Genomic DNA, 140535 nt, shown 5'->3' with positions numbered 1-140535 from the left:
CACACTTTGCCAAGCATGCCCATTAGGGAAATTGATTTTCTATATCATTCCTCGCAAAGATACGACACGACTCTCTTTTCACAGTGGATTCAAGGGAATATATGTGGACTAATCCAACCAACATGCGAACCATATAAATACTTATGGTTTTGGTTGATGAATCGACAAACTGGTCATATGTTTATCCACACACATTGCTGCTAAACCTTATGGCCGATTAAAGGCTCACCACCTTACTTATCCCTTAAGGTCCGGGAGACTGGATAATGCCAAAGAGTTTATATCGACGGTTTTTGATAAAGTATTGCATGTGTTTTAGGTTTAAAATTTGAACATCAAATTCCCATGTTCACCCCAAATAGCCTCGCCTAGCGATCATAAAGCGCAATTTAAATGATCGCCCGAATTTTGGTAAACGTATCAAGTTTTCAATTTTTGCCTAAGGCTATGCATTCTTGTACGCAGCTATGTTGGTCCGCCTTAAGGCCCATTGTTACCGAACCTATATGATGCTATAGTTGGTTACTGGGTATGACCCTGACGATTTTTGTATTTACACATTTGAGTGTGCATTCTATGTGCCAAGTTGCTCCGCCGCAACGTACCACCATGGATCTTCAAAGAAGGATGTGTATCTTTTGTCGATCATGATTCTCCTTCACACTAACTCTCTTAGAGCCCTTGCACGCAATCTCTTTACTGCTCATTTGCGGGTTGTCACTTTAATGAGACAGTCTTCTCGCCGTTAGGAGGAGATAAAAACGTCAACGTTCCTAGAGAACAACGCGAATTTGCGTGGACATTGCCCACTATGTCTCATCTCGATCCCCGTACCGGACAAGTATAATAAGCAAGTCTAGCTTTCAGAATGTTGCCCCAAATGCATTCCTCTGATCTAGCTAAAGTGACGAGATCATATACCAGCTGCAAACATGCCTGCAAGGATAGACGTACTTAACAGACATCGAGTTAACATCCCTAGAGGATGTGCCACCCCTGTTGGACGATTTGGACACCCCTGTTGGATGGTCTGGTACACCGGTGGATAGCGAATCAATATGTCTTAGCCTGGACCATGACAGATCATTTGGTTCGTAGGATTCACTTCCCTGGAAGAGGGAGACATGGCACAACAATGAATCTAAATTAGATCGCTGTCTTAAATCATTTCCATCTCATAAGATTAATCTGGATTTCTCCCGATACTTAAAGTTCTTAGTCCAGTATACTAGTTTGGATAAGCAAAATGGAATTGAAATGAGATTATCATCGATGATGTTTTCACTTATATGGTAGCTACCGACATAAATGAAAAGCGACTATATTGAATAGTGTTATGTTGATTAAGTGACAACGTAAAACTAATTGGACAACTAAAGTTACAATCCAGGTCAAATTCCTTACCAAAGTGTGTATTAGACCTGCTGTTCCTACACTGCCCAAGGTAAACCTGTTGTGTTACAAGTAGGAAAGGAAGCGTTACGAGATGAATGAAATGGTGTGATATGATGCACGCCTTATGGTGCAAGATTTATCTCAAAACGTCCTGTGATTGATAGCAGCATGATGAAATGTGGTTAGTGTTTTCTCCATAGGGATATAGATACGGAGATTTACATGTAAGTTCCCAAAGAATTACATGGACTGGTTCAAATAGTTCCAAAACCACGAAACACCCTCGTAACTCGTTTTGAGGTGTTCACTTATGGATTGAAAAATCCGATAGATGTGGTATACCCGTCCACGTGATTATTTGATCAGTCAGGGATGAATTATGCCCTTGCTGTTAAACTATGAAGTCTTATTCCAAATTGCTAGAGTTACAGTTTATGTTGTTGACACAAATCTCACTAAGACTCCGGAATAGCTTGAGAAAACTGCCTCGCACCTGAAGATGGAATTTGAGATGAAGGATCTTGGGAAAACTCGTCTATGCTTTGACTTGAAGTTCAAGCATTGTTCTGATGGTATATTGGTCTATAGTCAAACTACACCCCAAATGTGTTACTTTTGAGTATACCTTTGATTGTCCATACGTTATATACACATGAGACCTTGAAGAGGTTATGGAATCCGAAATTCCATATCTAAAGTTCAACTTTGCGCTTCTTTGTACTTAGCTCATTGTATTTAGACAAGACATCTTATTCGCTGTTGATCCATTAGTAAAGATGCAGCAACGCACCTACACGCATCCACTGAATTGGTATTAAAGACATACCCTAAAGGTACTACATGGGCAAATCCTAACGCATCTCAGCGGATCCAACCCCCCTGATCCTCGGAATGATGCTTGCCTTGTTTGTTATCCTGACGCTGGTTACTTATCAAACCCGCACAAGGCAAAATCCCCAAATGGTTATGCCTTTACCGTTAGGGATATCGTAATATCTTGGAGGTCCTCGATATGAACTTAGTTGCGAAATCTTTGAATCGTTCCAAGACTCACCTCACTTCACTACGCCACAAGTGAGACATGGTTAGGAGTTCTTGTTGAGAATTTCGAAGTACTTGTTGTGTTTTCATCCATCGTTGAGTCCCAACGACAATCCATAAAGATTATGCCGCATGTATCAACCTGACCAAGCCATGATACATCAACGAAGTCAACGCCAAGACATATTGCACCTACATCTACTTCAGCAAAGCATCAGGAGATTGAAGTCATGCAATATGTTCCCAAGTCATTGCCCAAGTCTACATTTCAGAAGCTCGTCCAAAGAAATTATTTGAGTTGAATCGCTTGTAGTTCTCTTATTTAAAAGTTATGTCTAACTTAGGGGGAGTATCTTGAAGCATACTCACATGATCTTAATGTAGTTTTTTTCCCTGCGATTAGGAGCATTTTTCCCACTAGGTTTTTGCTACCTAACTAGGTTTTAATGAGGCACCTATCCTGGGATGATCATACTCTGTTGAGTTCACTACCTTCGTCCAGTTTGACAAGCGTTTTAGACATTATGCATATTTTTCTTACTTTTCTCCTTAATCTGTGGGTTTTCCCCATTCCTTGGGTTTTACCATAGCAAGGTTTTTGTGGGTTTTTACAAATGCATACTTCAAAGAAAATTTGAGACTCGTGATCACCTGTTGTGCCGATGACTTTATCAACTATTCTACCTTATCTGTTGAAGAATCTGATGCGATGGTTTGTTAAGTATTTACACACTCAAAGGGGAGTGTTGCAGTCATATTTAGAATAGGAATGTGATTGTGTAAATCCTAGTAGATATGGGAGTGTATCTTACATTCCTATTAGGAGTAGATTACCTATTAGGAGTTGTAATCCTAAAGGGAAAGGTTTTTACCTATCCTACTACTATAAATAAAGGCACAATGGGTGGAATAGAAGACACCCTCAATTACACATCTCTTTCTTTCTCTCTATCTATGCCGCACCCCTCTCTCTCTGGCCTCCATAATTGTTCAGTAAATTATGCCTACAACAATTCAATATTTTTCGACAAAAAATAATGAATTTTTTTTCTTTTTATAAAAAAACGTTTGGATTGGTTTCGTGAGCTAAGATGGCTTTGCCCCCAAAAAATAAATAAATAAATAAATAAAACTCCTTCAGCCCAATTCAGTCCCATCCAGTTGGTCACCCAAACAGAAACCGATAAGCCTAATCACTATTAAAAAATTCATAAAAAATTAATAACACAAATAATAATTAAAATACTAAAAATATAAAAAATATTAAGTTTTTTTAATTTTTTATTTTTAATAAATACCTAACCATGAACTTTCACCAATATTTTCAAATATTTTCAATCAATCTTTTATTATTACCAGAAATTAAAGGTAAAATTATATTTTATTATTTTATAAAATAAAAAATATTAAGTTTTAATGAAAAGGGATTGGACTAAGTTTATTTTAACAAAAAATTATTTTATAACTTTATTTAATAAAAAAACATAAATTTTAACGAAAATGACAAAAGTTTAATATGGTAAAAAATAAAACATAAAAAGTAATAAAAACTGACACGAACGCGCATATCCATTACACACACTATTTCTAAAACTAAACGGCACTACACTATTTTTGAAATTGAATAGTACTACACTATTTCTAAAACTGAATTGTATTACACTATTTCTGAAACTGAACACTATTTTTGAAAAATAAACACTAATTATTCTTGAAACTAAACACGAGTACTACACTATTTTTACAACTGAACACGGATACTACACTATTTCTAAATCTGAACACGGACACTATTTCTAAAACTGACTACATACACTATTTTTTTAAACTGAATACAAGTTGGTGTGCACTAACTATTTCTTAAACTGAATATGTTATCTTTCTAGGAAGTTTAACGATCATTCTTCTCCCTCTATTCTTGCAATTTCTCGGTATTTTCTCACATTCCAAACACCTTTTATTCTTTTAATTATCTTCGATTCTCATTAAATTTTCTCTGGATCTCTTCAATTTCTTAGCCTTCTACACCAATTACTTAATTCTCTTCCATTATCCGCACATCGGTGGCTTCCTCTTCTCCTCTACCCACAATCTCACTTTCTTCCTCTGCAAAATTGAAAAATAACTCAAATCAAATCAATAAAATCGAATACAAAAATATTCATCAAACTACAAATTTGTTGAACGTTAAAGCCAAGAAAAGTAAAGATACTGGTGCTTAATTTGGGAAAAGGATTCTCTTCGAATCCACTTTGTAGGATCCCCATATTCTAGTTATTCATAGTACATCGTGCAGCTAGTTTTCATCAGATACTATTTGTGTTTAATTTTAAATGAAAAAAATTAAATGATTTCTGACCACACGATATACGATGAATGATTAAGATGTGAGATCCTAAGATTCCCACAAAAAGATCCGGATGGGATCCAATTTCCTTAATTTCAAGCTGCTTCTTTGCCTGCAGATCTCACGCCAGACATAGGCATAATCTCACGCCGACCAACAGACCTACACTTCAGCTACCAACACCTAGGTTTGTGGAAACCTAGAGATTTTGTTGGCTTGATGAATTAATTTCTAGTTTCTACCCAATATATCATCAACCAGTGCTGGGTCCTTATTAATAATAATAATAATAATAATAATAATAATAAAGCATTGCACGTGCTTTTTATAGATTTATTTTTTATTTTTTATTATTTTATTCTTATCATTAAATAAAGTTATAAGATGATTTTTGATTACAATTTAAAGTTTTGAAGTCATTTTTATTAATTTTTTTTATTTTAATACGAATTGCCTTAATTATTCAATTTAGGGATAATGATGCACTTGGACAATTATTATTCGTTAAAGCTGTTGAGTTGCTTATAGGCTGGGGGAGGCTGTCAATGATGAACTGCTCAAATTTTCATAGGAAAAACCAGAATTAAAGTCCCAAACATTAATACATGGGCTCTTGGAAAGAGAAAAAAACAAAATACAAATACGTCTATTTATTTTTTGTGTATTTATACAGTACAAAATACAAACACGTGTTTATTTATAAAGTAACTATTAGAAGGGCGTAACTCGTAAGTAGATTATTTTAGACTGGATTTGGATCTTGATGAAGCGACCATGATATTTGCCTTAGATCCACCATATTATATGTTTTAATACCGTTTGTTGAACTTGCCCTCAAATGGTTTGCCAAACTTCCATGCCGAAATTTGCCATGATCATAGCCGGCGGCACCCCCATAGCCATGGGAACCACCATAGCCATGGTAAGCGCCACAGCCATACGCAGGAACACCTGTGACAGCACCTCCAGCTAACATCCCTCCCATTTCAATGCCAGCAGCTCCATACCCTGTAAGTAATAATCTTTCGTCAGTCACTAAGAAGATAAAAATAATATTCTACTTTGATGTATCATTCTAATTGGTTCTTCATATATGGTGATCAGTAGTTGAAAGAAAATTAAGAACATCACTTGATAAATGTCAATGTGAATGAGAAAATATGTTTTCAAAAGGGAACTGTTATAGGCCGACACTCTAAAATTCTTATTATGCATTCCAAACTTAATGATATTTAGAAAGAAAAACATACATTTGAGAAGTGTAAAATGTGATTGGAGTACCAATAACAATTATATAGTTTCTTCTATTTCATCATTTCGTGTCTAATTGATTGTCATGCTAACTTACAAAAATATGGTCTTCTTAGCATTTTCCTTTATATAGTTCTCTTCTCTATCTCTTCCATTGAAAAGAAGGGTAAAAAAAAATCAGATTGTCATCGTTCAATAAAATTTTGAATTTAGTCTTGATTAATATATCCATGAATATTATTGCCCTATAATTTTGTAGAACCCAAGTATATAAATCAGAATAATTATAAACCAGAAAACTGGTAAAGTTATAAAATAGATTAGGGACGATCGGGTTGTGATTCGATCGCACGCAGAATGATAAGATGCTGCTGTACCTGGTCCTGGATAACCAGTTGGTGGATATCCCCAATAAGAAGGATAGGCAGCAGGAGGATACCCGCCAGAAGAAGGGTATGCATGATGTGCTTGCGGGGGATATCCATATCCTTGTGGAGGGTATGATCCATATACTTGTGGAGGGTATGATCCGTACCCTTGTGGAGGGTATGATCCATACCCACTTGCAGGGTATGAAAATAGTGCTTTCTCAGTTGTCTCATGTTTCTCGTGCTTTCCACCTCCCATCTTATCAAGTAGGTAAGATTGATCCAAATGGAAGGCACCACTTAGTTCATGGTTGAAAGAACATAACATGTTAGAGAGTTTTGTCGTAACGTATCATACATAATTACAAACAATTGTTATGCTGATCAGATTTAAATAATAAAAGATATATATTACCCAGCTGGGATCAATCTTCAGAACCCTAGACAAAGATAATTCTTTCCAATTAAGCAGGACGTAAATCTCAAAACAGTTTATACATGTCACGAGCTTATTAGGCCACAAATAATAAGAAATCCATGTTCCTACATAAAGCATGCATACATATTGTTGGACCAAAAAAATTAAACTAAAGCATATCTATTAATGCAGAAACAGAAGACAAGAACTAGAGATTAGAGAGATAGAGATGGCTCACAAACAGCTGTGTGGGGACTCTTAAGTTTGCCCTCAACACTGGTCAAACAAACGTGTGTGTGAAACTTAAAGAAATGAAGTACGTAAATATAGGGATCATAAAGTAAACAAGTATATATTCTTGTCAATATGATACCAATCCAATGAATATGATATAATGATAGCACTGCGTTACTTCAACGTGTGTTTTTTTTATTTATTCCATTCAGTAAAGGACCACTAATATTTGATGACATGTGATTTCTCCAGTATAAGTAGGGGCGATACAGTTCGGTTTGATTCGTTCTAACACTCAAAATATAGTTAAACTAATTTTTGTGTAACATATTGGATTGATTTTAATTAAAATTACAGGTGAAGCCCACCCAAACAAACCATTGTTATGCTGTTTTGTTAAACCAGTTTAGGCTTTGGAGCCTAAGCAAAGCATTTTATTTTAGGAAAATTTAGTATTTGGTCTCTTGCTACTAATATTTTTTGGCTAAGACATTATTGGTTTTCAGATTTTGCAAGTCCCTAATATTAATGTGTTAATGATTTAGTATATCTCAGTTCGTAATTTTTTAAAAGGGTGATTTCTTTAAAAACAAGAAAAAGTTATAATGTTGAGCATATGTCAATAATATTTATCTCTACTAATTAATAAAACACTCATTTTTAACCAAAATTCTATGAAAATATCATTTTAAAACAGAACATAAATAAGAAATATGTCACACAACCAAATTTTGCTTTTTTTTTTTTTTAAACCTCACCTACATGTAATCTTAACATATCTCTAATCATAAAATAAAAAAATAAATAAATAAATAAATAAAAAACACACACTCTATATATCACTCTCTTCCTCTCTCTCTCCTTCTATTTCAAAAACAAAAATTTTAAATTTTCTCACACACTCTGTGTCTGCCCATATGCTAGTGTTGATTATAAGCATGTCAATAAGACTTTAATGTATATTGTTGCACTTAAATCAAACAAAATTACCAATTATACCATTACATCACAGCGGGCATTACAGTTCGCAGCCCTCTTCTTATATTTTTTATATTTAGGAGTAGGTCAACCTGACATTAAACACTTCATTGCAGTTCTTGTTTTACAATTTTGTGAATTCAGACTCTGCGATACAATTTCTATTTTATTGAAGTCCAATTAGTCATATCGAGTATTGGGGCTTTAGTATGAGTGAGTTTGACTGCTTTATATAAGATTTAATTAAATCTAATATTAAATGTGAATAATTTGACTATAAAAAAACAGAAACTACAATGCAGAGTCTGAATTTACAACACTACAGCAGAAACTGCAATGTAGTGTCTGATCTGGGGTATAGTTGCAGCATACTCTGATGCCGAGCTTCGCTCAAATCCAAACAAGTGTGACTGCTTCATGAAGAAATCTTCGTTTTCTGATCCCATAATCCTCCAGTAGTTGCAGCTCCTCATCCGCGGACCGCTCGAATCGGGGATGATGGTATGATGAAGAAACATTGTTTTCTTCAATTTTCCCATTTTGATTTTTGGCATTTTCTTTTCCCTAATTCTAAAATTAGCAAACATCATCGTCAGCATTGGAGAACCATGTATCCAAATAGAGCGGAAGCCGAGAAGCGTCTACGCAATGTGACTTCGCAATTCTTGCTCGTGAGATCCGACAATCTCGATCTCATCAAGAATCTTGTTGATGGCTGGTGTTGCTCCTACTTAAAAGAATGGGTAGATCATTGCATAACTTCAGAATTAAACCAAGGTGGAGAAATCCAAGATAGATTCCATGTCTTTGAAATAAAGCTTTAATTTTCAAGTGAAATAAAGCATCTATTTAAAGAATGGATGGATAATTGCCATCATGGAAGACGAGGGATGACATATGATGGAGAAGGAAGAAGATGGTGGGGAGTACTCGGACGGGTTTACTTTTTGTAATTACCCCAACCAATGAACAACGTTATTCCAAAATCCAGATAATTGCTCAATACTTTTTATTTTACTTTAAGTTTGGGGAAGGAAATAATTTGTAGAAAAACATGGAGATGCTTGACTCTTAAGGGTTGAGGAGTAAATTGGTGAACTAATTATAAGGGCCTAACTACCATGTGCCTACCTCATTGACCGATACCTAATGAATTAAGTTTGGGGAGGCATATTTTCGTTATGCCTCCAAAGACAGTCTAATTAAATTGACTGCAAGGGTTAAAATAATTGATTCACTATTTCAAGGGAAGAGCGACACACAAAGAGGGCGTGTGGGATCAAATCAACATAGTTAATATGTGAAGCAAGTCTAGCTCGAAATTTTAACTTGTGGGGAGAGGTTAAAGTTAGTTAGCTATGTCACCGTTGATTTTCAAATATCCTTGTCTAAGTTAAATTCATTCAATATTTTTCGCCACAACATAAAGATTTTATTTTATTTTTTTTTTTGGCAAAAGAATGCACTAGTTCGAACTGACCAGACCGGTTAATTTGGTTTCATTAGCTAAAATGGCTAGCCCTAATCATAGGAAAACGAGATTTAAAGTCGCAAATATTAAGATAGGGGCTCTTGGAAGAGAGAAAAATACAATATACAAATACGTCTTCATTTATTTTTATGTATAGAAATACAATATAAAATACAAATGAGTCTGTATTTACTTTTAGAGTAATTATTAGAAAGGGCGTAAGTAGATTATCTTACACTAGTTTTGGATCTTGATGCAGGGACCATATATTTTCCTTAGATTGGCAGATCCACCATATCATATGTTTTACTTCCATTTGTTGAACTAGCTCCCAAAGGGCTTGCCAATATAGCCGGGGGCACCCCCATAGCCACGGCAACCACCATTTCCATGGTAAGCGCCATAGTCATGGTTGCCCCCACCTTCATACACAAGATGGTCGGCCCCATACGCAGGAACAGCTGCGACAGCACCCCCAGCTAACATCCCTCCCATTCCCATGCCAGCACTCCATGCACTGTACGTAATAATCATTCATCAGTCATCAAGAAAACAAAAATAATAATCTACTTTAATGTCATTTTAATTGGTTCTTCATATGTGATGATCAGTAGCTGGAATAAAATTAAGAACATCACTTGATAATGTCAATGCGAAATGAGAAAATATATTTTCAAAAGGAAATTGTTATTGGCTTACACTCCAAAATTTTTATTGTGCACTCCAGGTTTAATGATATTTCGAGAAAAAAAATATTTTTGTGAAGTATACAATGAGATTTTTGAAATGCCAGTAACAGTTTCATTTTTAAAATTTTATATATATCTATGTATTTTCTTCTGTTTCATCATTTGGTGACTAATTATTATCATGCTAACTTATAAATTTATTCTCCTTAACATTTCCGTTATTGCTCTTCTTTGTCTCTTCCATTGAAAAGAAGGGAAAAAGAATGGGATTGCCATCCTTCAATAAAATTATAATTTAGTCTTTCGATTAATTACCCATGAATATTATTGGCCTATAATTTTGTAGTACCTAAGCATACAATTCAGAATAATTATAAACCAGAAACTGGTAAAGTTACAAAATAGATTAGGGACGATTGTGATGTGATTCGATTGCAAGCAGAATGATAAGAGGCTGATTTACCTGGATAACCAGTTGGTGGATAGGAGGTTGGTGGATGTCCCACGTAAGAAGGATAGGCAGGTGGAGGATACCCGCCAGAAGAAGGGTATGCATGATGTGCTTGCGGGGGATATCCATATCCATACACACCACCATATGAAAATAGTGCTTTCTCAGTTGTCTCATGCTTCTCGTCCTTTCCACCTCCCATCTTATCAAGTACGTAAGATTGATACCTAGCTGCATATCATTATTCAAAATGACCATCTACTTAAGTCATGATTTTACTTAATTCATCATACATGATTGCAATATATATGCTCAGCTGTAAATAATAAAAGATATTACCTAGCTGGGGGACCAATCTTCAAAACCCTAGACAAAGAAAATTCTTTCCAATTAAGCAGGACGTAAATCTCTAAACATTTGCGTGCATTTATTACAAGCTTATATATCTCACGAGCTTATGTAACTAAACAGCTATTAAGCTACAAAAAAATATGAAATCCATGTTCATATATAAAGCATATATATTGTTGGACCAAAAAATAAAATAAAAATAAAGCATATGTGTTAATGCAGAAACAGAAGACAATAACTAGAGATTACAGAGATAGAGATGGCTCACAAACAGTTGCGTTGGGACACTTAAGTTTGCCCTCAACAGTACTCAAGCTAACGCCTTTGTGAAACTTGAAGAAACGAAGTACGTATATTATGGATGATAAAGTAAACAAGCATATATTCTTTTGAATTGATCCCAGTGAATATAATACAATGATAGATTCCTTAAAGTTGATGCACCGCATTACTTCAAGCTTTATTTTATGCCCTATACAGTAAAAATACCACTAATAATGACATGTGATTTCTCTAGTATAAGTAGGGGGACTGAATGTGATTTCTCTTAGTATAAGTAGGGGCGATACAGTCCGGTTGAATCGTTTTGATTTAACTAGAATACAGGTGAAGACAACCCAAACAAACCATTGTTATGCGGTTTGGTTAAAACCAGTTTAGGCTTTCGAGCCCAAGCTTAATGCTTTGTATTTTATTCTAGGAAAAATTATTATTCGGTCTCTAACTACTAATGTTCATTTTTTTTCAAGACCTTATTGGTTTTCAGGTTTTGCAAGTTCCTAATATTGAGGTGTTAATGAATTTAGTTCATCTCAATTACATAACTTTAAAAAAAATTAAAAATAAAAATTAGTACTTGATTTAGAATTTTAATCCTCACACCTTCATCAATCTCCTAATTAATTTTCAACTTAAAACATTTCTAAAATACAAAAAAAATAAATAAATAAGTTTGTGTTGCAATCATATTTAGAATAGGAATGTGATTGTGCAAATCCTAGTAGATATAGGAATGTGTCTTATATTCCTATTAGGAGTTGATTACCTATTAAGAGTTGTAATCCTAAAAGGGTAAGGTATTTGCCTATCCTACTCCTATAAATAAAGGTACAATGGAGTGATACACACACACTTCACAATTAAATCACTATCTCTTCTCTCTCAATATTGTCGGCCCCCTCTCTCTAATCCCTTAGATTAGTTCAATTAAATAGGCCTACAATACGCTATCAGCACGCTCTTGCCAGAAGCTGAGGAATTGACGGATCGTAGTAGGAGGCTATCTTCCACAAAATTCAAAGGTTCTTCTTTGTTTTCTGCCAATCAGGTATGCTTGAAATAAAGGAAGATATTTGAAACGTCGAAGCATGAAAACATTCCCCATGATGCATGAACCCCTATATGTTTAAATTTTCCTTACGATATATAAATTGTATATGTTTCATATATTTGTCAATATATATATATATGTTTGTTTCATGCATTACGCAATTAAATTGCTAAGTGAAATTTGTGAGTCAAAGCATATAAATAAATTAGAAGCAATTTAGAGTTTTTCAAACCCTAGGGATTTCAAATAAAAAAAAAAACAAAGGGAAAGAAAATTTGGCATGGTGCGACACCACCACCGTCGGCAAGATCATGCACCATCGCTAGCCTGAAGCCCAGCTACATGGACCACCACAGCAACACTTTGGTCTTCTTGCTCTTGCACGTGACAACCATGCTTCGGCCTAGGATCAGTTTCGACGGGCCTGAAGCCCCGAGCCCACCAGCAGCTTGGCCCGACTTGCTAGCTAGCCTTTGTGTTTGCTGGGCTTTAATCTTGCCTCGACCCGCAACCAAACAACCAGCCCAGTAGACTGGGTTTTCTTCCCCTCGGCCCAATGACCAGGCTCCAACTTCAGCTGGGCCTTATGTGTGATAACCCACAAGCCAGCTTCGGCTGGGCTTGTCCCTGTGCGCCCCTTTGGCCCAATACCAGCAGCGTTGGCTGCTAAGCTTACCTAATTCCCTTGGCTCGTGGCCTGCAGCCACCTGTGGGCTACTTTTTTGCAGCCAACCCGAGCCCAAACCTTTTTTGGGCTATATATTTTTTCAACCCAATGCTATTATTTAGCATTTTAAATAATTTTAACCCGAATGTTATTATTATTTTTGCTTCCACAATCGACCTTGTTTAGTCTCGATGAAGCGCAGTCCATTAATCTGATAATGAATCCAAAATTGTTGACTTAAAGATCACTTTTGGACATTAATGATTCAATAATTTATTTTTATACTTTAACCGTTGACATACTTTCGTAGTAACGAAGCTCTCACACTTGAGTTCTCGAAGAAACTCAAATCCACGACACTTAATCAGCATATTGCATTATGTGTTTCTTGCAGGAACCTCTCCTTTATGAACTAATCGTTCATAAAACTAAATTGAACTTGTAGTTTCATATTTAGTGCCCTTGAAACCTGAAGCTTTCATTCAAAACATACCACATGAAACTTGTTGTTTTCATGCATAAATTAAACCAATGCATGTCTATAGAACCCCAAATGTTCTACGATATATGTCTATGGATTACCATATGACTAATTATGTTTTTTTTGTACCCTCTACTTTAGGGACATGTCGAACTTGAACAAGGTCAATTTCACCGTTTTGGAAGTATTTGGAAGAAACTGCCTGAAGTGGGTTCAAGACGTGAAACTCCATCTTACTACAAAGGGTATTAGAGCCACCATCAATTCATCTACCTACGACAAACCTGTCGACGAAGCTCAAAAAGCTAATGCAATGATCTTCATTCGAAGACACATCCATGATGCACTGTAGACCGAGTACTTTGTTGAGGAGGACCCACGCACCCTCTGGCTTGCTCTGGTTGATTGTTTTGATCACCAAAAAGACATCTACTTGCCTGAAGCAAGACACGACTGGCAGCATCTTCGCTTCCAAGACTTTAAATCCGTGAATGAATACAACTCTAAAGTTTGTTGAATCTGATTGCTGTTGAAATTCTGTAAAGTCAAACTAACCGAATCAGATCTCATGGAGAATACCTATTCCACCTTCCATGCCACCAATATTGTCCTTCTAGCAGCCACAAACGATGAAAGAATCGTCGTGGCCATGTAAATGGGCGGCAAGCCCAACCACGGACCCAAGGTCAACAAAGTGCCAGCCCTAAGGGAGGAAATATGACCTAGCAGCGTCCTCCCCTTACCTCTAAGGCCCCAAGCTTCAAGAACAAAGGAAAAGCTCCCGTTCAATCAACTTCCACTAAAATGGACATGTGATATCGCTGTGGATCAAAGGATCATTGGTCACACGTATGCCAAGCTACCCTTGAGGCTATTGCCAACTATCATTCTCATCGTGAGTCTAAGTTTGCACATGTGGAACATCCAGAAGATGCTACCACATCAATGGAGATATCGGATTTTCAAGAGGCATCATCTCCTATGGATGAATAAATTTTAGGGTGTTTACCCCTAGTGGCCGAACCCACTAGGAGTGGTCGGCCCCTCTCCCCTACTTTTTTAGGTTTATGGTTTAATTTTGAACATTTTTCCTAAGTCTTTGGAATAATTTGTTTGGTTTTGTTTTGTTTTGAATTATGGATTGTTATTTGATGCATATTATTTCTCGAATTGCTTAATTGAATGAATGGAATTATATTTATGCATGTGACCAATTCAATCAATTTATTTATAGGTAAGTCTAGTAGGGAAGTTAATGTATGGCTGATAGTGCTACCACACACACCATCTTGCGTGACCGACACTATTTTACTAACTTAATACCCAAGAAAGCTCCTCTGACAACTCTCTCAAGCCCATCCAACTTGATTGAAGGATACGGAAAAGCCCTATCATGTTGTCCAATGGTACAATCTTAACTAATAAGGAAGCACTCTGTTCTCCACGTTCTGGAAGAACGTTGCTGAGTTTTAGAGATATTCGAGATAATCAATATCATATTGAAACCATTGAAGATAATGGTTCTAAGTTTCTTTGTATTACTTCGTACGAATATGGCCAGAAACGTATTCACGAGAAGTTGGAACGTCTCCCAAGTGGGTTGTACGTCACAACCATTCGAGGCATAGAAGCCCATCATGTGGCTGACCCTATGCCTGAGTTCTAGAACACTTTGTTGATTTGGCATGATCGTTTAGGACATTCTTAATGTGACATGATATGCCGTATCCTCAAATCATCACATGGGCATCAGTTACCTTCTTATGTTGGATTCCCGCCATGCAAAGCATGTTTTTTAGGGAAGTTCAATACTCAACCGTCAATTACAAAGATCATTCACAGCCCCTCCTAAGTTTCTTTAGAGGATTCAAGGGGACATTTGTGAACCTAGCCAACCAACATGCGGACCATTTAGATACTATATGGTGTTGGTTGATGCATCGACATGATGGTCACATGTTTTCCTGTTATCCACAAGCAACACTGCATTTGCTAAACTCCTAGCACAAATTATTAAGCTAAGGGTTCACCACCCTAGTTATCTGATCAAGTTAATTCAATTGGATAACATTGAAGAGTTTACGTCATATACTTTTGACAATTATTGCATGTCAGTAGGGATTGATGTGGAACATCTTGTACCCTATATTCACACCCAAAACGGCATACCAGAAGCTTTGATAAAGAGCCTTCAATTGATATCTTGAACTTTGGTTATGAGAACCAAACTGTCAGTATCTGCCTAGGGCTACGTAATATTGCACGCAGCTATGTTGGTCCACCTGAGGCCCATCAGCTACCCAACCACATTCACCAGTTACAGTTGGTTACTGGATACGAGCCTGACATCTCGTATTTACAGGTGTTTAGGTGCGCCACTTATGTGCCATGAGCACCACCACTACGTACCAAAATGGGTCCTCAGAGAAAAATGGGAATCTATGTTGGTTATGATTCGCCATCAATTGTTCGATATTTAGAACCCTTGACAGGATATCTCTTTACCGCACGTTTTGCGGACTGTCACTTTGATGAGACAGTCTTCCCGTCGTTAGGAGGAGATGAGCATGCTAACGTTCCTGGAGAATGCTGTGAATTGCCTTGGCATGCTTGCACTATGTCTCATTTAGATCCCCGCACTGCTCAGCCTGAAACTGAGGTGCGACGAATTATAGATCTTCAAAGCATGCCATATGCTTTTAATAATTTAGCTAAGGTGACAAGATCACATATACCTGCTATAAGCACACCTGTAAGGATAGATGTACCTTGCTTACGTCAACAACCCGCTTGGGAAGGTTGGATCGTCCCCAAAGGTAGGGAGGCTGCACCTTCCACGTGGCCCGATACATTGGCGGCTAGCCAATCATCATGGCTAACTTATCCGTTCCAACGCATGAGGTTATTCTAGATTACAACAATGTCTTAGATGAGACAACCTGGTTTCCCGAGAACCGTGAGATTTTGATCCACTACGCAGTATTGGATGAGGTTTGGAATCGGAATGAGATAATCATCAATGATGCATTTACGTACACATTAGCTACTGACATAATCTTAGCAATGACATTGAACCACATTCTGTTGATGAATGCCAACATAGAACACATTGGTCAAACTGGAAACAAGCAATCCAGGTCAAACTTAATTCGCTCGTGAAATGTAAAGTGTTTAGACCTATTGTTCTTACGCCACCACCACGCATGAAGCCTGTTGGCTACAAGTAGGTTTTCGTGAGGAAGCATAATAAGAAGAATGAACTAGTACGGTACAAAGCACGTCTTGTAGCTGCAAGGCTTCTCTCAGTGCTCTGGAATTGATTACGAGGAAACGTATTCCCCTATAATAGATGTTATAATGTTCCGCTACCTTATCAGTTTGGTAGTTTCCGAAAAACATAATATGTAGCTTATGGACGTGGTAACTACGTATCTCTATAAGGATCTAGATACGAAAATATACATGAAAGTTCCAGAAGGACTTCCATTGACTGGTTCAAATAGTTATAGACCACGGAACACTCTCTCAATTAGGTTAAGGAGGTTACTCTATGGATTGAAACAATCCGGACGATGTGGTATAACCATCTGAGTGAATATTTGATGAGTCAGGATTATGTGAATAATGAATTATGCCCATGTGTGTTCATAAAGTAGTCATATTTTGTATTTGCAATCATTGCAGTTTTTATCGATGACATGAAACTCAACGAACTCCCGCAGAGCTTGAGGAAATTGCTACGCACTTGAAATCAAAATTTAAGATAAAGGATTTTAGGAAAACTCGATATTGTCTCGGCCTGGAGATTGAGCATTGTTTGGATGGAATCTTAGTACATCAATCGAACTACACCCAAAAGGTGTTGCGTCATTTTAATGAAGATAAAGCGAAACCTTTAGGTACTCCTATGGTCGTTCAAACTCTAGATGTTAAACGAGATCCCTTTCTTCCAAACGAGGATGAGGAAGAGATTCTAGAACCCGAAGTTCCTTACCTAAGTGCAATTAGGGCTTTATTGTACTTGGCTTAATGCACTAAACCCGACAACTCCTTCGTTGTTAATCTTTTGCAATGCGCCCACACGCAGGCACTGGAATGGTGTTAAAGGCATTTTTTGCTACCTCAAGGGTACGACGGATTTGACCTTGTCCTATACCCACGAATCTTCGAGTGTTGCCGCCCCCTATAGTTCTCGAATTGATTCTCGCCTTGTTGGTTACGCATATGTTAGATATCTGTCTAATCCACATAAGGCATATTCTCAAACGGGCTATGTTTTTACCATTGGAGACACCGCTATATCTTGAAGGTCTACCAAGCAAACGCTAGTTGTAGCTTCTTCAAACCATGCTGAGATTTTCACCCTGAGTGAAGCGTTGCGTGAGTGCTTTTGGCTAAAAGTAGTTATGGAACATATTCAAAGCACTAGTGGTCTTACTTCCATCGTTGACCTTCCTACAACAATCTTTGAAGACAATGCAGCATGTATCGAGCAGTTAAAGAAGGGATATATCAAGGGAGACAATACCAAAAACATAGCATCGAAGTTCTTTTACTCACACCTGCAGCAGTAACATTAAAACATTGAAGTTAAACAAATCCATTCCCAAGACAACCTGGCCAATCTCTTCACCAAGTCATTGCCTAAGTCTACTTTTCAGAAGCTCGTCTAAGGAATCAGTATGCATAAATTATCTTAGTTGAATTGCTTGTAGTTCTCTTATTTCAAAGTTAGGTCTAACTCAGGAGAGTATCCTAAAGCATACTCACTTGATCTTAATGTACTCTTTTTCCTATAATTAGGAGCATTTTTCCCACTGGGATTTTGCTACCTAACGAGGTTTTGACGAGGCTCACATCCTAGGATGATCATACTCTATTGAGTTCACTACTTTCGTCCTGTTTGATGTTTGTTTTAGACATTATGCATACTTCTCACTTTTCTCCTTAGTTTATGGGCTTTCCCCATACCTTGGGTTTTACCATAGCAAGGTTTTGTAAGTTTTACTACCAATGCATACTTTCTTTAAATTTGAGACTCGCGTTCACTCGTTGTGCCGATGACTTCTTCAACTATTCTACCTTATATGCTGAAGATCTAATGCGATGGTTTGTTGAGTATTTACACACTCAAAGGGGAGTGTTGCAGTCATACTTAGAATAAGAATATGATTGTGTAAATTCTAGTAGATATAGGAATGTATCTTATATTCCTATTATGAGTTGATTACCTATTAAGAGTTGTAATCCTAAAAGGGTAAGGCTTTTGCCTAGCCTACTACTATAAATAAAGGCACAATGAGGGTGATACACACACACCTCACAATTAAATCACTCTCTCTTCTCTCTCAATACCGCTGGCCCCCCTCTCTCTCTCTAATCCCTTAGATTAGTTCAATCAAATAAGCCTACAACAGTTTGTACTTATTAATTTAATATAAAATATTTTTGAGTTTTTAATCATAAATGTAACCAAACATATAATTTTTTTAATTTCTTAAATGCAACCATTCTTAAATATACCAATTTTATATAGGTAAAATCTACCAAGTTTTTCAAAATATAAAACATACCTTTTTTTTTAATGTAAAATCCTTTCATTTTTGGAAATTATTATTAGCACTTCAATATTCCATTTTTACTCTCCAAACTTTTTATATTTAGAAAGAAAAATAAACTTGTGAAGAGCACAAAATGAGATACAAATCTATCACCATATATATATATATATATGTGTATGTGTGTGTGTGTGTGCACGCACGTGTGTGTGTTATAGAATTAGTGGGTGAATGCCCACTCAAAAGAACGCCAAAGAAAAGCCAATATCTCAGAAGATTTTGCAGATCCATGTAAGTTCTGCAACAGTGTGGGCTAAAGAATGGTATTCAGCTTCAGTGGATGATCGGGCAACAGTGGATTGTTTCTTGGCACTCCAACTTATGAGATTGGAACCCAGAAAGACACAATAACCACTGGTCGAACGTATATCAAATGTACATCCTGCCAAGTCAGCATCTGAGAAGGCAGTGAGGTTGATAGGACCCTTTTTGAACCAAATTCCTTCAGTGACAGTGCCTTTGAGATATCGAGGAACTCGTTTTGCAGCCTACAGGTGTTATTCTCAAGAAGCATGCATGAACTGGCAAATTTGATTGACTGCAAATAAGAGATTAGAACGTGTCCTTGTTAAATACTGCAAGCCACCAACAATTGACCTATACTCGGTTGGATTGGAGAGAAGATGACCTATGTGATCAAGTTTCGTAGAACCAAGAGGAGTACAGCAAGGCTTAGCACCATTTATATTGGGTTTCCTAAGAAGATTCATGAGGTATTTAGTTTGGTGAAGAAATATACCTTCAGAGGACCGGTGAACTTCCAGTCCCAAAAAGTAGTGCAATGGTCCTAGATCTTTGACTGAAAAAAAGTCCTCAACCTTTGAATGAACTGATTGCATAAAGAGGGACTTGGGCCAGTTACCAAGATATCATTGTGAACACGAAAGATTCCTGAAAACAAGAAACAAGAATACGTGTACAAAATAATATTTTTTGTGTTTAATGATTTGGGGTTACAATCTCTCAAATTTGGTCCTCTGATTCGATCTCCGTAAGATGTAGATTTGTTGATCCAAGGGTCGTCGAGGCTTGATCTTGGATGAACAGTTGTAAGTTTCTTCAAGGGCCTTCGTGGCTTTGATCTTGAAGGTTGATGGAAGTTTCTTCAAGGGCTTTCAGGGCTTGATCTTGAATGTTGATGGATGAGCGGATCTTCAAGGGCTTTTGGGCTTGATCTTGAAGAACGGTTGGTGTTTCTTCAAGGGCCGTCGAGGCTTGATCTTGAATGAACAGTTGGTTTTCTTCAAGGGCTTTTGGGCTTGATCTTGAAGAATAGATGTGTGGATTTGTTTGTTGATCCAAGGGGTTGTTGGGGCTTGATCTTAGGATGAACGGATGATGAATGATGAACACTTTCTTCAAGGGTCGTCGAGGCTTGATCTTGAGTTGTTGGAAGTTCTTCAAGGGAGCTTTTGGGCTTGATCTTGAATAATGGTTGTGTGGACTTCTTCAAGGGCTTTTGGGCTTAATCTTGAAGGTTGATGGATGAGCGGATCTTCAAGGGCTTTTGGGCTTAATCTTGAAGAACAATTGGATGTGTGGATTTGTTGAGGTTGTTGATCCAAAGGGCCGTTGGGGCTTGATCTTAGGATGAACGGATGATAAATGATGAACACTTTCTTCAAGGGCCGTCGAGGCTTGATCTTGAGTTGGTTGTGTGGATTTCTTCAAGGGCTTTTGGGCTTGATCTTGAAGGTTGATGGATGAGCAGATCTTCAAGGGCTTTTGGCCTTAATCTTGAAGAACAATTGGATGTGTGGATTTGTTTGTGCTGTTGATCCAAAGGGCCGTTGGGGCTTGATCTTAGGATGAACGATGAACACTTTCTTCAAGGGCCGTCGGGGCTTGATCTTGAGTTGGTGGAAGTTCTTCAAGGGCCGTCGGGGTTTGATCTTGAATGAGGATTTAACGAAGAATGAAGAGTGTTTTCTCCATTCTTCGGGATTCTTGGGAATTTGGGGGTTGGATGCTTGAGAGCTTTAGAGTTTCAAAGCTTCAAGGATTTTGGATGTGTGGGGAGTATTCTCTTCCATTTTGGGAGTAGAGAAATGTATTTGTGAATTGGTTTGCTATTCCTCTTGATGGAGAAGCCTATTTATAGGCTTTGAGAGTGAATCACCACCATTCATTTTTTTGGTGAAGTGAGTGGATGATGTAGGTGAAGTGAATGGAGGTAGGAGTGAGTGGAGGTTGTAGGAGTAGTGATGTAGTGAATGATGGAGGTTGTGGTAGGTAATGGCTGATGTTGGATGAGGTGTTGGTGTGAGGGAATGATATAGGTAAATAAGTGTTGTATCGTTACATTATTTCATGAATTCGATGTCTACAATCATCAACATAGACAAGAACAATGACTGGAGAATGACCTTTGAGAACAAATAATGAGGCATCTGAAGAGGATTGCACAAAACCAAATTGAAGAAGAGCTTGAAAAGTTTTATCATACCAAGCTTGGGGTGCCTGTTTAAGGCCATATAGGGATTTCCTCAATTTACATACATGATGTGGCTTGTTGGGATCTATGAAGCCATGGAGTTGTTGCATATACACATTTTCCTTTAAATCGCCATGAAGAAATGCATTACTTATGTCTAATTGATTTAAAAATCAATTAAACTGCACTGGAAGTGATAGAAGGACTCGAATGGTGACTGGTTTAGCCACGGAACTAAAAGTCTCTTGGAAATCAATGTCTTCCTGTTAATGATATCCCTTTGCAACCAGACGAGCTTTAAATCTTTCAACAGTACCATTATGCTTTTTTCTTGACTCTAAAGACCCACTTGCAACCAACAACATTTTGAGAGGATGATGGAGGTACTAAGGTCCGAGTACCCGTGGATTCCAAGGCATTAAATTCACCTTGCATAGCAGACCTCCAATGACCATGTTTAGATGCTTGCAAATATGTACTTGGTACATCATCAATATCTAAAGGAAGGGGGTGTTTAGTAGCTGCATAGACTTTAGGCTTATAGATTCCACCTTTGGAACGAGTGACCATTAGATGAATATCACTCGTAGGCACTGAAGGAGATAGATCACTTGAAGAGAGAGGTTCTATGAGGGAAATAGGATTAGAATTGTGGACAAAACTTGAAGATTCATGATTTTGTGATTCTCTAACATCTGATCCTGAAGAATGAGACCCTGAAAAAGGCCTTGAAAGTGGAATAGATAACTGGAGATCCACTAAAAGGTGAAATAGATTCTTGAACTGCAGCCACTGCCTTAGGAAGAGATTGAAAGGGATTTGCAGTTCATCAAACTGCATATGTCTTGAAATATAAATTCTGCCAATCTGTGGGTGAAGACACCTATAACCTTTGTGTTGTAAACTATAACCCCAAAAGAACATAACTTTTTCTTTTGGCATTCAACTTTGAATGAACATAAGGCTTGAGCCATCGGAAACAACTGCAGCCAAATACTTTCAATCTGAAGTAATCTGAGGGTTTGTGAAAAAGCAATTCCCAAAGAGACTGAGATATCCCAGATATTGGCAATCGGTTAATGAGATACACAGCCGTGGAGAATGCCTCCACCCAATAGAGATGAGGAACATTGGAAGCAACAAGTAAAGTTCTAGCAGTCTCCACAAGGTGTCTATACTTTTTTTCTGCACAACCATTCTGTTCAGGGGTATGTAGGCAGCTTAATTGATGTAAAATGCCATGAGAACGAAGAAATGACTGAAACATAGTACTAATGAATTCACCCCCTAAATTTGAGCGCACAATTTTGATTTTATTGCCAACTAAGTTCTCTACATAATGTTTGAATACAACAAAAGTAGAATAGGCATCAGACTTTTCCTTTAATGGAAACAACCAACTATATCTACTGTAGTCATCAACTCACAACATATAGTATTTAAAACCACTAGGTGAAGTAACAAATGCAGGGCCCCAAAGATCACACTGAAGCAATTGAAGGTTGTGAGTAATAGTGGTGCTCGCAGATCCAAATGGAAGCTTATGATTTTTAGCAAAAGCACAATATGAACAAAAGAAATCAATAGTGGTCTTGCCTTGTATAGCAAGGTTATTGATGGAGAGAACCTTTCGAAAAAGTGAGGAAGATGGATGACCCAATCTTCGATGCCAAATCTTCATAGGAGCTTTGACACTTATTAAAGTTGATGGTGATGAAAGGATGGTGTGACTAGAACCTTGCAGTGGATAAAACCCATCTCTAAATGGGCCCCCGCAAAAGCATCTTCCCTGAAGCATGATCCTTTACAGTGGATCTATCAAGGTCAAGAGTCAAAAAGCAATTATTGTCTTTGAGAAATTGATAAGTATACAGTAAATTGTGCATCATATGTGGAATATGCAGTACATTACTCAACTTAAAAGAAGTATAAGGAGTACGTAAAGAAGAGGAACCAATATTTTGGATAGACAGACCTTTACCATCTCCTATGTAGACTTTGTCTTCACCTGTGTAGGGAAAGGAGACAGAGAAATTGGCAATGCCATTCATAATACAAAACTTCCAAAGGAATTAGGGTTCAGAGATGATGATTCAGAGGGGGGATGCCATGATTGATAGAGGCAAGATTCGAGAGAAGAGAGGAAGAATTACGAATCGAAAACAGAAATTGATCAAGAAAGTGTTCAAAAATTCAAGGCGGTGAGCGGAAGAGGATCGAGTCGATTAGTCGATGAGTGCCGTGAGGCAGTTGGACGAGATACCATAAAGAAACAGAAACTCTCTCTCTCTCTCTCTGTAACAAACAGATTTTCATTCCTTGAATAATTACAACAGTACAAGAGGATATATACAATTACCACAACTAATTGTTTACAGTTATAACTAACTAGTGACTTGTTTGGTTAGCTTAGCATCTGCCTTAATATATTAGTCTATGAAAGGCTAAGAAATCATTTATTATTTGTGGACATTTACAATAACTTTACTTTAGATGGAAAAACCAAGAGCATATTAATATTTTTTATGCAAAGATATTATAGGAACTAATATATTAATTTATATTGAATACTGAACTAGGAAGAAAAACAGAAAAAAAAAAAAAAAAAAAAGAGGATCTGCCACTTAGTCCTATGGTCTACTAGTGAAAAAGACTAGTATTCTTTTTCACTTGTAAGTAAGAGATTTTAGGTTCTATTCTCATCAAAGGTGAATTTGAACCACGTTATTACTAGTCCAGTGTAAGGCTTAACTCACTCTCTCACCCTCTTAATGTAGTAATATCGTTTGTCAAAAAACAAAACACATTTAAATCTTTATAAATAAATAAAAAAGCACAGTGATATTTCAAAGTGAATTTTTCAACAGTTTAACACCATGAACCAAGTTCAACCTGTCGTATACCCTCCTAAAAAAAAACATTACGTAGTTTACATCAGTATCACAAAATTTAAAAGCTGCATACAACTTGTGAAATGTGCTCTATTATAAATTAGTATAGTTTATATATTTTCTTCTTCATTATGTAGTTAATCCCCTTTCAATTCCTTTTACTTACAAGAAACGGTAACTAGCTTTACTAACAAATAAGCATAATTAATCTATTTTAATCAGTCTTGTCATTAACCTTTTGCTTTTTTTTGTTTATTCAATTACATAAAAAAATTACAAAATTTATCGTTTGAAGAAAAAAAAAATTATACAAAAAGATTTAATTGAAAGATGTTCAATAGACACAGATTATGAATTGATAGCATAAAATTTCAAAACAAAACCCACTTGCAATATTATAATGAGGTGGTGTGTGATGATGAGTACATAGAAAAGTGAGTCCTTCTCTTACAAGTAAAGGTGCATAGTTGCATGCAAAAATCTTCACTTATCCTCACATGCATGATCTCTAACCCAGAAAAAGAAGAGAAATAAAAGAGCGAATGGAAGAGAACTCTTCCTAGAAGAGAAGAGCACTTATCCTTAGAGTTAAAAGAGTGAGATTCTAGTTTTCAAAAGCAAGGTTCTAAAAAACGCTAGGCGCTAGTTGGGTGGTGGGCTGGAGTTTAGCGTCTAGTTTGGTTAGGCAGGTGCCTAGGTGAACTAGACAGATTTAAGTAAATATATTATATTTCGTATAAATAAGTGTCTGCTTATACTTGAATATATATAACTTCATCATAAACTATAAAATAGAATGACAAATATATTATGAAGTATTGAAACACAATGAAAACATGGGGAACAAGAATATATAATATGTGTTCATTTAAGTATTCAACAAGTCTCTTACAATTTATTGAAAAAAAATAAAATGCAAAATTAAAGTTATCTATTTTCTATCAAAGTGAGTCGCAACTTAGGCCGGTGCCTAGGCGAGTCTAGCAGGCTCTGGTGCCTAGGCGGTTTAGGCGAGCGCCAGCAGATCTTGGCGCCCTTTCTTAATTTTCAAATGCCTAGGCACTAACCAGGCAATAGCCAACCACCTATTGCCTAGGTGGAGCCTAGGCGTAGGCGGAGCCTAGGCGGTAGGACATTGACTTCAATAAAAAATCTAAAATGTATAAGGTTTGAGTCTATAACAGCTAGGGATCAGGGACTGCAACTAATCTATTCATTTGACCAATAATTAGATTGTAGTAAGTATATATAATTCAAAATAATTAATGATAAACCAATATTTTTATAAGTTACAAAACGAATACATTCGTGACAAATGTGATTCGATTACCTTCAGAGTGATATGAAGCTGTTGAACCTGATGAATAACCACCTGCGGGCTGATATCCACCAGCATAGGAGACCTGTTGATATCCTCCGGAGGAAGAATATCCAGGTGGAGAATGGCAGCCAGAAGAAGAGTATGAATATGATGAATAATTTGTTTGTGGTTGTGGGCGGTATCCATATCCATAACCATACCCAGAACCTGAATGATGAAAATAGTTCTTTCTCACTAGTCTCATGTTTGTCCTCATTTCCAGCTGCCATCTTGTATGTAACTGAAAATATTAATGTTTTTAAGGACTGTAAGGAAGAATAATAATTTTATAAAAAATTAATGTTATAAACCTTATACATGTAGTAATACATGCGTAATTAATGTCACGAAAATTATGTTAATGTAGGTAAATATTTTACACAATAATAAAAAAATAAAAATAAATAAAAAGTTCTTAATATATGTAAAATTGATGCAAAATAATTTACCTACAAAATAAAAAAAATGTTATTAGATTTAAAATTAATTTACCTATATTTTCCATAAAAATATAGATCAATTATTTGCATATAAAATAATATACATGCAAAATATCATTTACAAAAATAAATAACGTGCTAATAATAAATTAATTTATATATAGGTAAATTAATTAGCACAAAATTTGAGACCTGTTATTTGATTCAAAATAATTTATCTATATTTTATATATCTAAACTACATATTAATATAACCCTCTTTATCAACCAAAAGAGGGTGAAAATACTATTTGATCTTCTAAAAAGAAGTTAAGGGCAGTAAAGTAATTTTACAAAACAAAATTTTGATGTTTTTGTTTAAGCCTCACCTACATATAATTTTGACATCTTTAATTTAAAAATAAAAATTAAATATAAACCTCTCTCCCTCATTCCTCACTCCCACGTTCTTCTCTCTTGCTCTCTCATCTCTCCTTGAATTTTAAAAACAAAAATAAAAAATTTCACACACACTTTGTGTGTGGGCATATACTAGTAAAGTATGAGTAAATTATTTGCATATCATAAATAGTTCACCTATTGAATTAAAAAAATGTTAGATTGCTTCAAAGGAAAATAAAAAGCTTACGGGGAGAAAACGAAAAGTAAAATTTTTGAAATGTCATATGAACTTATACACTATTTTCAATTTGTCATATGAACTAAAAGTTTTATCGATTTGTCATCAAGTTTTCGGAATCACTAGTTTTTCACTCCCACAAATAGTGCACCTATTGAATTAAAAAATGTTAGATTGCTTCAAAGGAAAATAAAAAGCTCACGGGGAGAAAAATAAAAAAGTAAAATTTTTGAAATGTCATATGAACTTATACACTATTTTTAATTTGTCATATGAATTAAAAAATTTATCAATTTGTCATCAAATTTTCGGAATCATTAGTTTGTCATCTCACCCTAACTTTGTTAAGTTTTCTATCCAAAATAAGTCATGTGACTTGCACATGACTTGTTTTCAAGGTTATTTTAGACAGTTCAACTCTCTATTCTTTATCAAAATGATTGACCATGTTCAAGTCTCAAAGATTGCAGTTAGCTAAACTTCATATTAGTGAGCCTAATGTATGTTTTCAGTAGTCCACCATAAGCTTTTGAAATAAACACACGTTTTTTTAACTATTCTTACCAAAGAGAACTTATGAAATAGAGTCAAAAGTCTAAAACCAATTTATTCTCTCACACCCAATGTTACCATATCTTTGTATAAAAATAAAAAATAAAAAAAATGAACTTGTGAAAAGGAGGTCAAAATTCCAAAATAACCTTGAACACAACTTATTTGGATGGAAAACTTAAAGGAGTTAGGGTGATATGACAAATTAAATGATTTTGAAATTTTGATAAGACAATCGCTTAACATTTTAGTTTATATGACAAACTAAAAATGGTGTATAAATTCATATAACATTTCAAAAAAAATCTCAAAAAGATAATAAAATTCGTTAACATAATTAGGGTATTGTGGCATAAGTTCTAAATAATTTGTAATAAAGTTACTTATTTTCCCACATAAGTTTGAATTTGAGTTTTATTTGAATGTTTAAGCTAGACGGTTTTAAGTTTAAGAAACAAGAGTTACCAGAGTCTATCTCTAAAGAATTTTATATATAATTACATGAAATTGATCCCTAGCTACATAATTATATCATTCAAAAATTACTGAGGAAAATAAAAACAAAGTTCTCATGAATATTACTGTTCATTTACTAGATAGTATGTTTATGAATACAATACGCTTCTTCTTAATTAACGGTCTAAACAACATACAATGATAGAGAGTTTCGTTGTAACATATCTTAGTAATTTTATTTTTAAATGTACTATTATTATTAAGGGGAGGGGGGAGAGTTCGAGGGAGTTTCAAACTCAGAACGTATGGGTAAAAATTCAACATCTCATCCATTAAAATATTAGACCACATGCAATGTAACATAGTAACTGAAACAAATTCTTTTATGTTAAACTTGAAATAAAAAGAGATCATCTATGGAACCAATCTTCCAAACATTTGTGTGCATTTATAATTTTTTGTCTCACATCTCGCATAATTAACCGGCCCTAAAGAAAGACATGTTCAAATAAGAAACCCATGTTCATAAAAGACATAGTTTTAGAGTTAAAAAAGAAGAAAAAGCATAGAAGTCAGTTGATAACTAATTCGTTTTCAGTTATTAAAATTAGAAAATTCGTTTAGTAACTACTTTTACCTTTTAGCTAAAAATCAAAAATCAAAAATCAAAACCAAAATTTGAAAACTCAATAAAGTAGCTTTCATTGTTTGGTACGAAAATTGAAAAGTAGTAACCAAACGAGTCTTTTGTTTTCCTTTTCAAAAAAGCAAAACCAAGAACTGAAAATTGAAAATAAAATAGTTAACAAAGAACCTTTTAGTTTTGGCAAAAATGAAAAGAAGTGCGGTTGAGAAGAGCTTTCATCCACTTTGTTCAAGAAGGAAGAAAGCAAAAAAGAAGAACAAATAGGCGATTTCAGAGCACGAGATTATTGACTAGGCGTACCAAAATAATTTGACACTTTGCCTTAAACACTCAAACAAAAGCTTGTGTGAGATTTGAAAGAAATGAAGGGTATATGTACGATCATAAAGCAAACAAGTATGATGTTAGAATCTCATCAATTTGTAGTTTAATCCAAATGATAAACAGAATCCATAAAGCTAATGGCGGCTCGCGTTAATTCTACGCTTGTGCTTTATTTTATGCTCTCTCGTAAAGGACCACCAAGTTTTGAGGACGTCTTGTCAAAATTTTGAACGTTATATGTAGGGGTGGAGGAAAATACCGAAAAACCCGAACCGAATTAAAAATTTCGAAACTGAACCGAAAACGTCTTGAACCGAAAATCTCAAACCGTTAGGTACCCGAAACCGAATCGATCCCAAAAAGTTCGGTATGATATTTGAGTGTAACATCCCATCTGCTCGATGTGTGAAAGTCCAATCCCTAAAACTAAAATGGTAAAATTTAGTGGAACCCCATATGATTCTTTCATTTGTACGTCCATCTTCGGAATGTAAAGAATTTGAAAGTAACATCCCTGCATGTCTGTTGAAAACGAAAATTGCAGATTCAACGAAGAATAAAGAGCAGCGGACATCATAAAATGCTCATATCCAAAAGGTAAAAATTGTCACTCTAATATTCTAAACATTGCACTTTGTATGAATGGATGGGTGGTTATGTGAAATCTGAACGTGTCTGGTAATTGGGTTTTTTATATGCATGGATTTGGATTTTGCAAGAAGGCAAATGCGAATCAAATTGAAATCCCGAACTATATTGAAATCCCAAAAAAATGTCAAGAATACCAAAATTTCAATTCGGTTTGGTTTTTCGAAATCCTGTCCGAAAAGGGATCGGTTTGGAATTTGAGTAGTAAGTTTTAGTACGGGATCCTGACCCAAACCGCCCCTGACAAAGATACAAGTTTTAAGAGGATCTCCAATGTAACGAAGGGTATTCGGCCAATATTCGCCAGAAATGAATAAAACAGTCTACAATCAAGAGCATTTTGCAAATGGGCGAAATATTGGTGCTCAAATCAGGCTCTAGAAGAGCTAAATAGTGTAAGCCCCCAGGCTTTTGGACATTTCTTTTTCTTGGAGCCCACTACTTAATGGCATGATGTAGAAATACTTGGGGTATATACTAAAAACTAATAAAAATATAATTTTATATTTTTGAGGGCTAAACATATGAGATGTAGAACTCACACTTCCATCCTTGAAAAGAAAATGAGATGTAAATAGGATGTCAATGTGATTTTTATACACCTCTATACTAAAAATTCTAAGTGCATCTCCAATAATGCAATGAAACGCACGATGGTGGTCAGAAGAAAGCTGAAATGCTTCGGTGAGTCTTCTTAAGCATCGAAATAGTGGAGTGTCGTGGCGAAGCAACCAACTGATCCTTTTTTTTTTTTTTTAGGGTAAAAAAATAAAAAATAATGCAATGAAACGTAAAATAGTAATAAAAATGGGGCTCTATTTTCTTTTCTTTTTTTTTTAGTTAGTAACTCTGTATTTTATCAATAAAAAAGAAAAGAAAAAATACTATCAATTTTTGGAGTTATTTCTAATTTTCCCTAAAATAAAATAAGGAATTGTTATTAGCACTCCAAAAATCACATTTTACAATCCTTACAAGTGTATTTTTCCTTCTAATTATAGAAAGTTTAGAGTGTCAAATGAGATTTTTGAAATGCTAATAACAATTCCCATAAAATATAAGAAAAAGTGTCTTATTTTCTTTCTTTTGTTAACCCAACTCTTTGTGTTTGGGCTTTTATTTCTGGGCTTGAACGCGAACCCCATCCATAAAGCTTTCATCTTTTGATGCTCCAATCCTATATACTCAACAGGAGGATTCAACTTCCCCCAAGCAATGAAATGCTTTCGGGCGCACGAGATTATGGTTTGTGCATCCGAGTTCAATTGTTACAATGCTTGCGCTCCCCCTCCTCCAATGAGAGTATGTTGAACATTCTTCAGTAGTATCTTGTCCAGAAGACTTTCCCCAGTATCCAGATCACCAACAAACCTAGTAACGAAAAGACCCCAGGAAGCAATGTTTGTGTCTCCACTTGACATTGCCATCGAAACAACTTTCGCGACTTCAGCTTCTGCTCCTGAGTCACAGAGCCCCACAATCAACATATCATAAGTAGACTTGTTAGGCAAAGTGGCAAATAGCCTTTTTCTATCATCTCCTCTAAAACCTTAATCTCCTCCTCTGCTTTTCCAATCTTACAAAATCCTTTGATCAACATACTATACGTAAAAGCAATCGGAGCACACCCTTTCTCCACCATGTCATCCCACAACCTCCCTGCCTCACACAACTCCCCCACTTCACACATTTCCGCAATAAGCATGTTGTAAGTCATGACACTTGGAATCGAATCTGTGCCAAGCTGATCAAACAGTTTCTTAGCTTCCCATACGTTTCCCTTCTCACAAAACCAGTGCATGAGAGTGCTTGACATTGCATTATCGGGGCTGCAATTCTTCTTTAAAAGCTTTTTACACAATTCAGAACCATCCTCCACCTTCCCTTCGCGACACAAACCATCAATCACCTTACAGCAAAGCGCCGAGCTTGGTATATACCCTTTCTCATATCATTAAGCAAATTAACCGCTTCGCCCGACTTTTGCCCTTACAATAAGCTTCAACCATAACCCCATAAGTGACCTCATTTGCTCCAACCTTATTTTCCTCCATATCATCCATGACCTTAACGGCATCAACCAACTTCCCTTGCTTAACAAACCCATCCATCAAAACTGTATAAGTAGTCGCATCCGGATACCATCCTCCATCCAAAATCTGCCCAAAAACCCTCTTGGCGCCAACCATATCACCCCGCAAAACATACCCGCCGATAATCGTGGTATAAGTCACCACATTCCGGACAAACCCCATTGCAGGCATTTCGTTGAGCACCTTGAGTGCAGTCTCCACATCATTCTTTTTACGGAGCGCTTTGATCAGTTTATTACAAGTGGACAAGTTTGAGAAGACCCAAGACGCCGAAATTGCGAATGAGGGTGATGAAAATGTCTTCGGAGCATTGGATTTGGGAGTTTTTGAGGTCGGAGAGGAGGAGGTCGATCATGGGGTGGAAAGCGCGGGAACGGGAGAGGCGGTTGAGGATGGCGTGGTAAGTGTGGTAGTTGTGTGAGAATCCGGGGTGGAATTTGGAGGCGTGGTGGAAGATTTGGAGGGCGAGGTCGAGGTTGGGTTGGTGGGCGATAAGGGAGATGAGGCGCTTTGGGTAGAGGCGTCGGGGCCAGGGTTGGATTGGAGGGATCACGGTGTAGGAGTGGAGGAAATCGACGGTGGGGGTTGGGGTGGAGATGGAGGCGGAGGAGGAGTAGGAGACGGTGGTAATAGAGTGCAGGAGGGGCGAGGGTTTGGCTGAGATCTTCAGACGCAGCATGCTGAAGAGGTGAAGGCAGTGGCATCGGCAAACGGCCTCCACATTTGAACATTATATGACCGTTGCGTCAAATTTTAGAAATGAGGATTCACGTTCATTGATTGTACATCATGCAGTTAATTTTCGTTAAGTATTGTTTATATTTGATTTTGAATAAAAAAATTATAATATTTCTGACTGTACAATGTACGATGAATGGACGTAATTGGAGAATCTCATTCAAATTTTGCTACCCAAGGTTTGGGTCATGACCAAGAGAGATGTTTACAAGCCGGTACTTCAAGTAATCAGTGAACGTTCACAGAAATTTTTTTTAAACTGGGGCATATCCATGTCCTCCACTTAAAGCAAGTCTAGTTGAAAGGGCAAGGCCAGGATAAAAGCTTTATTCCTCTCAAAATGTCATTATTTATGAAATATAGGCCTCTTAAAATTTTGTTTCTTGAGACGTTTGAAATTAAAAAGTGTTTAATGACTAGTTTTCATCGGTTATCAGTTTCTTTCTAAGTTGACATTTTACGACTCAGGGCTAAAATAGTCCCTTGAAGAAGCAAGGCTAAACTAGCCCCTTTAAAAGCCATGGCTATTTTAGCCTGGGCTAGATATATTTCGTTAGAAATTAAATTTTGTCATCTCAAGCGAAAAAATAATTTTCCCTAAACTAATTTGCGTGCATTGGATGTACTCTTATTGTAACTCACGGCTCGGCTACTACAAAAACACGGATTAAAAAAGACACGCCACCCTTTTCTTTTGGAACCCTTGAAAGATAAGTTACGAATCCTAGTTGCTGAAATAGAAAAAACAAAGTGACCACGCAGAACGTAATATGTGAAATGTCTTAAATGTATTTGTATATATCACGTAAAATAACATATCGCATAAAACAATAGGATTGATAATAAGAATTTTTCATCTTAAAAATAAACTTGAAAGGAAAGTTGTTGATCATGTACTTTTGTTACTACCTACGACCGCCTCCCACCACCATCAACCCCGCCACCATGACCACCACCTATTGCAACCATCATCATTATAACTATTACTGTTGTCATCTTAAAATTTATATTACAAAAACACTATTACCAAACCCGAATGTTTTATTCAATTATAGATATTGATAACATGCACGTTTTCAATGTTCTCTCTTAAAAATCATTCTCGAATTAGATTACTAGACTCATTCTCTGAAATAATATTTATCGTCTCGCTTTGCAAAATAATTCTTCAAAAGTCGGATTGTAAAATGTTACCGTAAGAGCACTAAATTCCTACAAAGTCTTTAAGAGGAGAAATGGTTTCTCCTTGGGTACACCTCTTTATTATTGTTGAGATTACAATATGAGATATTTAATATTCGACTTTCATAAATGACAAGTTTAAAAATAAATTATAATTGATGTCCAACCAGATATCATACTAGCAAAAGAGTAAAAGAAGCCTATTGGAGCTAGAGGATTGCAGTAGGCCACGTGTCCTTGAACCTAACCTCAACCGTCGAACTTGCAAAGAATGCCAGTGGCGTGTGTCTTTGCTACAAACTACAAAATGCCTACCCCAACATCACCTTTCCCTTTGTTCTGGTCTGGGTATGGGAATGGCTATGCTTTTATCCCCTTTAAAGCCACTGGCCTTCTCCACCTCTGCATTCTCTCAGGACACATCATCGTCTTCGTCTTCATCTTCATCTTCGTCTTCATCTTCGTCTTCGTCATACCGACCCGCTGTTCTTCTTCCAGTTAAGTTCATAATTTCTCTCTTTTACTCATCTGGAGTTCTCACTTACTATAAAAATATGCAATAACATTTCCTTTTTGACAAGGCAGCGATATTTTAAACTATTTTAATTTACGGGAGCGATATTTTATACTATAAAAATCCGAATTCCATGGCTGTCGCACTGCCATAACTAACTGATCTAACCAATATCTCCAAATTTGCACCAACATTTTATGCACACACTTTGGATGATGGCATTTTGTACAAAGCTTAATTCATGTTGTGTGGTTGTCTGGTTTCAGGGTTTGGGGAACAATTCAGCTGACTACCAGAAGTTGGAGCTGACTCTGAGAGGGTATGGAGTGAGCACAGTGGTTGCTAAGGTGTCAAGAATTGATTGGCTGAGGAATGCCGCCGGCTTGGTTGACCCCAATTACTGGCGAGGAACTCTCAGTCCCCGGCCTGTACTCGACTGGTATGTCGACTCACTCTCCAGTAATTGTTAACGTCTGTTTCCTTATGTGTAAACCTTTGGAATTTAATTGACTCTCATTATAAATATATAATAGGTTAGATTACTGGATTGAATTCGAGCTAACAACGAATGAGGTTGCGTTGTCAGGTATTTAAAGAGGGTGGACGAGGCGGTACAAGAGGCCAAGGAGCTGTCACAAGGTCTTGCTCAACTCTGTCTTACTGCTATGCATTACATGTTATTATGTACGTCTTCCTGTTTACTTCTTCTGAATCCAGAATACTTATATTCACCGTTAATCTCGATAAAGCTAAAACTAACGCTTCCTTGAGGGTTGTTGAAATGAATTTGAGATAAAGGTCTGTATCGAATCATTTGTTACGTGCTGCCTTGTCCTATCTTAGATGATACTAAAAGATAAATTGATTTCATCTCTGTCAACCTCTTAGCGTGCTGCTAGATCTTAAATCGCGTTGCTTGATTTTAGAATTCTCATGCTTTAGGAGCTTTTGAAATGCAGCTTAGCTTATGCTTTAAATGGAAATTTATATCAAGCTTTTCTACGCCAGAAGGCATCCAGTACCGCCCCCATGAAGCAACCATTAAGCTATGCCAAAAGACCTTTACTTAATTTGACTGGATACTCGAGTTCTCCAGCAAGTACACTAGTATAACTGTTTGTTTCATTTGTTGTAGCTCTAAAACTGTTGGACATACTTCGTTGTAGGTGGGACTTTATCCCTCGTTGGACACTCAGCAGGAGGATGGCTTGCGCGTCTTTACATGGAAGAATTCGGATTTTCAGATATTTCGTTATTATTGACCCTTGGAACCCCCCACCAGTATGTTATCAAACTCTTATCTTAATAATTTCTTGCTGATGACTGCATATGTAAAGTTAAGGTTTATTTGGCGATGACATCCTTAGGCGCTTCTGTTATTCCATCTGTATAATCTTACTTCAAATTTCATCATAACCACGACCTATCTGTTGTTTCAGGCCACCACCAAAAGGCGTGTCAGGGGTCATTGATCAAACGAGGGGTCTCCTGGATTATGTTAATAAGCATTGCTCGAAAGCTGTTTACACTCCCGAACTGAAATATGTATGTATCGCAGGGAGGTAAAATCATAATTTGATTCTGATTTTTGTTCCAGTTCAGATTGCTTCTGTTATTATCTGAATGAATTTACTTTACGTAACCTTTTTTTTTTTTGGGGACAAATTAAAGGGTGTGAAATGACACGCACCTATTTGTGTCACTGTTATCGATTTTGACCTTCTATGCAATGGTAGTTGCTTGAATGAAAAATCCTCAAAATATATATGAGACATGTATATGTAAAACTGCAGGTATATTCAAGGTGTTCGTTTATTTGGCAACTCAAACGAAACCATTGATTCTGCCCTCCCGATAGAGGGTGTGGAACCCTCATCAGATGTTGCTCTCATAAATGATGCGAATTTGAGCACTCCAACATCAACCACAACCACCACCACCTTGCGAGCGCGCTTTGTCGGGCAAGGGTACAAGCAGGTAAAACTCCCCATTGTCTCAGCAGTTTAAACGGTCACTTCCAATCAAATTAAAATTATGAATATCAACTGAAATACAGAATACAGTTTGCATTGATATCTTATGATAGTTATGTTTCTTGGTGTTATGTCCTCTGACATTTCTTGTAAGCCGATCGAGCATCAAAGTTGCAGGCTGAATGCCAATAATGAGACTACCGTTTGGTTTCAGGTATGTGGGCAGGCAGATGTTTGGGGAGACGGGGTTGTACCAGAAGCATCAGCCCATCTGGAGGGTGCCCTCAACATTAGCTTCGACGGTGTTTACCACTCACCAGTTGGTTCAGATGATATGTTGAGACCATGGTACGGGTCTCCTGCCATCGTAGAGCAATGGATAACTCATCTCCTTAACTAACGATTTCTGAGGTACATTCATGAAAAAAAAAATTTATAACTGGAAACTTTTTAAGAATATATTGAGCAGTCTCCTTGCTATCTGTTTACTGTAATTCCTGTTTACTTGCCACTCCTTGGCGTTGCTCTGGTAATGATTCATGTAAAGACGGAGAGAGAGTAGAGGGAGGTTGAGAGAGCGGCGTCGACGGTGGCAAACATCCTTCTTCCTTGTTGTTGGCTTCCTCATCAGTCATCACTCTCCATTCATTTTAGAGAAGGAAACAACACCAACAAGGGAATGAGATATCAGAATTTTCGCTTTAGTAATTTAGTAAATTTGATGGTATGAAATGAAGTGATTACAAGTATGTAGTATTTTACGAAATATTTTAAAGGTTGTATGAATTATAATGGATTTTAAAAGAAATAACAATGCCAAACATGGGTAATAAAAGTATTAGTTGGGTAATACATCATTGTTTATTAATTAAAATATTAAGTGGCACAACCTAATTGGACAACATAAAAAGGGGGTTGGTCATATGGGAAATGGAGAAAGAATATCATTTTCTCTTTTTTCTTTGTTGGAACAAGGTCCAAAAAACAGCATAGCTTTGCTCCTATTAGCTAAAATTAGACCTTTCTTCTTTGTTCAAAACTTCTCTTGAAGAATATACTCACAGTCATTGTAGTCTTCTGTCCTCCACCACCGCCCGACAATTGGGAGTCGGTCACATGAAAAATGGAGAAAGAAAATCATTTTCTCTTTCTTCTTTGTTGGAACAACCAAACAAGGTTCAAAAAACAGCAGAGCTTTGCTCCTATCAGCTAAAATGAGACATTTCTTCTTTGTTCAAAACTTCTCTTGAAGAATATATGCACAGCCATTGTGGTCTTCTCTCCTCCACCATCACTCCACCGTTGGGTGGTCCTCGAAGGTCCATGAATAGATCTACTCCTGCCTCCGCCTCTAATTCTCTCTCTCTCCCCATTATTTTTTTTTTTAATATTTAGTTTGGATCGTCAATCACTTAGTATTACAGTCTAGTGATATCCTCTTTACCTATAAGTGAAAGATCTTAAATTTGATTATTGTTAAAAACGAATTTGAATCACATCATTCCTAACTCATTGTGAAATTAAACTCATCCCCTTCCCCTATAAATAATATCATATGTTAAAAAAAAATTTAAAAATTCGGGCCATCACCAACCGACGAAATCGACGAAGGGTCTTTGCTGGTGAAGTTCGCAAGGCAGTAGGCCAAGGGCGGAGAAACGGATCTGGGGGGGGGGGGGAGCACTGAAGGTGGAAGGGATTAACGTAAACAAATTTAGCTTTATTTTGGAAAGAAATATTTGATTCCAAACAGAGCCGTCTTCTCGGAGTCCAAATACCACCTTTATCTAGGCAATTCAATTCCGAATAGTTTAGGAATTCGATTACTAATATTAGGGAGACCCACCCTTTTTCAAAGGTTTTTTATGTTAGTATCCCACAAAATGTTGAATGCACTTATATTAAAATTTAATATTAAATGACTTATTTACTTCATTATGCAATGATAATTTTGACCTTGTTAGGTTTTAAAAAAACAAAAAATTTATAAATACACCCCAAATCACTTTTAGCGTATTATTTCTCTTCTTCAACTATCAAAACCTCTCTCATCCTCCATTGTTGAACGAAACCCTAACCAATGAAACTACAGACATGTTGATTTAGAAAAATTATTTTTGACGAATGAAACACGAAATCGATGTTTCGGAAACTTCATATGAGGTAAGACTCCATATTTTTCATTGTTTTAGTGATTTCGATGACATCAATAACTATTTAATCTTGCTTTTGCTGCATTATTTAAACTTCTATATTCATATTCATCTTTTAGGGATCACAAGGATTACGTGAAAAATTAAACACCTAAATTACCACCAAATATTAAAAACATACGACATGGGTTTTAATGATGGAATTGAAAACAAACTCATATATGATTTAAATCTTAGGCGGCATTTTTTTCAAATTCTAGTCTGCATTTTTGGAAAAGTTCAAATGAATATGAACATTTTTGAAATCATTCATTTTGAAATCATTCGGCAAACGTATGATTTGAAATCATTCAGCAAAACTAAACGTTCAAATGTTTAAATTCAATCCCTGAAAATTAAAAATGAGTGTTATAAGATTTGAGAAATGTGGGATGTATAGAAAATATGGAATGTATGTAGAAAATATAAGTTGTATATTGAGAATGTGGGATGTAAGGTGTATTATGGGAAAACATGTGAAGTGTATTAAGATAATTTTTAAGTGAAAAAGCAAATGTAAGATGTATGAAGTATGTAAGGTTTATTCAATAATTTGTGAGGTATTAATAAGCCTTTTCTAATTCCCCAAATGTCAGCAAGCGCTGGAATGCTTTGAGAGGCGTGCAATTCCGTTTCTTTCCTCTTATCCCGTTTGGAAAACACGCCATTAAATTTAAAACGGATCATGTTCTCCTACGTGCCTTCTATACATCCAAAAGGCAGACCAACTAATTTCAATTACGAAAGCCCTTCCCTTCCTCAAAATAAGGTCACAAACGAAAGTTGGTGAACATAAAACTACATCAAATCAAAGCAACACGAATGGACATTCATTCAGCCTTCACAAAGTGGCGCGAAAGCAGCTTCCCAATTTCCAGAAAGCCCACTTTTTCCCTCCCTTCAAAAATCCCCTTTAGCTTGTCATCACAGTAAATCTCCCTCTTGTTGGCAGGATTCTGCAGGCACAAAGCACAAAGCAGAAGTATTTGAGTACTATTACTCAACTCAACTTCACATTTCAATTGTACAAAATTCATATGAAAACAAGCATTCCATAAACACGTTAGGATCCACACCCCCGCTGCACTTTCCTAAACTACCGTAGAATTAAGTAGCAGTCACAAATTTAGTGTATACAAAGCATACGGTTTCAATATGTGACAATTTCCCAGACCATCTAGTTTGATACACAAACCCAACCCACAGACATGTAAGGGCACAACTCATTTGAATTTCATGGACAGAAATTCCAAGTACTAAGGCCACAAGGCCACACAGTCTCGTGCCATCAGCATCTAGGTGCTCACGTCAAAAGAAACAAGCAACAATGTAAGTCGAAAACATAACACTTAAAAAGTCTTCCAACCCCTTGGGTAATTGCCAAGGCTTACATTGTTGCATGTTTCTTCGTATTGGCTATACTAATTGACATGTAGCATTGCCTCAATACACAGACTAGAGATTGGGTCTTCAATCATCAAGTTTTACTTATATAAAAATATTTCAAGATCAATGGAAGCAAGTATGGCATTACTTATGACTGCAAACACTTGTTTAGACAAGACACAGAAGATCTTGAGGGTCAGAAGTTTATATAGCATAACTTTATTCAGCTGCCCAAAGAAATACTTATGTCGATAAAAGAAGACCTTGCATAACATCTCTTAGCTGTAATAGCTACTCACTAGCCATCCTAGTTAGAAACTATAAATCATGATCCATAATTACATTACAAAGCTATATTATAGCATCCCTGCAACTTTTTGGGAAACTACGGAATTACAATCAGCAGAGACATCTCAAAGTATTAAAGTAAGCATGAATCTACATCTCAACACTGAAGCCAAATGCATTCTGAATAAGATTGTGATGCCAGGCTGATGAAAAATGCTAAACACGAAATCGAATCCAAGCAACAAATGAGAACCAAGAATTATCCAAATTGCACATCAAAATTAAGGATCATGAACCAATATTATGTCAACATATGCTTAAAATCGTGTAAATTTGACACCTGAACATGATGCCCATACACATAAGATGCATGCATCAGATGCCAAGGAAGGTGAGACAAGACAAGTAGGACAGTTAATACAAAAATCACAAACTGGGGATATTTAGTACTTAATCTGACTCTTGGAACATTGGATACCCAATTCACACCAGCCAAATCCAAATGCAACCACTAGATACTACCACATGGCCATCAAATAGAAGTAAAAACAGAAATGCAGAGCAGCATCTCTTGGGGTTTAATTGACTTCGGGGAAAAAAAAAAAAGCTCATATTCGAATCTTCAAAACCTGACTAACGACGCGTTGTTTAAACTCCACATTCGGCCAAGTAAAATCTTAGGATACAACAAATATATTTCGTTCTTAGAAAAAAACAACAGACCTAGAGAATGATCATCCAAAAGTGCCTAGATATCTCATTTTCTGCACCCCACTACAGCTAGTTCCTATTTTACTATTCTTTTTTTAATTTTTTTGGGGGATTTACGGCTTAGGGTTCAGGGTTTTAGAGCTTTGAGACTTTTTTTCCCAGCTAAAATCTTCTACTTTACAAAGTAAATTTAAGCAAAACCCACATAAATAAAACAAAAAACAAAGCATCTTATTAGAACCCATCAAAGAAAAACCCCAAAACAAAGAAAGATCAAACAGTTAGAAGATATTTATAAATATATAGACAAAATACAGTGTGGAGCCGAGAGAGACGAGGACCTGCAGATTGTGGAGCTTGATGTGGGCCCAGATCTGCTTGACAGCTTCGGCCCGGGAGGACTCCTTGACGCCGAGGAAGCTACCCAGAGCTGGAGAGATCGGAGTCGGCTTCATAATCCCGAGGGTGGCTTTGGGCTTGGTCGAATCACCTGCTTCCTTGGGCTTAGCCTTCGCCTTTGGCTTCGGAACAGCACTGGTGGCGGCCTTCGAGGATAAGAGAGCAGCTCCGCCGGTGGAACTGGAGGATCTGGTCGCCGCCATGATAGCCCTGGAAACCCTAATCAAACTCGAAGACGCCATTGCTCTCTCTCTCTCTCACACAAGTGACAGCGACACCCTTTGATCTCTGTGCCCTAATTACTCAGAAGACCCACCTTTTGCCTATTTTCAAACGCTTCTTCTCTCCCTCTCTTCCTCCATACTATAAAAGCCCTCTGTTTTATTTTATCAGAGTTTAAGGGGAGGGATCCTATTTTTTAACAAGTACGGGGATTATTTTTTTAACAAATAATATTATTTACGTTAAGAGAAAATATAGGTTTAACGTTACAATGAATTAGTAATAATATGGTTTAAATTTGTTTTTGATGAAAATTGAACCTAAGATCTTTTATTTACAAATGAAGATGAATATCGATAATACTAAGTGGCAACAAATATGGGGATAGGTTGTGGGCTCTACACACATTAAACTTCTTTATTTCATAAATTATTTTTGCAAAATATTAGTCAAATTAAAAATATTTGAGGCATCTGATTGAGTTTAAAGAAATCGACAAGTACCATCTTCTAAGAAACATTGAAAACGATTTGGATCATTAAAGTTTGATATAGAATGAGTCGCAACCAATTTCTATTTTTTTGAAAAAAAACGAATGTCATGCTAGTTGGTATCTATGTTTAAAATTTATTCGATAAGGTCGATATTTTTATAAAAATATCCAAAAAAATCAAAGAAAAATATGAAAATGGGGAGTGAAGTCTGAACTTCACCTTATATCAGAGAAACTAGGTTTGGTCTAAAATTGATAGATATCGTTGATATTTCTAGCATATATGTTAAATATTAGATAAATTATTATATTTCATTCAAATCAACATTTGACAATTCCTAAACTTTTATTTTAAATTTCCATCATTTTTATAGAAAGCAACTGATATCGATATCGATATTTGATATATTTATTAATATTTTCACAAATTTGCATGTCGATATTTAAATTCGTACCGATATTTTAAACATTGATTGGAATCTGGCTTAGGCTCAGACACATGGGCTTTCATATAAAGTCTTTTTGGTGACACATTTTTTGTCACTCTGCTTCGACTTAAAAACACATTTGGTTGCCGTGGTTTAGTTTTCCGACTTTGGTCTTTATGGACCTGACTGGTTGCTTCTTTTAAGCTTAAAATGTTTACGTGAGGGATTGAGTCCAAATTAATAAGAACTAGACGAAAAAATAGTTGGAAGAGATTAGCGATGCTTTTCATAAACATTAAACGACGTGTGAGAACATTATAACTCTGTGGATGTGGCCATCGTATGTTGAGAACCGTAAGCATCCAGGCGAGGCGTAAATTTTCTTAACAATAAAAAAAAATGTCTAACGTTTGCCTCGATCAGTTTTAGGTTTTTTCTTTCTTTTATCATGGTATATTATAATCAATTTTATACCTATTGAGTTTGGAGCATTAGAGGGAGTTAAGTAGCATAACTGTCGTTTAATACTACGGTTTAGTGATATTTTTCCTCATTTGTAAGTGAAAGGTCTTAGGTTTGATTCTCATCAAAGACGAATTTGAATCACATTATTAATAGCTTATTGTGAAGCTTAGCTCACTTTCTCACCTTTTATTGTAAATAATATTGTCTGTTAAAAAAAAAAAAAACATGGCTAACTGTCTGCTAGTTTGGAGCATTAGAGGGAGTTAGGTAACATTCTGCACATCTTTAGTATGTCATATAGCATTATCAATATGGTCTTTATTTTCAATAAATTAGTAATAAAGAAATCTGAAAGTGACAGAACCTTAAATCATTGGTCTCTGTCGGATAATGGCAAAGGCAACCTTCAATATTTTGAAGATTATCCAACTGATCCAAACACGCTAAACTAATATCATCTGAATTAACAAACGTTTTATAAACAATATATGAGAATTAAAAAAAATAAAGTAAGTGTCTTTTCAGGTATAAAGATCGGAAAATGGTTTGATCGGGATCAACATGGAGCCCATGTTAAGCAAAACATAGGCCTACTTATTTATAAAAATAGTTGTTTTGTTTTTCTCAGGAGAAATGATAAGAGAACTATTTCAAAGTGAAACTTTTCATAGAGTTTTTGTTATTTTACAATTTAACGTTAATTTTCGTATTAATATTTTAAAATATTATACCAAAAACATGAGATGGTAGAGAGTTCACAAAGAGTCTCCTTAACGTTTCTCTTTTCTCAATATTTAAGACATATTGTCCCAAAAATTCCATTATAAATTCTAGGTGTGGTAGTTTGTGACTTTGTGGAGTCGACTTCTTCTCTCACATTTGGGGAGATGAAATCAAACACAAGCCTTTTTTGGTTGTGGCCGGCTTCAAGCCTTTCTCTTTTCATCTATTTGAAGTTGGAAAAAAAAAAAATTAAGAGGTTACTATAAATTCGAACAGATAAATAATGACAAAAAATCCAATCCTTAAGAATCCTTGTTTTTTTCCTTTGATCAAAATAAGCATAAATGAAAGCTTGAACAAATAAAATTATTTCTATTGGGATTTCTTGGGGATTATGATTGCTGCTAAGCTAACTATAATGCAAAGTCGTACCTCTTTTATTCATAAGATCCAAAAAGTTGGGGATGGACTGTAAATTCATTGGCAGTATGTCTACGCTAGTTCAAAATCAACTCGGACCAATAATTTGCCTGTCCACCATGAAATGATATAATATAACCCATTTGTTTATAGTGAAACTTTCATCAACCAACCGGTCTTCGTGAGCAATTTATTTTCTCAAAGCTAGTCCGACCCAATTTTCTCAAAAACTTTAATACAATTCAAACTCAGCTCTTGGAAGTTGTACTAATCAGGCCATAGTCAAACCTTGGATTTATGGGTAACGGTATAATTGACAACTACTAGAATTATACACGCCACCACTAAACCGATACTCTAAAATACTGAATGAGAAACACTTAATATTATAATTTTTTTCGCAACTCTTATGGCACATGATGTGCATGCATCAGAATACCAACTATAGTACGAAATCCAATGTGACAATGTAATTTATTCTAGAAAAGAAACTGAAAAGCTAAAATTATCTCTTTTGAGTTAAGCGACAACAAAATTTAAACAAGTTAAAAAATAATATTAAGCCACCAAATTTATTCGAGATATTTTTATCGAATCACATGTCACCCAATAATTCCCATATTGATTACTAATTAAATTGAAAAACAATTCAAATTTGAATATAAAACATTGACACGTTATAGAATTAAATGGTAGAAGTTGAAATTGATAAGAAAATTAAAGGCGGGATAGAGGGGGGAAAATGAAAGAAAAGGAAAACGAAGGGGAGAGAGAGAAACAGAGAAAGACGAGAGGAGAGAGAGAGAGAGAGAGAAATAAGGGTAGGAAAAACGCTTGAAAAGGAAGTGGCAGTCAGGTTTACATGTTTGGGGGGAATTGGGGCTCAACACTCTAGAGAGAGAAACAAGAGAGAGAGAGAGAGAGAGAGAGAGAGAGAGAATCCTTCGAAATTCCATCACTGTATAGTAGCTAGCACAAATGAGAACCAAGGTAGGGAGAAGGGAGATTTGGGACAACAATTGGAAGGAGGCAATGCCTGCTGCCGGTGCGCTTCTTGTGCGAGACGCCGGCAACAACAACCCCGACGGCCCTTTTGCTCTTCTTCACCAACAGCAAGCTTCTGCCGCCGCTCATGAGCAAGAGCATCTGGAGGAACCTCAGGCTACCGAAGAAGCTGACGATGGCGAGGGAGACGGCGAAGCTGAAGAGGACGGTGATGATGAGGGTGGTGGCGACGGTGACGGTGCGGCTGGTGGTGATGACGAAAATAGAGAGCGTAACAAGCTTGATGACGGCTTCTACGAAATCGAAGCGATTCGCCGGAAAAGGGTTCGGAAGGTACTCCTCTCTGCTCCCAATTTTTTTGTTTTTACAATTTTTTATACTAATTTGTTACCAATTGAACTTTTCCAGTGAGAAATGATTTGGGTAATTTTCATTCGGTTGTTTAATTTGAGTTGTGGTAAGAAATGATGGGTGTTTATGTTTGCTTACTTATTTAATCTGATTACTGAGTGCTTTGTGTTTTCATTTGTGTATGTTGCAAAACCATGATATAGGGTCAGCTCCAGTACCTCATCAAATGGTGCGTAAACCTCCTTCGTATCCTCTTTTTTGTTGTTGTTTAACTTAATTTACGCGCACACTGCTCCGTTTGGGTGAATCAAATCAAAGTTATGTTCATGTCGAAGATGGAAAATAGTTTGGGCAAGAGGAGGAGGGGAGAAGATTAAGGCCTATCTGTGTCTAGTAGACATTCTTATCCCAATAAACAACCCTATATAGTAATACGTAATAAACCGCGAAGCACTTGTGTATCTAAAATCTCAAACTTGGAAACTTAATAAAAGCGTAATCTGCTTTGCCTGTTAATTGATTTGGGGTATTTATTGCTATTGACTTATACAGGCGCGGTTGGCCAGAGACGGCCAATACATGGGAACCGTTGGATAATCTCCAGTCAATTGCTGATGTTGTTGAAGCCTTTGAAGAAAGGTATTATTTTGTTTGGTCTTCTATTTTCCCCGAGCTATTCATGTGGTTTCAGAAAACTTCAGCAAAAGGACCATAACTTTTGACAGTGTTCAAGTTTACAAAGATTGTAGAAACTAAATCATTTAACATTTTGGTTGAGTTGATTGGGGTCTTTTTCTGCGAATAGTTTATTCGCAAAAATACAAAACTTCATACTTTTATGTAGTTATTCTTATTTCTGCTACAAAAGTTTACATTTTCGCTGAAACTAATCATTTAATATAAGTTTTTCTTATGTCGTTCATAAGCTTGCGTACTGGAAAGCATCGGAAGCGCAAGCGTAAGCAAGGGACTCCACTTTCTCAACCCAAGAAGAGGCAGCAGCGTTCTACTGATCCTATTTACAATATGACAGATGTGGATATCGGCATCGTCGATAAAGCTCTATCCTCCACTGCACTCAACTGCTCGAAACTTGTTGATCTTCTTCCCCCTCAACAGCCTGTGGGTTTAGCTTGTGTCGGAGAGAATGGTGGGAATGTCAACAATATTGAAACAACCACAAAAGTTAATGCTGAGAATGGGTGTTTAAATATTTCCCAACAAAATGGTGAAAGGAGAGAGGAAAATGAGTATGATCCAAAGCTTAGTGAGCTCAAAGCAACAACATTTACAAATGTTGTCAATTTGGATAAACTTTCTGTACCTTTCCAAGAAGCAAGGGCTCCAGAAGTTAATGGCCCTACAGATGGTCTTTCCAAGGTTGATTGTACAGAAACAGTACAGAGCAATCGCGGAGCTAAGAGAAGGAAGTCTGGTTCTGTGAAGAGGTTTAAGCAGGAGACACAAGTTTCTGAACTGGGTGCTACAACAAATGCAACAACCAGAGTCAGTGTTAGATATGGCGGTAGAGTTAATCAATCAGGGGCAGAAAATCTTGATTATGCTGGGGGAAATTCAAGTCGTAGGAATAAGATTGATGAATCTAGAAATGCAGTACGTATCACCAAGATAATAAAGCCTATAGGGTACTCAACTTCTGTATCAAATGACGTCCAGGATGTTTTAGTCACCTTTAAGGCAATGAGGTTTGTCTTGAAATTCAATTTACATTTCTATTCCATTGCTGAAAATAAATTTAAAATTATATCCTGACCAGATTTATGAATATTATTTTTTTGAATTGGTTAAATAAAATTATATAATAACCATTCGACTGGGTTATTCCTAACAAAGCTACGTTTTAGTTAGTTAGTTAGTTAGTTACTATTGGAATTTCAGTAAACTATTTTTTTTCCCTTCAGATATGATTCATCTAAAGATGCCATGCATTCGGCTAAAAGAATGATTCTTGTGTGGTCATACAATTTTGTGGCTATCATCTATAAATAGTTTTTTCTTCTCATATGTTTATATGACTTGTAACTGCATGCCCCTTGAATATAGTCTTCTCAAATATTTTTATAGAGGAATGCTGTGCGTAAAATATTATTAAAACTACGAATTTGAAAAGATTTGATTTCTTTCGAAGTGCTTTTATCATTAATACCATCTTTTTCTAGCAAGAGTTGTAAATTTAAAATTGGTATGTTATGCACCTTGATGCTTTTAGATATTTGATAAGAATTGTAGCATGAGAAAATGCCCTTGTGAACATCCATTTCCTGTCCTAATAGGAACTGAAAAGGTACTTTATGCCTCCTATGCAAACTACAGGGGTCTTTCCAACTCATATGTGGGGATTAGACATGATTTCAGTCATTTACCAGAATAATCACAATTATAGTCCTAAATAGAACATGTACGGACTTGGAAATTACTATTGAATTAGGTAAGGCTGTAGACTCATAGCTAGTTGTGAGGGTCTAAACTTAGGGCACTAAATTTATGTAAATGCCTAAAGTATGCGTGTAGCATGCTAGAAAATGCTAGCTGTGAGGGTTTAAACTTAGGTCGCGAAATTTATGTTGAAGCATAAAGCATGCGTATGGCATGCCAATTCAGGCTTATCACGAAATTGAAAGCGCCTTGGTCCATAGAATATTTTGATTGTTTTTTGGAAACTTCTTATTTCTTTTACACTATGTTTGGATGAGGGAAATAAATTTGGAATTTGGATAAAAATCAGAATTTGTAAATTAACATGTACCAATTCCCTTGTTTGGACTCATAAACAGAATTTAGAATTTCCGTGTGGAAAAAAACTTGGAATTTGGGAAATCGAATTCCCAAGTTTAAATTTCATGTAAATAGGTGTTATTTCTCAATTTCTATGATTGAGAGCTTAAAAATAGCAAATTCCGTATTCAATTTTATTGTTCTTTTAGGTTAACCAAACAAGAAAATTCACAAATTCTAGAAAATAAAATCCCGTCAATTCAATTTTTGTCATTTTAAAAGTTCTTAGTAATTTTAAATTTATTCATCCAAACATAGTGTTAGGGATTTGTCTTGTACATTTGCCCTTTTCCTGGCTATGTTTGGGTGAGGGATTGAGGTCAAGCTAGTAAGGAATAGGTCACACAATGTTGATAGGAAGGATTAGAAAATCCCCATATGAAACATATGTGAGGGTTTGCAAGTCCCTAGTTCGAATGTGTCATTTGCAAATCCCTCTTACATACCTTTGAAACAATCATTGGAGTATCTAATTCCCCCTTCAGACTTTGAATCCCTCGCCCAAACATTTAGGCTATGTTTGGGTAAGGAAGTTTCAAGGGATTGAAGCCAAACTAATGAATGTACCATAAAAGGTTGAATAGAGGGGATTAGGAAATGCTCTTTATGAGAATTAAAAAGGCACGTGAGAGGGATTTGTAAATAACTCCTTTCAAGTAGGGATTTGCAAATCCCTCTCAGGTTGTCACATGCCTTTGTAATGTTGATGAAGGGCATTTTTGATCCCCTCTATCTAACAATTTGTAGTCCATTTCATACTTACTTGGCCTTAATCCCTTGGGACTTGGAAATCCCTCACCCAAACCTAGCCTCAAGGATTTTCATAGTTGTAAGCTTGGTCTCAAAAAATTTTCTCATGCTTCAACATCATTCGTTCTGGAATCCGGATCACCTGGGAAGCACAAAGTTTTTTAAGCGAATTAAGATTCTTCATTGGATATTAGACAAAGCTACACTGTGCTTGCAAGTATTACTCAATCTTCTTTTCTCTTTCCCGACCCTTCTGTGTGTAACATGTGTGCCCAGCATGATTCATTTGTTTTAGTTGGAATGTCACTGTGCCTAGACCTAGATTGGAACATTCCCGATGGTTGTTCATCAGTTCACTTCTGATTTTGTCAATAAGAGTTCTTTGACTGGTATCACGCTCTTTGTAGTTGAATTTAGAATATTTTTCTAGTTTGCTTGATAAAATTTCTTGAGTAATATATTTGCTTAGGAGCAGTATTACATGGCATCAGTGTAGCTCCATCTCTGATGGCTTCTGAGTCTGAGCAGCTCTATAGTCATTGCATAAGTTCGACCCAAGACCTGATAACGTTTAATTGTTAATTTTATACAAACGGAATGTGAAAAGTCTAGATTCTTCACGATGAATATAGGAATTTGTAACCAGTTCTGCTCTTCAGTTGCTACAAAACCAACCTAAGTCCGGATCACATGGTTCTCTTCACATGCTTTCTAACATTTTTGTACGTGGTTGCCTTGTTATAGGTCTGACGGATCCGAAGTGATAGTGGACAACAAGTCTCTCAAGGTTAATCATCCACTTCTGGTAAGTGATTATTGCTCAAAACGATAAACATTCTGTCTTGACAACATTTCAGTCGCTTTAGTAGCTAATGATTACTGACTCGTCTTTGCTATGGTCATCTGTACTACCGCTAATCTATTATCTCCTTTTCCAGTTGATCGATTTTTACGAGCAACATCTCCGATACAACCCTTCATTTTAGTTCGAGGCGTAAATGGAGGATGCAACATTGATAGGTAGATCTAAGTCATCTTTGTTGTCAGATGTACACAGTGTCGGAAATTCGGAATTGTCGTAGTTTGCATGAGAGTGCAGGTTAACAAACGTAGTTCAAAAGTTTGGTGAACTCGGCCAATATACCAGTAGCTGATGGGCTTGTTTCTCTCTCGTCTATCCTTCATTGACCACAGTGTTTACTGTATTAGGAAATATTATGAGATTTGTTGCATCTGGATCTTTTTATTTTAGTGGTCAATAGTATATGGATCTTCGTATACTCAGGAATTTTTAACCATTAAATTTTGAACGTTGTATTTTTGACTAAGATTTAACGGTTAAAATCTGTACTTCAGGGAGTATATTAAAAATCTGAGAAATATTTACGTATTTCTGCAACAAATTATCTATCCGTTTTCAGATTTCATCATTGTATGAATCATGAACGTCTGGTTGGGGTTGTCATCGTCTATATCACGAAAGCACCCTCTCTTGACGGCATCGGAAAACATGTCCTTTTTGTCACCATTATTTTACTCAATTAAAAATTGGACTAATCAGGAAAAACATATGCATATTAACAAGCTGTTCCTGATACTATATTCTTCACAGAAGATCAATAGTTTATGTTCGTGCAGAAAGAGGCTGTGGCTTGGCTGCCTAGAGACCTTGCTATATCCCTTTACACTACATTATAAAACGTTTTTGGGCTTCCCAGTCGCATCGTTGCAATGTGGTATTATAATTTGGTTGATGAATTGGTTGATACTTTATAAAAGTAGGGCAGGATATCATCATTCAGTGTTATAAGAGTTTTAGTCGTCAGATTTATTTTCACAATTGTTTGTATCTTCATAGTTTTAACCGTTGAATTTAGTTTACATTGAAAATAGAACAGTTAAAACACCTGTAACATTTTCAATCTGAAGTCATTCATTCCTCTATTATTAATGTTACGTACTATTGAAGAAATTTTCATGGTATTAATAAGTAGATACATGTGTTATAAGGCGAGAAGATTAGCAAACATCAGCTGACACTATAATAATCAGACCAAAAACACTCTCGTTGAGAAAATTACAATAATAAAAGAACAAAGATTCCAGTAGAGACGTTGGCATCGCTCAACAAATCATCAAAAAAGAAAGAATGATTGTGCTTAGAAGTTATCTCCAACTACTAACAAACAAGCCTTTCCCCCTCTTATATATCACTCCCCTCCTTTGCTCTGATCAATAGCCTAGTTTTTGCTCTCTGCACCCACTGGAAAGTGCTTTCTGCACCCACACTAGAAGCTTAGAAACTGCCAACTGAGCTTTGCAATGGGGAGCAGAGGGCCGTCGCCACTTGTACCTTCTCTATTGGTGGGTGCATTGGGTTTGATCGTCTGCAGACCTACCTTAATATCCCTGTTTGAAATCTCAGTGTCTTTTTTCCAAGTAGGTGCAGAGACAGAGCGAAGAGCCAGCTTTGCCTTTGTGATGCTTCGATGCATTGTGTAGTACAGGGCATCATATCTCGCTCTAAGTGTACCAAATGGTCGTGTCAAAGCAAGTAACTGCTCGAATCACCCGATTTCTGGCAGACCATGCTACCTAATTTGCCCTATATGGCGTGCATTGGCTCCTAAATACGCTTAAAGCCGTATTCATAAGAAGTGATGCAAATATATCCTACTCTATTTCCTCAATGGTTTCAGGAATAATCATTATTCTATCAAATATCCTTAAAACTCAATGACGTTCTTCCGGAATGGAGAGAATATAAGGCATCTTTAATGATAGTTCAGTACCATTCATATAACAAGGAGCAGTGATGATACCCTTAATCAGGTTAGATAGACCTGAATTTGTTGTTAGGGGGTGCTTTAGGTAGGAAGTGTGTAGTAGCACATTCTTCCAAACAACTAACTTCACCACATTTGTTCTTAATCACATGTTTAATTGAATTCGGTCACCTGTATACAAGAAACATGATTCAATTAACTCATATTTGAGGACACCATCTGTAATTTAGAATGAAAAAAAAATACCAAACTTGAATCCGAGAACATAGGAAATTGTTCACAAAATAACCAAATTTAACTAAGGGGATGGTGTCAACATTGACATTTCATGTCAAAATTGTGCTCTTCCAAATATGTTAGGTGGAGCAAAATAGTCTCACATATTGACTATATGAATGGTACTCCTCAACAACATTGATAGAGGTACAGTCAAATGCATAACCAATGATCTCTTCCATCAAGACGGAAATAGATTCTGTAAGTTGAGGTTCGAGAATACTGTCCCTTATTCTTGAAGTTTTTGATTTTGGGTGCCAAGGAATCGCGTTTATGGCCGTGATGCCACCCCTTGGTAGGCGTTGATTGTAGCACTATTAACGTGCTTGGATTTCATAACCATGTCACGACCCCTTTTGAATTCTAACAAGTTAGGTTTTGTGAAACACTTAGCATTTTCTTCAAGCAAAGGGAGTGTCTTTGAGTGAGTATAGGCGCACCTATTGAGCTGACATTAGGCGAACTGTTGTGCTTTCCAATGAGCAACATGGTAGTAATCGGATTCAAGAATCTGGTAGTCTTTCGTTCTCTACACTACTACTTCAGGAGCATGTTATAGTCGTGGAAGGATGAGAAAAATCTTCTCCACTCAAAATTTGATCGGATTAGATAAACTTCATAATTGTACCCATTCATGGACGTAAATTTTTCAATCATTTCTTGCTTCAAGCAATCTTTCATGATTGAAAGGTCTATAGAGCAAGCTAAAAACCGTGGAATCCTCTTTAACAAGGTACTTCTTTTTGTAATGCTTTAGCCATAAGTCTTCACATGAAGATTATGGCGGTTCTTATTTAGCTTTTCCACGCCACTGTTGACTTCAATGGATTCTCAGCTTTTTTCGTAGTCAAGTGGAGCTCACATCTCGTACGAACGTAAAGTAGTTTTCCTCATAAACTTCCAAATCAATGAAATCAAACTTATTACAGTTTGACAATTCGTTGAATGGAGGGAACAACATTATAGTTGGTGCTATGGGAAATAAAAACTCCATAAGCATCAAAGTTAGAATATTCGGGTTCTAAGACATGGTTTGGTCTACTGGATCAATCGTGGCGAACTTTGGGTCTCTAATGAGTGGTGAGTTTTAGGAAAATTTAGGTTTCTATGGCTCCGAAAGTTCAGATTAGGTGTTAAAAGTATTAACTCCAGGTTCATAATACCTGCAACAAACACAATGTATACAAGACTATATGTGTGTGTGTGTGTGTGTGTGTGTGTAAAGTGAAAACTAAGTCCTGAGAAATAGTTTCAAGGCTTCATATGGGTCAAAGTAAATAGGTCCGTTTTGGACTGCAAATCCATTATAGAAGAAAAGAATTCAAGCTCAAGGCCTAAAAAGCCCAAAGAGAAACAAAAAACACAAGCCCAAAACAAATTAGACTGAGCTTTCTGGTGTGCAGGCCCAAAAGGGCTGCGGGTCTGAGTTGATATCAAGCTGAGTGAAAACTGGGTTAGTTTCGCCGGAAAACCATGGCGTGGAATCGCTGTAGGTGGTGTGGTGCATGATGGCACAGACATGGAAATGATGTCAGGAAAACGATCTCAGGTGAGGCAAAGCTGATGGTTTGTCTAGAAACCACGTAATCACGACATAGAGGATTTCTCGACTTTGGGATCACGAAGCATGATGGCTACAGAGACAAGCCCTGTTGGAAAATCCCACATCTGTGGGGGAAGTCAACAATGAAGACTTTAAATAATACCAAGGTCTTTTTATAATAAAACCTCACATCTGACGGATTGGGTCCATTGATCAAAAATTCCAACAATGTATCAGAGGCCACGGTTACAGGCCAATGCAAGTCGAAGGCCTGTCACTTCGAAGGCCTGTCACTAAGAAGGTTACAGGCCAATGCAAGTCGAAGGCCTGTCACTAAGAAGTGTGGGCTTGAAAATAAACTTGGATTTTTAACATAGAGCCGGTCTCTGAGGGGCTTGAAAATAAGCTTGGATTTTTAACATAAAGTCAGTCTTTGAGTTCTTAAAATATACTTCCTAGAATGACTGAAAACAAATCTAGACTCTATTGGAGCCAACCTCTAAGTTTCAATTGCTTGGATCTCCACTTGTAAACCATTAAAAGGGATTCTATTAAAGGAGGTTCTATGTAAGGGGGCGTGTTGACAAATCCCACATCGGTTGGGGAAGTCAATAACAGATAAGACGGATGATAATTATCAAATTGAGGATAATATCGGAACCCTTAGAGTAGGGTTGCTCGGCCCATTGATCATAAATTCCAACATGCCCGAGTTGCTTGAAGGCCGGCGACGTCCCGAGAGACAACAGCGAGCATGGGTGTATGGATTAGAGGGGGAAAATACAATAAAATCTGCATCGAATTTCATCAAATTTGTCCAGTAGAACAACGCTGACCTGAAAAACGATGACGTTCAGGTAATCGGAAGTCCACACTATCGGCGTAGGTGTCTCGACTTCGGTCGCGGGTTTTACGTCAAAATCCCAGCAAGATTCTTCTAGAATCTCGTGTTTCTATGTATGGAAACAACTTTTGAAGTCCAAGATGACTTCCGTTCATCGGTGAAATCACGAACATCAACGCAAAACACAGTGAGGTCGCTACAAATCGACGGGGAAGACGACACTCGGGAAACGGTGTCGTTTTGAGGGCTAAAGGTTTGGCTCGGCTCAACGGCACGGCACAACGGCTCGGCGGCTCGGATCACAAGGCTTTAGGCCCTGGCTAGGCGACTCGACATGATGTCAGGGTTTGAAAAAAAAAGATCGTTTTCTTCTTCCTTTTGCTTTGCTTATTCACACATGCCAATTCATCACAATTATAATAGGAGTAGTATAATATAATTGCGAACAATATTTTGAGGAGGATATATAATTCGGTAATCGAATATTAAGGCTCATGCTCAACTGTAAATGTTTCATGCAATTATGCTGAAAAAATATCAACATTAAATTCTTGTGTGTAGAAGAATGTGGATTGCGATTACGAATGCTGTGTACGGGTTTATAGAAGAATATCCTTCAATTCCTTAGCTCAGCGTTAGGAACAATAAAGAGGGACGGAGAAAGGCTTGAGTAATTATGTTTTCTTCCTCATGCCTAGTGTCTTTATTCATGGAGGTAGATTGTCTACCCACTGTTTGGTCATGATTAAACCACTTCAACATTTTATATTAATTTTTTAATAGAGATAATAAGACAAGAAGTAATAGGAATATAAAACGTTGACGTGACTTAACCGTGACTGCACAAATAGGAGGGGATGAGAAGGGCACCCAAACAGAATAGTAGACATTCGGCCTCCTTTATTTATAGTAAACTAGATAGGATCCTTGCCTTGCATGCAATACAATAATAAAGGGATCTTCTAGTATTCCAAATACATAATAAAGGGATCTTCTAGTATTCCGAATACAATCTATTAGTGGTTTACACAATCATGCACCTGTTATAATTAAATATTTTAACAATATGCATATTTACATGTTTATATATGTTTATTAGAGAAAGGATCCATGACACTGTTAATACTTTGCAACTGCAAGTTCTTCTTTATTGGTAATATCCATTGAATGCATTGCCGGATAAACTATAACACGATGACAAAATCAGAAGAACAGTAGAAAATTACAGTCAAGTCATCTATCGAACGCTAGAATAAAAAATAAAAAAATAAAAAAATAAGCTTAATAATTTCTATCTACATCCATCCAGTGTTAGTATAATGTCAAACCAAGGCAGGAAATGTGAATTTCTACTTCTATATGACGAATGTTCGACTGCGCTAAGTTGCAGGTCGACATTAAGAAAATTTGAATTTATACTTCATCCTATAGCTCTCTTTCACTTGACAAATTCGAGCAACAGAATCCAGAGAAGTAAGACACTAACCATTTGGACAAAACACTCGCACTCATAAGCCACAATAGGGAAGTATATAATACTTCGATCTAATACACCAGGAGTTGTATTTTACTACATCCGATTCATCTACATAGAGGAACATTATCTCAAGCAACCAGATCAACCTCGTCGCGCTCTGGAGAAGCTACATCTAATCTCATCATACTCCTATATTCATTTGGCACAGGTGCCCCTGCCTGCACGCATAGCTCCACCACAGCTGGAGCCTTCCCATAATACCTCTTCAGGTTGTTATCCAGAGCAGGACCATCTATGTCGCGGACATGCCAAACATAATTCGGACCCACAAGATCGTCTATTGTTGCTTCTTGCCAAGCATGCAAACCATTACGAGATTGATGCTTTGAAGCCTTGCACATCCTCACTTTGTGCCCCTTGGGACCTACCTGAACCTCTAAACAATATCCACAAGTCTTCACACTGTATTTCTCCATGATCTTCTTTGCTCCGGATATCATCTCAAACCATGAGTCCATTGTAATAATACTTAACTCGCTCAAAGACTTCCCCACTTTATCGCTCACTAATGTTTTATCCACAAGGTTAGTATCACTCTGTGAATCTGAATTCCTCAACTCCTCAACATCAGATTTAATATCAGAATGTACTACGAGATCAACAATCCCAGAATATGAGTTCCTATTCACATCATCCATTTTGTTAACCGACTCAAAATCTACAATTCTTCCTTCGATACTATATACAGGTCTCGTTCTTCTCTTTGTTGGGTACTTTTCAATCTCTAAACCAGCCTGTATACAGAGCTCCAAAATGGCCGGGATTCGTGGGATTTCAAACCTCTCATCATGCCCAACTCTTGGTTTTCCAACACGGTCATAAAGATGGAAGCATTTAGGAAAGGAAACCACATGTTGAACTCCTCCTTTCCTCCAAACATGTGTCGCACTCCTAAAACCACTGTTTGGGCCTGTACAAGTTCGTATTTCATGACCGACATGTCCAATGTGAACTTCAGAGCAAAACCTGAGAATAATTATTTAAATTAGACGACGAACTAACAAGCATAAGTATATTATATTTCTGATCAGCATGGCATTCGGTAAATCAACCAACTACAGGAAATAGATTAAGAGCCTGTATATTTATGTTAGCCATTGACTTAATAGTTTTCAGTAAAATGTTTCCATGTGTTTCCATAGACTCTAAATATCTTCCCCAAACTAGCTGCACACCAGCCCTGCCATCCATACAGGAAATTGCTTTGACAAGTTGAAAGCACCAAGCAATACACATACAACATTGAGATTACAAGCCAGAAAGAGAATCTAAATGTTAGGCAAAGATATCCCTCCTACATGATCAATACAAGTCAACCTCAATAACTAACCGTTCAACCCCTTAAAAGATATAAATCCAACTAATAGATAAAAGGAGATTCCAGTGTATATGAGTCTAAATTCACGATCCTAAGCAATTTGGACAAAAGAGGAACCTCAATGTATAGGGATGCACAAATTTGGTTCCCTAAGGTGAAATTGGCAAATAAGAGTTGACACATAAACTTGTAAACAAACTCAAGGAACGAAAACAAGGAAACAAAAAACAAAAGGCAACCTCTGGATACCTGCACCGTTGGACAGGAACAACTTGGACAAGTTTTGACAAGCCAAACAGGAGGGACTTTCGAGCTTGGTAAACTTGATGAGCTACCTCAACCAATTCAGGGACCAACAATCCATTATCAGGTGGTTCTTCAAGCATCCTGCAAGGCTCAGCCTTCCGGGCTTCTTTCTCCTCCTTGGCTCTTCGAATCAAAACCTTCATGGGTATAGGGTAAGGCTTCCTTTCTGACATTTTTTTAGGAGGTCTCGGTACATCAGCATACAAAGGATCATCTGTTTCTCCTCCTACAGTAAGGGTTCTCTTGGATGTAAAACACGCCTTTTGATCAACAAGGCAACGAATCCTTGCAAAATGACAAGTCTTCCATATTATTCTTCTCTGCATACTGTGTGTAGAGTCTCTGAACCATTACACCCACCATTACACAATATGAAATAGAAATGAGAATTAAAGTCAATCTAATAACAGTGCATTGGGTTATCAGGACTCAACTAATTTCATCTTTCAAGAATGCAAGCATAGTTCAATCGATTGCAATACTTCCAATGTAACACATAATATTTTCAGATGCATGTTTTAAAATAAAAGGATTAAAATCTGATCATTAGGCTACATTGTTGAAAAAAAAAACCGATAAACTCAGACAGCATGTACTTGGAACAACTTAGGTACAATACATTTGATATCCTTATGTTTTTTTTATCTATTTCTTCTTTCGTTCAAATATAGATATAGGGGATTAGCTATAAATATCTGCTAAATCTTGAAATTTGAAGTTGCTCCTCCAACAACAACAACAAAGCCTTATCCCACTAAGTGGGGTCGGCTGTAAGAATCCTAGAATGCCACAACGCTCAGTTTTGTTAGATCCAAATACTCCAAGTCTTATCTTACGGTCTCTTTCCAAGTCTTCCTAGATCTTCCTCTACCCCTTTGGCCCTGAGCCTCTGTCTTGTACCAGACTGTTTCAGGAACTAAGCTTGCTGGCTTGATTTAAGCTGGACTAAGTATTATCCTGCCAGCGTTGGGCGCAAGGCTGGACTAAAACTACAAAAAAAATTATTTTGATATACATTCATGGCGTAAAATAGCAACCCCTCGTTGTCATTACCAATAAGAAAACGGTCACCTGATAAAAGTTTGAAACAAATCCACATAACTCACAATTAATTAAAGAAGAAAATAACACATCTCCAAGTATTTCCCTTTCCGAATTCCGCTGCCTCAAAGTTCAATTTGGTGGTGTTGGAGCTCAATCAACTAGTAAAAAATATTGGCCTACTTGCTCCACATTGACTTCACTCCTTCTAGTTTTACAGTATCTAGTCATACAGTTTAACTCAAAGTAGAGTATACAGTCACAACAATTCCTAAGCTTTGTTTTCATTAAGGCATTTCATCAAACACTTTAGGCGCATCCCAATGACAAAATCTCGTCAAAATCGAAACATAATTTATATGAACAAAAATTATACACATTCAACTTATAACCTACTGATAAGAACTAATGACAGATAAATTGAATCGAAAACACGATTATGGACTTACCTCTTCAAATGAACAATTACTGCTGATATTTGAACCTTTCAACGTCCGGAAAAGAAGAGGGAGGGCTGCGCAACCACTCTGCAGGTTCTTCTGGTGCGAGGAAATGGTGGTGGCTTGGTGTGTCGGGGACAAAGGGGCTTTATTTTTCGTTTTTGCTTTCCTTGACATACTTATTCCCATTCTTTGACTTATTTATCCCCATTCATTTGGTTTATCGTTGTAATTGAGAGTTTTTAGAGGGTTATAGTTGCCTTTTCAGCCTAGTTTTATTTTTCTTTTCAAAATTAGCTGAAAGGAGAATTTTAAGTAAGTTTTTAGAGTTCTAAGTAATGTTATTCTAAATAGTCGGCAAATATGGTCGGAATGAAATAATTTGGTTCTTTTTTTTTATTGTTTCTTTTGAGTGCGTAGATATTGTACATTAAAGGAAGATGAAGTTCAATTAAGCCACAAAATAGGTAATGTGAGGAAGGTTAATACAAGTACTTTTCCCCCCGAAGAGAAGGACATGATCAAGCTGAATTTTGACGGATGGATTTCCAAGGATCGGGCAACGGCGGCTTTTGTTCTTAGAAATTGTGACGGTCAGGTTATGGGAGGAGTGCCTTCGATCTGGATGGGGTCACCATTACATTCGCTAAAGCAATGAGATTGAAAGAAGGCCTTTAAGTTGGCTTGGTCCAAGGGCTTCCAAAAGGTGGTGATTGAGGGCGATTCGAAACTTGTTCGTGAGGCGGTGCAAGGTAACTGGGAGGTCCCCTGGAGGATTAAAACTATCGTTGAGGATACCCATAGTCTTGCTTGCTCTTTCAACCGGGTTGTGTGGAAGCATATGTACCACAAGGCAAACTTTGTTGCGGATGCCTTTGCTCATCTCAAGTTGTTGATTGTGAATCCTTATATTTGGGATTGTTGCTTGCCTTCTGCTGCGCTTGATGTCTTTAATTTTGATTGTATTAGTAACGGTTGTAATAGAAGTTTTTGTCTTTAATAAATTTCTTTCTTGATCAAAAGAAAAATTATCCATGATGTATTGACCACTTTATCCATCAAGTATTAACGATATATCGACAAAGTCCAAAGATTGTATCATTCATTGATTTGTATTTTCATCGTGTTAGCTGCTTTCGACTAATTTATCTTCTTTTTTTATTTATTGGTTGATGACATACAATGCTTGGTTTCATGTGTAAGGAGTAATTTTGACATGACGGTTTTAGCGTACAAAGGTCATGATTTGTATTGTTTATTTTCTTTATTATCATTCAAATGTCATCTCTAAAAAAATTTCACTCAATATGAAAACTGCTAAGTTGACGGTTAATCATAAGATATTACTTATTATTATAAACATTGATTTGTTCAAAACATACAAATGACAAAAAATGAATGGTTTGGGTTATAAAGTTTGTATGATGAAACAATGTCACATTATCATACCAAGACGAATGACTTCCTGTAAAGTATTAACCACATTTGACATATTAGCTCACGCTTTCATAATTTATTTCAACTTGTTTTCACTTTCGAAATTTTTGTTTCCATTCTTTTTTCTTATTTTTCCCCTTTCTATCATCACCCTTCTTTTTTCACCAAGTCTTTCGTATATGTACATTCCTATTTCAAGCACAAAAAATAAAAAATTAAATTCTAAAAATGAAATGATTATAAATAAATAAATAAAACATCTGGTCCTCTTACTCTTAGCCAAGAATATATAGAAATATTGAACTAACTAATGCATATTTAAATGGTTTAGGTTAACTCAAAGAAAATGATAGGGAGACTGTATTTTGATAGACCATATTATTCTATTTCTCTAACAATGTGAGACTTAGTTGTATTGGTTGATCATACTTATAATAAACCAGTAATATAAGTGATCTACCAAAATATGATTTTTCTAGAATTATTCTAACCAAAAACCCTAGTTCATACAAAGTGAAAATGTCTCTTTTTTCTTTCTCTAATAGTTTCTCTCCTTTTTGGTACCAAATTTGGCCTCTAGGACGTTCTACAGTGCATAACTTGGACTTATATTATTAATTAGTGGGAAATTAAAGAAACAATTGCATCGGCTAGATTAGTCTACTCTATTTATTTTTTTTTGTTGTTGGAAACAATCCTCTCCCCCTTGAAACGTTTGTAAACTTGTCAACCTAACGACTTAAGCTTTTGCATGCGGGAAAAATGGTGAACCAAACGAAACTTATGAGTTGGTATACAAATGTCATGCAAATTAAGTACCTGGCATATACATGTCCATCCTCTTTTTTCTTCTTTGGACTATCATATACGTATATAAATGTACATATACGAATCGATACATACATACATACATATATATATTTATATTTTCTTGTCAAAAGATAAGTATAAGATAAATTTTCTAAAAATAAAAAGAACAATATATGAGAAAAAAAGGGAATGTTTATTGGTTTCTGGAGTATAAATAGAAGGAAAGCATTCATAACGGATCAAAATTATGTAAAGTAGGGTATTGTTTCTAAAGTCGTAGGCGGCCATTGTTCAATTCAAATAGAAGACGTCTGCGACTTTAGAACAACAACGATCAGGCCGTGCCTCGCTCGTGAACAACTTTGGTGCCTCTCTTGGTTTCACGAGGACCAGGTTTATCTAATCCCTTCCCTTGTTAATAACATTTTTGCATTTAATCATTCTATGTTTTATGCATGTCATATGTGTTTTACACCTCAAATGGCTATAATTATGATGTATGGGAGGAAATTGAGTAAAATAATTAATAAAATCTAAAGATTCAATTGCTTTGCGTGCGTATTGTGTCTACGTATGGACATGTTGGATAATAATACCAAATGTTCAAGCTTTTTGGTATTATGGAGAATGAGGAAATAGGGTTTAAGATCATGGATTGGAATCCATCCAATATAACAAAATAGATAATAACAAAGTGCAGCTAAGTGGCTAAGGAAATATTATTGTAGACATCGAAATTTCAGTAAAACAAATGTTCACCAATGCATTAAAGTTTTGACGTGTCAAGGCATACATGGCATACGCCACGTGTTGTACAAATTGTACACATGGCGTGTGACTCAACAAAATAGGAAGAAATACCCTTGAAGGATTAAACAAGTTTTTCTTCTCATTTTGGGCAATGACAAGGCAAGTACATTTCAATCCATTGAGGATCAAAACAAGTTTTTCTTCTCATTTTGGGCAATGACAAGGCAAGCACACTTCAATCCATTACGGATCAAAGTAAGTTTTTCTCATTTGGGCAATGACAAAGCATACACATTTCAAGTTTAAAATGGTGTTAAGTGGGAAATTAGGCCATAAGTTACACCACTTCAAGTTTAAAATGATATTAAGTGGGAATTTAGGCCATAAGTTACACCACTTCAAGTTTAAAATGGTATTAAGTGAGAAATTAGGCCATAAGTTACACCACTTCAATTTCAATATTGCATTAAGTGGGAAAATTAGGCAATGGTGCTTGGAAAGGAAAAAAATATTTTTGTGGTGGTGATTCATTCTCAAAGCCTATAAATAGGCTTCTCCATCAAGGTATCAAGCATCAAGGAGTTCACAAATACATTTCTCTACTCCAAAATTAGAAGAGGAATTCCCCAAATCCTTGAAGCTTTGAAACTCCAAAGCTTCCAACCATCCAAATTCCCAAGAATTCCGAAGGATCAAAAAAGCTCTCTTCGTTCTTCGTTAAATCCTCTTTCAAGATCAAGCCTCGACGGCCCTTGAAGATCCATTCATCAACTGTTCATCCTTATATCAAGCCCCGACGGCCCCTTGGATCAACAAACAAATCCACACATCTATTCTTCAAGATCAAGCCCAAAAGCCCTTGAAGAAAACCAACTGTTCATTCAAGATCAAGCCCCAACGGCCCTTGAAGAACTTCCACCACCTCAAGATCCCCGACGGCCCTTGAAGAAAGTGTTCATTGTTCATCATCCGTTCATCCTTAGATCAAGCCCCGACGACCCTTGGATCAACAAACAAATCCACACATCTATTCTTCAAGATCAAGCCCAAAAGCCCTTGAAGAAAACCAACTGTTCATTCAAGATCAAGCGTCGACGGCCCTTGAAGAAAACCAACCATTCTTCAAGATCAAGCCCAAAAGCCCTTGAAGATCCGCTCATCCATCAACCTTCAAGATCAAGCCAAAAAGCCCTTGAAGGAAACCAACTGTTCATTCAAGATCAAGCATCGACGGCCCTTGAAGAAAACCAACCGTTCTTCAAGATCAAGCCCAAAAGCCCTTGAAGATCCGCTCATCCATCAACCATTATTCAAGATCAAGCCCCGACGGCCCTTGAAGAAAGTGTTCATCATCCGTTCATCCTAAGATTAAGCCCCAACGGCCCTTTGGATCAACAACATCAACAAACTCATACATCCAATCGTTCTTCAAGATTAAGCCCAAAAGCCCTTGAAGATCCGCTTATCCATCAATCTTCAAGATCAAGCCCCGACGGCCCCTTGAAGAAAGTGTTCATCATTCATCATCCGTTCATCCTAAGATCAAGCCTCAACGGCCCTTTGGATCAACAACATCAACAAACTCATACATCCAATCGTTCTTCAAGATTAAGCCCCAACGGCCCTTGAAGATCCGCTCATCCATCAACCTTCAAGATCAAGCCCAAAAGCCCTTGAAGAAATCCACACAACCATTATTCAAGATCAAGCCCCGACGGCCCTTGAAGAAAGTGTTCATCCGTTCATCCTAAGCATAAGCCCCCAACGGCCCTTTGGATCAACAACATCAACCAATTCACAAATACATTTCTCTACTCCCAAAATGGAAGAGAATACTCCCCACACATCCAAAATCCTTGAAGCTTTGAAACTCTAAAGCTCTCAAGCATCCAACCCCCAAATTCCCAAGAATCCCGAAGAATGGAGAAAACACTCTTCATTCTTCGTCAAATCCTCCTTCAAGATCAAGCCCCGACGGCCCTTGAAGAAAGTGTTCATCCGTTCATCCTAAGCATAAGCCCCCAACGGCCCTTTGGATCAACAACCTCAACAAATCCACACATCCAATCGTTCTTCAAGATCAAGCCCAAAAGCCCTTGAAGATCCGCTCATCCATCAACCTTCAAGATCAAGCCAAAAAGCCCTTGCAGAAATCCACACAACCATTATTCAAGATCAAGCCCCAACGGCCCTTGAAGAAAGCGTTCATCATTCATCATCCGTTCATCCTAAGATCAAGCCCCAACGGCCCTTTGGATCAACGACCTCAACAAACCCATACACCCATTCTTCAAGATCAAGCCCAACGCCCCTTGAAGATCCATTCATCAACTGTTCATCCTTAGATCAAGCCCCGACGGCCCCTTGGATCAACAAACAAATCCACACATCTATTCTTCAAGATCAAGCCCAAAAGCCCTTGAAGAAAACCAACTGTTCATTCAAGATCAAGCCTCGACGGCCCTTGAAGAAAACCAACCGTTCTTCAAGATCAAGCCCAAAAACCCTTGAAGATCCGCTCATCCATCAACCTTCAAGATCAAGCCCCGAAGGCCCTTGAAGAAACTTCCATCAACCTTCAAGATCAAAGCCACGAAGGCCCTTGAAGAAACTTACAACTGTTCATCCAAGATCAAGCCTCGACGGCCCTTGGATCAACAAATCTACATCTTACGGAGATAGAATCAGAGGATCAAATTACAAAGAGATCGTAACCCCAAAATCATTAAACACAAAAATATTATTTTGTACACGTTATTCTTGTTTCTTGTTTCAAGGAACTTTCGTGTTCACAATTATGTGACACCAAATTAATAGTTTTTTTGTGTCAAAATATATGTGCTCGTTTGAAACTGTTTTTAAAATGGTTGAAAACACTTTGTATGAAAATGCTTTCGAAACCAATCTTTAGTAAAAAAAAAAATACAAGTGAATCATGAAAAAATACTTGAAATGTTTCCTATAAGAAGCACTTTAAGTGCTTTTAGAGTCCAGAAATTTATTTTCTAAAGGTTTTGAGTCATTTTAAAAACATTTCCAAACGAGTCATCATTTGCACAAATAAGAGTTTCTTTTTCTTCGACCAGAAAAAAAAAATGAGAGAGAGAGAGTTCTTTCTCCTATACTTCAATTCAGATCGAAGCTAAGAAATATTAGGTGACGCCAAATTAACAGTTTTTTGTGCTAAGAATATACGTCACTTGTGCAAATAAGTGTTCCTGAAAAACTCTTTTTTCTATACTTTAATTCAGATCGAGACTGGTGGTGTATTTGTTTTCTTTTCAACAACACGTACGTGTGATGACATGACAGTTTAGGTAGCTTAGGAATTTTATAACTAAGCAAGCTTTAGACTTTAATCAGATAATGTTAAGCCATGAAAAGCAGTCACTTAGAGAGTTGATATATTTTTGCTTTCCGATTTCAATTAAACAATACACGAAATCGTGACTTTCCTCCACTCGTTTTCAGTTTCAATTAAGCAATACACCAACATAAGCACTGCCTAGCTAGTGCCTACATCCAAATACAATTTTGACTTAAGTTCAAGACAACATGGGTATACATTACCCTTGTCTTGAATTTTTTTTTTATTTAGTGGTTGGATTAAGTAAGCAATAATGTTACGCACGTACCGTGTTAGTCAATCATTTATTCGATTTAAACTTAGGCGGACCTCATTTAATGAACAAACTAGATGAAAAATGGTTGGTCTTCATGCCTTTCGCTACCAAAGTCGTAATTAGGACCCAATTTTTTGGGGAATAAGGATATATTAACACTAAACGGTGAGAGGAATAAATTAGTTTTGATCTTGTCATTCACAAGGTTTGAAGTTAAGACTTCTCACTTACAGGTAAAAAGATTTAATGTCGTTTAAGTGAGACATGTAAATTACTGGCATTTAATCCGATTAAATCCATGGGATTCGATATTGTATTCAATAAAAACTTTTTTCCTTTCTTTGCTATCAAGCAAAAAAGAAAACATCACAAATCAGATCCCGTTCGAATGCAACGCGGTTAGTTCAATTTGAGCACTGTAATTTTACTAATTTGTGCGTACATTTTGGAGGTGACAAGGAAAAATCACATTTTTGGTGCAATATTACAGTGCCGATTTATTATCATAAAAATGTTTGTCTTTACACGTAAACTCACAGCAAGCACTGATTGTAAAAACGCAGGAGAGGATACTCTCAGAAAAACCAGAAAAAGAAGAAGAAGAAGAAGAGAAAAGGTCCCAAAAAATAAATAAAAAATAAAAAAAGGTGAAAAAATGGCTGGTGGTGGAGAAGGTCCAACGCTAGAGTTCACGCCAACATGGGTGGTGGCGGTGGTGTGCACGGTGATCGTGGCTATATCTCTCGCAGTAGAGCGTGCCCTACACTCCGGCGGCAAGTACTTGAAAAAGAAGAAGCAGAAACCGCTGTACGAGGCGTTGCTCAAGGTGAAGGAGGAGCTGATGCTGCTGGGGTTTATCTCTCTCCTCCTCACTGTCTTTCAGAACAGGATCACCAAAATCTGCGTGAGCCCTAAGATTATGGACAAGTGGCTGCCATGCAAACTCCACCATGACGGTCTTCTGGACGGCGAAGAAACTGCCCATTATTCCGCCACCTCCGTGTTTGGCGGCATTTTTGGACCTACCAGGAGGCTGCTGGCTGCCGGGGCGAAGGCTCAAGAGGGTTACTGTGGCAAAAAGGTATCTTCAACATAACCCAACTCCATATTTATTTATTCATTTTTTTTTTAATTTGTGCTCCTATATATGATGATCCTCTCAATGTTTTAGTGTCCGATGAATGGCTATACCAGGTATCAATCAGTTTACATACGCTACCAAGTGTTGATATTCATCAACATTTGAGCAAATATCAACACGATATTGATTAGAATATTGATATCTGGTGTCAAAGGAAGTGTGTTCTTATTTCAATTCTTTCGCCGCAGTGCTTGGGATATTTTTCTACGTCTGCTTTAATTTTTGAAATTTTCTGTGTAACTTGTCTAATTTATTTTTGTGTTTTGATATTTCTCAAATGGAGACTAATTAATGAACCTGTAGTCTGGTTCAATAGCGTACCAAATTGGAACCCTTTGATTGAATTCGAAGGGGTTTTGGGTGTGAAATCGAAGCCTCTTCAATTGAGATGAAAGTGGTTCGATAGTTCGCACCCAAAACTCATTTGTGAATTGGGATTAAGTGAATCATTTCCTATTTATCATGATTTAATGAACTGAGAAGTTGAGGACAAATTAACAAATAAATGGTCTACTTTTCTTGAAGCCATGCTGTCTATGCTAATTTTCCAGGGGGATAAGACCATAAATAGGTAGATAGATAGACATACCATAAGGAGAAACAGCTAAAATGCAAATTGATAGACATAATTTTTGAAATTCATTTTCCGGAATAAGGTACCATAAAAATTATGTGCTCTGACTATTTTCATTTTGTTTCTCCCACAGAATAAGGTACCATTGCTATCTGTTGAGGCATTCCATCACCTGCACATCTTTATCTTTGTCCTAGCCATTGTCCATGTGACCTTCTGTGCTCTCACAATTGTCTTCGGAGGTTTAAAGGTGAGCTTAAGAACACCGATTATTTTGATAAACCTTTTACTTGACGTTTATTGTTGGTGTTTTAAATGCAGTACGTTCATAGCATCCTTGGTTTTTTTGGCCATGATTCAGATACGTCAATGGAAACAATGGGAGGAGGCAAATGCAAAAGAGATTAGTGAAGTAGATGAAGGTATGAATTCTTGCTGTGTTTTCTTTGATATGTGTTATTGAATATGAGATTCATGTGATGTCCCAATTGCATGTTTATGCGTTCAACAACACAACTAGCAGGGGTTTAAGTCCATTAGAGAACGCACTGCGAGTCTTCAGATGAGCTGTCGACTGGCTTGCTGAACTACATTCTCATTTGGATAGGCTTCACACCATTGATCTTGTTGTTGCTTGTTGCTTGTATATTTCCCCAATTCGAGATTTGTGTTGGTGCAGCTCAAACAAAGATCACCCATGTTCAGGAGCATGACTTTGTCAAGGATCACTTTTGGGGTATCGGCAAAAATTATCGTGTGAAGGGATGGCTGGTAAGATACTTTTCCATTTATAATGCAATCTATCCACATATATAATTTTAAGTTTTTAACTAAGGCTAGAACTCACAGATGATAAAATAATAGTTGAGTTTAGTGCATTTCCGTTACTTTTAAGTAAAGGAAAGAATTGATGCTTGTTATTGTTTTTCAAAGAGGCCATGAACGATTTTGGTGAGTCTTGCACAATCTTGGGATAGGAACTGTTAAGGAATCTAAGAAGTTAGACCTCAGATTCACTTGAAATCAGTACAGTTTTATTGTTTTTCCAAGTGGAAATACTATAATGCTAACGCCGTTTTTGGTTTGTTATTCTGCACGCGTCCAGCATTCTTTCCTCAACCAGTTTTATGGATCAGTGTGCAGATCAGACTACTTGACTTTGCGACTTGGTTTCATCTCGGTAAGGTACCTTTACAAAAGGTTGATGAGTTCTCAGTGTGTTTATTGCCTTACTTGGCTCCTAACCTGAGTTATATTTTTTGTGTTCATTATTTCTCGCTGCAGACCCATTGCAGGGGAAACCCCAAGTTTGATTTCTACACGTACATGGTACGCACCCTTGAAGATGATTTTAAAAGAGTCGTCGGTATCAGGCAAGTTTTATCTGATATAATTTTGCCATATTGTTGTTCCTTGTGAATTCAATGGGTAATTTTTGAGACGTTTAATGCCTCTGACCAATCTGCCCTGTAAAATGGTTTTGATTTGTTTTGATTCACCATATGGTTTTCGTTGGCTGCAGTTGGTATCTTTGGATATTTGTGGTCATCTTCATGCTTATGAATGTCGATGGTATGATTCTTGTCTCAAACGAAACCACCTCCCTTTGACATTTTCATGCACTTGTGGCATAGATTGCATTGCCCGCCTTTAAGAAGAACACTATCGCCATAAATAGTGACATTCTTTTCTTTTTCGCGTGCAGGATGGCATGCATACTTCTGGATTGCATTTATTCCTTTCTTTGTAAGTGGTCTTCGCATAACCTTGATCGGGTTTTGTCAATCATTTCTCATGTGCATTACTTTCATTTAATCTGCTGTGCTTGCAAATTCAAGCATTTAATCTAACTCCTTCCATTACATTTCAGTCACTGCGTCGTTTGAGTTGTGCATAATATAGAACACTGATTGTTCTCCTTCATCATTCATCTGATTTCAGTTCCTTGCAATGTAATCAATCGTTTGTATCCTCTTTCTCCAGCTTTTGCTTGCTGTCGGAACTAAGCTGCAGCACGTAATCACCCAGTTGGCTCATGAGGTTGCTGAGAAGCATATCGCCGTAGAAGGAGAACTAATAGTTCAACCATCAGACAAGCACTTTTGGTTTGGCAAGCCCAAATTTGTTCTCTTCTTGATTCATCTGATCCTCTTCCAAAATGCTTTCGAAATGGCATTCTTTTTCTGGATATGGGTAAATACAGATTCTTCGATCCACTTCATACCGTGCGATTACAGTTAAATTGTTAAGTGAGACTGACTTCATCTTTGATCTGCTTATATTCTTTTGCAGGTTCAATATGGTTTTACATCTTGCATAATGGGAAAAGTAAGATACATTGTCCCCAGGCTTGTTATTGGGTAAACCTTCAAAGACCTTTCCCTTTTTCATTCTTCGTTCGAAAACCACTCGAAGAAAATTCAATTTAACATTTCTTGCTGCTAATCCCTCTCCTTTTAATTTTCTGTTTCATTAGGGTGTTCATTCAGGTGCTCTGCAGTTACAGTACTCTACCACTTTATGCCATTGTCACGCAGGTGCGTCGAGTTTAAAACTACAACTTGCCTTCCCTTTTCCAGTGAGTGGGGGTTTGGCAAATTTAGTAAAACATTGATGCTGATGGACAAAAAACTCCCCTTACTCAAAGCTTACATGTAAGCCCCTTCGAGGAAGACTCGAAGGCAGTTTGAGTACGATTAGAAGAGTCGATACTAGAAGGGGCTTCAAGTTAAAAAGGAGTGTCATTTGTCCACAATCATCAAATTTGGAAAGAGTCATTAACAGATAACAAAATAGTGAGTTTAGTCAAGTTTTGATGCTATTTTCCATAGTCATCAACTTTGGCTAACGTAAAGCTTTCTAAAAATGGCTAGTTTTCGTTACGATGACTAAATTTTGTCTAATTTTTTTCGGGGTGGTTGTCAAAGTTCCACGTTCTTTCAAGTTCTCCATTCTTTTCTGTTTCTGCAATGCAATGTAGATGGGAACCAAATTCAAGAAAGCAATATTCGACGAGGGTATACGCTCGGGACTTATTGGTTGGGCTCAGAAGGCAAAGAAAAGGAAGGCGAGCAGCGTCGACGGATCTGGATCCACCTCTGGTTCCTCCGTGGGAGTTCAGCTAGGCAAAGTTAACCAAAAGACGACGACCAAGGGCTGAACATCTCTTCTTCACATGATATATATCTTTTTGTAGAGTCAAATATAGCCGTAGTTCTCACCACCCTCAAGATTATTATTCTGCATAGGGGGGCCTGAATTACTCAAATGTCAAATCATATCATTTACTATGAGTTTTTATGAAATAATTCCGATTCGGAATGTAGAAATTATATTCAGGAATCAAGGTATTATGAAATATGTATCCAGTTTTTCCTAATTTTCCATACATAATTCCTTTTGGCCCTGATATAGTCAGTGTATGTGCATTTTCTAGCACACCAATGGTGTTTTTGTCAAGAGTGGTTGTTGTCTACACTAAAAATAAGAGTAATTCTGCGGAGACTATATTTATAGGTTAAATTTGCAAACTAAATGATGTGTCACTAAAAAAAATAAACACGTTAATCAACGCTTAAGTAATAATCTAATATCTCTAGCATTGATTTTGACCTAATAAGATGATTTACAAGGAAATAAAATTTGGACTTTTAATTTACTCTAATGAACAATGTAGGCCTATATTGTTTTTGACTAGTCAAAGATACCAAAATCTCAGCCTTCCCTCTCGATTGCAATGAACATTAAATGCAACGCACGTTAGTGTTTCTGGAGGGAAGATGATTACGGGTTTAGGCAAAATACCACTTACAGCCAAGACCTTAGAACTTTAGGAACCTTCCTTTAAACTCTAAGATCAATTAGAATTTGCTCTGTTACCATCTCTTTTGCGTAGTATCGATTTACCAGCCTTAAGACAGTTATTCTCTTTGATTGTAACTCTTTACAAGGAAGCATCTTTAACCAAATCTGATGGTCTAATATCCAATCCGATAAAAGTTGTATCAATTGTTCTTAGCTCAAATCTGAGAGTGGCAGCCCATATGAGACCAATTCATATGGCTGCTCATCTAGGAGGAGTGCCATTTGGAAGAGTATGGTTGATGGAGAGGCATCTGTGAACGTTTTGCCTCTCAAAGTGTTAAGAAAATTGAGCCTATTACATGCTGATTTAATCTCTATATAGTTAACAGCATCAAATTTTTCTGGGGGCATCACCAAAAGCTATGGTGTTATGCCTTTAGGGGTTGACTTGGGATCAAAGAAACTTATGGTGGCTTTCTTTATTGGGGAAAACACATCCACTTGTAATGCATTGTTGGGCATAGATTGGATCCAACAACCATTATGTTTACACTTGTTGGATCCAATGAAGATACGTGTTCCATGCTTAGAGGATTTTACGAATTAGGACATGCCAACTCATGGCCAGTTTTCCCCTCTGCCAACATTTCAAAGGCAAACTTCTACAATTTAGATGTGCAGTGACGGAGTCAGAATTTTATCCTAATGGAGGCATAATAATAATATTATCAATCAAGGTACCCATAGAGATGTATCATATCAAATTCAACTTCTTATGTAAACCGAGGCCAATGCATATTCTGAGAAAATGTTGTTAATGCTCATTCCACCATTCTCTAAGAAAAATACGCACCTCCTATGCATATTGGACTCTTGATACAAATCTTTAATATGTAGTGCATTACCCTTAACTATCTACAAAAGCATACTAAAAGAACGTGGCCTTCAATATCCTTCTCTTTTCTAGATTTCTTTAGGGTCAAGCATGATAACTAAAGAGAGACAATTGGTGTTATTGGAGTTCTTGTGATCCCAATGACCCCACATTTTCCCCGCTACTGCATATGTGGGAGTATTTCGATACACGTGAGCTGATAAGAACGGCCGCTCTACTTAGGTGATGATCCCAAAGCTTTTGAAGCATGGTGAGTCCATGACTCAGGAGGAGCGGGACAGACCTTTCCTCATTCCAAGTCTCAAATCTCCATATTAGGTACATCTAACAAGAGAAAGATCATGTGGTAGCAATCTAATCAAAAGACTCTTGATTAACCGCTACAACCTTGATCGTCTTTGCCACCAACTTCCCAAAAATCTCTTGGAGTAACCTAAGCTGGATTATAAAAATAGTAATGATAATTGTTGACTTCATTTATGCTATGTTTGGACGTGTGAAATAAACTTGGAATTTGGATAAAAGTTAGAATTTATAGGTTGACATGCACCAATTCCTTTGTTTGGATTCATAAACATAGAAATTTAGAATTTTTGCGAGGAAAAAAAACTTGGAATTCAGAACCTCTAATTTCTAAGTTTAAATTTCATGTAAATAGATGTCATTTCCCAATTTCTATGATTGAAAGTTTAAAAATAACAAATTTTGTATTTAATTTTATTGTTCTTTTAAGTTAACCAAATAAGAAAATTCACAAATTCTAAAAAATAAAATCTAGTCATTTTAAAATCCTTAGTAATTTTAAATTTCTTTATCCAAAAATAAAGTTAAGGAATTGACTACAATACTTACACATATTTAATAGGATAACCATCCGACATTGGATGTAAAAATACAGACTAACTAGATACTGACAAGGACTAAAGTGGAAAATTAACAAAGAATTTGGAGGCAAATATCGAAAAATAAACCCCACGGCCGATGGATCACGAGTCACCCGATCAACCCGATCCAATTCTCCCCCCTTCCAAATTTTCAATGCTTTTGTTTCACCATTTTTCCGCCGGAAAAACCCAGGTAAACCCTAACAAACGCTATGACTCTCCACTCCATTGTCATACAGAAGCTTCTCAGCACCAATGCCCATTTGGGCCGCCGTGTCGCCGCCCACCACTTCAAGCAGTTCACCTACGGAACCCGCAATGGCATGGCCATCATCGACTCGGACCGCACCCTCATCTGCCTCCGCAGCGCCGCCGCGTTCATTGCTGCCCTCGCCCAGCAGAAGGCCCGCTTCATGTTCGTCAACACCAACTCCCTCTGGGACGAAATCATCGAGCAGATGACCAAGAAGATTGGGTGCTACAGCCCCTCCATGAACATGCTCTGGCGCACCGGCGGCTTCCTCACCAACAGCCACAGTCCCAAGAAATTCCGGTCCCGCCATAAGAAGATATGCTTCGGCCCCACCCAGCCGCCCGATTGCCTTGTGGTTTTTGACACGGATCGTAAATCTTCGGTGATTCTGGAGGCCGATAGGTTGCAGATTCCAATTGTTTCGCTTGTTGATTCGGCAATGCCATTGGAGTACTATAAGAAGATCACGTATCCAATTCCGGCCAACGAGTCGGTTCAGTTCGTGTACTTGGTGTGCAATTTGATTACCAAGACTTTTCTGCTTCAGCAGAAGAGGAATGGTGCCGTTGCAGTAGAGGAGGAAACGAGGTGCGTCTCGCGTTGTTTGTGTTTATTGAGTTGCTCTCTACTGAAACTTTGTGGTGAAATTTGATTGTGTGTTTTATGTTGAAGGGAGCAAGTGGAGAGTACAGAGGAGAGTAAGAGTACCAACAAGGCTGAGTTGCTTGTGCTTCCTTACAACTTGTTACCTATTTCTCCTGGTAACATGGATATACATTTCGTTTTCTTTAATCAATTTCACCAAAAGTAATCAATTGTTAGAGGAATTTCTTTTCGTGCGCGTGTGAGAGTGCAGGTGTTGAAGAAACTGAGGAGCTCTTAGACAAGCTTGTAGTGCTCAAGTTCAATGGAGCTTCGGGCACAAGCTTGGGATTCCATGGCCCCAAGTATGCGCTCATACTCAATTACTTGGACATTTTTCTTTTCTCACTTATTGGATTCTTGGGCTAACTTAGTGTACTTGGTTTGTGCCTGTATTTTTCTAATTTTTGTCCTGGTTGGTTTTTCTAATTTTTGTTCTGGTTGGTTTTGTAGCAAATTTACTGTAATTATATTTATTTTAAATTTATTTTTAATGCAGGTCCGCTATTGAAATCCGTGATGGGTTGACATCTTTAGGCTTAATTGTTAAGCAAATTGAGGTCGGTTTGAACCACTTTCTATCCGTATTTGTGTTGCTTTCAAAATTGCATAATATATTCTGTGATCTGCACTTCAGATACCATAACATCACCGCTCCAATTTCTTTCAGTCTCTCCGTTCTAAGTACAGATGCAGTGTTCCTTTGCTCCTGATGAACACACCAACGACACACGAAGATACTGTCAAGGTGAATTTCCTTTGCATTTCCCTGTATGTTCATACTTTTGGATCCTATGGTTTTTTGCTCATATCAGCTTGTGTAATATAGGTCGTGGAGAAATATTCCAATTCAAACATCGATATTCATTCTCTTAAGCAGGTTTTTAGCTCCAACTTGTATTATTTTTTAATAGTAGTTTATGTTCTTTTTTTCTTTCCCTTTTTGGGTTATTGGAAGCTTGGATTGGGAATTACTTGTGAATGTATATCTTCGAATTTATACAGACCCAACAACCACAGCTCAAGTCACATGGAGTAGAACAGGGTGGTGAAGATGAACTGTATGTCATCTTTCTTATGCCTTTTCGACATTATTAATTTTTTTAACTAATATATACAAAATCTTTCGATTTTGATGGCAGACAACACATTTTCAGAATAGATTTACATTTTCAGAATAGATTAAGTGTTATTGGCTCCTAGTAATTTGCTATGTCTTGTCCTGTGCGAGGATGGGAATTTTTTTGTTCGTCTACTTCTCTTTTCATCTTGATTATGTGCACTGTCTAGGGATCTATCCATATAGACAACTGTAATATCTAAGTATACCATCCAATGCATATCTCATGCCCATATAATCACCAATTGATTTCTTTTGACAGTTAATATATTTATATCAGTTATACTACTTTTGTGTATATGTGAAGATATCCTTCTGGTCATGGAGCATTGTTCCTTTCCCTTGTGAAAAGTGGAACTCTTGATGTCCTACTATCACAGGTTTGTATAGTAATGCAGCAGTGGTGATACTCTCCATGTTTTTTTTTTTTATTTACATTTTCATCTGAACTTCTGAGAAACATCAATTGGAATCAATCCATAAAGAAGTACCCGGCGAGAGGTGGTATCTAAAGGTAAACTTGACTAAACTTCTTCAGCTTTCCTTTTCAGGGTAAGGAGTATATCCTTCTGGTTAACTCAGCCAATGTGGCTGCTACAATTGACCCAAGTATCCTTGTCGTCGTTTTTTTCTTTTATTAGTGTAGTCCTCTTTGATACTTTCATTTATTTTGTGCTTTTGTTCTTTTTTGGGCCCAATCTTAGATCCTTGTGTCCCTTAAGTGGATGTGTAGAAATTTTAAACCATTTGATTGAAAACAAAATTGAATATTGTATGGAGGTAACAATTAACCCTTCCTTTTTCTTTGGTTTATTTTTCCATTTTCTGTGGTAAATATTGTAATTCCGATTTTACCCTTCCAACAGGTCACACCTACCTTTTATGATTCAGATTTTAACAACATTGGTTCACGCCTACAGAAGTTTGAGGTAAGTTGTTTAAATGGTTCTATATGACTTTCCTCTTATCTTCAATCCAGTAAAATTGTGATTGGACTGCTCAATGGTAGTATTTTCAAGGGTGGTTAGTTTTTCACTTCTTATAATCTTGTGATGCAATTTATAAATATTTGAACTTTTGAGTGATAGGTTAAACTTGAAATTCTTTAATGACTCCACATCTTGTATAGGTCCTATTTTCATTTTAAGTTGGTTGTAGGAGTCAGATTCAAGTTTAGGGGAAGCCTTGAAAAGGAAGAAACTGCTTAGATAGATTTGGAAACCTGTTCATAAAGCTGCACGTTGTGCCGTAATTGACCATAACCTGGAGTTCTAGATTAAACTACTGAAAAGTTATTTTCATGGCGGAAACCTTCCATCCATTTGTGCTATGATCCATCCAGTGTGTAGGGAGTTAGGTTGGAGGATATACCTTTTTCTTCCTTTGCTCTGGATAGGAAATGATTTTGAAGTGTTATTTTTGACCAAAAGAACCGAGCTATACATTTGGATATGCTTGTGGTGTAAATTCGCATACAACTGGCTACTGATGGTTTTAACAACAACATATTGGTGATGAACATAATTATCTAACCCAAACTAACTTCAGGTAAGATGAGTTGTCATTTGTCAATGACTCAAAATCCAAATATGTTCATAATCCTAAAATACTATACGCTCTTTTGCGAGACAATAAATTTGGATAGCATCAACCTTGCTAATTGGAGCTGCAACATGGATTTGGGCTATTGTTATTTTGAGAACCCTCCTGAGTCCTAATTGGGTTGATCTGCTGTGTTATGGAGGATCTGTTAGGCTCGTTTTATTGCTGAGAGAAATTGATTGTTGTTTTCTGGGGTGTTTTTATACCCATGTTCACCGAGAGAATAATTTACTATATAATTTCTAGAAGTGAACTTTTAAATCTAGTTTTGTTCCTAATCCAAAATGCTCTGTTTTGCTGAAGTAAACTTGTTTTGGTTAACTTGGCTTTGTTTTTGTTAACCATTGATGGGTAGATTTTATTTGGGGGAAGGATCCATGACACCACATTTCAGACACAAGTTTTCAGCCTTCAATTTCGTCATCATCAGTATATGGATTAGTTTTTGAACAGTCTATGATTGAACTCAGTCAATTGTATAAGTAACTCATATGGTCAATGTCAACAACAATCAGACACACTTCCATTACAATTTAGAATGGTAGCCCAAATCTGGGAGAAGGAGACCAACAGAAACCAATAGCTTAGGGTTTCTGCGTGAAGAGGAGGAGGAGGGTTAAATTTGATCTCTTCGATTTTCAAGGAACGAGAGAAAAATAAAATAAAATAAAATGTTTCAGATTTATTATTTCAAAGTTTATTTATTTAAAAAATATCAATTAAACTTGGCATATCAAATTCAATCTCATCCGTTCATAATGGGCTAATCCAATGGCATAATAGTTTTGTCTAAACTTGTGTCTAAAATGTGGTGTCATGGATCCCTCCCCATTTTATTTTTTTCTTAATATGTTAAATAATAGGTAATTAATATTTCTTCCCATAATATAATGCAGCTTGCGGAAATAGCTCAGAATTTTGTCAAACATGTAAGTTGTGACTTATTCCTTTTCTTTTTGGTCTTCTCTTTTGGTTATGTTTTGTTTTATATCTCACTTTCTCGGTTTGAAATTCTATTTTGTGCTGATTATACTTGTTGTGTTTTAATGATTAACTTGATTTTAGTATCATTTCTATTAAATGACTCTTTTGTGTTATGTGCTTGTTGATGCATCCAAGTCAATGGACAAATTCAAACTTGTTGATACTGGCAGCTTGTAAGTTGAAATAGCAAGTCTTTTACATTGCTTCTGCAACTGAATAATATGTTTAATTTCACATTTGTGCTATTTTGTACAGGTGGGTCAATTTGAAAGCCGTTAAAAGGCTTTTGGATACAGATGCACTAAAGATAGAAGATATCCCTGTTTCGAAGGTACCATACCCCATAATCTGTAGAACTTCCCTAGTAATTACTAAAAATACTGTTCCCTTTTAACAGGGAACGGATAGTGATGAAATTCCTTTGCAAGAAACAGCAGCTGGTTCAGCAATACGGGTATTTTTCGTCCGATGATCATTACTTGTCATTTCTTTCAATGGTTATTGTTTCAATGTTTTTATGTAATGTAACTTTTATGTCTGTACCAGTTCTTTGATCGTGCTATTGGTATCAATGTCCCCCATTCTCGATCTCTTTCAATCAATAAAACATCAGACCTACTTCTTTTAAAGGTGATGTTAGCACTGCTCTAACCCATACGTTCAATATTAACAAGTGAAATATTACTCTCTGTAGAGCTTTAAATTTTTAGTTTTTGTTATATCTCATTTATGTACTTCTACAGTCAGATATCTACATCTGCGATGAAGGAGTTCTAGTTCGGAATATAGCTAGAACTAATCCCAAAGATCCTCTTATTGAATTAGGACCACAATTTGAAAAGGTAAAGATCTGTTTCATCATGGCAATTTCCATTCCTTTATCTGTTGCTATTTGTCTTTAATAGCTTTATTTATTTTATCTCCTTCAGGTCAGTGACCTCCTAAGTCGATTTAAGTCCATACCCGATATTATTGACCTGGATAGCTTGAAGGTGACTGGTGATGTGTGGTTTGGAGCTGGTATAACTCTCAAGGTATTGTTAATGTTCTGCCGGAATTTGTTTCAAATTTGTACGAACTTTGTGCCCAAGCATATTCTGAATTGTAACCTTTTAGCTTTATGGAGTTTATTTTATTTACTTTGTGATATCGGTGGTAAAAGACCTCAGAATCTTACTGGAAAACAAATTGCTAGTTCTGGCAGTATCTATGATTATACGCATGACTCGGGCATTGATATCAGAGCAGAACACATGTACCATGCATTGGACTCATATTCATTCAAGTTCATTCATTCATTTATCCTTTCATATAAAATTAATTTTCTTGAAGAGCATATTGCCATCAATCTTTCCACTGTTTCTCGCTGTTTATTTGTCGATTCAACACCAGCAATAACTCATTTCTTTTCTTATGGTTGATTTACTTCTCAAGGGGAAAGTAACTATTATTGCAAAACCCGGAGTGAAATTGGAAATTCCTGACGGACTGGTAATAGAGAATAAGGTAAGTCACTTTTATTTATCTATTCTTTGTTTATCGATCCTCTATGATCTTCCACTTTTATCTGCTAACGTATTCTGTTACACTGCCCAGGACATCAATGACCCTTCAGACATTTGACAAGGAGATGCGTTGCTCAGAAAATGTTAGTGAAAATGTGAGTTGACCTGCCGAACATCTACCTCTGGAGTCCTTGTAGCTAGCAGCATGCTTTGACACTGCTACAAATTCCGTTAAATATTCCATTATTTGTTTTGAGAAACAGAGATACGGAGGAGCTCTTCACCGGCGCAGTATTTATTTTGGCCGAGAATTAGAGAGGTCTGCGTGACCAAATAAGCTTCGTGTTAAATTGTTTATTGGAAGAGGTAGTATCACAGCAAAAGGTTGTAGAATAGTTCCATTCGGTTTGTTTACTGACTGATTTTTTCAGCTGTAATCTGATTTTAGTTCTAAAGTGCGGCGTAAGGAGCTTAAATCTCTGTAACGGAATTGGTATATCAAGTGGTTCTCGTTTGAAGTTTCTTCAATGAAGGTAAATGCTAGTTACCTTTCAGTTTTAGGAGAATTTTTTAGTATGATCGTCACGCTGTTCTTTGTTTCTGACCGTATGATATGACATGGGTGACACAGTTTTCCTTTTTACCCTTTTCACTGTGTAGAATCCACCAACATTTTGCGTGGTGACCCAAATTAACAAAAGAATCTTTTCTGTGTACCCTATCTGATTAGACCCAATGAATGCATCAAGAAAATAGTTAGGCTTAATTGGATTATTAGGTAATAGGGTAGTTGGACGATAATCTATGTGGTAAAAATACTAGGATTTAAGCTTATGTGGTGAAATCTGTTAAGATTTAAATCCAAAATTGAAATTTTTTGTTAACTCTGTTAATTTTTAGCACATAAAAGCTCATATGTGAGATTAAAAAAATAAAATTAGCCTTATATGTTTACAATTAATAGAGAGTTTCATTTTAGCCTAATATGTGGTTCACGTGTTAATTAATGGAGAGTTGATGAAATTTTTAACTTTGGGCTTAAATCCTAACAGATTTCACCACATGGGCTTAAATCCTAGTTTTCGCCTGTATCTTTCGTTACAATTGGATGTTTAAATGATTTTGAATTTGTTTAATTTTTTGTAATGGTTATTCATTTTGAATTAAATTATAAACGGTTTGGATGGTTGGCAAAAGTTATAGAGTGAGCTATGCAAGTGTCAACATTCAGGAAATGATTCATGGTCATCGTGACATCTAGGTCAAGTTATAATGTCATACGTGAGTTTTTCTCTATATAACATTGTATTGAACTCATCACATGGCAATAAATCCGTTTTATGTTATTTTCCTCTCCATATATAACAAAATATGATTTGAGGTAAAAGTAAAAGTGATTTAAACCCATCCCCTTTTTTCATCTTAATCTACTAAATCAAGAAATTTGTGTCGTTGAAATTTCATTCAACGATTGAAGTTATTATAACTTTTAAAGTGGGTCTTTATTTGTAGTCGTTTAATCAAATTTCAATAGCACGGATTTCTTAATTGGATGAATTAGGAGGAAGGAGAGGATCCTTTCTATCCCCTTCTACTCAATTTTTATTTTTCAGCCCTACTGTAGTTTGGGTGGTCCCACATATCAGTACAGTATAGTAGATAAGAAACAAGGCCACCCGCCCTGCAGTCCTCTTCCTCTCTCTCAACCCAAAAACCAGACAGCCATGTCAATCCTTTCCATTTCTTCACCTTCTTCTTCCTCCGCTCTCCTCCCCAATGTCCTTTTCTCCTCCAAATCCTCCGCATTCCTCACCCCGCCACTCCAAATCGCGGTCGCAAAATCCCACAAAAAGCGACCGACGGGAGTCACCATGAGCATGGAGGCCGGCATCGGAGTCATGGCCACGAAGCTCGGCATGATGAGCTTCTTCGAGCCGACCGGCAAAGTCGTCCCGGTTACCGTCGTGGGTTTCAAGGAGGGCAACATCGTCACCCAGGTAAAAACCCAGGCCACCGACGGCTACGACGCCGTCCAAATCGGTTACCGTCGGGTCCGTGACCGGAAGCTGACGAAGCCCGAAATGGGTCACCTCCAGAAAGCCGGCTCGATCCCCCTCCGCCACCTCCAGGAGTTCCGGCTGCAAGACGTCGAAGGATTCGAGCCGAACCAGAAGCTCTCCTTCGACGAGCTTTTCAAAGAGGGTGACATCGTCGACGTCTCTGGAACCACAATCGGAAAGGGGTTTCAGGGAGGAATCAAGCGGCACAATTTCAAGCGGGGGCTGATGACCCACGGATCCAAAAGCCACAGAGCTCTGGGTTCAATCGGTGCCGGAACAACGCCTGGAAGGGTGTACAAGGGGAAGAAGATGCCGGGGAGAATGGGAGGGACCAAGACCAAGATCAGGAAGCTGAAGATTGTGAAGATCGATAAGGAGCTCAATGTTGTGATGATCAAAGGCGCCCTGCCTGGTAAGCCTGGAAACCTTCTCCGCATTGCTCCTGCTAAAATTGTGGGCAAGAACATTCCCAAGAGCTAGTTTGGTTCCTTTTTTTTGTTTATGTTGTTTTTTTTCTGTGAATTTTTGTATCGGCATTGACTCGCATGAATGAATGTTAAGTAATGTTTTGTGAATTTGTGGAAATATGGAAAGATATATCGAATCTCAATATCGATATTAATTGTTATGGCGGAAATAATAGAAATTTTAAAATGAAATTTTAGGGATTTTTAAACATTAGGTTGGGTGAAATACAAGAGTTTCTATGATATTTAATAGATGTGTTAGAAATATCGGCAAAATTTGTCGATTTTATTCTAATCTTAACAGTTTCTTCGATATAAGGTGAAGCTTAGACTTCATCCCTCATTTTTATATCTTTCTCTAATTTTTTTGGATATTTTCTTGGAAATATCGATCTTATCGAAACCTTTTTAAACACACATTCACTTGAATGCTAGATGGTCGAAATGTTAATATAATCTTTTGTGAAACTATCTTCGATTTCAATGGAAAAAATGTTTGCGGAATTTGTGATAGAAAGCAACAATTTTGGCACAAGGATAAATTGAGTCGTCTTCGAAAAACCAGGAAATCAACCAAAAGAGGCGTTGTCTGTATTTCTGTATTGTATGTCTCAAGTGATTTGGCTGCGTAGGATCATGCATTTTGACATGGTTGTTCAGAGCTTATAGCAAATTCAGAATGTTATATTACTCGACAAAATGATATAACAAAATGACAATGTTATCGCTATTTGAAAATCAATTAATGTCATCCCTTAAATTTGATGTTGCACATGAATTTGGTCATTACGTTTAGACTCTGTTAAGTATGCTGTTTGTGTAATCGATCGAAAACCCAATTGACACAAATCCGTGATTTGGAAAATTCGCAAACCCTAACCCCCTAAAGTTCAAATCCCGCAAGTCGTATCTCAATTGCCATTTCTGCAGAAAGTCATCGAAGCGGTCAGGGCTCCGAACAACAATGGGATGAAACAGAAAACACTACGAAATTGAAAGAGAGAAACGAAACCTCATCCGCTGCAGCATTGCCCCATTTTTTTCTTCGTAGGTCCAACGCAGAGACCAGAGCAATAGCCAAATCATTGTTTTTTGTGTTTTCTTTATTTCTAAAATTATTTTGTTTGGTTTCTAATTGCATTTTAATTTTTTTTATATTGATACGTGGCGTTTAATCATTGATTGTATGGGCCTTTTACGAGTCACATTAATAAATTACTAGAAAATTTGACGGATTTGGGACAACAAGGATCAAATTAATGTGCGGTAGTTAATTTTAGGGTCAACATTGATCAAATTTTAAATTAAGAGACTAAATAATGATTTGTGATAAAAACTTATCAAAATATTTGTCTCTTGATATAAGTATTTATTAATAATTTCATAGAAAATGGTGAAAATACCCCTTTATGTTACCAAACATAACATAACTTAACTTGAATGAAATTGGCCGACTCCTAGAAAAGTGAGACACAAATTTAAGCTTTGAAAAAAAAAGAGTAAATCGTACTAAAAAGGCTAAATAGTCAAAATGGTCTCTGAGATTTGCATAACTTATCACTTTGATTCCTGAGATTGAAAATCAATAGAAATAGTGTCTGTCATCCATCATTTTGATCCTTCGGTTAAAAACTCTTTGGGAAATTTTCAAAGCTTTGTAACTCAATCGTTTCTTAACTAAATTCGACCCATAATATATCAAAATGAAGATAGGAAAGTGTTGGAACCCATTAGTTGCCGAAAATGGCTCGAAAATAGCCTCAAAGGTGACTGGTCAGCGAGAAAACTGGAAACTGGGTAAACTTTAAACGTTCATAACTTATTCAATACTCAACGAAATCGAGTGATTCAAAAACGAAAATCATACTTCTTGACGAGAAGAAGATAATGGTACCTTTCTTGACTACTAATTCATCGTGGTTTGGTTAGAAAACGGCTCGAAAGTGGCTAACTATTTTCGTGTTACCACTTTCGAGCCGTTTTCCGGTCAAACCACGGCGATTTAGCCATCGAGAAGGATACCATTCTCTTTGTCGCGTCAAGAAGTATGATTTTAGTTTTTGAATCACTCGATTTCGTTGAGCACTGAAGAACTTATAAACGTTTAAAGTTTACCCAGTTTCCGATGAGTTTTTCAGTTTTCTCGCGAACTAGTCACCTTTGAGGCTATTTTCTGGCCATCTTCGGCAACCATTTGGCTTCCAAATGGTATAATCACGTTCGACACTTTCCTATCTTCATTTTGATATATTATGGGTCGAATTTGGTTAAAAAATGATTGAGTTACAAAGTTTTGAAAATTGCCCAAAGAGTTTTTAACCGAAGGATCAAAATGATGGATGATAGACACCATTTCTATTGATTTTCAATCACAAGAATCAAAGTGATGAGTTATTCAAATCTTAGGGACCATTTTGACTATTTAGCCTACTAAAAATGGCTCATTTGGAAGTGAGGGATCATGTCATCATGACCCGACTACAATTTACTCTTAAAAAATTAATGGCTCATTAGGAAGTATTTTTTTTTAAATTGAAGGAAATTTTGAAATCAATTCATATTAAAAATGCAAATGAATTACGAAAAAAATACTTAAATGCTTCAATCACTAAAAATACTTCAATTACATTTAGAATCTAAAATATATTTCACCAATAACATTTTCAGTCATATTTTTTGAGGACGAAGTGAGAAACTGAGACTCGAGTTCTTCTTCTTCTCTCTCCCTCTCCGTCAACACAGAGAAAAAGGAACCCAGAATTCCACTCTCCCACTCCTTGTAATCCACCTGAAAATCCCGAAGTCCAGAAAACAATGAGTGAATTTATGGACCTGGAATCCCAAGACGGGGTTCGAATGCCATGGAACGTAATCCCAGGCACGAAGCAAGAGTCCACCAACAGCGTAGTCCCAGTCTCCGCCATCTACACTCCGATCAAGCCATTCCCCTCCATGCCCGTCCTCCCCTACGCCCCCCTTCGCTGCCGCACCTGCCGCTCCGTCCTCAACCCATTCTCCACCGTCGATTACGCCGCCAAGATCTGGATCTGCCCTTTCTGCTTCACCCGCAACCACTTCCCTCCCCACTACGCCTCCATCTCCGACGAGAACCTCCCCGCCGAGCTCTTCCCCCAGTACACCACCATCGAGTACGACTCGTCCATCGAAAAACCCACCTTGCCTCCGGTCTTTATTTTCGTCGTCGACACCTGCATGATCGAGGAGGAGCTCTCATTTCTCAAGTCCGCTCTGTCTCAGGCTCTCGGTCTCCTCCCGGACCACTCTCTCGTGGGGCTCATCACTTTCGGGACCTTCGTCCATGTCCACGAATTGGGTTTCCCCAGTGTCCCCAAAACTTACATTTTCAAAGGATCCAAGGACGTCAACAAGGAGCAATTGCTTGAACAGATGAGTTTCTTTCTCAAGAAGCCGAAGCCGGCTACTGGGGTTATTGCGGGCCCCCGTGACGGGTTGAGCACCGAGAGCATTGCCAGGTTTTTGTTGCCCGCATCAGATTGTGAGTTTGCGCTTAATTCAGTGTTGGAGGAGTTGCAGAAGGACCCTTGGCCGGTGCCCGCGGATCAGAGGGCCACCCGGTGCACCAGCACCGCGCTTAGCGTTGCTGCCAGCTTGTTGGGAGCTTGCGTGCCAGGTTCTGGAGCTCGGATCATGGCATTTATTGGTGGGCCGTCTACAGAAGGCCAGGGTGCTGTAAGGATTCTTAGCCATTTTTCTGTTGGCACTGAAACTTAAAAATATAGGGTCTCATTGATTGATAGTAAAATGTTTTTGCTACAAAGATCGCTGTTAGCAAGAATTGATAGGTCTGCCGAAACATGTAAGGTAGAGATTTTATCCCCGGTTGGTAGTTGGAAGGTTGTGGTTGCCTCCTAAGGAACTTCTTAGGCAGCTTTCCTGCTACTTGGGATCACTGGAATTTATTAGAAGGGAATATTTTACACACGTTGTTTTCTTTTTCTTCTTTTCCCACTTTTGGGTGCTTTATTGTTGTTACTTTTGTTACTGCATTCCTTAAAGGGGTCTTTGATGCAAAGTCATTAGAGAATGAAAGATAAACTAAAAGGGAAATGGCAAATGCTTAGTAGTTGAACATTGGCGGTTTGTAATGCCTTTTTGGCAATACGTGTGTTCTGACATTTTGGCTTTTGCAAATGGTTGTTTTTTTCAGTAATATGTGTGTTCTATGGCATTTTGGCTTGTGTAATTGGCTGTTTTGCTCAACATACAAGACCAATGAAAGTGGTGCTAAAGGTGTCCTGATTGTTTTCGCAGTTAGCCCTGTGAATGTTCTGTGCTTGACTATAAGTGGAACTGCCTTGACCTCCGTTTCCCAACTGCTCACCTCTCTCCCTCCCCTTTCTTTCGTGGATATGGTCTAATAGTACCATGTGATAGTTAGACTGTTGACAATGTATTTATATTTGGGATGCCTCTTCTATATATACCTTGTTTTCTAAGGTTATTGATTTTTAATTATTTTCCTCCAAATTTTGAATTTAACTGGTTGAGATTGTAATTATTATGTAGTTTAACCATGTAGTGCTTAGTGTTTCTTTTACGATAGCATGGTGGCAATTCTACTTTACCTTTTTAATTACTAATTTGTTATAGTAAATCACACTGTACTGACTTTTCTGCTTGTGATCTTTTGTAGATTGTGTCAAAAAACTTATCTGAGCCTATTCGTTCTCACAAGGACCTGGATAAGGATTCTGCTCCACACTTCCATAAAGCCGTGAAGTTCTATGAAGGACTATCAAAGCAGCTTGTTAACCAAGGACATGTTCTTGATCTTTTTGCTTGTGCCCTTGACCAGGTGATTTTTAAGTTGTCTCTACTGTTTTGTGGCGATGAATATCTAAGTACTTTGCTTCTTTCCCTTCAGCTTGAATCTGTCCATACATTTCTGTATATATGTATTCATACCAAATCTAAAAGAAGAATTGCACAAAAAGCCCCAATGGTTCAATTTCCAACATATTCGAAATGGTTTAACAACTTGTAATGAACTACTTTAATAGAAGAAGAGTAAAGATTAAAGCTCGCTTACCTCAAAGTTTTTCAAATTTCTACAAAAATGAAATTTCCAACTTATTGGAAAAGAGAAGAAACATACATATTGCATTGACATGTTATGAGAGTTAGATAGGCTGTAAAGATGCGGATAGGATGCATACAAAGGAGGCTCCCCTACCAACAGTCTCACTAATCTTCTACACTCCCCATCATGGCACAGAGATAATGGAGAAGGGAAACGTACCCTGTGAAATATGTTTCCAATGTCCTTGACTCGGCCCTTTAACCATAATATTAGAGTCCCACGAAGTCGTTATTTTCTTTTAAGAACACCATGCCAAAGAGAATCCTTTCCAATAGGGATCTCCATTACCACTTACGAATGATGGCGACATTCATTTGTCCAAGTTGTCTATCTGTTTACTACCCTTTCTCAGGAACAAGATAGAACCACCAGTGTTACTAGATGTTTTTTCTTTTTAGTCCTTGCTAACCATAGTCATCTTTGGGTTTCGGACATTTAATGTGCCTGTTACAAATCTATTTATGTTACATTTTCTTTTCGGAGGGTGTAGGTATTATGTTATTGTTAATTGATATGAAGGGGAAGGATTCTATATGTTGGAGACTAGTCCTGATCCCAAAAGAATTGAAGTTAAATAATTTATTAAGCTTCTTGAGCTTGTACACTGGGGTTCCACAGATTATGGGGTTCACAGATTAAATTCAAGGCGTCTTATTTGTTGGCGGTTTTTGTTCATTTAGAATTATTTCATGTTTCTTTTGCATGCTATTTTCCCTTTCAGGTGGGGATCGCAGAACTTAAAATTGCTGTTGAGAGAACTGGAGGACTAGTTGTGCTTGCTGAAAGTTTTGGCCATTCGGTGTTTAAGGACTCACTCAGACGCATTTTTCAGTCGGGTGATTATGAGCTTGGTTTATCATCAAAGTACGGTTTCTTTGGTCAATCTCAGAGTGGGAAATTGCACCTGTTTATTTTCATATTTCATCATGAACCTTTCCCAGTAGATTTAGAAACTTTCGCTTGCTTGTAACTGTTGGAATGTCAATATTTTTGTTTATATTATACTTTGGCTTTCTTGACATGTATAGGAAGTAAGTAAATTTCATTTGCGGAAAAGAAAGAGTTTTAGTCGAAAGAACAAAAGGTTTAGTTTAAAGCAGTGTTTTAAAAAAGCATGCCTTAAAGATGCGCCTAGGCGGTTTTGGAGGCAGGGTGATGATGAAAATGCCTCAGCCCAGTGGGAATAGGCTTAAAAGTCGCCTAGATGTGGTCGAGGTGCGCTTGAGGTGTTCGACTGGGCCTTTTATTTATTTTTTAAATTTTAAGTGTAGACTTGGCAGTGAAGAAGATGATATTACCTTTGATTTAGATGAATGATATCTTTTTTGTATGTTTGTGAGTTAAACTTGTTTGTGACTTGTGCACTTGCGAATAACAATGGAGATAATTATAATATTATACCTTAATAATTTTAGGTCCTGCCTCACACCTCAAGGCTTTCGTCTAGGTGGGGCTATTCATGAAATGCCGTGGCTTCGCCTTCGCCTTTTAAAACATTTGTTTAAAAGTCAGAATATGAGCAACACTATATCTGAGCTATGTGGAAAGAAGAGCTCACGGTGATACAAAAGAACAGGGGCTGCATATTAGGACTCTTTACAACCTCAATTGGGGCCTTCATATTCCAAAAACATTTTTTGCAGTTGCCTTAAACTGGCAGTTTGTTTTACTATTAATAATTTGCACTGCTTATGTATCAGTAGAGTGGTACAGATACTATTTTGTCTGGTACTTTCTGGTCTAGTGTGGTTGCTTTGTTGTTGAGCATAGTTTCAGATCAACAACCTAGGAATATAAGATTTACTTTTGCATTTTAGTTTTTTCTTTTATTTGTGGCAAGGTTTAATGTTTTAATTGCTCTGAAAAGCAAATGGATTAGTTTGAGTTAAAACAAAATGCTTGATAATGTTGCATTAACTCCAGTAAGCTTTTATATATTGCTCCTTAAAATAGTGGCCTTATATTGTACCAAACTGCAGTGGACATAACACTGCATAAATTTCGTCATTTTCTGCGTCTGTGAAGCAGATGTTTAAACTTGTGACAAATCTTTACTGGGTTCTGATTTATTTTTATTTTGATGCAGTGGTATATTTGAGATAAACTTCTCAAAGGATGTCAAAGTTCAGGGAATTATTGGTCCTTGTGCATCGCTTGAGAAGGTATAATTAACAGTATTTCAATGATCTCTCTTTTTAGCTGGTCATGTTCCTAAATCTTTATACTGGTGACCCTGTGCAGAAAGGTCCTCTGTGCTCGGACACGGTTGTTGGTCAGGGGAGCACTAGTGCATGGAAGATGTGTGGCCTTGACAAAGCGACATCTTTATGTCTAATATTTGAAATTGTTAAGAAGGAAATCCCAGATGCTACTGTTCAACCCACTAGCAATCAATTTTACTTCCAGTTTCTCACTTAGTATGAACTCCTTGCTCACAAACTCTTGAGTTGTTATATTAGTTTTGCCTAATATAGAAGGAAATATGTTTACTGATTATAGATATTTTGCTACAGTTATCAGCATAGTAGTGGTCAAATGAGACTTCGTGTTACAACCCTATCAAGAAGATGGGTTGCCGGACCTGGTAGCGTTCAGGCAAGTTTTTCTGTGCAGCATGTCCTCAATATATGGTGCATCATTTATTTTGGTTGCAAAGAAACGATTAATTTAATACATCTATCTCTAATAAATTAATAAGTATATGATATATGAAGGTATTTCTTTATAGTGACTGTTGCAAGATATTGATTTCTTGCTATATATTTATACATGTAGAATTCCTTCCTGTATCTCATAGGTGATACCTGCTTTTGATTACATAGCATAAACTTTGCTTTCACTGAACCTCCACAACCACTTGCAATTTTTTTGTTTGAGCATATTCTGGTTGGAAGAGACTATGGGGTTGAACTGATGGCCATTTTGCTATCTCTCTCTCTCTCTCTCTCTCTCTATTTGCACATTTTAGCTTCTTAGTTTCATTGCATCGGTTGTTGACTTTTTAATGATTATGAGTGGAAGTATTATTTTGTATAGATTACATACTAGTTATTTCAGCTTCATGAATTTGGTTTTACTTCCCTCAAGTATCCATTGTTTTCTTTTAAATTGCAATCTGAAGCTACTGTTGTATACTATAGGAGTTGATTGCTGGGTTTGACCAAGAAGCAGCTGCTGTAGTCATGGCACGCCTAGTTTCCTTCAAAATGGAAAGTGAGGTAATTGTTATTATTACATGGTTTTATACACTTCAGGATCATTTATTGTCTAGGATTGGCTTGGATAGTCAACTAGATTCAATGAATGTTGAATAAAAATATGGACATTGTCCCTCTCAGTCCTACCATTTTTTTGGGAATTAGGAGGGATAAGTTTTCTTGATGATTTCTCCATCTTTTACCTTCACTTGGACAAATATACAAGATGGTATCCATATTTTTGTTCAACATTCATTGAATCTAGTGAATTGTCCAAGCCAGGCCAATCCTAGATGACAAATGAGGCTTTACAATCTCAGGTCTTGAATCCCAAATTTGTTTATTCCAATTCTTATTAGATTTTTATCTTTTGTAAATGGTGATTCTTCCTTTATCTGTTTCTCTCATATATGCAACTCACACACACACCAGACAAACAAAACAAGGGTGAAACTGAATATGCACAAGTATTAATATTAGAAAAAGAACAAAATTTGAAAACATGGGACATGGGTAAAGGAGCTTATTTGAATGTTGAAGAACACATTTCTTGTCAGTTTTCTCTCTGGACCTGAAAACCCAGTGAGACAAAATGTTCTTAGAACTCCTACAGGGCTGAGGAATTTTGATGAATGTTTTTGTAAGAATGTATTTCCTTTTTTAATAAAGTTTGTGTAAGTTGTTTTTCAAGTCTGCCGTCAAATCCTGGGGAGGTTGAAACTACAGATGGAGTTCCAAGTCCTATAAAGAATACATCAATTTGTCACTCTATTCTTCTTTGAATGAGTTTCTTTAATTTTAAGATAATCCACAGGGCATTCAAAATGAAAATCTTTCATTTGTCTATTATTTATTAATTAATAGATGTTTAAGTTTCACAAAGCGATTTAATAGTTAAAGCTTATAGTATATTGTGCTGCATGTACGTGTGCATGTACATGTGAATGAAAAAAAGCAATGATCACTCATGCTGACAAGGTCTAGATTTGGAGAATTGGGGTGCTGACTCTGAGAAAAGACAGGAATGAACCATAGACATTTTCACTGTTAATTTCAGGATCATTTTTATTTTAAATTCAAGGGTCATAGCTGAATGGTAAAGTGTTGTTTCAATATAAAGTCCAAAAACTTGCACTGGAAGATGTAAAAATTATGAAATTTTTAGTTAATCACTTTGTATTCCTAATTGTGGTGGATTATTGCGCTGATGGCTTATGGTGATGTCAATTTTCTTTGTGAAGTTTATATAACCAATTGCTCACTGGAAGATGTAAAAATTATGAAATTTTTAGTTAATCACTTTGTATTCCTAATTGTGGTGGATTATTGCGCTGATGGCTTATGGTGATGTCAATTTTCTTTGTGAAGTTTATATAACCAATTGCTCTATATGGATTATCTACACATCTCTGTATGAAGAATCATTCTCATATAAAGTATACTGCAAGAAAATATAAAGAACACATACATCAGATGATAATTTTCCTTGTGTAATCTTTTCCATTGAGCTTTTGAATAGTTGTGCTCCAAATACTGGTGCGACAAGGTGACTGGCAAAAGGAATTAACAGAGACATGCATCAGTGCCCAAATACAACCTTGCTTTTTAGTACTTTATTTGTATTTGGATGTTAGTTGTAATAAAATTGGAAAAGAATCATATCCTTTTAGTTACTATGTTTGGGTTGCTTTCACGAGAAGTGATTTTCAGCACACTTGATGTTTTATAACATGTTTGTGTGTATTGTTTTTGTGAAGATATGACTGAACTCTTCACTAATCTTGTGTCATTTCATGAAATATCCAGGCAGAGTTTGACCCTATAAGATGGTTGGATAAATCACTGATACACATGTGTTCTCGGTTTGGAGATTACCAAAAGGACAGTCCCTCTTCTTTCAGCTTATCTCCACGGTTTTCAATCTTCCCTCAATTTATGTTTCATTTACGACGTTCTCAATTTGTCCAGGTATAAACTTCTGTCTTTCACATTACTTCTAGTTTCAGCACTGTTCTTATCATTGTTATGCTATTGTATATAGATCTTGTGATTAACGTCACTTGAACTTGTGTTGCAGGTTTTTAACAACAGCCCAGATGAAACAGCGTACTTCAGAATGATCCTAAACCGAGAAAATGTTACCAATTCAGTTGTGATGATTCAGCCTTCATTGATTTCATATTCATTTCATTCAGGCCCAGAACCAGCACTTCTTGACGTCGCTGCCATCGCAGCAGACAGGATTCTGCTTTTAGACGCCTACTTTACTGTTGTTATTTTTCATGGTTCAACTATTGCACAATGGCGGAAAGCAGGGTATCAGGACCTGCCAGAACATCAGGTAATCTTTTGCAGTCCTCAAGTTAAAGTGAAGTTGATATGAACAGCTTGTCTTTGCCTTGGATCTATGTTTCATTAGACTTGTTTCAAGTCTGAAACAAGTGAATCTAAAAGATCATTTCCTTCACGACTAAATTCAGATATAAAATATAATGAGGGCTGCATCTAGACATCCAGCAGATCAAACATTAGATGCATTGGTTTCTTTGCATGATTCCTGATTAATTTAATATAATGTATTATACTTGATGAAAAGAAAGTAAAACATTGCAACTTGTTACTAAAGCTACTCCCTTGTGTTAGAGTTGGTCCTGCCTTCGGATAGTAGACTGATCTGTATATGCATAAGTATTAGCACTATAAGCTCACGCTTATTTTGGTATATGCAGTTGTTGAATTTTCCATATCTTTTGCTTTGGAACAATTTTTTTGCTGCCTTTGATTTATGACTACTTCATGTGTAAGTAAATACTATATTTTGTTGCGTCTTTTCTGCGGTAAAAGAAGTGAAAAATCCATGACCATCAAATTTTTGGGCTATCTTGGAAAACTGGACCTACTAATCTGCCTCACTGAGTCTCATAAGTAACTCATATTTGCATAGGCGCCAATCCTATATTGGCTTCAAAATTTTGTTTGTGGTTCAGTGGTTTCTCTTAATGTCCTTGCATCCATATATAGTTAATCTTAGTTTCAGTTTTAGCTGGGTGACTGTTTTTCGTTTATAATCGATGAAATGATGGTTTGCGAGTTATCCAGATTCAGTTTTATTGTGTTCTGTTGCTTTTAATTCTGATAAAAGTGTAAGGTTCAATGCTAAAAAACTTCAAAAGCATTACAAGTCCTCTAAAGCAGATCTATGCTTCCAGGCATTTGCTCAATTGTTACAAGCTCCTCGTGACGATGGAGATCAAATTATCAAGGAAAGATTTCCAGTACCCCGCCTGGTGATTTGCGATCAGCATGGTTCTCAGGTAATCTGGTGCTGTCTTGTAGTATGGGCGTTAAACAAAAAAATCCTGTTTTTCTGTGGTACAAATGCTGTGGCATTACAATTGTCTCTGATCCCCCTTCCTTTATGTAATTACGCAGGCCCGTTTTCTTTTGGCAAAGTTGAATCCTTCTGCTACCTACAACAACGAAGCTCCACTTCCGGGAGGGGATGTGATCTTTACCGACGATGTCAGTTTTGAGGTCTTCTTGGATCATCTCCAGAGATTAGCAGTTCAATAATACACAAGAAGGTATCCTGCAGTTTTGTATCATTTGATTCTCAATTCCTTGTACAGTAAGGCATACGAATCAATTCAAATTTTGATTTGGTTTGGGTTCTATAGTATACAGAATCTTAAAATTTACGTCGCCATTCGAGTACAATACCTTGTAAAACCAATTATGAATACGTTCTCCAAACGCGTTGAAAATTCGACTTCCCTTATGACTACTCTTCTTGTTCTCGTATCCATGTCTGTCGCTACGATGTTGTACGTCGGTATTTGTTCTGGAACTGCCAAATAACAGTGAGCTGGAATTTCTCCGTCACGATGGTTTGGCCAAGTATTGTGTTTGACATCAAGTAATACACGCACTTCCTCTCATCACGTGTAACCCTATCATCCTTGATGCATGGCCAAAGAAAATTATGTTGCAGGATGTCTTGTTTGTCCTCTTGAAAACGAACCATGCTAACTTAGTTCACTAACGCTTTGCAATTTCCTTGTTTCCCAATAAAATTTAAGGGCACAATGCCATCTAGTGTTGTTTCTTTTGTTACAATGAAAATGTTTCGAGTCCTGGACCTAACCTCATCCTCATCCCGAAACGTTGCAGAATTTGGATTTCGAGCCTATAAATTATATATATAAATAAATAAGTTATCTCTTAGAAAAGGAAAAGAATAAAAATCATGTATCTAATCTAGCTGGTAATAATATACACTAAAACAACAACAAAACCTTACCCGACTAAGTGGGGTTGGTTATATGAATCATAGAACGTCACTGCGCTCAGTTTTATGTCATGTCTTCCATTAGATTCAAGTAGTCCAAGTCTTTTGTTAAGGTCTCTTTCCAAGTCTTTTTAGGTCTTCCTCTACCCCATTGGTCATGAGCCTCTGTCTCGTAATTACATCTTCTAAGTGAAGTGTTTGTAGGTCTTCGTTTCACATGTCTAAACCACCTTAACCGATTTTCTCTCATCTTATCTTTAATTTCGACTACTCTTAATTTATCTCGGATATCCTCGTTCCCAATCTTGTCCTCTCTCGTGTGCCCACACATCCAACGAAGCATTCTCATCTCTGCTACACTCATTTTGTGTACGTGTTGATGTTTCACCCCAACATTCTATGCCATAAAGCATTGCTAGCCCTATTGTCGTTCTATAAATTTTTTCTTGAACTTTAGTGGCATAAGATGGTTGCACAACATACCCGATGCACTATTCCACTTCATCCACCCAGCTTGTATTCTATGATTATGGTCTCCATCCATTTCTCTGTTCCTTGCAAGATAGATCCAAGATAGCGAAGAGGTTCGCTCTTTGGTACTTGATCTCCAATCTTCATCCCTAACTTGTTTGAACCTCCGTTCCCACTGAAATTGCACTCCATATATTCTATCTTTGACCTACTTAGGTGAAGACCTTTAGATTCCAATACTTGCCCTCAAAGGTTAAGCTTTGCATTTACTCCCTCCTGAGTTTCATCTATCAACACTTTATCGTTTGAGAAAAGTATACACCAAGGAATATCATCTTGGATATGTCCCATCAACTCATCTATTACTAATGCAAAAAGCCTTGATGTAACCCCATAGTTAAGGGAAAGCTTTCGGTTTGTCCTTCTCGAATTCTTACAACAATCCTTACTCCATCATACATATCATTTATAGTTTGGATATATACTACTCGTACTCATTTCTTCTCTAAAATCCTCCAAAGAGTATCTCTTAGGACCCTATCATACGCTTTTTTCCAGATCAATAAAGATCATGTGCAAATCCTTTTTCATATCACTATATATTTCCATTGATCTTTGTAAGAGATAGATTGCCTCTGTGGTTGAGCACCCTGACATGAATCCAAATGGATTGTTTGAGACTCATGTATCTTGCCTGAGTCTATGCTCAATTACTCTCTCACAGAGCTTCATTGTATGACTCATTAACTTAATACCCCTATAGTTCATGCAATTTTGTACGTCACCCTTTTTCTTGTAGATAGGCACCAAAGTGCATTTTCGCCACTCATTTGGCATCTTCTTCGTTTTCAAAATCTTATTGAAAAGGTTTGTGAGTCATGTTATACCTATCTCTCCCAAGACATTCCACACTTCGATTGGTATATCATCTGGGCCCACTGCTTTTATGCTTCATCTTTTTCAAAGTTACAACCACTTCTTCCTTCCTAATTTGGCGGTAGAACAAGTAATTTCTACACTCTTTTGAGTTGCTCAACTCTCCCAAAGAAGTACATCTTTTGTGTCCTTTATTGAGAAGATTACGAAAAATACCCTCTCCGTCTATCTTTAACCGCGTTCTCTGTAGCTAGAACATTTGCATTCTCATTCTTGATGCACCTTACTTGGTTCAATCTCCTGAACGTCTTCCTTTCTCTAGCTCTAGCTAGTTTATACATAGATATCCAACTCTCCTTCTTTGGTATCCAACTGCTTATACATATCGTCAAAAAACCTGCTGGCTTCGCTTCTCTCACGGCTTTCTTCGCCACGTTCTTCGCTATTTTATACCTTTCATAGTTTTGTATATATAAGGCTTTACAACATTCCTTCTTAGCCTTAACTTTTACCTTGTAATAATATGCACTGCTTAATAAAATATTTTTACCATCAAAATGTTATTGACAAACAGGTTTGTCATATCACACCTTATTATTTTCCACACTACTCCATAAGTGAGTAGTTTAAGCCAAGATCTTAAGTTTACAAGAAAACCGATCAGCAAAATAGTTTACAAGGAAGCCAATGGTTTCCAGCTACTGCTGCACCAGCAGTACTAAGATCATATATAACAAGAAAAAAGATCCCCCAAAGGAAATTCTAGGGTGTGTAATTCCTTCAGGAGGAGTTTGGCTGACCGATAAGAAGCCTTCTTATGTTGGATCGCCAACAGGCAAAGACCTGGTATACGTGCAACCCTTGTAGCAGCTCATGAACTTAGCTATAAACTCTGGGAGAGAATGAAAATAAACTTATGTTATCTATAAGAAGTGGAAAATCTTTAGATTGCAAATAGTGATGGAAATTGCAATGCTTGTGTTTTATACGCATAATGCGCTTATAGGGGCAATGTTCTCTTGCCAGATTTATGTTGTTAGACTGTGAATCTGAACTGCACATTCATATAAGAATCAGCTCAATCAATCATCCAGATTCACAGTCTAGTAATATAAGCATCTTATGCTGCCACACAGTACGACAAGACAAATATTTCTGTGCATTTACATATACAACACAAATCAAGCCAGTTCATTAGAATACATTAATTTTCGAACAGTTGTTTTACCTTCAATTCTCAAGAACTGCTGAATATGCTTTCTGGACTGATCAGTGAGCCTTTTACCGGTTTCCTCATGATCGTGCCGACCGGGTGCCAGTGCTTTGCCACTCTCAAACATATTTTCGTCGTTCCTCTGCATGATTCAAGAGAATTAACATATTTTGGTGACATTAGTAGTTCATTATTTAACACCTATTAAAACAATTTGGCCTGTAAGTTTCTTAAGTTTCATACGTTGTATTCGTCGTACATGCTCTCAACTCGATCCTGCAGGCTGTCGTCCACGTACTTCTTCAGCTGTGCTACTAGGGACTGCATAAAGATTAGAACAAATTTGCTTTATAGTAACGTTACTTCAATTAGAGACATCTAATATAAGGGCAACAGTGTGCTTACTTTGAAAATGAATTCCGGACAAACAGAATGAACTATAAGATTTTGAAGCTTTCCGCGGACTATATACAGCCTGCCAAAAGATACAGAACATTTCTCAAATTTCAAGTTGGTGAAGTTGCAAATTTTATCTTAATTCTAATGTATTCTAAATTACAGTTGAATTGGGCTAACACAAATTTTGTACCTCCATCTCACAACACAGATGTGAGATTCACTACGTACTGTGAGGGGCAGGTTATATAAAACCGGCTCATACAATAATATATACCTTGGAAATTTGAGAACAAGGCGAACATGGTTTTCCGTGGTACATATATTGTATAGTGTACTCTTACTACATATTAATTTGTTCAAAGGAGCATACTGTTTTGGGCTTTGCTCTTCAATCATATTCTTGGCAATATCTGCAATGTTATCTTCCCAACCAGTCAGAATTACTTGATCTTCTTTAAAAGGATAGCTGCATATACAACATTCACCAAAAACACATAAATTAATATGAGTGACAAAAACATTTAGCAACGGAAACTATTTTTTCCCTTGTTAATACCTTTTCTTCCAAGTAGCCTCGAATGAACGAATGGCTTGACGGAGACTATTACTCGAATTTTGGGCAAACCTTTCAGCCAGTTCATCTGGCAAATCTATGCCTTCTTTTTTAGATATGAATTTTAAAACTTCAACAATCTGAAAATGCAGAAAGTAAACTGCATGATCAAACGCTTTCAAAAACAACAAAATGAAACTTATTAAATTCATCCAACACTGGTATGTACCCCTTGTTACGATCTACTAGTTCCCCACCTCATTCTTGGAAGGAGGTAAAAGCTCAACGATGGTGCAAAGCGATTTGATTGCCTGAAGCTTTGAGATATCAGAGCAGCAGAAGAAGACCTTATTACACCCTTTATACCTTTCTAAAAGCCACTTTATATACAGTAGGGCATCGGTCGACAGCTTGTCCGCCTCGTATAAGATTATTGCTACAGAAAAATATATATAAATAGGCAACAGCGTTATTCATGCACTTATTTATTCAGCTTAGTTTAAGAAGTAAATAAATTTGTACTGTTTTTAATCCACATATATATACCTCGGCAGTTGTCAAGGCTGCATGGCACAGACTTGTTCAGCATATTGTCCTGTGTCTCTCTCATGAGTTCCACAATGACATGCTTCTCGTAGCCCTTCAGTTCAGAGAGATTCACTTCCACATGTTGTGGGGATTGCTTTACATGTACTTCTATGCTACCTAACATTTCCCCCTTTGAGAAGAAAGATAAAAACAAGAAAATCGAGTAAACTAAAGGTCGATGTTTGTTATATCATTCAGCATGGATATTTCATATATAGGAAGATCACAACTGTGGAGTAATTGATGAGTCGATTTCATACTATATATTTTCTTCTATTCTCAGTACATTTTGGCAATTATTTTGGTGATATGTGGATACTTTGTGCTATATTTTCAATGTAGGACATTAGATTTCTCTTGAGCAAACAGTGATCAAACGGACGAATTTTGGAATGATTTCAGTTGGAGATATTCGTGAATCTCTCAAATTTTTCGTGTCAAAATTTCAGATTTTTTTACAAAGCAGTTTATTTATTGCGAATAAATAAAAGACCAGCGTGCAGTGCTAGCAGATTGTGTTACAAGGCTTATTTGGGAATTTTGGGCTGGAAGATTATGGATTTTGGACTTGGATCTTCTTGGATTTTGAAAAGGACGTCCTAAGCTTTAATTCAAGTCGTTTTGGGCTTAATTTAGAGCCCTGAAAGTCCATAAACGTGGAGATTTCTCAGCTGGGTAGATTTCCTACCTTGATTTAGATTGTGATTCTAACTTATCTTTTTATTATTTTGTTCTTAGTTTTTAGAAGACCTTTTCTAGAAAGAATTTTAATTTGTAGAAGTATAAATAAGGCTATTTTACCATTAGATTTTCTACGTGACATTGAGAGAACTTGGCAAACTCCTAGCGAATTTCAAATTTTTATCTACAAGGTGTTTTCAATCATTTTTCTAGTTAATGATCTTTTCTTTGGTTTTTATTATGAGTATAACTAACTAATTCCTTTTGTTAGGGCGATGTCATGAGTCTTAGCATGAAATTGTGATTTTATTAATTTGCTTCTAAATGGATGCATACTTGCTTTGAATTATTAATCATTGAGTTTAATCTATTTAATTGTCTTAGTGCTTAGCTACCATTATGGTAATTAGACAAGTAATTTAATGCAATTTATGTTAGAACATCGCCCTGAAATTGAGGAGTGCTTATTGTACCCTGAAATTGAGGAGGGTTTCTTGTGATTGATAATTGTACCTGAAATTGAGGAGGGCTTTTTGTGATTGATAATTGTACTCTTAAAGATTGCATGGTTTTTCAAAGAGTTTTAACAAAGCTTAATGAGTTTTGCATCTTTATATTTGATTTGAACATCATAGACAGGTTGCATGTTAGATATACGTTTTCACTTGAACATCACGAGGAAAATATGTATTAAGAAAACCTAACCTTCAAAGCGTGTATGTGGAAATTCATAAGTAATTGGTAAAATTGCATAGGGTGGTTAATGGTTACAGCTAAACCATAGTCTTTCCCATAATTGTTTTATTCTAAAATACGTTTTTCCTTCTTTGCTATTGTTTTTCCCAAATTTCCATTTTCATTTCACTGTTATTTTAAACTTTTAAATTTCAAAATCTCTAACCTTTGCCAAAATAGGTTTTAAATAATTAATCAAGAGTTAGTTTAATTACAAATTATTCATTCAATTCTTGTGGTGAACGACCTTGCATGAGCGATTATACCGCAATTACTTTGTACTCTTGCAAGTATTTTAAGTAATTTTAATCCTATTTGTGTAGGTACTAAAAATCCTATCAAAATAAGAGTGATTAACTACAGACTAATGGTCGTTTGTGATTATGGACCCCTCAATCCACACAGGAATGCTGTATGTACTAATATAAATGTTGGTGAAATTAATTGATTAAGTAAATATTGAGGATAAGTAAATTACCTTGAGTTTGAATGCCTTGGACTCTTCCGTGGCCTGATAATATATTTCAAAGAAGCATTAAAAGATTGAGAAGAATAAAAGCTACAAATAAGCAAAGAGAAATATAGTGAATCATGTCTACATACATTTATTGTGTCGCGTCCAAAAGCCTCTCGAAGCATAGCCCAGATCATCGTTCTCTTCCCCACTCCCGGCGGTCCTTCAAATATGAAATGTCCACATCCTCCTTGTTTGGCCTGTATTTTTTATTTCAATGCACAAATTCATCACAAACAGCAAAGAAATATAATAAGTAAGAGCGATTGGCGTGTGTTGTTTATGCATACCAAAGCCTGCAGTTGAATTGCTTTGTCTCTATTGCATATGAAATCTTCTAAGCACAGAGGCTGGTACTTGTCTGCCCACGCATACTCCTTTTCAGCGACACTCGTCACCTTAATTTGATCATTTCTCGGCGTAGCCGAAGCAGCAGCTGTTGCTGCTTCTGTTCTCACTCTCTCTCTCAAGGGCTTCTTTTTGTTAGATTCATTGCTACTCCTCCCAACCTCCTTCCTCTCTTTGCTCTCCACCAAAGAAATCTCTGTAACTGTCGATGATGAGGAGTTAATTACAGGTGGTTTGGGGGGTTTTATCGCAGTGTACATTTCCGGCCTAAGTTTGTTGTAATCCTCTCTTTTCGAACCAATGCAAGAGCTCCACTCTCGCATTTTGAACCCCGAAAAGAAGGTGGAGAATGAGGTCCAAGAACGATGAGAAGTATGGCTTTCGCGCCCGGGAGTACTACTTGGATGCTTAGGGACAACGAAGGCCGGGTACGTGAGTCCCCTAATGTAATAGGGACTATACTTTGAGCTTCTCTCCTGCTCAGCTTTATAATAGTCTTGAAGACTAACTTGCTCTACTCTCTTGTGAAGCTTGATCACATCTCCCTCAACGTGCGCGTTATTGTGAGCCTGGAGGCTTTGCTCTGTCAAGTTCGAATTCCCCCTCCGCCCCATGAGTTTTCTGATCTTCGTGCCCAAGGAGAGCTTGGCAGAAGTTAACTTCGATGCTGGAGCTGAGCATGCAGAGTGGTTGGCCGGAGGGAGGTTTTCCGGGAAAGTGTACAGCGAAGACCATGTCTTTGTGAACTGCGGGTAGGACGAAGAGCGGGAGATTATTGAAGGGCTTGGCATTGTGCTGCAGAGTTGCGTCTGCAACTTCATTTGTTTTGTGTCGGATGACATTATAAGGATTGCCAGAATTGGAGTTTGCGTTTGGGATTTTTTGATGGAACTTCCTAAGAGTTTTCCATGAATTTAACGAAGGAAAACGATATTTTCATGGCGTGATGAACAATATTTTGAGGGTCAAATAAAACATGCCTCAGCCGGATATAGAATATACTATGAGTCTAGGACTCAAATAGCAAATAAAATGGTAGTGGTCGTTTGTGCTGAAGGGTATCGCATCGGAAATCTCATCAAGTTAAATTTCCCCTTTTATTGAATAGTTCTACAGTTAATTTCATCAAGGCCCTTGTATGAAACCTGAACCTATTGCAGTGACTTATAACTCAGTTTGTTAAAAGTATTTACCTTTGCATCAGATGTTCTATATTCGAGCCCTCTTTCCTAATTGCATTGGTGGTAAAATGCAAATTATGAGACAATGTCAGTATCAGTGTGATTAGCAATTAACGGTTGACCAGTCTCTCTAAAATATTATCTATTATATATAAAGAGAATGGAAGAGGTGAATAGTGTTTTGGTGTCACCATGCTTCAACAAAAATGCCCCCAAGACAAAAAACTTCAAGGGCATTCCAAAATAATGCATCAAATAAGACAAGGGTATTTTCGTCATTTTAATAGTATTTTTTTAATAATTAATTTTTTTGTGGTTTTTTTGTTTTTTTTAATTAGTACCTCACAATAGGCCAGCAATAATGTAATTCAAATTTCTCTATTTTTAAACATGTTCAAAACATTTTAAAAGGCGTGTAATGCAAGTTATAAAAAATGACATTTACATGCGGATAATAATGTGATTAAATTAGTTGTCAAATTATTGTTTTTTTTTTTAACAAACAATATTATATACACTAAGGGGAAGGGGGAGGGGGTTGGGCTTACCCTCACAATGGGCTAGAAATAATATGATTCAATCAGTTGTTTATTAAATATTATTTGCTCTATTTTAAACACGTTCAAGATGTTAAGAGGCGTGTAATGTCGGTTATAAAAAAAAAATGTCTTTCGCACGCAGATAATGATGTGATTAAATTAGTTGTCAAATGATTTGGATGGGTTTAGCCTCACAATGGGTGAACAATAATGTGATTCGATCAGTTGCTTATTGAATATTATTTTCTTTATTTTTTAAAAACATTCAAAACATCTTAAGATGCGTGTAATGGCGGTTATAAAAAATGTATTTCGCACGCGGATAATAATGTGATTAAATTAGTTATCAAATGATTGTTATTCTTTTTCACAAACAATATTATATACACTAAGGGAGATGGGGTGGGCTTAGCCTCACAATGGGATAACAATAATGTGATTCAATAAGTTGTTTATTCAATATTATTTTCTCTATTTTTAAACACATTCAAAACATCTTGAGCGGAGTATAAAGCCGGTTATAAAAAAATGTCTTTCACACGCTGATAATAATGTGATTAAATTAGTTGTCAAATGATTTTTTTTTTTTAACAAACAATATTATCTAAACTAAAATCATCTCCAATAGTTGGGCTAAAAACCAAATTTTTTAGCTCAAAAATAGTTTTTCTGCTCCAACCGTTCTGACCTAAAATTTTAGCATAGGATTATTAAAGAATGAACTTATGCTATTTTTTTCCTTAAATTAATTTTTTTTAAATAAATATGTAGACTATCGTAAATTAATTTTATGAACATTTTAATCTAAAAATATTTAAATTCCGATAAATATTGAAAAATCACTAATTTTCCACAAAGCAAGCCTTCAACTTTCAATTCACCAACCGTTCCGCTGCCAATACAATTTTCTTGAAACTTTGCAATGATTTTATCCCACAAAACTTTCTTATTTTGATTTGTGCCAACCACACCATCTTCGCTAACAAAAACCCATGCCCAGCATAAAGCAACATCTTCCTCACATGTCCGATTACGACCTCTAATATGCTCTCTTGCCATGTTGAACAATTTGGAAATGGAAAGAAATGGTAGAAAGATAAATTGGAAGAATTATACAAGAAAATTGAGTTTTGTGTGGATGTTTGAACAAATACATAGGTATTTATACAGTTTTTGGGTGAATTTTGAGTTAAATAATTTTTTTTTAATTATTTTAGCTGTTGAATATAAATTTGGGCCGTTAGATCTTCTTTTTTTTACCGTTAGATTTGATTATATTCGATCTCAACTGTTGGATTCAATGTATTTTAAAATAGGGTAAATTACACTTTCATACCTTAGGTTTGGGGTCTATTTCAATTCCTTACAACATCTTCAAAACATTTCACTTTCATACCTTAAGTACTATTTTATTTCAAAATAATACCTCCGTTATATTTTCCATCCATTGATCTGTTAAATGCTGACGTGGTTGCCACATTTATGCCACATGGCAAAAAAGAAATTTAATTTTTTTTTAAACCTAAATCTTCTAAATAAAAAATAAAACTAAAATAAACACCCCATCAACCCCCCAACACCTACGTGACCCCATCATTGGTCAAAAAGTCGACGGTTTTGAACAGCATCTCGTGCACATCCACGATTCATTTCAATGCAATTCCGACGGCGGCGAGCACTGTCACCAAAATGTGGTTGCGCCAGTATGCGATCCTCTCCATCTTCAATTGATTCCACCACGGTTGTGTCGGCGGCTTGGCCAGATCTTTCTCCTTCACCACCTCGAACCCGTCCTTCCTCGTCGTCTCCGCAATATCCGTATAGCTCCCGAGTCCCGGCAGGGCGTGCCCTCTCTCGCACCCCCCCAACCCGTGACCTTCCCTCCCTCCGCACCCACCTTCGCACCAACCCTCTTCCCTTCTCTACACACCCCCCACTCCTTAAATCCACACCCATTCCACGAACCCGGCAATGGCGAGATAGGATCTGGGTTTTTTTTTTTTTTTTTTTTCTTCTGGGTTGCAGGTAGGGGGTCGGGGGGTGAAGATGAAGATAGGGGAGAAGAGAGGGGAAGATTTTTTTTTTTGGGGGGGGGGGGCCGGGGGGAAGACGAACTGAAGGGTTTATTTATTATTTATTATTTTTTATTTTTTTTTTTCTTTATGGGTTGCAGGGAAGAAGATGAAGATGGGGAGATGGGTTTGGGGGTTGAGGGGAGAAAAGAGGAGGTTGGAGGTAGGGGGTTGGGGGAAGAAGATGAAGATAGGGGAGAATAGAGAGGAAGAGGGGGGGAAGACGAACTTCAGGGGTTTTTTTTTTTTTTTTTTCCTGGATTGCAGGGAAGAAGATGAAGATGGGGAGATGGGATTGGGGGTTGCGGGGAGAAGAGAGGAGGATGAGGGGGATAAGGTTTCAGTTTTTTTTTTTTTTTTTTTTTTTCTCTGTGTTGCAGGTAAGGGGTTAGGGGAAGAAGATGAAGATGGGGGAGAAGAGAGGGGAAGACGAACTGAAGGGGGTTTTTTTTTATTTTATCTTAATTTTTTAATTTATAATATTTAGAAGATTTAGGTTTATTAAAAAAATTAAAAAAAAAAAAAATTTGCCACGTGGTAGACATTTGGCAGCCACTTGGCATATATGTGGCAGCCATGTCAGAATTTAACAGATCAATGGATGAAAAATGTAACGGATGTATTATTTTGAAATAAAATAGTACTTAAGGTATGAAAGTGAAATGTTTTGAAGATGTTATAAGGAATTGAAATAGACCCCAAACCTGAGGTATGAAAGTGTAATTTACCCTTTAAAATAACATATTCTAAAAAAATTAAATTTGAAAATAGAGCCGTTGCGGTTTTTTTGGGTGGCCGATAGCCTATGACAGAGGGGCCCACCCCTGTTGGGCAATGTTTGCAAGCCCATTGCGTGGGCGCGTTGGAGAGTGACCGGGCCGAGACTGGCCCAACTGCCCGCAAGTCCACTCGCATAGGGGGGATTTGGCCCAGTTTTGGCATTTGACTTTTAGCCCAAAGATTTGGCTTGGGTTGGAGTGGGTTTGGGGAGGGGGGAAGAATAGGAAGGAATTTGGCATTTAGCCCATTGTTGGATATGGTCTAAGGGGGATGGGGTGGACTTAAGCTCACAATGAGTTAGCAATAATATGATTCAATCAATTGTTTATTAAATATTATTTTATCTATTCTTAATGTAAATTTTATAGAGACCGATTTAATTATGCGAATTCAGCTGCTTTAATTGGTTTATGAGGGATTTCTTCAAGCATAATCTAAGATTATTCATTTACTTTAAAGATTTGACTTTCCTTCTGTCAATTTACGCATATAAATACATTTAAAACATGTAAGCCACGTCTAGCATGCTGTAATTCAGAAAATATCTTTAGCACGCGCGCGAGCACATACACAAAGGCTAGTATGACCAATGTGAGAAATGCTTCAGCATCTTGCTCCAAATTTGTATATCTGGCTTTGTCTTCTTCTTGCTGGGGGCTTCAATGCTTTGAACATGCCAGACAATTACATATATTTTTAATTTCTGCAAACAAAAAAGAGAAACTCGACCGTCTTGTAATTATCAACACGCAATTTTTTTCTCTTTTAAATTAAAAAGTGTGGCATATTTTATTGGTTTAATTTGATGTGAACTCATGAAATGAAGAACAAAAAATTCTGCTGCAAAATCCAAAATTTTACAGGTAAATATCAGATGACGGAAAAGTTATTAATTCAAAAAAATGTTTATAGAGAGCGGAAGTTTTATCCTGCGTAGATTCTGGATTTTGGTGTTACATTAGCAATCAAATTAAACGTTAATTTTACTTTGTTTTATAATTTGTGTCACTATTTGAATTTCACCCCCATTTTCCACAGGCGCCTAAAGAAATCCATCATTCAGGTCTACCAACCCACAGTTTGAATCCTAAATTCAGGGACTCATGAAAGCAAATTTACAATACCGAATGCTGGTTTCGCAAAGAGTTTCATTTCGGATTGGATTAACTTGTAACAGCTTTTGTTTATCACATAATATATTCAGTTTGATGAGTGACAACATAGTAGAAGAAATCTAGCTACTAACGACGTATGGAATTACTAAACATAGGTGATCTCAGGAACATCTAAACGTTACATAAAACCACGGTCTGCTTCAAACCAACATGATGAACGCCGAGTAACTGGAAAACTTCAGTAGGACTCTCAGCGTGTAGAAGAAAACACAGGATACTCAACATCTAGCAATACTTGACAGATTATAGTAAGAATGCCAGCATACAATGAAGGTCTAAATTAAATCAACAAAGTCCAGCTTGCAGAAAAGGTTGAAGAAAAAGGAGATACATTATTAGAAAGGAGAGGAAAATTGCCTCATGTGTTGCCTACTTCTACCAAATCACAGATAAATTGCTTCTTTTGTTGCATACTTGGCATCGAGAATCGTACAATAGCGATTGCTGGAGAAACTACGAAACAATATGTGATTACATGAGGAATATCTAAACATTTTACATGGTCAGGCTTCGAATGAACAGAACACACATTGACATTGAAGTCTGTTATGCAGAAGCTAAACATACACATATAAGTCTAACATAATAAAGCGAAGTTTCAATTTCCAACATGTTTCCCCTTTATACAAAAGACTGGCAAAACTAGGTCAGATTAACTGGTGAACTTCAACAGTACCTTCGATTTGCTTTCTTCTCTTGTTTCTTTCTCTTTGCTGCAGCTTTGGGTGACTGAGCAATCGGCCTTTTCCGGTTAAGGAAATGCGAAAGAAACTCCTCCTGTGGCACAGGAGCTCCATGTGTAGTCTGAGATGACAGATTAACTGCAGTTTCTGTAACTTTTGACAAATTTGAAACTACAATCACATCCTTCAATTTCTCCGCCATTTCAGAAAATGCATGAGTCCTGCTCTCGTACTACAACCAACCAAAGCATGCAATATATCAGATCACTCCACTTCTCAAGCAAAAAATGCAAAGAACATAGCAAAAGTATTCTCATTGATACAAGTCAACGTAGCAAAAATAATTGACGTACTGCCTCAAGTTTGGCAAGAGCAATTTCCAACTTCATCGATAGCTTATGGTTTTCGTTTGCTAAAGCCTCAATCTGAAAATAAAAGGAAGGGATATAATCGTTGCAGATTCCACAAACAAAAGGAAGATAGTAAATATATTTATGAGAATAACCTTTTGGGAATCTGCATATGATCTTTTGTACATCAACTCTGGGTTTTCACAGAAGGATGAGTCTTTACCCCCTGCCTGATTTTGCAACACCGATAAGAGAACAAAAAGGGCTACAATGAAATAATACAGCTAAATAGATATAACTAAACACAAAAATGCTAATTATCTCCATGGAGGGGTGAACTGTGAATAGATTGAGTACCTTTGAGTTCCTTGCTTCCAAAAGTTGCATAATATAGTCAACTTTTTCTTCCAAGCTTTTCTCGCTTGAGGTTGACCCGTGCATTTTATGGGCAGGTTGTTCTTCTGCACTTCCACTTTCGCCAGCGGTTGTATCTTCAAGCACAGGTTCTGTATTCTCGTTTCCAACAGGCAGAATACCATTTTGGAAACGCAAGGATCGCCTAACAACAGTACAATTGTACTTTGTTTTCTTCCTTAAACAAGTTTTGGTTGTTTTCTCCATCAGAGGGTCTGGATTTTCTTGGTTCTGGTTCATTATCTCCAACTGCAAACCTTCAGGGTGCCCCTCCGCATTCTCAGATAAAGGATCTGTGCCTTCACGCTTTGATTTGAACACCGTGATCAGTAAATAGCTGAACAAACTACAATTATCACACTATATTCGGGATGTTCAACGTGATGAAAGTAAGGTTCCACCATAAAACCAATCATATAAATACATAGTAAACCTTGTCCCTCACCAATGTGGTGACGGATTTTCCAGCCTACACGTGAACAACTGGGTGACGTGGAACTTGTGTAGCTGTTGGGCTTCACACGTGGACAACCTTGCTCTGATACCATGGTGAAAGTGAGGTTGCACCATAAAACCAATTGGTAATATGGAAAGTAACCCAAGATCATATAAACACATAGCAAACCTTGTCCCTCACCAATGTAGGACAACTCTCACCACAACGTAACAAAAGCCATTCCATTCATAGGAGAATACAATCAAAGCACAGAAACTGAAGGGATATCATTTAGTCAAACTGCAACTACACATGCACTCAATCTTTAGAGGGTGCTAGGATCAGTCATGCACGGGATCGTCCATGCTTTGTGGATCTTGCAAGCATGAACGGACACGACCGATCCAAGCATTTCCCCCCCAAAACCATATTATTATATTCGGAAAGCTCTTCAAAAGTACATGCCTTTTTTCGATACAAAACGTTGATCTTGCAATAACACAAAAGAAGAAAACTAATTGAACATCAAACAAATAAATAATTAAAGGCCTTCAGAGAAACAGAATTTTCATTTATTTTTTAATTTTAATTTTATTTGAAAAATAAGAATGGTGCGTGCAAGCTTTCTATAATTCAATTCAAACAAGAATTTGTAGGAAGATCGTTAACATTTTTCAGAGTTTATGAGTTTAATTTCTTGCCACTGTAAATACTAAATAGCATTAGCCAAAGAGCATCAAATGACATGATTAATTATGATTAATCAAGTGTCACACCACAAAACAATGATCTGACAAATTAAAAAAATAATAAACAATAAAAATGTAGCATGTAAAAAGAAAAATATACAAATGGATAGAAAAAAATATGTTTGATGAAGAGAAAGCTTACCATGCGAGACACTTCTTCCTCGTTCATTGAAGCAAATACAGGGCAAGTGATGAGCAGCAAGTCTGTTTAAGAAGAGGAGGAGCAGGAGCACCGGTGGGAGTGTAGTAAACATCACCTTTTACGTGGCGGCATATAATTTGTTCTCAATATTCGAACCTTTCCCGTCAAATTATGTCTTCATTTCTGCTTTGTGTCTTGGGAAAGGTATAAAGACATGTGGTTTCTAATTTTTGTTCTTTTTTATCTCCAATGTAAATTATTAAATCATCTCTAATGGAGTAGGCAAATACAATAAAAAAAATATTTTTAAAAGGATTGATCCGGTAAATTGTCTACTCAATTGAGAAATATTAGGGAAAAAAATATTACTCTTACAATATATTTGTATCATTTTTCTAATAGAAATGAGCTCATATGTATTAGTGGGCTCTATCTCCATTAAATAGATGATGTAAATATGTGATAAGTGTACATTGCTCATGTTGAGGAGACTCTTTTAAAATGGAACTTTTTATGAACTCTCTGTCATCTTACAGTTTAATATCAATTCTCGTGTCAATATTATAAAACACTACGCCAAAAACATGAGGAGGCAAAAAGTCTTACTTTTAAGAAAATCTCCTTAACATTTCTACCACTGAATTACCGAATGAAAAAAAAAATGTGACACTCTAATCAAATAAGCAAACCAAGTAGGCAAAAATTATTTTATTATTTTCGTTTTTCTCTTTTTTATCTTTGTTGTTTTTCTCTTTTTTATCTTTGTTGTCTTTCTCTACATTTTTCACCTATATGGTAACTCACATAATTCTTTTCTCCAAATTTTGCCAACTACCGTGCTACTTTGTTGATGCCTCAATATATTATATTTTCATTCAGTTTAAATTGATAACTATTGATTTTTTTTTTTTTTTTATTATTTAGTATAGGTCTTTGGCTTGCAAAATCTGAAAACATAGAAGAAACACATGATCATATTCAAAGCAGTTTTCTTCCAAAAGTTGGAAGGATGCTAACAAAAATAAATATTATTAGAAACATGATATGATGCTAGGGTTGCTAGCAAAGCTTTTAACCCTAGCTTATGCGTGAGGTTCCCAATGATCCAGTTTAAATAAACCAAGACTCCCCAGAACAAACTAGTTGCAACGAACGATGCCCAAAAGGGCCAGAACAAATTCTTACCTTGAGGAGAAACAAGAGAGATTTTTCAATCTATTGGGAACGCGGTCGAATACACCAAATGTCATAATATAATTAATTGGAAAAAAATTCGACATATTATATAATAACATATGCCATATGTAATTGTGTTTTAGACATACTGAAAGATCTCTCGAGAAAAAGAGATGTGGAAGGAAGAGAAGATGGATCAATAGAAATAGATAAGTAGCGTCCAATTTATCTACACACGTTGAAGTAGGCAATGTTGTATGTTTAAGGGAAGCATGCAAAGTTTGGCTACTCATCTGCTTACCAAATTGGAGCTTGATTTTGCTTACATGGCTCATCAAATTCATTACTCATTTGCCTACTTCATTGGAGATGCTCTTATCTAATGGTTTGATCCAATACAAATACATTTATCTTACTAGTTTGTATGCTTTCATCGTGTGTAAAATTCGAGTCATGTGGAGTGTTGTATTTGAAATCGGCTTATTTACTCTAACACTCCCTGAAACTCAATTTCATTCTTAATTTGCCTCCTGAAACTCAAAATGTCTCACTTAACATCATGAATGTCAACATTGTGTCTGATGTGTAAAAAATATATATAGAATACAATGTGTTGTTATTGGCACTTGTGGTCCTCATTTTTCCTCTCAATGTATACATTTCTATGAAGTGAATTGTTATTAACACTCCAAAAATCTTATTTTACACTCCAAACTTTCTATAATTAGAAAGAAAATTACACTTGTAGAGCGTAGAATGAGATTTTTTTAGTGCTAATAACAGTTCCCGTACGGTAAAAGTGCAGCAACCACAATCCCGCAGTTATTGTAGTCGACATTATACTAATAAGCTGATGACCAGGAAGCTAGTTATTGTAGTCGAGACTGTTAGGAAAAATATGCAGAAAGCCAGCATCCTGCAGTCGGTCTGCAGATCATGAGGAAATCCCGTATGGTAAAAGTGCAGCAGCCACAATCCTCCCTTCCTCATTGAGTATGTTGTAGGTCGATACAGCATTTTTCTGAAACAAAACAAGACCATATTATTAGCTCTGTAGCAGAATCAACAATTGTTATCAAGTCCATTCAACTTGTGCACGATTTACCGCATCAGTTTTGTGGGTTTTCCAGTACTAGAAACAAAATGCATTCGTATACAGGCACCAATCCGAAGAGGAAGTGCCAAAATTAGAAGAAATGCGGCAAAAATACCATTTTTGTTCATTCTCGTTCCGGAAATGTTGCAAGTTTGGTTGATTTAATTGCTCTCTTCTATACACAAGGTTAAGGATCCACTGCTACTCTTGCTAATAACAGTACCAGTACGGCTGTTGGACATGGCAGAATCAATCACACAACTTCTCTTCAGTTCTCAATGTTCATTTTGTTCATTAGTAACTCTTCTTAATTTCAAAATCGAATCCTTGGTATTTTAGGAAGGGAAATGATAAACACATGCCTTTTTTATCCTCTCACATATACCCCTGTTTAATTTTGTGCGTTGTTCTTGATTTATTCAATCCGATGTTCAAAAATAAAGAGGGGTGTGTGAGAAGCTAAAAAAGGTGTATGAAAATCACTTCCTTTTAGGATTCTATCTTGATATCGGCTTTGCTTACAAAACTATGACACACAGATATTTGTCAGATAAATCCAAACACTGTCACCATTGCAAACATAACGTGCACGAAAGAAATCAAGTCAAAAAGAAAAGAAGTAGAAGCTACAATGAACTATACCGTGTCAATGGCTTCTAGTTTCATTCCAGTAGACCGGATGAAGCGTTGTAGTTCAGGACTTACAGGTTCAATGTACCTTCCACAGCCAATTATCAAAATCTCTGAAATTTCAAAAGAAGAGGTCAAAATAAAAATCAAAGGCTGTTAGAACCAGAACTGTTACAACAGAACTCAAGTGTAGAGGTCAGAAGAATTACAATAGAAGCATAAACTTCAGAATAAAGAGAAAACCAGTGATATTATTTCCTGTGATTTTGGTCGGATAAACCTAAGCAGACTTTACATCATTTACTTTGGGGCCACAAATTTTCAGGAAACCCAGATCAGTCACCGATTTCTGATTTTGTGAAGTGAATGGGAAGGAGGAAGGGAGGATGAAGCTAGCATCTCTACTTTCACCAGATTATTACCATTATCGCCAGATATGGCAGGCCCAAAAACTACACCCTTTGTTTTCAAGTTTCTAAATATTCTATTCCATTTGTTCAAATATTCTATTCAATTAACATTGTTTTCCCATCATCTTCTCAATTTGTTTCCGAAGATGGCAGGATCCCATTATCTTCATCTTCCCATTTACAACACCAAATATACTCAAAATGGAGATGGAAACAGTGAGGCATACAACCTTCCTCTCTCCAAATAAAATTTGAATCTCCTTTTTAGGCACGATTGAATCTCCTCTCACCAAAATAATCCCATCGCAGGATTAGAATTCCAATCTCTAAACAACAAAGCTTTTCTATTCACAAACTCTTCATTGTTTGTTAATCTGAATTACAAGGGCATATCTATAAAGCCTTAAACCTAATGAACACAGGAAAGTAAACGTATTATAGGAAAGAAATCCTAATCCAAAATAGAATAGGAAACTAGTTCTAATCCAGTAGGAAATCCAAAGACTAAAGCCCTAAATATTAAAATACGAACCTTAGAGGTAAAAGACTAAAACACCATTTGATTTAGGGCAGCCTTCACTTTGATTCCACATTAGATGAGTTTGGGAGTGCATTTGATAGCGCCAAAAGCACTTCCACACAACGAAAAGGCATTTGTAGTGTTGTTGTTAGGTTACTAATACTTCAGATTTGTCATCACAGAATAATGTACAACATCATGTTGTTTAATTCCAAATACAGATTAATGTAAGAGAAGTAAGTAAACTTCCAACAGAACATAAAAAGCATTACCACTGAATTCACATTATTGTCTGAAGAGAAACCACAAATTAACAAAATATGAAGGAAGAGAAAAACAGTTAGATTTCTGCAACTGAAACACAAGAATTGATACACTAATAGAAAAAAGAAAAGCATATAGTCCAATTAAAAGGAAACTTTCAGAGAGTGGGTCATACACCAGCCCGTCACACACAAGATGGCATTTATTTCTTCGATTGTTGATAAAACCAAAATTTATGAGGACTCTGCCATGAACCTTTCATAAGCTTTCTTGAAGCTTGCATATCTTGTGCAATACAATAATATGAAGAAGGGTGTGAAAAATGAGACCATGTATTTGTTTTGTTTTGGCAGATGACAGGGGTTCTGTTTAGAAGCATGCATAAAAGTGATCCAAACCAACGAACAAAGGAAAAGGAACGAACAGATATATCCTATTTCACATTTGCTCAAATGAATGAGAGGGCTAGTTTCTGCATATGCCATCATATGCGCATGTCCATGTGTGTTTGTGAGTCATGAACGTCAGTAATTACTTATTCAGAATGTACTTGATGACTCTGTACTGAATAAATACTTTTTGATACGCAGATTATTATTAGCTGGGTTCAGTTGAAGTTCGGTTAAGGAAATTGGCCTTGTAAAGTTTTGTCTACACGTGCCTATACAAAAATAATCTCTGGAGGACAAGCTATAACAAGGTGCACGTGAAACATAACAGGATTAAAATGCGATTTGAATTTTACCTGGTACAGGTCGCACGGTTCGAAAGATGGATAGGCTGCACAACACCATAAAATCCATTAAGAGCCGGTTACTTGAGCCTCACAATCACCATACCACCATTCTAATGTACTATAAAAACTAAAATTTTCATGCATTCATACATGTTTGTAATGAAAGCTAGACAAAGACTTCAACCGAAAGAAGCAAAAATATCAAAATCCTCATAACAACCTTAAACAAACAAAGTATTAATCTTTATCTTCCCTTGGTTTTAGGAATAATTAACAGGATGATTAAGTAAGTAAACACACACACACACACACACACACACCCACCTATCAGTAGTGATTTGAGAGAACTTGTTGGGAGCCCAAGACATCAACATGTTTCCAACACACAGTAGGCTTCCTTCAAAGTCCACCCCATTCACTGTGAACCCTGTGTCCGTGTACCTTCACAGACAGTGGCAAAATGGTAATTTCCTTGCGAAAATTTCAGAGAGAGAGAGAGAGATGAGAGATAATTGCAATAATACCGTTGAAACCGAAGCTGGTCGCTGGGGACGTTGTCGATGAGATTGATCTGATCGTAGAGAGAGAAGGCGCGTCTCAGCGACGGCAGCGATTGCGGGTTTGCGGGTTTCGGGTGGGCTTCCTTCTGGAGGCTCCGAATGAGGCTCGGCAGTGCCCCCAGGGCTCTCACTCTCATCCCCATCTCTCCCTCTCTGATATCTGAAATTCGTCGGAGAAATCTATGTTTAGCTGAAAATTTCAAGTGGGGATCGAAGAAAATGGAAAATCAAACGTGAGTTCGATTCCAAATCTGAAAAACGTTGAAGAAAGTTGAGAATTGATGATTGGAATTGGTGGGGTGACCGGAAGCAAAGCATAGCAGAGGTTTTTCCTGCCATTGCCAAAGAGCGAAACGGTGGCATATACAACAGCAGCGCGGGCTTGGCGCGGACTAGACATGGGTTTGGGTCATGAGTCGGGTCATTTTGCCCAGGCCTCCCGCTTGAATGGGCATGAGCCGCTGGCGTTGGCTTTCTCGTTCTCAAGGGTGTGAAGGCCATCTCCAACCAAATCAGTTTAATCCTTTTTGTTCATATTATATTTCTACCAAAAATTATTTTTTAATAAACAGTGATTAGCATTATTTATATGAATGGGCGAATTTTTAACTTCCTTAATAATTTATTATTTCAAGTTCGTTCTTTAATTTTATTAATTTATTGAATTAAACTACTATGTTAAAATAAGGTTTTGTCACTAAATATTTTTTTAAGTTTCATATTATTCAATATTTTAGTTTTACTTGCATGTTAACAACTTAAACATTAAAATGAGATAAGATACTATGGAATGGTGAAAAGGATGTGAGAAATGATGTGGAAATGGCTTAGGTATTTATAGGGAAAAAAATTAGAATTTTTTTTTTTTTTAATTTCGTTTTAAAAAAAATTAAATAAATAAAGCTACATGACGTCAGCTAGCAGCACAGCTAGCCCCAATTGAACAGGCTGACTATGCTTGCCCAACCCGCTGCCCATATGGCTGAATTTTGGCCCAGTGGGTCCCAAGCTTTTTTGGGTCAAACCTCAATTTGAGATGAGTATTGTGTCAAAACGGGCTATCATTTGGCCTGTAGTGACACACCCCGAACGAGATCAGGGCATGCTGGCCGTCACGTGGAAGTGACGTAGCCATGTGCACAGTGCGGAAGCTAAAAAAAATAGTAACGTAAAAGTACGAATAAATAAAAACTAGCATACATAAGGTAGAAGTAGTAAGTGCTAGCGTAAGTGACACAAGTTCAGAGCAGAAAGCCTAAAGCAGTCCAAACTAAAATGACGCTACAACAGTACACCCGAAGGTGGCCCTACGCTGGTGATCGTCTGTCAGAAATGCCGAGAAAGCCCTCTGGGAAACCACCGAATCTGCTATGTAGCTAGAACCTGGAGGGGCGCAAAACAAAAGCGTGAGTGGGCAAAAACAAAGCTTTTCGAAACCATTTCAACACAAGATTCTAACCCCTCGCCGTAAAACCTGTATACTTCCCAAAAAATAAACATATGTACGTATATATAGATATGCCAAACATGCTCAAGAATATGCCATGTCGGAACCTCAAAATGAAATGCAAGTGCTCAGGTATAAATCACATCAATAATATATAATCTGGCAGCCGGTGTCACCTAACGTGACCTGTACGGCTGCATCTAGAGCTCAGATCTCAATCACAATAACTAAACATGTCCACGAGTCGGAACCACCTAAAGTGGTCTGTACGACAGGCCTGGGTGTAATACATATAAACGTTCTAGTGCTACGATCACGTGAAGGCTGTGCGAATAATCGCGGGTCACCTACGAGTCGGAACCACCTAAAGTGGTCTGTACGACAGGACTGTGCACCTAACTTGGATCCAAGCTGAGCGTGTGGTGCGGGAGGTGAACAACACGTGAAGGACTGTGCCCTACTCTGGACGGGAGCACTAACACCGGGGGTGTAGGTTATGAGCTCTCTAAGCATCTCGAATCACCATTTAAAAGTAAACATGAATAACATTTACCTGGCACTTACCTGTGCGTCCACAGCACCAAATATGCATATGTATATAAATATATACGCCCAATAATGCAACTAATGATGCATAACTGACAATAATATAATGCATGACATATAACAAATAAATATTTAAATCAATTTCTGGGAAAATATAAGTTTATAGGTATGTACGGAAAACCAAAAGCCCACTCACTGATAAGTGGAAGGGTTGTAGCCCCTTGCCTCGAGTGACCATGCTCGTCCTCGGGATATGTCTCACCTATATGCGAAATAACTACAAAAATGTTAATTTTAAAGCACATAACCAAACTTTCGAAATAACTTCTCATACATTGCTCAAATGGGGTGTATGAATACACCAACGTGATCTACTCAACCTCACGAACATCCACAAATTTTCAGAAAAATTTTTCACCGCCGCATACGCCCCCACGCGCCGGCCAAGACACGGCCACACGCGCCGGCCACGCGCAGGCACGTGCCTGGCACACTGACGGCGTCAACTGACGCTGTTAGGAATATTCCGTCATCCTTAACGGATTCCGTCAACGGCGTTAGGAATATTCCGCCAGACTTGACGGAATATTCCGTATTCTTCCCCGGCGAACCTCCGGCGACGTCGCAGGCGCCGGAAAGCTGGAAAATTTTTTAAAACGTCATAACTCTTTCGTTTTTCAACCAAATTCCACGATTTTGGTACCAAAATGAAACCTAGAACTAGAGGAACACAACCATACAACTTTTAAGGGCTAAAAACCACGAAATCTCACCTGAAAAATCGAACCAACTCCGGCCAACTTCGAAACCAACGATCCCGACGTCCAATTCCCTCAAACGAACTACTCCGAGTCTCCTTGGGACCTCACCAAGCTATCTACAAGCTTCATTTTCCCTAAAACGTGAGAAATCACGTGTGCATGAATAGTACTCAAATCGGACATCGTCGAATCGACGTGAAAACGTTGGAGTTCTTACCTGGAAATGGTATGGTTGGACTCGTACGAGCCTCACGAGCTCGAATATGTGCTCAGCTCCTTCGATCTGTGGAGGTTTAGTGTGCTTGTGTGTGTGTCCGTACGTTTTCGAAGAAAAAGAGAAGGAATGGGGCTCGTGACAGGTGCAGAAAAACAAGGAGAAAGGTTGTGGTGTGTGGGAAGGTGTGTGTGGCACCAAACATGCCAACAAAACCCCAAAAACAAATAATAAACGTAATGAAATCGAGCTAGGGGCAAAACTGTCTTTTCAAACGTACGTTTTTTATATTTTCGGGACGGGCTGTCACAACCTACCTACCTTACAAGAATTTCGTCCCGAAATTCAAAACAACCAAACACAACCCCTAGTGACCAAAGAACAATCTAGGATACAAATCCCTCATCCGATCTTCTGTCTCCCACGTAGCTTCTTCAACGGAATGATTCCTCCACAAAACTTTCACTAAGTTCACCGTCTTGTTCCTCAGAACCTTTTCCTTCCAATCTAGTATCGTCACTGGTTCCTCGTCATAAGTCAAGTCTGGATTAATCTCCAAGGGCTGTGGAGGTATCACATGAGATGGATCAGCAACGTAATGTCGAAACATGGACACGTGAAAAACGTTATGCACTCTAGCCAACTCCGGAGGCAACTCCAACCTGTAAGCTACCTCACCAACTCGCTCTGTGACCATGTATGGTCCGACGTACCTGGGGCTCAACTTGCCTTTCTTCCCAAACCTCACAACACCTCTCCACGGTGAAAGCTTCAAAAATACCCAATCTCCGACCTCATACACTCTTTCTGTAGCATGCCGATCGGCTAAACTCTTATGCCTGTCCTGGGCTGCTTTCAGGTTAGACTTAATTACCTGAACATTTTGAGTAGTCTCCTCAACAATCTCTGGACCCACTAAGATTCTTTCTCCAACCTCTGACTAACACAACGGTGTGCGACAAGCTCTACCATATAATGCCTCAAATGGCGCCATGCCAAGACTCGAATGAAAGCTGCTATTATAGGCAAATTCCATCAAATCCAACCGTTGGTGCCAAGCATCACCAAACTGCAACACCGAAGCTCGCAACATATCTCCCAAAGTCTGAATAGTTCTCTCTGACTGTCCGTTTGTCTGAGGATGATACGCCGTGCTATAAAGTAGCCTCGTACCCAACGCTTCTTGAAAAGCCACCCAAAACTTAGACGTAAATCGTGGATCACGATCCGAGACAATACTCACAGGGACACCATGGTATTTTACAATCTTCGAGATGAAAAACTCTGCTAATCAGCCCAAATAATACTTCTCCCTCACTGGAATGAAATGTGCCGACTTAGTGAGCCGATCAATGATCACCCAAATGCCATCAAAGCCATTATGTGTACGCGGAAGCTTGTACACAAAATCCATGGTAATATTTTCTCGTTTCCACTCTAGAATGGGAAGTGGCTGCAACAACCCAAACGGCTTCTTCCTTTCTGCTTTAACTTGCTGACAAACAGCGCACCTACTCACATACTCAGCTATCTCCCTCTTCATACCTGGCCAATAATAAAATGGTCGAATGGTATGATACATTTTAGTAGCTCTTGGATGCATGGCATAAGCTGAGATATGTGCTTCATCGAGAATTTCTTTCTTTAAATCCAAATTATTAGGCACGAACATCCTACCCTCCTGCATCAACATGCCATCCGAATCACGAACTCTGAGGTCTCTCTTCCTCCCTCGGTCTCGAGCTTGAACTAATTCCTGAGTCTCCCTATCAGCCACCTGGGCTTCACATACCCGATCAACTAACATTGGCCTAACTTGAAAATTAGTAAGTAAAGCCACATCTCTAACTTCTGCTTCTAACCTCACTCCCGTAAAACGCAAGTCCGCCAAAAGAGGAATACGACTCGCATACAACGCATTAATGCGGCCCTGAGACTTCCTGCTAAGTGCATCCGCAACTACATTTGCACGACCAGGGTGATAATCAATCGTACAATCATAATCGCTGAGTAACTCCATCCACCTCCGTTGACGAAGATTAAGTTCCTTCTGAGTAAAAAGATACTGGAGACTCTTGTGATCCGTAAAGATTCTACATTTCTCTCCATAAAGGTAGTGTCTCCACAACTTCAACGCAAAGATAATAGCAGCCAACTCTAAATCATGCGTAGGGTAATTCAACTCATGAGGTTTCAACTGTCGCGAAGCATAAGCAATCACCCTACCATGTTGCATTAACACACATCCCAGACCATTCAAAGAAGCATCACTATAAACCTCGAAATCACCATTATCGTCCGGGAGTGCCAATACAGGTGCATGAGTGAGATAATACTTCAACTGCTGGAAACTCTGTTCACACTTATCATCCCACTCAAATTTAACATCCTTCCTCGTTAACCTCGTCAATGGTAAAGCAATCACCGAAAAATCCTTAACAAACCGTCGATAATAACCTGCCAAACCAATGAAACTCCTCACCTCAGTGACGGTTCGTGGTTGCTCCCAATTCTCCACAGCTGCCACCTTCTGAGGGGTCCACCAAAATACCCTGAGCAGAAATGACGTGCCCCAAAAACGCAACTTGGTCTAACCAAAACTGGCACTTGCTAAACTTAGCATACAATTGGTGTTCCCTCAACCTCTTCAACACCAAAGTAAGATGTCGAACGTGCTCCGCCTTAGACTTCGAGTACACCAGAATTTCGTCGATGAAAACAATAACAAACCTATCCAAATATGGCTGGAATACCCGGTTCATTAAATCCATGAAAGCAGCTGGTGCATTCGTCAACCCAAATGGCATAACTAGAAACTCGTAATGACCATAACGAGTCCTGAACGCCGTCTTAGGAACATCATCCCTACTAATCTTCAGCTGATAATATCCAGACCTCAAGTCAATCTTGGAGAATACACAAGCACCTCGAAGCTGATCAAACAAATCATCGATACGTGGCAATGGATAACGATTTTTAATCGTCACCCGATTCAATTGCCGATAATCAATACATAGCCTCAAAGTTCCGTCTTTCTTCTTCACAAACAATACTGGAGCTCTCCACGGTGAAGTACTAGGCTGAATAAAACCTTTATCCACTAATTCCTGCAACTGAACTTTCAATTCCCTTAACTCAGCGGGCGCCATACGATATGGAGTCAAGGAAATAGGATTAGTACCTGGAAGCAATTCAATAGTAAACTCCATGTCTCGATCTGGTGGTAAACCAAGCAAATCCTTGGGGAAAACATCGGGAAAGTGTCTGACTACCCTCACATCCTCAACTCTACCAGGAGGAGCCTCATCCAGCACCACATGAGCTAAGTATCCCTGGCAACCCTTAGATAACAATCTTGTCGCTCTCACAGCAGAGACAACGCCATGTCTCACCCCACTCTGCTCACCCACAAAAGTAACCACAGGTAGTCCAGGTCGATGGAACATAACTATTTTCCCGTAGCAATCAATATTGGCACGATAGAAATGCAACCAATCTGTGCCCAGAATCACATCAAAATCAACAATATCTAACGGGATAAGATCAGCTGGCATAACAACATTCTCAACTATCACTGGACACCCTGGGTACACACGATCTACAATACATCTCTCCCCTGTAGGCATAGCGAACTCTAAATCATACCCTACAGGCGTGGGGCGAGGTTGCGTCACTTGAGCAAATGTATGAGAAATCACAGCATGTGTAGCACCACAATCAACTAATACTCTAGCAAAATAACCAAGTATATTTAACGTACCCATGATCAAATTTGGATTGTTCTGAGCATCCTACAGTGAAATATTATGAATACGCCCCTAGGTCTGTTGTTGTCCACCGCGACCTCTGCTTGTCTGACCACCATGATTCTGAGTACCACGCCCCTGACTAGGCTGACCAGACTGCCTCGAAGACCCCGCACTACTCGAAGCAATCTCTCCCTGCTGAAACTGTCATCCCTGAAACCACTGAGTACCGCCTGCTGGAGCTGGAGGATACGGCATATAGCCACCAGGATACGGAGGATAACCACCCTGAGAATATGGGTCCTGGGGATACTGATACTGTCCCGGGGCATAAGGAACAGCATCACCCTGATAGTGATAGGCACCACCTCGACCTGCCTGTCCATAACTACCCGGACCCTGAATCTGCTAGATCGGCGCAGGTGGCGGCAAGAAAGTCTGCTGCGGCTTCTGCTGCTGACTCTGGGGACAATTCGCAGCCCGATGTCCCATCTGCCCACACGTAAAACAACCACTGCTGCCACGCCTACACTCACCAAAGTGCCGATTATTACACCTGCGGCAAAGTGGGGCCCTACCTCGGCCACCATCAGCCTGTCTCTGGCCTCTAGCACCACCAGTAAACCTACCTCCACGTCCCTGACCAGTGGCGCTGAAACCACCGCTAGAAGAGCTAGAACTAGTACCATCTCTCTTGAAATTCTGAGTCCGACGAGGCCCGCGCGACGCTTGACCTTTACCCTTATCATCTTTCTTCTGATTACCATTCTTCTCTTCCTCATCACTCTCGCTCGACATGTTTTCTGAATCCTCAACTCTCAGCAGAATCTCATAGAAGTCCTGGTAAGTATCACAATGAGTAGTGGTTGCCATCGAACGCCATTTCTTCTTAGTGCCTAAGCGAAAACGACGAAGCATCTTTGCCGGATTACCAGCAATCTCAGGATGATAGCGAGACAAATCAATGAACTTCCGATAATACTCATTCGCTGTCAGCTTCCTCTGTTTCAACTCAGTAAATTCCTGCTTCTTACGATCAATGTACTCAGGGGGCACAAACCTTCTCTTAAATAAATTTATGAAAACATTCCAATCAGTCTTCTCAGCTGGAGTCAAATGACGAAGTTCCTGCTCCTACCAGGCTGCAGACTCCGAACCCAGAAACCACGAGGTCGTCTCTACCCACTTCTCGACAGAAAGATTCCCCTGACTATTCAGAACACGAAAAGTCTTCTCAATGTGCTCTAACCATCGCTCTGCACCCTCATGACCTTCATTACCTTCAAACTTATCCAACTTCAAATTATACATAGTCTCCAGAGGAGTCCTCTGGGGAGGGCGGATCGCCGACTGAATAGTTGTAGCAATAGCTTCCCCCAGCTGAGCAATATCGGGGAAACTAGGCTCAGCAGAGCGACGTGGTTCTCGACGAGGCGGCATAGTTCTGACAGAAGACACCAAAACCATTAGAATACTCACAAAAGTACAAGACTGCCAAACCTAGGCTCTGATACCAAACTGACATACCCCGAACGAGATCAGGGCATGCTGGGCGTCACGTGGAAGTGACGTAGCCATGTGCACAGTACGGAAGCTAAAAAAAATAGTAACGTAAAAGTACGAATAAATAAAAACTAGCATACATAAGGTAGAAGTAGTAAGTGCTAGCGTAAGTGACACAAGTTCAGAGCAGAAAGCCTAAAGCAGTCCAAACTAAAATGACGCTACAACAGTACACCCGAAGGTGGCCCTACGCTGGTGATCGTCTATCAGAAATGCCGAGAAAGCCCTCTGGGAAACCACAGAACCTGCTATGTAGCTAGAACCTGGAGGGGCGCAAAACAAAAGCGTGAGTGGGCAAAAACAAAGCTTTTCGAAACCATTTCAAAACAAGATTCTAACCCCTCGCTGTAAAACCTGTATACTTCCCAAAAAATAAACATATGTACGTATATATAGATATGCCAAACATGCTCAAGAATATGTCATGTCGGAACCTCAAAATGAAATGCAAGTGCTCAGGTATAAATCACATCAATAATATATAATCTGGCAGCCGGTGTCACCTAACGTGACCTGTACGGCTGCATCTAGAGCTCAGATCTCAATCACAATAACTAAACTTGCCCACGAGTCGGAACCACCTAAAGTGGTCTGTACGACAGGCCTGGGTGTAATACATATAAACGCTCTAGTGCTACGATCACGTGAAGACTGTGCGAATAATCGCGGGTCACCTACGAGTCGGAACCACCTAAAGTGGTCTGTACGACAGGACTGTGCACCTAACTTGGATCCAAGCTGAGCGTGTGGTGCGGGAGGTGAACAACACGTGAAGGACTGTGCCCTACTCTGGGCGGGAGCACTAACACCGGGGGTGCAGGTTATGAGCTCTCTAAGCATCTCGAATCACCATTTAAAAGTAAACATGAATAACATTTACCTGACACTTACCTATGCGTCCACAACACCAAATATGCATATGTATATAAATATATACGCCCAATAATGCAACTAATGATGCATAACTGACAATAATATAATGCATGGCATATAACAAATAAATATTTAAATCAATTTCTGGGAAAATATAAGTATATAGGTATATACGGAAAACCAAAAGGCCACTCACTGATAAGTGGAAGGGTTGTAGCCCCCTGCCTCGAGTGACCACGCTCGTCCTCGGGATATGTCTCACCTATATGCGAAATAACTACAAAAACGTTAATTTTAAAGCACATAACCAAACTTTCGAAATAACTTCTCATACATTGCTCAAATGGAGTGTATGAATACACCAACGTGATCTACCCAACCTCACGAACATCCACAAATTTTTAGAAAAAATTTTCACCGCCGCACGCGCCGGCCACGCGCAGGCATGTGCTTGGCACACTGACGGCGTCAACTGACGTAGTTAGGAATATTCCGTCATCCCTAACGGATTCCGTCAACGGCGTCAGGAATATTCCGTCAGACTTGACGGAATATTCCGTCTTCTTCCCCGGCGACGTCGCCGGCGCTGGAAAACTGGAAATTTTTTTTTAAAACGTCCTAACTCTTTCGTTTTTCAACCAAATTCCACGATTTTGGTACCAAAATGAAACCTAGAACTAGAGGAACACAACCATACAACTTTTAAGGGCTAAAAACCACTAAATCTCACTTGAAAAATCGAACCAACTCCGGCCAACTTCGAAAACAACGATCCCGACGTCCAATTCCCTCAAACGAACTACTCCGAGCCTCCTTGGGACCTCACCAAGCTATCTACAAGCTTCATTTTCCCTAAAACGTGAGAAATCACGTGTGCATGAATAGTATCCAAATCGGACATCGTCGAATCGACGTGAAAACATTGGAGTTCTTACCTGGAAATGGTATGGTTGGACTCGTACGAGCCTCACGAGCTCGAATATGTGCTCAGCTCCTTCGATCTGTGGAGGTTTAGTGTGCTTGTGTGTGTGTCCGTACGTTTTCGAAGAAAAAGAGAAGGAATGGGGCTCAGGACAGGTGCAGAGAAACAGGGAGAAAGGTTGTGGTGTGTGGGAAGGTGTGTGTGGCACCAAACATGCCAACAAAACCCCAAAAACAAATAATAAACGTAACGAAATCGAGCTAGGGGCAAAACTGTCTTTTCACACGTACGTTTTTGATATTTTCGGGACAGACTGTCACATGTAGCCCTAAGCCGCCACGATTGGAAATGGGCTAAATGATGATATCCTAATTATGGGGAAGTTGGTCAACTACCAAACTTCAATTTGCCACATACTCTAAAGATTACTTTTGAAAAAACAAAAGAAAAATAACTTCTAGAAGGCGCTTCGGGTTTGTTTGGTACTGCTATGCTGTTTTAAAAAATTGCTTCTGTTGTGTTATGAAAATAAACAGTTGTCGAATAAAGTTGTTAAGTGTTTGATAAACTTTTTTTTGGTAAAAGTGATTTTAACAAAAAAAAAAAAAAAAAAAAAAAACAAAAACAAAACAAAACAAATAGTGTTTGAGTGTTTGGTAAACTTTTATATAAATTGTTTTGAATATGTTAAATGCCTAAAATGGATATGACATTTAATGTAATATAATAAAGCTTCATTTGGCACATCGGACTGTACTGACTATTTCAGTCAAATAGAATAAATAGTCGTCGAATAATACTAGCTAAACTAGTCGAACGTTAGGTGTTGTATCAAATTAATTTGTGTATCGGACAATACGTTGGACTACAATGATTTAAAAAAAAAAATTCACAAAATAATTGTTGTAAAAATGAAAAAAAGAAAGAGAAAAAATAACATAAAGAAAAAAAGAAGTAAACACCATTACAGACAAAATTTAAAAAAAAAAAAAAAAAGAAGGAAAAAAACCCAGGTTTCTTCCCAGTCGTGTCTTCCTTTCTTCACCATATTCTCCATGCATCAAATCCCACCATCGGCTACCGATGGCAGATGAGTGGTGGTCGGGGTCGAGAATTTGGAGCCTAGATCCAAATTCATGTCCCCCGCCTCGTCAGAGCTCGGATCCGAATTGCTATTCCTTTCCTCGTCGGAGGCTAGCTCATTTCCTCGTTGTCCATCTCGTTGTCGAAGCCCAGATTGGAAGAATTTGAATCATTGTCTTCCTCCTTCAACCCATGGAAGTTTTGTTGTCAGAGAGAGGTGTGTGTGTGTATGTGTGTGTGTGTGTGTGTAAAGGAGGAGAGAGGAACAGAGAGAGAAAAAGAAGAAGGTGGCGAAGACGAACTTGGGATCCAAATGAGAGATAGCAGCAGGCAATGTGAGATAGTGGAAGAAGAGTGCTGCGAGAAAGGATGGAGTGAGCCGGTGTGAGCAAGAGAGATCCACCCAACTAAAAATATAAAGGTTTTGGACAAGATAAATAATCGGGTGTGAAAGGTGCAAAATAAGTGAGGCTAGATTAAATAAGAGTAAATTGTAGCAATGGTCCCTCAACTAAAAATCCATTACTATTGGTCTCTCAACTTATCAAAATGTGTAGTTATAGTCATTTTCATTAATTTCGTCAAAATTTTGTCAAAAAAAAGTTATGTTGGGATAACCATTTATATAATAAGGATTCCTCAACTCATCAAAGTGTGTAATTATGATCATTTTCGTCAACTACGTTAAAAATTTTGTCAAAACGAGTTATGTTGGAAGGACCATAACTATAATTGGGTTAAAGTTAAATGACCATTTCTCTAGTTGAATTAAAGTTAAGGGACCAATGGTAATGTATTTTTAGTTGAGAGACTATAGATGCACGTTTTGATGAGTTGATGGACCAATGATAATGAATTTTTAGTTGAAATACCGTTTCTCCAATTGAGTTAAAGTTAAGAGACCATAGTTACAATTTACTCATTAAATAATCCGATAATTATTTAATAAGGATTCGTTTGGCAGATCGAACTGTACTGACTATTTCAGTTAGAAAGGATAATTAGTCACTGAATAGTACTGATTAAATTAGTCGGACGTTTGATGCGGTATCAAACTAAAAGTCGACTATTTAAAATTGTGCTTGGTATTGTACAGGATAAATCGTATTATTATTACTTTTTATGAAAAAATCAATTTACATCTTAGTTTAAAAACAAAAAAACTATTAATAAAATGAAAAAAAGGAAAAAAATTTGATAGAATAATCAACATGGAAAGTCGTTTTGGTCTTCTTCGATTTGGGTTTCGAAACGGCAGTTGTTTTGGCAGCAGATTTCTCCTTATTGCTCGCTTCGGAGAGCTTGTACGAGGCCTAATCTTGATCACCTTCCCTATCGCCGCCGACTTTTTTAGCTGTAGCGTCGAGTCTTCCTCCAGATGCAAAAATTGAAGAACGTGACCATAAATCTTGAATTCGAGCACCATAATTGAAAATTCATAAGCAAAAAAAATGAAGAAGATGAAAACCCAGAAGAAAAAAAAATTGAAAACCCAGAAGCACCATAATTGAAAACCTGGGTTTCGTTTGCCTGGCTGCCTTTTCTTCCTTCTTGGGCTCCTCCGTCGCCGGAGCCTTTGCTGGCGGTTGAGAAGGAGGGAGAGACAAAGCAGCAATACCTTGGTGGAGTTCGCGTTGCGCAGGAGCAGAGAGGGTCGGAGAAGAGCCAACGAGAGCGTGAACCCGACTAATTATACCAACCTATTGGAGAGGATAACTAAGCGGGTGTGGAGTGTCTGAAAATGGTGGGACAGGATTATTTTATCCGGTGGCTACACAAGGCACCAAACAACTGGGACGATACTATTACCGAGAGTATTCACGAAATGGCCGTGATACTATTTACTTTAACGAAAAATTATATTTTTATACTAAAAAGTCAAACAGGATACTATTCATTTTACCTTTTATTTTATCTTTATCATTAAAACTCAAAATTTTCAAGCCATTTTCATTAGTTTTTCTTACTATTAATACTATATGATCCCTTATATGAGCTGTCAAACAAGACCTAAGAAGCTCACCAAACATCTATTCTATATTATTAGTACTATTTAGTGGTCTTACGACATGACAAATGATACCTAATTGTCAAAGAGAATAATGCAGTGGTAATATTGCAATTTTTTAAAATATGTGGAGTTATACTTATGATTTAAATTTTTTTATTAAATCGGCATTAGGTACTATGCTTTGAGAAAAAAAAATACTTTCTTTTTTTAGAATCATGGTAGATCATGTTTTTGCTTTTCTAAGCTTTTCAACAGTCATTGACAATAGTTTTTTTTTTTTTTTTTTTTTGTTTTACCAAACATGTTTGATATTCCAGATTTTTTTTTATAAGTTGTTTTTTTCAAAAGCAACATAATCTCAAATTAGCCCATCATTTTGCAACCCATGCATATAATCTCTAAGTGCTTTCTTAAAGTTAGAAGAAAGATTTTGCAGAAAGAGAAGTGCTTTACAAGAGTCGTATTTCATACACATACAGTGAATCTAGTATGTCTTTGGATATGAATGTTGTTAATTCATGAAATAATTCTTTGTTCTTATCATAATCTCACAAGGTTTTTTTTTACGGACGAGATTCTCTCCTTTTTTTTTCTTCCCCACCCCAACCCCCACCCCACCCCACCCCACCCCACCCTCCCAATCCTTTTTGTTTTCTTCTTACTTTTTCTTCTATTTCTGCAAGGTAAAGTCATAATCGTTGAAACAAAAGAAGAGAAGGAAGGGAAAGGAAGAAAGGGGCAGAGAACCCTTGTCCTTTTTTTCTTATACTAAATCATTGGTACACCTAATTATCATATTTATTGTGATGGAAATAAAAACTTGATAAAATAGAAAAGGATGGGACAGTGACAGTGACAGTGATAGGAAATAGTTCTTTTTGTTGACAAGAATCCAAATTGGTTGGTCTGACTTTGCATCCAAAACCCCTTTTCCAAAGAAATTGAGCTTCAAAAGACACCGCTCATATTCATATTCATATTCAATTCATGCACGGCTTATATTATCAATCTTAAGAAAATAAATTAAAGTTATCTTTTGCATCTGCCATTTAAACTGAGTTAGCTAGAAAAAGCTTGATGTAAAATCTTAAATAAAGTTGACTTAGGCTTAGCTAAGCTGATCAAAGCACTGTATGTTCAGCATTCTTTTTTATCACACAAGTTCAAACTACTCTTATCGTAATTTAGATAAATTTAGTGCGAAATATCGCTTGTATAAAAACAAAATAAATTTAAATAAGGAAGACAAAGAATAGCTTAGGTACAATTATAATAAGGAAATGCATTTTATTCCACATTGTAGTGTAGGCTACATCAAAGATTGCATTGAGTTTTACATCCGTACAACACCTTGTGCTCAACTTGGAAAAATGGAAAAGGCATTTCTCTAGTATCATTGCAAGCATTGGCTCTATGTACCCCCATGACGGTCCTCTCCTTTCAAACAAACTCTTGTAAAGTTATAGCTTCCTTCTCTCAATGTTAAGACTCAACACAAAATGGTAACACCAGTAGGAGTGCTACAAATATGAAATTACATATAACCGACACACACAATAACTTTTACATTTTTTCTTACCCTCCTTTTTTTTACCCTAGATTTGATTAAACTCTAAGTTCAGCTTGCCCAATATTGCCACTGTCATTTCCACCTTTTCCATCAAACTTGATATACTTGTACCATTTTGCACATAATACGTAGACCAAAAGATCAGCTGTTGTCAAAGCTGCTAAGAGAAAGTAGAACCTTTCCAAATGACCTTTGTTTAGGTTTCCAGGGATCCATCCAGGCATGCCATCCCTCGTAGAAATCTTCATCACAACTGTAACAAGTAAGCTACTCACATAGTTTCCAAGTGATATTGAAGTCATGCAAAGTGCACTCCCAAAGCTCTTTAATCCATCAGGTGCTTGTCCGTTGAAGAACTCCAGTTGACCAACATACATGAACACTTCTGATGCTCCTACAAGCACATACTGAGGAACTTGCCAAAATATGCTCAATGAACTTGGAGTTTCGCAATCGGTGTTGCAGTCTTTTGCCTCATACTTTAACCTGAACAACTCTACGACTCCTGCTGAAATCATTGCCAGGATTGCAATAACAAGACCAATTCCCATCCTTTGAAGCTCAGTGAGTCCCTTTTTCATCAGCCTAGCAACAAGCGGGTCAAGAACTCGCCTGTAAATGAAAATAAAAGCCGCTACGCTGAGAATGTCAAAGCTTGACATGCTGGCTGGGGGAATGTGAAAGCTTGAAATGGTGGTCTTCATTGCAGCACCTTGTTCTACAAAGAGTGATGCCATCTGAGTAAAAACTACAGAGTAGAGAATTGTGCACAGCCAGATTGGGAGTAGTCTAAGTATGCATTTCACTTCTTCTACTTGTGTCACTGTGCAAAGGCGCCATGGATTTTGAGCCCCCTTGCCCATTTGGTTCATCTCCTTTGGTGTGATGATTGCAGCTTTATCCAAGAATCTGTCGAAAGATTAACATGGATCGGTTTAGGATTTACCATTGGTCAACTACTAATCTATTTGGAGTACTTTCGGCAGTGCACTAAGCATGTTTAGCAGTATTTGATTGAAATAAAAAACCATGGTTTTTTTTTTTTTTTCTCCGCCTAGAAAAGCAGTTTTAGTACTTTCTAGTGAAACACCTGATACCTGTTTCTCCGAAGCTACGAAGGAGTGACAGTTGCTCGTGATATACAAATCAGCAAGCATTCCGTTGGAGCTTTTAAAATCTCTAATACTGAAAGAATCTCATTAAGACAATGCTCCCAAAGAGACTCTTGTGACTATTGATATTATCTATTAAGATCTAAAAAACATATATATAACTTACTTGAATCCGTGGGTGTGAAATATTTTCCTACTCTCGTTTTGAAAGCATTTATTCTCATCCTCTCCCTCGTACAAATCTTCCCCACTTGGTGTCATCTCATCCTTCCATTTTCTTGTTGCAGCCACGACCACCCGACAAAACCTAGAGAGAGGGTTTCCCTGAGGCTTGAAATGCCTGTACATTGGAGTGCCACATAGAAACAAGACCAAAGCCATGGCAGCAGAGCCAGTAGATACCCAAAACCCTAGAGTCCATATTCCCTTATCTTCAAAATATCCCAAGATTGTGTTTGAAAAGAGAGAGCCAAGATTCAAAGCCAAGTAGAAGAAGCTAAAGAAGGATATCTTTGAGTGCCCTTCGTTCGGGTCCTCCTCGTCAAACTGGTCTGCACCAAATGTAGCTATAGTAGGTTGGTAACCACCATTTCCAAGTGCGATAAGGTATATAGAGATGTAGAACAATCCGATTTCAAAGGTCGAGTGGTCTCCACAGGGATACTTTTCATCACCACAGCCTTTAGGCTTGAGTAAGAATATGTACGTCGATAGCGATAACAATGACAAACCCTGCTCGAAAAAATAAATTTACGTGAGTGTATATTTACTTGCAAGAAATTAAAACAATGCTGATCGTCACAATATAGTACACCTAAATAAGGGAAAAGAGAAGACAGCCAAGGGCTTTTCTTTTCCCTTAACGGTCTAAAAATGTGGTGAACAAATAAAAATGACAATCATCAGGTTTATCTATGAAGTGAGTCCATCTTAATTAGTCTAGAGAGGAAGAGAGTTAAAACGGTGGTGCTTAATTTATTTTAGATTAATTCTAGCTAGCTATTTCACTTATCCTTTTAATTTGCCTCAAACTTGAGTTTAACATGTCTCACCTTTTTATTTTTTATTTTTTTCTTTTGAGTCATAATCTGTACCAAATTAATCTCAACTATGAAGGACATTCAAACATATAAATTTCGTGTATATATAAGTTCTGTCATTTTTTTTTTTTAGATTTTTCAAGAATAAACAAATTAGTAGTTTAGATAATAAAAAAAACGAATGAGCTGCTTTAATTTTCAAACATCAACTTGGAGTTTTGGGATGAGTAAGTCACACCAATTGAATTCTTATTGGTACAATATTTTTTTCAATAAACCATGGATTCCAATTATTGACGAAAAAATTAATGTAATTATTGAATGTTAAAGTAATTAGTAAATAACTTACAATGACAAAAATAACTTGAAAGATAGCACAAGTCTTGTACCTCCCCCAGTAAGAGTCACTGAGGAGAGCACCAAGAAGAGAGAATATGTAAACTGTTCCAGTCCATTTGCTGACGTTATTTGCAGCCGCTGCGTTGTCTTGACCCAACACCCTTGTCAAAAACAATACCAGGTTCACTCCTACTCCAAAGAATGCCAATGTTGCCAACCCTTGATTTACTGATCAGACAGAGAACAGTTTGCCAATTAAAAAACAGATTAAATATTGTTATACGCACGGATGCGATCATTAATAATTGCACAGGGATGAACATGTAATATTTTCTTTAATGTGATTACGAGATAGAATCATAGAAGCTTAGGGTCAAAAGGGTAGATGAAAAATTAGAAAGATTTAGGAAAGTGATTCTAAGAAAAATTTTAGATTACTTGAATCTAATAGAAGATATGACATAAAAACAAGCGTAATGACATTTTAGAATTTATATAACCGATTCCACTTAGTAAGATAAATTTTTTTTTGTTGGTGTTGTTGTGTTTTCAGAAAGAGACATCATAGTCCGAAGGTATGAAGTAGATCATTAGAGCTACAGAAGATTAAGTCTTCCCTTCTTGGACCATTTGGGCAAACCATATACTGTTTGTATAGACATTTATGATCTTATATATCACATCATGAGCCCCAAAACAAAGTAACTCACAAGTGTCACATGATTTTGATGATCCAACTAATCAGACAATAAAACTAATTAAGAATTACATTAAGTTTTAATTTCTAGAATATATACACTCATGATTTTGATGATCCAACTAATCAGACAATAAAACTAATTAAGAATTACATTAAGTTTTAATTTCTAGAACACACACACACACACACACACACAACAAATACTGACAAAATATGACATATGAAATCTATTTTCCTTTTTTATTAAGGAGGCAGATTGTCTGCTCTCCTGTTTGGATGTTATTACCATCCTCTCCTATTTTGTGCGGTCATGGTTAAACCATGTCAACATTTTATATTGATTTTTTTAATAGAAATAATAAGACAAAAAACAATATGAATATAAAATATTGACGTAGCTTAACTATGACCGCACAAATAGAAAATGATAGGAAAGACATCCAAACAAAAGGGCAGACAATCTGCCTACTTTTATTAAATCCAAATGTGACTGCTTTTGGAAAAGTTGTTGGAGCAGTGAGAAATTATAAGGAAACAGCAGACAAATTGTTTCCACAATCAACAAATTGATATTTATTTTCTTCTTATCAAAAAATACTAAACTGTTCAAACATTAGTCAATGCAAATAGATAATGAAACTAATCTTGTTGCTAAACAGTTTAATCATAGACAATTAATTACCTAATATGAGAATGCCAGCAACCCATGTTCCTGTTCTTCCTCGGACAGCAGGGCGACCATACCAATCAATGGTTCCGTCGAGTGTACAAACTTCTTTTGTCTTCTGGTTCTTTTCTTCTGCATATCCCTGAAATGTTTGAATTGATAACAAGTTTAGCTAGCAATACATATATCCTCCTAGCTAGATGCAATATTTGAGACAGTGCACAATAATAGATAAAATAACACCTTTAATTTTCTTTTGGTGTACATAAATTAAGATCATTGCTCTTTATGTACACGTCACTTACCTACATATGCACTACACACAAATATAAAGATAAAATACATTGATATAACTATTTGGACACACGAAACTAGCAAACTGACAAACTTACTAAGACCAACTCCAATGGTGGGCTAAAAGCCAAATTACCCCAAAAATTTCTCCCCTAACCCACTCCAACCCAAGGGGAAATTTTGGGTTAAATGCTAAATACTAAACCAATGCTAAATTCCCCCCAAAATTTAGCCCAGAAATCGGAGTGGACTCTACACAATATTTATCGGAATTTAAAATTTTTTAGATTAAAATGTTCATAAAATTAATTTACGATAGTTTACATATTTATTTTTTTAAAAAAAATTAATTTAACAAAAAAAAAAAGCCTAAGTTCATTCTTTAATAATTTCGGGCTAAAATTTTAGGCTAGAACGGTTGGAGCAGAAAAGTTATTTTTAGGCTAAAAGCTAAATTTTCCGGACTAAAAAAATTTAGCTTTTAGCCTAACCATTGAAGATGGTCTAACACTGTCTAATGAAAGCAGGCCCTATTATTATATATGAGCCTCTAAATAACATCACCAAAAATAATTTGATGAATATACCTCTTCTTTTTTTTTTTTTTTCTTTCCTGTTTGAGGGGTTAATTGAAGATGCAGATAATATACGAATGAATATGTGGATAAAAGGAATATCAAATGCCCCTGTAAAAACCCAATTTGAATGCATGGGTGAAACATCTGCCGTAGCTAACAGTTGTGTGAGACATTATTCCCCACACCCATAAATATGTTCGGGTGGGTGATCACACATCTGGAGGCATTCAAAACTTCAAAGTGAGACATCAAATACATGGATGATATGTACAACGGAAACTGATATACATCACTAATAGATGATACATGTAGCATTGCTTGCACGTCAAAAGAGAGAAATACAAAATTCATCACAAACCTGGTCCTTGCAAACATTTAAGCAAGCCATTGCTACGTATTAAGCTGAACTCTCACAAGAACTAGGTTAGCTAGAGCACCACCCCCAAAAGAGTATGAGAGATTGGAACAAGTGGGAGAAGAAAGATGAGTAGGGGAAACCAAGAAAGTGAACCAATCTTAGTGGAACAAAAAGACGAAGCATGAGTGTTTGTTTGGAGGTAGAGGGGAAGTAGGAGTGAGGGGTTGAATATATATAGGACGGCAAGATTTAGTGAACGGCTAGGACTACATGTCGAAAGGTATGTGAGAAATTGAGATTAAAAAGGCACAGCTGGTTCACAGGAAAATTAGTCGATCAAGCAAGTGACAAGGAAATGCGAAGGAAATGTGGAAACGGGCTGGACTAATTAGGTAGGGAAGGGGGCTTTCATCTGTGGGAAAAAGAAGCGTGGCATTGTTGGATACAGCAGTCATCAAAGATAGGTGACTGAGTTGATGTCTTTTTCACGTGAATACAACAAACACTGTGGGCAGTGAATTGAAAACAGGGTAAAAGTTTAGAAGAAGAGTAATGCTATAGGTAGATTAAATTTATAAATGTATGTCACTAATAATAAATAAAAGCGCTAATATATATTTAAGTAATAATTCAATTATCAATAACCATACCATATAATTTACAAAATTTGATTTAAAAAGTTGATCTACCTAGCATTACCCTTAGAATAATATCCAACCTTTTATTGTACCATTGATCCGAACATCAAATATGTATGTTGCAGCCTCATATGATATTGGAGGCACATGAAAAAAGAAGATTAGTTTGTTGTTAATGTGTGCTAGGATACCTCTTATATTAAAAAAAGTAGTTGTGACTATGGGCTGTCTTTGATACCGACATGTTTGAAACATACATGTAGCTGTTAATTTTCCGAACGACTGTTTTTAATCTAATATTTGTTTTTTGTTTTGCTTTAATGCTTACGCATGGTTTCTTTCTGCGAATTGAAGTCCACTTATTTTTTGCTGCTTTTGTGGACTTAATATGACTCTGAAACTTCGGCAGTCTCATATATTGGACCCGACGTACAGGACTTTGGATACTGAAGAAAATGGACCGGGCTTCTCTGCTATTCTACTTTTCATATATTTTTATTTTTTTTATTTGTGCGATCACGATAAATTACGTTAATATTAAACTGGATCCGATGAAAATAACCAGATTTTATCTTTTTTTATTTGTGAGATCATGATAAGTCACGTCAATATTAAACCGGATCCGATGAAAATAACCAGATAAATCAGAAAAGCTGAAAACAATGTACGAAAATTCAATTTTAAATTTGAAGCGGACAGAATATTTTAGAACTTTGTTGTTGGGATAGACCTTTCCAAGTTGCACCCGGTTGCGTACGTAGTAGAAGCAGCCGGGCCAGTGAAGCTCAAAGGTTGTGGGTGCATGCATGCATCAACTAAAATCATTATCGCATTATGCATGTAAATAATGTGAAGAGGAGACGAGACAGGCACCTGCCGCTACGTGATTGGATTGAGCAATCTTAGTTCAAGTCACATAGACATTATGGTTTTAGGGTCACTAATCGTCCTTCCTTCTTTTTTTTTTTTTTATTTATTTTTTTTTTAATTTTAAGTGAGGCATTCTAGCATTCTGTACATGCCCAATCCATACTCATTGTGTGCTTGGCGTATGTCCACATGTGTTTTATTTAAATTATCTGTTAGAGTCAATATTGTTACAGTGAACAAATAGATAAATTATACATGCATAGAGCTTGGAGGTCATATTTATTAGACATATGGGAGGAAGGAATTCTTCTTCGTGAACTGCCAAAATCAACTCTACAACTTAACTTTGTGTTATATCTGTCTCCTGCAAGTTTTGAATGAGGAGTAACTGATAGAGTTGGAGGTGATGACGAATTGATCATTATTCGCCATAGTTTAATTCGATGTTGTATGGAGCAAGAAAGACGGCTACAATTTAAGTGGGGCCTTGATTCTTGCTTAGACCACCATTTTTCCACGGCCAAAAATTTTAGAAAGCCACATGTGCCCCTTCAGCCCTTAATAATGAGACTCACCCCTTAAAGTACATACTATTTACTGTATGACCTCTCAATAAATTTTATTTTCTTCTTCTTTACCATATACATCGGATTCCCTGAAGATCAAGACGGCCCTAAGGGTAGCCGAAGTAGACATCCAAGGCCTCCATTTCGGAGGATCCCCCAATTTTTTAAAAAAAATATATATTATATATTATATAATATATATATATATATATATATATATATATATATATTCTCTTACATTTCAAATTCAATAAAAATATCAAAAAGTAAAATTATAGGCAATTGAAAAAGAATTTATTGAAAAATTAGATTATGGAAACTTCATTAGTACATTTGATCTAAAAATGCGAGACGTCTAATATTGAAATAATTTTTGTATATCTTTCTTTATTTGATATTAATTTTTAATGATATTTGATGTAAAAATAAGCTTTTTCATATATTTAACGATGTCTTTTTATACATATCAATGCACAAAAAATCAGGTAGCCAAAAAACTCTAAGGCTCCACTTTGAAAACTCGCCTATAACCTCCAAATCTTACGGAAGGCCATGCTGAAGATTAGAGTTATTAATAAATAGATTTTCTTTCTTAAAAAATTAATAGACTTGTACCAGCATGCTTCTAGAATGATCAATGAAACATTTTATGGGAAAAAAAAAAGAAATCAGAAACAAAGAAGTTTTATAGGAAAAACTGTGCAGCTACTTCATCATTTTCGATCGTTTGTTTATATTATAGGCCATCTTTATCAACTTTTTGTTTTCTCTTTCTTGTTGATTTGAACACCTCCTGTCGACTCTCAACTGGAGTCGTCTTCAGCCTACACAAACTGAAAACAGAGCTCCTTATATATTAGTAAATGATCAATTACATATATAAATGTGTTTGTGTGTGTGTGTGTGTGTTTATATGTATGTATATATAATGCATGCCATATATTAATTATTGCAGTTTGAAACACTAATAATAAAACTATTAATAGATAATATTAAGGAGATCAAATTTTTTAAACTAAATTTGTAAAATGATGTGTCACTAACAGGAAACGAGCACATTAATCGATAATTAATTAATAATTCAATTATCAACAATCACATCATTCGACTTATACAATTTGGTTTAAAAAATTGAATTCTCTAGCAATACCCTTTTCCATGATTTATAACTGATACGTCAAGCAGTTTCTATCTCAAAGCATTTCTATGTTAATTAACATCACATGCGTTTGAAGCGACGCATGCAGATTGACTAATTCATGCATGTCCAGCATTTCTATGATACAAACGAATATATGTTGAGAATATAGTTAAGCAATTTCAAAGTATTTACTGTTTTAAAGTTTGCAACAACTACAATTCCTTTGAATGAGTTTTGGGTAGAGCTAAGCTAGCTACCATGCACAATCTCATGCTTAAATTCTCAGTTGTTTCAAATAAAAAAAAAAATTCTCAGATTTCGTAAGAACTTACATCAGCAGAAGCAACATCTGCAGAATTAAAAGACGAGATCCAGTTTGGCTCATCCTCATCCAAGTTAAAAAAACGAAAAAGGTACATGAGCAAAGACATTTGAGTTTATTTAATAACTGTGATGCACATGTATTTGGCCTTTTATAAAATAAAAAACTCTTATCTTTAGAGAGAGAGGATCGATACTAACTCACATGATTCTTGCTTGTGTATATGTATTTTGCTACTAATGTCTTTTTTCGTATTAGTATATAATATTTCTCTCTTGCCAGTTCATAAAATTGACAAACCTTGAACCAATCACATACTATACGTAGCAAGTAGCAACGATCAGATTTAAAATATTCACCATGTTACAGATAATAAAAGCTCAAGGGGATCCATGAAAATGGTGTTTGGCTTCCATCCAAGGAGACAGCAACTTCTGGTCAATGTCATGTTTAACGCAAAAGTTATTTTAAAATTTTCTTTTATCGTGTTTAATCAGTCATTTTCACACTTTTCGCGTAGCCAGCTATGCTAATTTAACTTGCATCTAGCTGCATACGATTCAAATGGACGATCAGAAGCCACTGAGACGCACCGTCGGTCCAGATTCCTTTTCATATAATAAGTCAATGTGAAAACCAACTGCTCCTATTCCATTCGCACACGGCTCTTTCCAACTTCACCATCTTGCTTATCACCTTTTTAACGTGATAAAGGGATTGATCAACTACTACTTATGAATATAAGCAGAAACGAATATAAATTTTTCTTTTATCTGGAGATATTTTCTCTTTTGATCCATATTGGGACCATGTGTTGCGTCAGCATGTTGAATTGATTTGCAGTTTTGCAGGTTTTCAAACCTGCTTGATGGCTTTCCATTTTCTTGGATGGGCATTTTTTTTGACATTTTGACATGATATGTATGTAGCATTAAAGCAACATTTATAGTGATCATAATAGCATTAGCAGCAGGAAAAATGTGATGAAGGTAGAAGAAAAAGATTGAGAAATAATGTTTAATTTTGATATTTATCTTAAAATTGAGTAAAAGATAAACTTACAAATAATGGATTACTTTTATTACAATTTAATAAAAAAAATTATAGAAAAAAGAAATTGTTATTCTCACTCCAAACTTTATATATTTAAAGAAAAAAATACGAGTAATGATATTCATACTATGTTTTTGTATCACATTTTCATACCACTTTAGTTGGTATTTGATGTGGATAGCCACATCACTTGAATTAATCAGATTTTTAAATTTAGTTCATTATTTAATAAACTAGTAATTAAGAAAAAACTGGTTAATTAAATGATGATTGTGGAATACGGGAAGTTTTTCTCCTTTCTTTCCTTGAGTTTTGCAAATTTTTCAAATGATGTGGCTGTCCACATCAAATGCCACCTAAGGTGGTATGAAAATATGGTGCAAAAACATGGTATGAATAGCATTACTAAAAAAAATACACTTGTTAGGAGTATAAAATGACAAATTTGAAGTATCACTAACAATTCCCTAAAAAAAAGGCTGGTGTCCCATAATTAGTGAATAGACCTAACCCAACAAAGTGAATTAAATCCATGAATGATTCACAAAACAAAAATGATATTCTTAGCATCTATTTGTACTATCTCTCTAAGAGCAACTCCACCCCTTCCAATTGCCTTACCTATTGGTGATTTAATTCTCCAAACTCGAGAAATTTTTTATTGTGACCGGAATATAAGTGGTGGAAAATTTTATTTTTTAAGCTATTAACTTTTTAACACACACATCCTGCTATTTGCATAATGACACATGGTATACCACTCTGTGTTTCGATCACACTGAAAAACCTCTTCCCAAACTCAACAAACAAAGCTCAAATCCATAAAAAAATCAATGGGGCAATTAGTCGGCCTAATACTCTCTCCCGCCTATCTGCTTAAGGTGACATGACGTCAGCCTGGCATGATCTATGTTATATATTTTTCCAACGCCTGATGCCTCACCCTCCGACGACCCATCAATTAGGTCGTTGTTCCTTCCAACTGAAGATGAATCAAGCTCTGGAAACACAAATACGATGCCAGATTCCTCCACCTATCGGACGAGTCGTTGTTCATTCCAACTGAAGATGACGAGGTGCTGCAAGATTCCTCTTGCTCATGACGACAATCTTGAGCAAACCTTTTATTCTTCGATGAGTCGTAGATGGGGATGCAAGGCGTCCTGTGGATGAATTGGGTGATTAAACTTTTGGTGCTGGTGTGGAGTGGGAAAAAAGCTTGGGAAAAAACAAAGGTGAGGGAGAAAAGGATGGGCAGAGAAGATGAAGAGATAGAAAATGGGAAGAGAGTGGAGAAGAGATCCTCTATGGATCTCTTCCACCAAGGCCACCTAATCAAGTGATCCGGGCCTTCGAAATTTCATCCAACGGCCAAAAATTATTATAGCTTTTTAGGGGTCAAAACAGGTGGGCCGTTAGATGAAATTTCAAAGGCTCGGATCACTTATTCCTGTGGCCTTGATGGAAAAGATTTGGAGAGGATCTCTTCTCAAGAGAGTGAGACACTGGAGGTTTCTAGAGACGATGACTTTTAGTTAGAAGATATATTTTAATGATAAAACAATAAAAGCATTATTTAAAAAAAAAATAATACTAATTATCTGGGCAATTTATTTTTCGGAATGGAAATTCACTGGGACGATTATTATTCACTAAGATAATAGTTGTCTTCGCCCAATTGACAGGGCAACCATTGCCTTAGTGGGGTGAACTTGCTCGAATAGAGGTGAGATCTACATATGTTAGTGGACCCTACTTCTATTAAAGAGATAATACAAATGATGATAAGTGAGTGTAGCACTATTCTTCACAAAATTGAACTTATATGAAGTTTACTCTATTATTAATGTTTTTTATTTACTATCTTACTAACTTCATCTCAATCTAAATGCTTTTTTAGACCAACCTCTCTTTTCTTTCATTTAGCTCAACATCCTTATATGTCGTTGGCCCACTTGGGCTTGCTATTTCTTTTTCTTTTCACTAGTGTAT

The 140535-nt window shown here is 37.1% G+C and overlaps 14 protein-coding genes, 1 long non-coding RNA gene and 1 pseudogene across 28 annotated transcripts; 6 read left to right on the top strand and 10 right to left on the bottom strand.

The window, feature by feature from the left end:
* Positions 1-5409: 5409 nt before the first annotated feature.
* On the bottom strand, positions 5410-7204 carry LOC125468130 (protein SRC2-like). 2 transcript variants are annotated; one of them, XM_048586037.1, is made up of 3 exons: positions 7059-7204; positions 6412-6701; positions 5410-5791 (listed from the first exon to the last, which is right to left on the bottom strand). In XM_048586037.1, the coding sequence occupies exons 2-3, from the start codon at positions 6659-6661 to the stop codon at positions 5526-5528; spliced, it is 516 nt and encodes a 171-aa protein (XP_048441994.1). In that variant the 5' UTR covers positions 6662-6701; positions 7059-7204; the 3' UTR covers positions 5410-5525. The 2 variants fall into 2 exon arrangements, with proteins under 2 accessions (XP_048441994.1, XP_048441993.1); XM_048586036.1 differs by having other exon boundaries at positions 6412-7109.
* Positions 7205-8242: 1038 nt separating this feature from the next.
* Positions 8243-26154, bottom strand: LOC103951661 (RNA-binding protein FUS). 3 transcript variants are annotated; one of them, XR_007258941.1, is made up of 4 exons: positions 11263-11912; positions 10983-11009; positions 10656-10874; positions 8243-10020 (listed from the first exon to the last, which is right to left on the bottom strand). XR_007258941.1 is itself a non-coding variant. In XM_048586034.1 (3 exons), the coding sequence occupies exons 1-3, from the start codon at positions 25990-25992 to the stop codon at positions 9983-9985; spliced, it is 504 nt and encodes a 167-aa protein (XP_048441991.1). In that variant the 5' UTR covers positions 25993-26154; the 3' UTR covers positions 8243-9982. The 3 variants fall into 3 exon arrangements, 2 of the variants coding, with proteins under 2 accessions (XP_048441991.1, XP_048441992.1); XM_048586034.1 differs by lacking the exons at positions 10983-11009; positions 11263-11912 and adding an exon at positions 25746-26154; XM_048586035.1 differs by lacking the exon at positions 10983-11009 and having other exon boundaries at positions 11263-11917.
* A 4293-nt stretch (positions 26155-30447) lies between these two features.
* On the bottom strand, positions 30448-32276 carry LOC103951660 (annotated as a pseudogene).
* A 1518-nt stretch (positions 32277-33794) lies between these two features.
* Positions 33795-36810, top strand: LOC103951659. Of its 3 annotated transcripts, XM_048586000.1 has the most exons (8): positions 33795-33970; positions 34254-34426; positions 34574-34671; positions 35154-35268; positions 35427-35549; positions 35781-35964; positions 36175-36371; positions 36508-36810. In XM_048586000.1, the coding sequence occupies exons 1-7, from the start codon at positions 33824-33826 to the stop codon at positions 36358-36360; spliced, it is 1026 nt and encodes a 341-aa protein (XP_048441957.1). In that variant the 5' UTR covers positions 33795-33823; the 3' UTR covers positions 36361-36371; positions 36508-36810. The 3 variants fall into 3 exon arrangements, with proteins under 3 accessions (XP_048441957.1, XP_048441956.1, XP_009361366.2); XM_048585999.1 differs by lacking the exon at positions 36508-36810 and having other exon boundaries at positions 33796-33970; positions 36175-36442; XM_009363091.3 differs by lacking the exon at positions 36508-36810 and having other exon boundaries at positions 33798-33970; positions 34574-34626; positions 36175-36442.
* A 1993-nt stretch (positions 36811-38803) lies between these two features.
* On the bottom strand, positions 38804-41178 carry LOC103951656 (upstream activation factor subunit spp27). The gene is made up of 2 exons (XM_009363089.3): positions 40879-41178; positions 38804-39108 (listed from the first exon to the last, which is right to left on the bottom strand). The coding sequence occupies exons 1-2, from the start codon at positions 41176-41178 to the stop codon at positions 38983-38985; spliced, it is 426 nt and encodes a 141-aa protein (XP_009361364.2). The 3' UTR covers positions 38804-38982.
* Positions 41179-44533: 3355 nt separating this feature from the next.
* Positions 44534-50016, top strand: LOC103951657 (chromo domain-containing protein LHP1). Its single transcript, XM_009363090.3, has 6 exons — positions 44534-45025; positions 45247-45272; positions 45596-45682; positions 45970-46749; positions 49334-49394; positions 49528-50016. The coding sequence occupies exons 1-6, from the start codon at positions 44666-44668 to the stop codon at positions 49573-49575; spliced, it is 1362 nt and encodes a 453-aa protein (XP_009361365.2). The 5' UTR covers positions 44534-44665; the 3' UTR covers positions 49576-50016.
* Positions 50017-55313: 5297 nt separating this feature from the next.
* Positions 55314-59006, bottom strand: LOC103951654 (APO protein 3, mitochondrial). Its single transcript, XM_009363088.3, has 3 exons — positions 58690-59006; positions 57143-57541; positions 55314-56541 (listed from the first exon to the last, which is right to left on the bottom strand). Exons 2-3 carry the CDS (start codon positions 57523-57525, stop codon positions 55644-55646), a joined length of 1281 nt encoding a protein of 426 aa, XP_009361363.2. The 5' UTR covers positions 57526-57541; positions 58690-59006; the 3' UTR covers positions 55314-55643.
* Positions 59007-65694: 6688 nt separating this feature from the next.
* Positions 65695-70424, top strand: LOC103951653 (MLO-like protein 1). Of its 2 annotated transcripts, XM_048586401.1 has the most exons (12): positions 65720-66381; positions 67149-67265; positions 67377-67437; positions 67695-67786; positions 68121-68195; positions 68300-68388; positions 68538-68587; positions 68721-68761; positions 68999-69208; positions 69308-69375; positions 69492-69552; positions 69996-70424. In XM_048586401.1, the coding sequence occupies exons 1-12, from the start codon at positions 65956-65958 to the stop codon at positions 70173-70175; spliced, it is 1470 nt and encodes a 489-aa protein (XP_048442358.1). In that variant the 5' UTR covers positions 65720-65955; the 3' UTR covers positions 70176-70424. The 2 variants fall into 2 exon arrangements, with proteins under 2 accessions (XP_048442359.1, XP_048442358.1); XM_048586402.1 differs by lacking the exon at positions 69492-69552 and having other exon boundaries at positions 65695-66381.
* A 2288-nt stretch (positions 70425-72712) lies between these two features.
* LOC103951651 (ribosomal protein S2, mitochondrial) lies at positions 72713-79264 on the top strand. 5 transcript variants are annotated; one of them, XR_007258939.1, is made up of 22 exons: positions 72718-73439; positions 73524-73612; positions 73708-73798; positions 73993-74053; positions 74164-74241; positions 74323-74373; positions 74499-74554; positions 74921-74993; positions 75165-75222; positions 75347-75393; positions 75480-75542; positions 77112-77144; positions 77335-77372; positions 77455-77530; positions 77597-77653; positions 77746-77829; positions 77943-78041; positions 78129-78233; positions 78634-78705; positions 78796-78859; positions 78968-79070; positions 79153-79264. XR_007258939.1 is itself a non-coding variant. In XM_009363082.3 (21 exons), exons 1-20 carry the CDS (start codon positions 72811-72813, stop codon positions 78820-78822), a joined length of 1887 nt encoding a protein of 628 aa, XP_009361357.2. In that variant the 5' UTR covers positions 72718-72810; the 3' UTR covers positions 78823-78859; positions 78968-79264. The 5 variants fall into 5 exon arrangements, 4 of the variants coding, with proteins under 4 accessions (XP_048441988.1, XP_048441986.1, XP_009361357.2 ...); XM_009363082.3 differs by having other exon boundaries at positions 78968-79264; XM_048586028.1 differs by lacking the exons at positions 75165-75222; positions 75347-75393 and having other exon boundaries at positions 72719-73439; positions 78796-79264.
* A 143-nt stretch (positions 79265-79407) lies between these two features.
* Positions 79408-81339, top strand: LOC103951650 (50S ribosomal protein L3, chloroplastic). Its single transcript, XM_009363080.3, has one exon. The coding sequence runs from the start codon at positions 80429-80431 to the stop codon at positions 81242-81244; it is 816 nt and encodes a 271-aa protein (XP_009361355.2). The 5' UTR covers positions 79408-80428; the 3' UTR covers positions 81245-81339.
* A 2706-nt stretch (positions 81340-84045) lies between these two features.
* LOC103951649 (protein transport protein SEC23) lies at positions 84046-93334 on the top strand. Its single transcript, XM_009363079.3, has 11 exons — positions 84046-84942; positions 85907-86068; positions 87075-87217; positions 88440-88515; positions 88595-88770; positions 88867-88948; positions 89494-89571; positions 91357-91518; positions 91628-91891; positions 92760-92864; positions 92983-93334. The coding sequence occupies exons 1-11, from the start codon at positions 84046-84048 to the stop codon at positions 93121-93123; spliced, it is 2286 nt and encodes a 761-aa protein (XP_009361354.1). The 3' UTR covers positions 93124-93334.
* Positions 93335-96213: 2879 nt separating this feature from the next.
* Positions 96214-101007, bottom strand: LOC103951734. The gene is made up of 11 exons (XM_048586468.1): positions 100159-101007; positions 99958-100068; positions 99833-99865; positions 97897-98068; positions 97608-97786; positions 97354-97490; positions 97168-97263; positions 96804-96873; positions 96642-96719; positions 96414-96540; positions 96214-96239 (listed from the first exon to the last, which is right to left on the bottom strand). The coding sequence occupies exons 1-11, from the start codon at positions 101005-101007 to the stop codon at positions 96214-96216; spliced, it is 1878 nt and encodes a 625-aa protein (XP_048442425.1).
* Positions 101008-106383: 5376 nt separating this feature from the next.
* On the bottom strand, positions 106384-108904 carry LOC103951648. Of its 2 annotated transcripts, none has more exons than XM_009363077.3 (5): positions 108738-108904; positions 107354-107716; positions 107152-107226; positions 107000-107071; positions 106384-106878 (listed from the first exon to the last, which is right to left on the bottom strand). In XM_009363077.3, the coding sequence occupies exons 1-5, from the start codon at positions 108762-108764 to the stop codon at positions 106630-106632; spliced, it is 786 nt and encodes a 261-aa protein (XP_009361352.2). In that variant the 5' UTR covers positions 108765-108904; the 3' UTR covers positions 106384-106629. The 2 variants fall into 2 exon arrangements, with proteins under 2 accessions (XP_009361352.2, XP_048441964.1); XM_048586007.1 differs by having other exon boundaries at positions 107354-107747; positions 108738-108893.
* A 1505-nt stretch (positions 108905-110409) lies between these two features.
* Positions 110410-114654, bottom strand: LOC103951733 (NADH dehydrogenase [ubiquinone] 1 alpha subcomplex assembly factor 3). 2 transcript variants are annotated; one of them, XR_007259130.1, is made up of 6 exons: positions 114094-114654; positions 113894-114010; positions 113579-113613; positions 111652-111752; positions 111125-111240; positions 110410-110934 (listed from the first exon to the last, which is right to left on the bottom strand). XR_007259130.1 is itself a non-coding variant. In XM_048586384.1 (6 exons), exons 2-6 carry the CDS (start codon positions 114270-114272, stop codon positions 110848-110850), a joined length of 519 nt encoding a protein of 172 aa, XP_048442341.1. In that variant the 5' UTR covers positions 114273-114289; positions 114434-114643; the 3' UTR covers positions 110410-110847. The 2 variants fall into 2 exon arrangements, 1 of the variants encoding a protein (XP_048442341.1); XM_048586384.1 differs by lacking the exon at positions 111125-111240 and having other exon boundaries at positions 114094-114289; positions 114434-114643.
* Positions 114655-126375: 11721 nt separating this feature from the next.
* Positions 126376-127227, bottom strand: LOC125478287. 2 transcript variants are annotated; one of them, XR_007259125.1, is made up of 2 exons: positions 126800-127227; positions 126376-126692 (listed from the first exon to the last, which is right to left on the bottom strand). It is a non-coding gene; the product is annotated as an uncharacterized LOC125478287 (long non-coding RNA). The 2 variants fall into 2 exon arrangements; XR_007259124.1 differs by having other exon boundaries at positions 126376-126652.
* Positions 127228-128562: 1335 nt separating this feature from the next.
* On the bottom strand, positions 128563-134113 carry LOC103965512 (protein NRT1/ PTR FAMILY 7.3-like). Its single transcript, XM_048586361.1, has 5 exons — positions 133954-134113; positions 132739-132865; positions 131367-131584; positions 130144-130709; positions 128563-129774 (listed from the first exon to the last, which is right to left on the bottom strand). Exons 1-5 carry the CDS (start codon positions 133981-133983, stop codon positions 128901-128903), a joined length of 1815 nt encoding a protein of 604 aa, XP_048442318.1. The 5' UTR covers positions 133984-134113; the 3' UTR covers positions 128563-128900.
* Between the last annotated feature and the right edge of the window lie 6422 nt (positions 134114-140535).

The sequence above is a fragment of a genome, unplaced genomic scaffold, assembly GCF_019419815.1.
Source record: "Pyrus x bretschneideri cultivar Hongxiangsu unplaced genomic scaffold, Pyrus_bretschneideri_v1 Contig24, whole genome shotgun sequence".
Taxonomy (NCBI): domain Eukaryota; kingdom Viridiplantae; phylum Streptophyta; class Magnoliopsida; order Rosales; family Rosaceae; genus Pyrus; species Pyrus x bretschneideri.
Note: the sequence above shows the minus strand (reverse complement) of the source record. Positions and strands in the feature narration are given on the sequence as shown.

Bases quoted from the DNA above. Each gene is read 5' to 3' on its own strand.
- LOC125468130 (XM_048586036.1), bottom strand. From the start codon at position 6,730: ATGTTATGTTCTTTCAACCATGAACTAAGTGGTGCCTTCCATTTGGAT. The intron at 5,792-6,411 runs GTACAGCAGCAT...TATTACTTACAG, and splicing joins AACTGGTTATCCAGGACCAG to GGTATGGAGCTGCTGGCATT.
- LOC103951661 (XM_048586034.1), bottom strand. From the start codon at position 25,992: ATGAGGACAAACATGAGACTAGTGAGAAAGAACTATTTTCATCATTCA. The intron at 10,875-25,745 runs GTAATCGAATCA...AATGATATGCAG, and splicing joins AGCTTCATATCACTCTGAAG to CTAGGTATCAATCTTACGTA. The intron at 10,021-10,655 runs GTAAATCAGCCT...TATTACGTACAG, and splicing joins TCCACCAACTGGTTATCCAG to TGCATGGAGTGCTGGCATGG.
- LOC103951659 (XM_048586000.1), top strand. From the start codon at position 33,824: ATGGGAATGGCTATGCTTTTATCCCCTTTAAAGCCACTGGCCTTCTCC. The intron at 34,427-34,573 runs GTATGTCGACTC...TTGCGTTGTCAG, and splicing joins CCCCGGCCTGTACTCGACTG to GTATTTAAAGAGGGTGGACG. The intron at 35,550-35,780 runs GTAAAATCATAA...GTAAAACTGCAG, and splicing joins TATGTATGTATCGCAGGGAG to GTATATTCAAGGTGTTCGTT.
- LOC103951656 (XM_009363089.3), bottom strand. From the start codon at position 41,178: ATGGCGTCTTCGAGTTTGATTAGGGTTTCCAGGGCTATCATGGCGGCG. The intron at 39,109-40,878 runs GTCCTCGTCTCT...TTGTGCCTGCAG, and splicing joins TCAAGCTCCACAATCTGCAG to AATCCTGCCAACAAGAGGGA.
- LOC103951657 (XM_009363090.3), top strand. From the start codon at position 44,666: ATGAGAACCAAGGTAGGGAGAAGGGAGATTTGGGACAACAATTGGAAG. The intron at 45,026-45,246 runs GTACTCCTCTCT...ACCATGATATAG, and splicing joins GCCGGAAAAGGGTTCGGAAG to GGTCAGCTCCAGTACCTCAT. The intron at 49,395-49,527 runs GTAAGTGATTAT...CTCCTTTTCCAG, and splicing joins AGGTTAATCATCCACTTCTG to TTGATCGATTTTTACGAGCA.
- LOC103951654 (XM_009363088.3), bottom strand. From the start codon at position 57,525: ATGCAGAGAAGAATAATATGGAAGACTTGTCATTTTGCAAGGATTCGT. The intron at 56,542-57,142 runs GTATCCAGAGGT...AATTATTCTCAG, and splicing joins GTTCCTGTCCAACGGTGCAG to GTTTTGCTCTGAAGTTCACA.
- LOC103951653 (XM_048586401.1), top strand. From the start codon at position 65,956: ATGGCTGGTGGTGGAGAAGGTCCAACGCTAGAGTTCACGCCAACATGG. The intron at 68,588-68,720 runs GTATGATTCTTG...TTTCGCGTGCAG, and splicing joins CATGCTTATGAATGTCGATG to GATGGCATGCATACTTCTGG. The intron at 69,209-69,307 runs GTAAATACAGAT...ATTCTTTTGCAG, and splicing joins CATTCTTTTTCTGGATATGG to GTTCAATATGGTTTTACATC.
- LOC103951651 (XM_009363082.3), top strand. From the start codon at position 72,811: ATGACTCTCCACTCCATTGTCATACAGAAGCTTCTCAGCACCAATGCC. The intron at 74,555-74,920 runs GTATGTCATCTT...GTATATGTGAAG, and splicing joins CAGGGTGGTGAAGATGAACT to ATATCCTTCTGGTCATGGAG. The intron at 75,223-75,346 runs GTATCCTTGTCG...GTGGATGTGTAG, and splicing joins GGCTGCTACAATTGACCCAA to AAATTTTAAACCATTTGATT.
- LOC103951650 (XM_009363080.3), top strand. From the start codon at position 80,429: ATGTCAATCCTTTCCATTTCTTCACCTTCTTCTTCCTCCGCTCTCCTC.
- LOC103951649 (XM_009363079.3), top strand. From the start codon at position 84,046: ATGAGTGAATTTATGGACCTGGAATCCCAAGACGGGGTTCGAATGCCA. The intron at 87,218-88,439 runs GTACGGTTTCTT...ATTTTGATGCAG, and splicing joins GAGCTTGGTTTATCATCAAA to TGGTATATTTGAGATAAACT. The intron at 88,949-89,493 runs GCAAGTTTTTCT...TGTATACTATAG, and splicing joins CCGGACCTGGTAGCGTTCAG to GAGTTGATTGCTGGGTTTGA.
- LOC103951734 (XM_048586468.1), bottom strand. From the start codon at position 101,007: ATGCCAAGCCCTTCAATAATCTCCCGCTCTTCGTCCTACCCGCAGTTC. The intron at 100,069-100,158 runs GTATGCATAAAC...TAAAAAATACAG, and splicing joins CAATTCAACTGCAGGCTTTG to GCCAAACAAGGAGGATGTGG. The intron at 96,240-96,413 runs GTAAAACAACTG...ATGAATGTGCAG, and splicing joins GCAGTTCTTGAGAATTGAAG to TTCAGATTCACAGTCTAACA.
- LOC103951648 (XM_009363077.3), bottom strand. From the start codon at position 108,764: ATGAACGAGGAAGAAGTGTCTCGCATG. The intron at 107,072-107,151 runs GTTATTCTCATA...TTTTATTTTCAG, and splicing joins CATATGCAGATTCCCAAAAG to ATTGAGGCTTTAGCAAACGA. The intron at 106,879-106,999 runs GTACGTCAATTA...GGTTGGTTGTAG, and splicing joins CTCTTGCCAAACTTGAGGCA to TACGAGAGCAGGACTCATGC.
- LOC103951733 (XM_048586384.1), bottom strand. From the start codon at position 114,272: ATGGGGATGAGAGTGAGAGCCCTGGGGGCACTGCCGAGCCTCATTCGG. The intron at 114,011-114,093 runs GTATTATTGCAA...CTGTCTGTGAAG, and splicing joins GACCAGCTTCGGTTTCAACG to GTACACGGACACAGGGTTCA. The intron at 110,935-111,651 runs GTATAGTTCATT...GTTTTGTTTCAG, and splicing joins AACTAGAAGCCATTGACACG to AAAAATGCTGTATCGACCTA.
- LOC103965512 (XM_048586361.1), bottom strand. From the start codon at position 133,983: ATGGCTTGCTTAAATGTTTGCAAGGACCAG. The intron at 130,710-131,366 runs GTAAGTTATTTA...TTTTTCGAGCAG, and splicing joins TTCAAGTTATTTTTGTCATT to GGTTTGTCATTGTTATCGCT. The intron at 129,775-130,143 runs GTAAGTTATATA...ATCTTTCGACAG, and splicing joins TTTCACACCCACGGATTCAA to ATTCTTGGATAAAGCTGCAA.